The sequence below is a fragment of the Lissotriton helveticus genome, chromosome 9 (genome assembly GCF_964261635.1).
Source record: "Lissotriton helveticus chromosome 9, aLisHel1.1, whole genome shotgun sequence".
NCBI lineage: Eukaryota > Metazoa > Chordata > Amphibia > Caudata > Salamandridae > Lissotriton > Lissotriton helveticus.
Genome location: NC_136070.1, coordinates 604,099,379 through 604,221,274, shown reverse-complemented (window position 1 = coordinate 604,221,274; position 121,896 = coordinate 604,099,379). Strand labels below are relative to the sequence as shown.

The following is a 121,896-nucleotide window of genomic DNA, read 5'->3' as shown; positions in this document are numbered from 1 at the left end:
GCTTATCCATACCAACATTAAACTATATATCTACAGAGAAGGAGTCAACTTGTATACATAAAGTGCAAATTTCCACTTGCCATGCGGCAGCATCAGGGTAGGGTACAAATGATTCTCTTCTGCAACACCAATGACACATCATGACTGACGTTTTTTGCAAACATTTGAGAAATGGACGACTTGGCCACATTTATAATATTCGTTATCCAAGGCTGAACCACAACAACATTTTTATTCTTTAAACTAGTATTTTGACAAGCATTAGCTTGCACACTTTGTTGTGACTTTTCATGAAATGCCACTCAAGAAACAAAAGCTATATAACCAACAGAAGAGTCTACATTTAAAGGTGATGTGAAACAATTGAACTCTACGCTCTTGGCAATTTTATTGCATTCCAAACAGAATTGGTTTTCATAACAGAAGGACTGAGGTGTCTCAAAAGCTGCTTTTGCATTTTCTTGTTGAAGCACCAAACGATTATTTGATCCCTTATATGTAAATCAATATTATTTCCAACTTTTGATCATAAGCCAAGCTGTTGCATGACTTCATGAGATGTATGAATGAAAGTGGAACTAGAGGACCTCTAGTTCCATCCCTTTAGGGCACACATATATTGTCTTTCTTGGAAAAGGAAGACTTCCACTCTTAGGTTTCTTAGTTCATGAATGATGTTTTAATTAACATTTCATTTGCCACATCATTGTGTTATCCTTTCATGTAGTGATAATCAAATAAACTTCAGGCCATGTGATTTCAAAGAATTCCAATGCATTTCGGGCAGGTATTGCATGCCCTTCATCAGGGAATCAACACTGTAATCATAATATGATAATCATTACAATTTTGCATAGTAGTCACGCCAAATCATAAAACACATTGTCTATTCATGTTAAAATGTGATAAATTCAGTGTCGGTAACGGGTTCTAAGTGCCTAACGTGTAATCATGCCAAAACATATCCGTGAGGTTCTAATTGGGTTATTTACAGCGGGTTGTGCAGAAACCGAATAATCGGAAAAACGTGGAAAAACGATGCTTCACTTACAAGCCTTTCCTTGGGTATCGTTCTACATCTGTAGAAAAAACAAAATGTCAGCACGTGTATAGCGAGCGTTATGTTAAAGCGCTCACTGCCTTATTCCTCTAGAGGTTCTATCAAACTAACCTTGTTTGTCTGTTCGACGTGCTTGAGTTTTGTTGACAGTCTTCAGTAAAGGCGGCACGGGGACAAGCTCCGGTCGCGTTTCCCTATTTGAAAAAAGTTCCGGTCATGTGACCATGGACATGGTCAACAGACTATGGTTGTTGCTCGCGGTTACAACCAAGATCGTAATTATTGGTGCATTGCTAATCGATAGGATGTTGAAAACTATAAACCTGCAACTTAATGGTGTAATGATCAAGGAGGTGTAACGCAAATGTCTATATGCAACGGAGTAATTGAAAACGTGAAAAGACTGAATGAAAGATGAAAAATAAAAAATGAAAAATATATTGTGAGGTTCGAACCCCAAACTGGGTGAATGTGTTCACTTTCTGTGTGGTACTAACTCGTGGTGCTGTGGCGTGTGGCGGAGAATTGAGCAAAATGTATATCTGTGGTTCTGTGAACATGCACAGTGTTAACAAGATACAGTCAATAGAGCAAATTAATTTACAGGTAACATGACAGTTCAATTCTCTCGTTTAAGCCAATCGGCTTCTGGGAGGACAGTTTCTGTATCCATGCGTTCTCTCTTTTCAACAGATTCTCCTCCCTGACCTCTCTATGTGATTCGTTTCGATCCAACCGTCTACGCCAGTCCCTAATATTTGAGGGCCCTATTTACGGCACACCATGTAAGTGCGTTTTGAGTCAGTGCATTTTCAGTTAAAAGCATGTCCCTTCTTCGTAATAATTTCCCATCCTTTGTAATCACAGGATTTGAAGTAAACAACAGGAGATGTTCATCACCCTACCTATGAATTATGTGAAAACTGAGCAACAATTGATTTGGTATGCTCTCTTGTTCTTAGTGTGCTTTATTCATTGCTTACGTCTTTAACCTATTTGATAGGAGCTAAATTATATCCAATTAATTATTGATATTTATTCAATTAGGTTGTCTGCCCCCATCTTGTCCTGATGAAGACCCCACAGCAAGGGTGTCACTAATTCCTGCAACTGTCAGAGGGTCGAAACGTAGACAACTGTTTTTTGTTTTTCAACTTCACGCCACAATTATAACATTAATGTATTTTGTGAAGTATGATTACGTTCAAGTGATGTATTGAACCTATGGTTTCTTGTTGCTTTATATATTTAAATTAACATATGGATACAATTGCGCCATTTGGTTGTTTTTAATGTCACCATTCCCCTATCCACACTACCCTCACCTTATCACCTCCCTCCTTCCTTGGGGCACTCTACAGCCTTTTTGAAATGTTGATTCCATGATTTGGTATTCATTATACATCTACACTGTGAATAAAAACGGTGTAGTTACATTTACTGTCCTTTTTATTTTGATTTAACTCTGTTAATTGATGACTTTACACTGGGACCCCTCTTTCTCAGTAACGATACTACCCAGGTCCCAGTGACTATGTTTGGGTGAACCCTTGTCCTATAATCCATGTGCACTAATCATCAGTGAATTCTATATAACTTCAAACCATGGCTGTGTCTCTAAATGTGTCTTTATGATTCCATCATGATGATAGCCATAGAGGTACATTGCTTACAATACATTAGTCTTAGTTGTTCGGTCACCAAACCCATCATTAAGATTAGGCATAGTTAGTTATGATACACAAAGACCACCAGACAATGTCTGATATGTCAAATGCCCTGCCTTCAGTAACCTTGAAGACCATGATTAGGAGGGGCACTTAGAATCTGGTGGATAGTCAACAGATCTTCCAGCGGGGACATGCCCATGGACTTCACCACTCAGGCATAGGACTGTCCGCCCTATTTAGAGATCCCCACCTGCTGGTCTGACATTTCTGTGCTGTCACAGCAGTAGCGAAGGCAGCATCACCTTCAGAGGAGAAAACACAATTTGAGGAGAAAACACAATTTAAATTTTTAGGCATCCACTCTGCAAACGTCTTCATATTGAGAAAATAGACTCTCAAAGAGGGAGCCCTTAATTTCACCTATCTTTGCTACTAGTGCCTTGAAGCTGCCAACTTGCAGTATAGTAGTGATAAAGAAAACACCAAAAATGATCTGATAAACAGCAAACATTGTTCTTTAGCGAGTAGGCCATAAAAGATTTGTGTATGTACCTATGTACATATGTGGAATTTCTGTTGCATGATCCTAACAAAAAGGCAGCGGAGCAACTGTACAGGGTAAAAGACAAGTATAAAGTCAATGAGAGATAGATGGGGTAGCTGGTTTGTGAATGGTTGATGCATTGCAATGTCGTTTTGAGCTTCAGGTAGATACTGACTATACAGGTCCGGATAATACGCAGAAAATATATATGGTGTTGAATGTCTACAGCAGAGGAGACTTTCAAGTAAAGTTGTGTTTCATCAGCATATTGGTAAATCTTGATGCTGTTATACTTTAACCGCATACGTGCGGCCGTTTTTCCCGCAGTATGCGGCATTTTTTGATTTACCGCGTTACATGACGAGCTCAGACACGGTAGGTAACGCTGATGACGAGCTGAGCTCGTCATCAGCATGGAAGGGGTTAAGTAGTTTAGGCATATCCAGTTGAGGTCAGGGTAAGAGAAACAGGGCTGCAACCCTTCCACCTTTGCAAGCACAAAATATCAAACTTTACATTTAGCAAAACACACATATGTATATATGTGCCCAAATACACACACACACACCAGACTATGAAAGCACTACGTAAATGTCACACCTCATGTATTAAAGTTGTCTCGTATTGCTAGAAGCCCTCTCTTGTTTCAATTTCTATTTCTTAGGCCTCCAACTCCTTAGGGACTCTTTTTCAAGGCACTTTTTTAACCTCACTGATTTGGTCTCTGTCAAAATGACTGTTTCCCTTTCCAAGCTGTTTGAGACTGATCAGCGTCTTTTTGCTATGAGAAGATTAAGACCATTCCTGATTATATTGCACACCTTCACGTATCATGTGTCATGCAGCATAATTACAAACATGTGCCCTATTTTATCAATCGTCTCACAACGCTCCAAATGTCTGCAGAATAGGAGGAAGTTTCCTCATTGCTTAGCTCTCTAAAGTTGGGCTCCCTAAATGATATATGTCCAATCAGGTCTCTAAAATCTTTATCTGGGGATGTTACACTTGCTTTTACCTACACCTTAATATATGTTGTCATATGGTACTGGCCCTAGTGGATGGATGAAAGGGGTTGTCAAACCATTTTTAAAGAAACCAAACTTGGGCCCCAGGGCAGAAGCTAACTATAGGCTCATCCTTCTTGTACCGATAGTCACTAACATTTGTGAGGTCTGACTCACCGACTTTTTAAACATCTCAGGGGCGTGCGATCAAGGCTGCGGGCGGGGTAATCAGTGAGGCCGCAGGCGGGGCGGCCGGACACTGCTCTGTGGCTGTATAGAATGTTGTCAGATAAGATTATAATGATGCCATTTCAATCTGCCTCATCCTGTTGTTGCAGTTGTTTCGGTCGATTACCCACAAAAGAGGATTTTTAGGAAAAACCTTTTTACTCTGTACCACAATAAAGCTTGTGTTGTTAATGGTGTTTGTTGTCAATGTGATTCTAGATTAAACTATGCCAGGGCTTACAAAATTGTCCTTCCTGACTCAGCTATTTACAAACTTCAAGGCATTCAGATTATGCCACTGTGACTTGTCATGAAACAAGGGAAAACTCAGCTTTGGTCATCTGTTGGTGTTGTGCGGTACTCGGCCCTAGGCCTGCATGGGCAGTAAAGGACGACACGGACACATGAATAGTGTACATGGAACTGGCCACAAGCACGTGCACTCGGGCCCTTTCATTGACAGACCCACGTCACTGGTGATGCCTGTGTTGGATGGGCATGGGGTGTGTGTACTGTCCAGCCCTTATGGAGTGGCTGGGATCGATTAGGTGTCCAGCAGGACACTAAATCCCTTCCAAATTGTATTGAAAAACAAAAATGAGTCAAACCTGTGGAAATGAAGAAGCAAAACAAGACACCACTGAGTCTCTCGGTCTCTTCAGGCAGTCCGCAGGACAGTATTGTATGAGTGGACTAGTGCAGTAGGTGGCGCCCGGACATCGCTGCTCGCATCCCTAATTTAACCAGATGATTCTGGGCACGAACGTGGGTGTGGATTGGGCTCAGACCCTTCGACAGCATGTCAGTTGGGTTACAGCTCACCTATGCTGTGTTGGTCGATCCTGCCGTCTCTCATGATGTTGGAATTAGTGTCAACAGTTCAAAGTGGGGTGCACCTAGAGCATCGGTGGAGTCCGTTGCAGAGGTTCCACTTTGGGTGCCTGGGGTCCGTGAAGGACAACCAAGCAAGGACTCGACCGACACTAACAATGTTCCCTGTTGGTGGAGCAGCTTCAGACTCATCTCTCATGCTGAAATTCCCTTGTGCAGAAATTCCTTTGAGGCCCTTTTCGCTGGGTTGCCACAGGACTGTGTGGGCCGTGCATGGCTGCAGGGGCCAGTGCAGGACCGCCAACTGGGCCATGGCCGATGCGCACGTGCAACCAGAAGGGTAGATGATACATGATCAGGTGTGCTCTTGCCAGCTAGACTCAGGTGCATGTGGGAGCTAGCAGATAGTCTCTGGATGATTGGTCCTCTGTTGGGCCAGGAGTGCCTCCTTGGTCTGTTGATGGTTTGCAGGTGTAATGCTCCACTCTTGTGGCGAGGTGCTCCTTCATGATTAGTGGTTAGAGTGATGCACGTCATGCTGATGTTGTTGTTAGTGGACAACCTGTACAACAAGTGACAAGGGCTTGCAAGGGTAGGGTGACTGGAGGGTTTTTGCATCCCTGTAGCTCGGTGTGTTGCTAGTGCTGTTCTTCTCCTACAGCATGTGTGGTTCTTAGCAGGGACGCCATCTTCATTAAGCAGCCAGTGACGGTGGCTGGGTGGTCGCACTGGAAGCTTGAGGCAGATACGCAGTTCATGCATACATGTGACTTACTTTCGGTACTCCCGCTTGGCTGTCGCCAGTGACATCGCTTCATATCAGTAGCTTGCTTGAGTCTGTAGGTGCACTTTTGTGTCGTGTCAGGAGTCCTTGGTCTTCTCACTCTTGATCCTCTTCTTCTGCTCATAGGTCTGGTCACCCTTGATCATCGGCTCCTGCGCATCGGTCTTGATCAACTTCTCCTGCACATTCGCAGTCATCAGGTTCTTCAGTGTGACCGGTCTGGTCACACACTTTTCTCTTCTCTCCATTTCCAGTTCTCCTTTTCACTGTGGTATCTTGCCACACTCTCTTCTTTAGGTGCTACATTGAATAGGGCTTTTTAGTGTGACAGGTCTGTTCACACACCTTTCTCTCCTCTTCATTTTCAGTTCTCTCATTGCAATGTAGCGTCAGGCCAATGCTATGCATGCGTTCCTTTCTTCTGTAGGTGCGATGTTACACCAGCCACATGTTGCAGGTTCTCTTCTCTTGGACCTCTTGCAGGCCTTATTCTGCTCATAGGACGGTGCGTCTTCTCCCCTAATGTACCTCTTGCAGACCCTGTCCTGTTCGTAGGACCACCGTCTTCTCCCCTCGTGGACCTCTCACAGGTCCAGTCCTGCCTGTAGGACTTGAGTTTTCTCTTCAGGTGGCTGTGGCATACACAATTCAAAAGAGGAGGGGGACAAGGAGCTGTTGGAAATAGGTCATGTACCAATGCTCCTAAAGACAATGTCAAATACTATAAATGGTACCAGCTCCTAGAGAAAAGTAGGAAAACAGCAGCCCATTTCTGTTACGAGTCAGGATAGGGGTCTCCAAAAACAAGGAATGAGTGTGCAAGTGTTGGACCCGGCCTCGTGGCGTGGTTCGCCTCTGTCCCTCCACACCCTGTGAGCGTAGACCTGTACCCCGAGTCCCCTGCGCAGCCTCCCTGTTAGTGTAGCCTACACCCCGAGCCTGGTCGTCCCACTCCCAGTAAACCTAGATCCCCCGAGAACCCTGACCAGGCCTGCCTCCCCCGCTCCTCGCCCAGCTCCGAGCGCCTAACCATGCAGGCCCCACAAGGCCCGGATGCCATCTTCCCTTCCCGACATCCCTGTCTCCTTGGGCCTAGCGTGACCCCGGCCCCAGCAAAACTCAGACTCCAAAGGCGCGCCAGTCCCAGCCAGGGGGTAAAGGGCTCCCCGAGTGAGATAAGCCAGGGAGTTTCGATGGCACCTCCGACCTCCCCTGAGGGGCCGGTATCTGTCACACCTTTGGGCCTCCCCTGTGGCCCAGTTTCGATCACCCCTCTGGCCTCCCCGAGTGCTGGCTCCAGACCCGCTGGGCGTCTGGGAATTCCCGGACCCATCTTTCAAAGGGATCAAAGAGCCAACCGGCGGGCCTCGCCAACGACCAGCCCCCAGGGCTTGAGACCTCTGCCTGCGAGGGACCGGAGATCAAAGAGCCGCAGGACTATAACTGGGCCCGCCCAACAGCTAGCGGGCAGTTGTATCTGGGACCAGAAGCTCTGCTGATCTGATCGCGGCTGACCCTAAGAAGAACTCATCTGGAACCTCGGAGCCCTGCTGACGCTGTCGCGGCTCGAGCTGACCTGTAACCTCGGAGCCCTGCTGACGCTGTCGCGGCTCGAGCTGACCTGTAGCCTCGGAGCCCTGCTGACGCTGTCGCGGCTCGAGCTAACCTGTAACTATCGGAGCCCTGCTGACGCTGTCGCGGCTCAAGCTGAACTGAACCATCGGAGCCCTGCTGACGCTGTCGCGGCTCAAGCTGAACGCAACCCTCGGAGCCCTGCTGACGCTGTCGCGGCTCAAGCTGAACTGAACCACCGGAGCCCTGCTGACGCTGTCGCGGCTCCTCACGAACTCCTCCAGATCGAGCCCTGCTGACCTCGTCGCGGCTCGAGGAGTACTCTGGTCCGACTGGACCATCGAGATCCCCATCACGACCTGAGCCGTCTCGACAGAGGTGAGGCAGCCAGTACGATCATCATCCCGTATCCCCCGGCTCGAGGATTGAGAGCTGTGCGTAGGGTACGCCTCGTACTGCCCCAGAGACTAAAAGACTGTCCCGCTTCCCTCTTCCTGAATCCCCATCGATCTTGTCAGGATTCGCCGCCCGATCGCGCCTACCACACTCGGAAACTACATTTCCCATGAGTCGGCGGAGTCCCGCAGGAAGTACATCTAGGAAACAGACGCGCTTCCGGTTGCGCGTTATTCTGGATTTTGTTCAGCACTCGGCGTGAGAGCGGCCGCTCTGCACGCCCGCCTTTCGTGTCTCCTGTTGGCCCCCTCCCCTAAGGCTCCGTGGGGAGAACTTCAACATTCTGTCCCTGCAGTAGACAGACAACAGCGCCCGCAGGTATTGCCGTTCTATTCTCTCCGGCCGCACATGCGGTCAGCTGTTTGCTTTCCTGTTTCGAGAGCTCGGGGAAGTACTGTGTCTGTTGCTCACAGATCATAGCGTTGCTGATACTTTCTTGGCTAATTGGGTGTGGCGGAACACAGTGGCGGTCGAAACCACGTGTTACCGTACACCTTGGTATTGTTTTGGTACTGAGAAAGCGGGGCGCTGTAGTGAGGACAACTACGCGTCTCCGTTATAAACTGGGTATTTACAAGGAACTAAGGAGCTGGGCATGTAGTGAGGAAACTACAGGTTACCCCAGTTCTCATTGTGCGGTAATCCATTGGGTGTATTGTTGACAGAATTCAGTGGTGGTCGCAACTACGTTTTTCTGTTTGGCATTATCCATGCATACTCTGTTGGGTCATTATTTAGAGAGCGGAGTGTTGTAGTTTTTGCTTCCTACACACTACCGTATCCCTCTTACTTTGTGTTGGAGCAAACATCCTTACTTTGGATACCTTGGACACCCCTTGTACATTGAGTCCTCTGACAAGTCTGTGGTATGTTGTGAGTGGTGGGTTAGGTGTCTCAGTACAGCATGTGTGTGTCTGGTAAGACAGGACTGTTTTCATTTACCATATGTCTATGTGTTCCTTAGGCCTTCCTCACAGATTGTGGCAGAAGGGCTGTAGTTATTTCCTATCCAAGGTCGGGTTTTCTTTCTGCTCAGGTACTTACCTATTTTCATGTTTTATTAGTGAGACTATATGAGAGTAGTACTGCATGCTAGTAAGCACTTAACTGATGCCTGTCTTGTCTTTTATTACAGGCGTCCTTTCCCTGCTGACCCTACCTTTACCCATCCCACATTTTTTTATTTTAGTTTGTTATTTTTCTCCCTCGCCTAATGGCTCGAACACCCTGTGTTTACACTTCAGGGTGTTGGTGACATTTGGAGGTGGAACCATACTTGCAGCGACTGGATCCCGTGGAGTAAACCTGACAGATCTAGTGGTCCCGCGACCACTGTGTATATAAGAGTGCCTTCTTCGTTTAAATACTTATATAAAGAACTTGTTACTTGAATCCAACGGTGTGGTGTCTGTTCGTAGTGTGGTGTGAGCTCAGTGTGTACGATCCTAGACTCAAAGTCCTCCCCGGTGAGGACCTCACAATCAAGACTCGGCAAGATCTGAAGGAGAGGTGGGACTTGGGGTGACCAGGTGAACATAACCTGGCCCTCTGAGTTCGCCCCTTCTAACATTGGTGGCAGCGTCGCGATAAGAACCCACGTCTAGGGATCGTACAGTACTGACACACTACCCGAACGAAGAATAAACCATGAGCCTCACAAGCGACGAGACCACCTTCCAGATGGAGCTTCTGAAGGACTATTCGCACCGTGAGCTCAAACAATTCTGCAAAGATCTCCATATCCCGTCAACGGGATTAAACACCAAAGAGGACTTTCAACAAGCTCTAACCGCCTGGGTGGAGACCGGAGCCCAACCTCCAGCACCGACAGAAGCCGATGGGGGGGGAGCACCCCTGATCGAAATCCACGCCCCAGAGCAAGAAAGAACCGAGTCCCCGACGCGAACTCGCAGCACAGAGAGAGGTCTGTCTCGAGAAGAAATGACCGATCGAGAGCGCAACCGAAGCCACGAGCTAGAACTAGCCCGTTTAAAGATGGAAGTCGAACTCAAGCTGGCTGAGAAAAAGCTAGCCATCAAGCAGCTGCGGCTGCAAGGAGAACTGGAGGAGAAGAAACCCCAGCGAGAACATGACGGAAAGAAGCTCCAGCTGGAGCACGAGCGCAGCGTGCTGGAAATCGAACTAAAGGCCCGGAACGAAGGCAACAAAACAGCAGCGACCCGAGAGTCTGTTCCCCCGGTGGAACCCAAGGTCCACATCCCCAAGGATGTGGTCAAAGAATATTATAAAAATGACGACATCCAGCAATGGTTCAAGGCCTACGAGGTAGCCATGACCTCCCACCGAGTACCGCAGAAAGATTGGGGAGCCGGGCTGTGGGGGCGATTCCTGAGTGAGGGGAGGGACACCCTACTCGACCTACCCTCTGCCGAACAGACCTCCTACAGCCACATGAAAGAAGCCCTCCTCACCAGGTACGGTCTCACCCCTGAAATGTACCGCCAACGCTTCCGAGACTGCAAGAAGATCCCCGGCACCACATGGGTAGAATATGTCAATTTCTACAGCCGGGCCCTCGAGGGGTGGGTCAAGGGCAGCAAGGTGTCCACCTTCGAGGGGCTCATTGACCTTATTGCCTACGAGCATCTGTCTCTGAACTGCTTTGTGGAACTCCGACAGCACCTCCTGGACAGCAAGTTGGCTGACCCCCGGAAACTGGCCGTCGAGGCCGATCGCTGGGTGAGCACCAGAGTCCCCCGGGGGAGACTCTGGACGAAATGAACAGGGATCTGGCCGCCAGAGAGGAGGGGGAACCAGAATAGGCAGAGGGGGTCCCAGGTAGGGTCCCCGCGCAGCCCCCCCCGAAACCAGCCCAGCTCCTCGCCTCCCACCACGCACGCAGGGTTCCCCCCAGCTAAGCCAGGGCTCCGAGTCAGCCAAGCCTGCTACCATTGCCAGCAACCAGGGCACTATGCCAATGACCCCCGCTGCCCTTTGCTCAAGAAGCCTGCTGCTGCAGGGCCCCCAGCGCGCCACATCACCTCAGTAGCCCTAGAAGAAGAGGAGGGAGAAGAGGAGTTCGAGGGAACTGACCCCGCAGCGATGATGTTAGTCTCCCTGGGTGATAGGGAGATGGTCCCGGGAGCCCCCCTACCCGACAATACAGAGAAATACCGACAGCAGGTGACTGTCAATGGCCATCACATAGGGGCGCTCCGAGACACCGGGGCCAGTATAACTGCCGTCAAACGGCACCTTGTCACCGAGGCCCAGATTGTTCCCCACATCTCCTGCAGGGTGATCGCAGCCGACAACTCCGTCCGCACCTGCCGGATAGCTCAAGTCCCGTTCGAGTGGGGGGGCGTCTCTGGGGAGTTACGAGTGGCAGTCCGCTCCGACATGCCTGTGGACTGCCTGCTCGGCAACGATCTGGAGAGCTCCCCCTGGCAGCGGGTTGAGAAAAGGACCCACCTGGAGATGGTGGGCCTGCCCGAGTGGGCCTGTGTGAGCACCAGGTCGATGACCGCCCGAAGAGCCACCCCGAAGGGGCGACCTTAGAGGCGGCACCGGTGATCCCTGAGGACCCCGAGGTCCCTGACCCCTCTGAGACCCCTGAGTTGTTGCCCGGGGAAAGCTTCCCCTCCGAAGCAGGTCCCCTCGGTCCTGACGTCGAACCAACCCCGAGCTTGGACGACCTTCCTGAACTGGCCCAGTGGCGCCAGGAAGGAGGACCGTCCCGAGAAGAATTCTGCCTAGAACAGACGTCCTGTCCCTCCTTGGTTGGGCCGCGGCAGCAGGCCGCCGCCCAGGCCGCGGGTGACCAGTCCGGTTCCCACTTTGTCTATTGGGAAAATGGCCTCTTGTACAGCGAGCAAAAGTCTGCCGAACTAGGGTCAGCCCGAGTGCTGGTGGTACCCCTACGCTTCCGCGGCTTTCTCTTAAACCTGGCCCACGATGTGCCCCTGGCGGGACACTTGGGTCAAGACAAGACATATCACCGCCTGGTCACGCACTTCTACTGGCCAGGCATGCGCTCCGATGTGGAGGCCCACTGTAAGCCCTGCCCCACGTGTCAGTCCAGCGGGAAGAGCGACGGGAGGCGCAAGGCCCCCCTCCAACCCTTCCCCGTGGTCAGTACCCCCTTTGAGAGGGTGGGAATCGACATTGTGGGTCCCCTCGACCCCCGGACCTCCTTGGGCCACCGCTTTATCCTTGTCTTGGTGGACCATGCCACCCGCTACCCCGAAGCCATTCCCCTCCGAATGTTGACCGCCCCAGTAGTGGGGCGGGCCCTCATGGCCATCTTCTCCCGGGTGGGATTCCCCCGAGAAGTTGTCAGCGACCGAGGGACTAACTTCATATCGAAATACATGAAGTCCCTCTGGCAACAATGCGGGTGACCTACAAGTTCACTACCCCCTATCACCCCCAGGGGAACGGACTGGTGGAACGATTCAACCGGACCCTCAAGGGGATGATCATGGGCATCGAAGAGCCCCTTAGACGTAAGTGGGACGTCCTCCTCCCCTGTCTCCTCTTCGCGTATCGTGAAGTCCCCCAGAAGTCCCTGGGGTTCAGCCCTTTCAAGCTGCTCTATGGGCACCCCGTCCGAGGACCCCTCAGCCTGGTCAAGGAAGGGTGGGAGACGGCGGCCCCCGAGCCCCCTCCCGATGTGTTTCGATACATCCTGGCCCTCCGGAACCAGACGAGGAAGTTCCGAGAACTGGCCGAGGCCAACCTCGAAGCCAGCCAAGAAGAAATGAAACGGTGGTACGACCAGAATGCCACTCTGGTCGAGTTCCAGCCCGGACAGCAGGTCTGGGTGATGGCCCCCGTAGAGCCCTGTGCCCTGCAAGACAAGTGGACAGGGCCCTTCAAGGTGGTGGAGCGCAAGAGTCAGGTGACCTACCTCATCGACGTAGAATCCCCCAAGAACCCCTTGCGGGTCCTTCATGTGAACCGCCTCAAGCCCCACTTCGCCCGGTCCGAGTTGAGCTTGCTCCTCGCCACGGACGATGGGGAAGAAGAAGAAACGGAGCCTCTCCCCGATCTCCTGTCCACGAAAGAAAAGGATGGATCCGTAGAGGGAGTGAGTCTCTCCTCCTCCCTCTCTTCCGAGCAGCGCGAGGACTGTCGCCAGTTGTTGGGACAGTTCTCGGACCTCTTCTCCCTCACCCCCGGCGTCACCAGCTGGTGCGTCCACGACGTGGACACCGGGGACAGCCCACCGGTACGGCACAGAGCCTACCGCGTCCCTGACAGAGTCCGGGCCTGCATCAAGGCCGAGGTCTCGAAGATGTTAGCCCTCGGGGTGGTCGAAGCCTCTGACAGCCCATGGGCTAGCCCCGTGGTCCTGGTTCCGAAGGCAGCCGCCCCCGGTGCTGTTCCCGAGCTGAGGTTCTGCGTTGACTACCGCGGGCTCAACGCAGTCACCAGAACCGATGCTCATCCCATCCCCCGAGCCGACGAGCTTATTGATCGCCTCGGGGCTGCTCGCTTCCTAAGCACGTTCGACCTGACCAGTGGATACTGGCAGATCGCCCTCACCGAGGGAGCTAAGGAGAGATCCGCTTTTTCCACCCCGGATGGTCACTACCATTTCCAGGTGATGCCCTTCGGGATGAAGAACGCCCCCGCCACCTTCCAGAGGCTGGTGAACCAGGTACTGGCGGGGTTGGAGGAGTTCAGCGCTGCGTATCTGGACGATATCGCAGTGTACAGTACCCACTGGTCCGAGCACCTCCAGCACCTCTGGGCAGTGCTGACGGCCCTGAGAAGGGCCGGACTCACCATTAAGGCAATCAAGTGCCAGATCGGACAAGGGTCCGTAGTCTACCTCGGACACCAGGTCGGAAGCGGCCTCGTAGCTCCCCTCCAGCCCAAGATCGATGCAATCGTGGCCTGGGAGGCCCCCACGTCCCAGACGGAAGTGCGGGCGTTTCTAGGGCTCACGGGGTACTACCGCCGGTTCATCAAGGGGTACGGCAGCATCGTAGCCCCCCTCACGGAGTTAACCTCCAAAAACCAGCCGAAGAAAGTAAGCTGGACCCCCACCTGCCAAGAGGCGTTTGAAACGTTGAAGCACGCCATGTGCACCGCCCCCATCCTACAGGCCCCCGACTACTCACGAGAGTTTGTAGTCCAGACGGACGCGTCCGAGCATGGCATCGGAGCGGTCCTGTCCCAGGTGAACGAGAACGGCATAGACCGACCAGTGGCATTCATTAGCCGGAGGCTACTCCCTCGAGAACAAAGGTGGAGCACCATCGAGCGGGAGGCCTTCGCGGTGGTTTGGGCCCTGAAGAAGCTGAGGCCCTACCTGTTCGGGACTCACTTCCGGGTCCAGACCGACCACCGACCTCTCCGGTGGCTAATGCAAATGAGAGGGGAGAATCCCAAATTACTGCGCTGGTCCATCTCTATCCAGGGGATGGATTTCACTGTGGAACACCGGCCTGGTGCTGACCACGCCAACACAGACGGCCTGTCCCGATTCTTCCGCCTCAGCGAAGAGAACCCCCAAGAGGATGGGTAGTTCTCCCCGCCTTCAGCTGGGGGGACGCGTGTTGGACCCGGCCTCGTGGCGTGGTTCGCCTCTGTCCCTCCACACCCTGTGAGCGTAGACCTGTACCCCGAGTCCCCTGCGCAGCCTCCCTGTTAGTGTAGCCTACACCCCGAGCCTGGTCGTCCCACTCCCAGTAAACCTAGATCCCCCGAGAACCCTGACCAGGCCTGCCTCCCCCGCTCCTCGCCCAGCTCCGAGCGCCTAACCATGCAGGCCCCACAAGGCCCGGACGCCATCTTCCCTTCCCGACATCCCTGTCTCCTTGGGCCTAGCGTGACCCCGGCCCCAGCAAAACTCAGACTCCAAAGGCGCGCCAGTCCCAGCCAGGGGGTAAAGGGCTCCCCGAGTGAGATAAGCCAGGGAGTTTCGATGGCACCTCCGACCTCCCCTGAGGGGCCGGTATCTGTCACACCTTTGGGCCTCCCCTGTGGCCCAGTTTCGATCACCCCTCTGGCCTCCCCGAGTGCTGGCTCCAGACCCGCTGGGCGTCTGGGAATTCCCGGACCCATCTTTCAAAGGGATCAAAGAGCCAACCGCCGGGCCTCGCCAACGACCAGCCCCCAGGGCTTGAGACCTCTGCCTGCGAGGGTCCGATCAAAGAGCCGCAGGACTATAACTGGGCCCGCCCAACAGCTAGCGGGCAGTTGTATCTGGGACCTGAAGCCCTGCTGATCTGATCGCGGCTGACCCTAAGAAGAACTCATCTGGAACCTCGGAGCCCTGCTGACGCTGTCGCGGCTCGAGCTGACCTGTAACCTCGGAGCCCTGCTGACGCTGTCGCGGCTCGAGCTGACCTGTAACCTCGGAGCCCTGCTGACGCTGTCGCGGCTCGAGCTAACCTGTAACCATCGGAGCCCTGCTGACGCTGTCGCGACTCAAGCTGAACTGAACCATCGGAGCCCTGCTGACGCTGTCGCGGCTCAAGCTGAACGGAACCCTCGGAGCCCTGCTGACGCTGTCGCGGCTCAAGCTGAACTGAACCACCGGAGCCCTGCTGACGCTGTCGCGGCTCCTCACAAACTCCTCCAGATCGAGCCCTGCTGACCTCGTCGCGGCTCGAGGAGTACTCTGGTCCGGCTGGACCATCGAGATCCCCATCACGACCTGAGCCGTCTCGACAGAGGTGAGGCAGCCAGTACGATCATCATCCCGTATCCCCCGGCTCGAGGATTGAGAGCTGTGCGTAGGGTACGCCTCGTACTGCCCCAGAGACTAAAAGACTGTCCCGCTTCCCTCTTCCCGAATCCCCACCGATCTAGTGGTCCCGCGACCACTGTGTATATAAGAGTGCCTTCTTCGTTTAAATACTTATATAAAGAACTTGTTACTTGAATCCAACGGTGTGGTGTCTGTTCGTAGTGTGGTGTGAGCTCAGTGTGTACGATCCTAGACTCAAAGTCCTCCCCGGTGAGGACCTCACAATCAAGACTCGGCAAGATCTGTAGGAGAGGTGGGACTTGGGGTGACCGGGTGAACATAACCTGGCCCTCTGAGTTCGCCCCTTCTAACAGCAAGAATGAGGAGTGGTTCTCCTGTGTGTGTTGTTGTACCTTCACACACCCTTTCGAGAGTAAAGCATCCTCATTGGGCACTGCTCCTCGTGGGGGTGGCGGTGGAGCTCTTTTAGGAGTTGCCGCACTTGTGCATGTGTGTGTGTGGGCCAAGTGGTGAGTGTGAGTGAAGATAAAATAACCCATTGGTACCCTGATCGGTTTATTAGTGGGTTCTCTGGGTTAAGCTCAAATCTGGACGTGGATGGAGATTCACTTTATGCTAATAGAGAGGGGAAAGAACAGATATATTCCCACTACTCTCAACCCGTGTAACAGTGTTATTGAGGTGTTAAATGTGAGGAGTGGTCGACATGTTTAGTGTTGTCAGTGGGTCCCTAATAGATCCCTATGCGCTTCATCAGGACCGTAAATTCTTGTAGAAAGAGGGAGGAATCAGGGAACGACGCCCTATATTCCTACCACACCTTCAATGAGGTTGTGTAAACAAAATATGTTTGAGACACGTCTTATTCCGTGTACTCTAGTTCAAACCTAATGGAGACAAAAAAGGGAAGGAAAACAGTACATACGTCATGGTGACGGAGAGAAATACGATCAAGGAGCTGGGCTCCGAAACGCGTCGGGCAGGACTGCCGATTTATGACTAAATAAACTCCCTTTTCACATGCAATACGGAGTTTGGGCTCGGTTCTTTCGTTCTTTGTATGAAGAAGTTGACGAAGGAGTTTTGAGCAATATATATACATAGAGATAACTCTAACCACTAGTATATGTAGTAGACCTTTGTACTCACTACCATTCCTATGTGACTCTTAGAGCTTATCAATTTGTATCTCTTCCTTAACTGACTTTACAACTTGTACATTTGCATTTTTTTCTGTTTCTATCTCTTTCTTGTGTGACTTTACAACTTGTACATTTGCAATTTTTTCTGTTTGTATCTTTTATGTAACGCATGTAATCTTAAATCCTTATGTATTGCAACTGGTTCTTTTGTGAAGCGCTCCGACATAACGGGTAATGTTCGCGCTATATACAATCGCATTAAGTAAATAAATAAAAATAAAAATACTCCAGCCTGTTCAAGCGAGACACTGCTCGCTAGAAAGCAGACCTCAAGTCTGTCAGAGTCGAGGCGACCGCCTCCGACCTCGCAGCCAATCGTGAATGTAGAGGGAGGAGTCACTAATGAAGCCGAAAAAACCGGGATACACAAATTCTTTTCTCAGTAGAAGCACTCGAACCAGCCGGTCTGTGTCTCAGCAGCTCCAAGAAACCTTAATATCCCTCTGTCGACCCTCACATTCAATATCCAGCTCCAAGAAACACTGCGCCTCCTGTCGGCCATAACCGCCCCAGGGACTTGCTGCCGTTCGGTCCTTTGTCCCTACTCCCAAACACCGAGCTGCAGTTTAGCCACAGAGGCCAGCACTCCTTTTCCGGCCAACTGCCTGGGTGTGACTGAACTGACAGTGGCTGCGCAGCCTTAGCCCAGGCGTACACTGGAGCGTGATTCGACGTGCGCGTCACGTGACGGAAGCGCCGTCGCTTAGAGGTCTTTCCTCGATTGGGAGCCAGTCCCTTCCCTCTTCTGACAGCTGGAGCCATGCAGTTCGAAGCCGTCCCTGGCGGCGGGTCCCGGCAGCGTGAGTACTGGCTCTGTGAGCGAGGCGGTGCTTGTGTCTCCCACCGTCATAAAACGGGCGAGAGAGGTTTGCTTTTCAGTGGAGGACTGGAAGGGGTTTGGTGATCTGTACTGTTTATAGCTTTTGTGTAGTCCTGGACACAATGGATGCTGCCATTCTCTCATTGGCCAATGACTATCACGTGTCTGTTGTTAATTTAGCGTAACTGCACAGCAGTGTGTGATCGCTCGTACAGTGAATGCTTTATCTTCATGCACTAGATATAGCTTTAGTGTTGTTTGCACTTCAGAAAAACCGTGACTGATCTCGTTATACTCTGCACAATGATTGCAGTGTAATGATTATTTGCAGTGCTTAGTTGGAGTTTTCGTTTCAAGTTCTAATTAGTATATTATTGGCAGTTCCGCTAGAAGTATGTGACAATCGAGGACACTTTTTGGAGCAGGATTGAGAAAATTATGCAGCAGGAAAATGCATATTATGTGGCATAATCGGTGATCATTTTATTTATTTACTTATTTATTTATTTTTGAGGTTTACAACATAGTTATAGGATAAATAACAGGTAAGACCAGGAATAACAAAATACTTGAGGTTATACATATCATGGATACAGATACTTGGAGAAAAGAGTTGAAATACCTATAAGGTATGGAAGAGCGAGTTTAAGGCGCAGGTAGAGACCCTCAATATTTATTGATGAGGTGAATTTTGAGATCTTTTTAGGTTGAGCCTGTAGCAGCGCGCATTTGCTGCTTGCTCAACTTTTAGTAATGGGCTTCAGAAAACTGATCATACGCTCATGCAAGTGCTTTTGTTTTTCTCCTAGGCTATTGGGCTTTGCGTGCGTATTTCTAAGAAAGACAGCACGCAATTGGGCAAAGGCGGGTGCATGCCCCTCCTTTTCTCCGCCCATGGCTTATTGGTGGCGGTTACCCGCACAGCCGACATCTGTTTTGCATTACAGTGCCCAGACTTGTGCGCCATAATGCAAAACAGATGGCCTATTCTCTCACACAAGCGTGCGCGCTCTTGCGCACCACTCGCTGCTTGTTTTGGTAACATCGTGCGCATTAACCTCTGCGTTGCACCATTTGGCGGCCTGTGTCAGAGAGAGCTGTGCTCCTCTCCCTATGTTCTCTGCAGATGCCCACGGTGGATAACAACGAGGCAACCCAAGAGCTCGCGGAATCCTCCATGGTCTGCTGTCCAGCTCAGCTCTGCCTTTCCTTCGAGCGTTGCATGTGACTGACTTTGTCTCAAAGTTACCACTTTGCAGAGGCAGGATAATCCAGCACCTGGCATGTCTTCACAGTGCATTTTTGACTCATACTTACATAAAACATACAATCTATTGCATTAAATACTTAACATCCAGGACGATGGCAGGTACAGACAGATCTGATTAACCGGAAGATGTTGTGTGACTGTGCTTGTGCCCAGGAAGCGTCAGTTTCAGAGGCACGAGCCTGGCTGTGATACACTCTCAGGTGTTCTTTACAACCCCCTTTGCCCCCAACCCGTCTCTGCTGTGTGTACCGTCGCTCAGGCCCAAGTGGAATAATGTCTTTAATCGGACAAAATGTATATAGGTGAGAAAAAAAAACAGAGAAGAAAGAAAATAAGAAACGAGCAGAAGGATGAAAACCGTCTGGGACCCTTGGATTGGTCAACCTCAGCACATTACAGAAAACAAAGAAGGGTGGATTTGCTATGGAATGACTTGCATATCAAATGGCGTCCTCTTATTGTTAACACTTCAACCAAATATTGAGTTCAACACAACAAATATTGAGTGCAGCCTTGGCATTTGATTCACAGCCACCTAAGGCATCAAAAAGACTTCCAGCCCACAAAAAAGATTTTGTGCAGGAGAATGTCACAGTAACAAACACAAAACACCAGCGGACATCACATATAGTTTCTTTTATCCTCTGTGCGTTCAGCACTTTTTTTCCATTTATGTTCGTGTCGGAATAATCTTTATCATTCCCAGAGAGCCATGTTGTGTGGCCAGTTCAAATTTTATTTCTAAGTTTGAATGGGGAGAGGGTTGTTTTTGGGGGAGAAGAGGATAATTTCAGTTTTTTGGGGGGTTGAGTTTGAGATGATTAAGGTGGAACCAGTATTGGATTTTAGTGAGGGTGTTATTAAGGTGTATGATGTCAGCGTGGGTTTTGATCTTTACTAGAGTTGGGTGTCATCGGCATAAAGATGGTAGTTGATACTAGCTTGATTTAGAATGAGGATGAGGGGTTCCATAAAGAGGTTAAAGAGTGAGGGTGAGAGAATAGATCCCTGGGGGACCCCTAGGTTGACCGGAGTGGGTTTAGATAGATAGCATTGAATTTTAATGTGTTGGGTTTGATGTTGAAGATAGGAGACAAACCATTTGTGGGTAGTACCATTGAGGCCAAAGCGATCTTTGAGGACATAGGGCAGAGTGGTTAACAGTGTCAAAAGCTGCAGAGAGATCAAGGAGGATAAGAAGACCTGGAGTGGTGGATGTCATCAACAATGTTTACTATGGCAGTTTCAGTGCTGCAGCCTTTTCTGAAGCCTGATTGAAGGGGTCCAAAAGGTTGACTTTTTTTACGTGTTTGTTTAATTGGAGCAATACACAGTTTTCGAGGGCTTTAGAAAGAAGGGGAAGGTTAGTGATGGGGCGGAGGTTGAGTTAGTCATTGGGATCAGCATTAGCATTTTTGATAATGGGGGAGATTTGACCAAGTTGGAGGGAGCTAGGGACACTTCCCGTAGCAAGGGAGGTGTTGATGATCATTGTGAATTGGAAAGACAATTATTGTCTTAAAGACGAGAACCCTCACTCACCCGAGGGTGACATGCTTCATCATTGAGTTCCCTCTTGCACACTGTGGCCACAAGGTACACAGTGTGGGCTACAACTCTCCCTCCGGAGAGGAGCGTGAGGTGTTTTGTTTCATCCAATGTTGAGATGAGTGAGGGGCAGAGTGCAAAAATGAATCAAAAACAGTGAGTTAAAACTATCTCCACAATGGACACAAAACTTTAATAGTTGTCCCAGGTGGATAGAGATAAAAACAGTGTGAAAATAGGGATATGGATGTTCCCTATATGTCAGGTCAACATGTTTCTGCCTTGATGACTAAAAGTTTGTGGCATATATATTAAGTATGGTAATTTTATAATTTTTTTCACGTTGGAGAAGTGACTATGTTGGTCCTGTCTAATTCATTTTTACACTCTGACCCTCACTCATCTTAACATTGGATGAAACAAAACACCTCAAGCTCCTCTCCGGAGGGAGAGTTGTAGCCCACACTGCCTTGCGGCCACAGTGTGCAAGAGGGAACCCAATGATGAAGCCTGCCACCCTCGGGTGAGCGAGGGTTCTCGTCTTTAAGACAATAATTGTCTTTCCAATTCACAATCCACCCCTTTTCTCCCCGACCCTGTTTTTTTCAACTTAGGAATTGGGTATAGTTGCTAAAACCATCCGGGTATTTTTGTTAGCATTATAGTTTAGGAGTGGTGCCTTGGATGGTAACAATTTCTCCTTGTTTGACATTGTAGTGAGATTATGTGAACAGTTTGCTAGCAGGGGCTGCAGATTGGTTTTTTCTGAGCACTGTCATTTGGTAGATGGTAGGGGTGAAGGGTAGAACTGCAGTATTGGTTGTGTAAAGTGAGGATGTTTCTAGGTCGGTTCGTCCCTTTTTAGGGCGAGCCTGGGCAGTGTATGCACTCTACTCAAGTATGTACTTGAAGTCCCGCCCATATTTTTAATTGGCTTGTGTCATTGTCCTTCGTGAATGCTGGCTTCTAAATTCATTAATAGTCTTGTTAGTCCCTCCTTAGTACCGCCTTGTCTTCGTTTGTAATCTCCCATTAGGACTGGCCCTTTTACTTCTGTTGTGACACAGTTGGCCTTTTTAGTCTGTAAGCACTATTTTCTTTACTGAATTTCTCCCACTGCAGGCAGAACATGCTTTCCTGCAACATTCAGCTTGTCTTGCGAGCTTTCACTTTCCAAGCAGCCCGGGACAAAGACTGTTGCTTCTTTGAAATTAAATAGGTCTCGAATTTACGAGAGTTTGTGCTATTGGCCGTGTAAATGACAATGCCTTTTATTTATGTGTTAATTATCAAAACAGACCAATAAAACTAATTGTCATTTAGAATGCCAATAGCTTAAACTCTCGCAAATGTGAGACCTATTGCATTGCAAATGCTTGTTTCTATTCCTGATAGTTACTTCATAGAACCTGGTGACCGCCATATTAAGAAACCTCACACTTTATTGTGCCCATGTAGGGTTTCTCTAGTTTGAGGACTGGACTAGTACTACATACCATAAGACGCCTCACTTACACAATGGCTGTGTCTGAAGAGCAGCCTCAGAAATATGCTTGAAAAAGAACCACCCCAAATAAGTTCTGAAGTTTGAGAAAGGGATTCTACATCTCCAGACTAAAAATGCATATAAAATGGGGATGCATACCACCCACTTTATTCCAGTTCCTAGTTCTTAGTTCTTCATGACCAAGGAAGGCAGTGAGGAGTAATTGAATGGCTGCTATGTGACTAGGGCTGGTTTTTGCTTGAGAGCCATTCTCTGATAGGTGAGGGGACATTACCAGAACTGTGCACTTTCTGTTGGAGGTGCAGAGAGTCTGCCTGGAAGTTTAGCTGCCAAGAGAGTTTGTCTGGGCCTGCAGGTGGAAAGGCTAACCTAAAGGAGAAACCCAGCATGTTCCTCGTACAAGGAACACCCAGAGAAAACGCACAGCTTGAGAAAACAAAGCCAGGTGCTGCACAGAGTCTCAGTGGTTCCGTGCAAGAACCACAAGATTCTTCTTACATACACACAAGCCAGAGGTAGGGATGCATCCACCTTGCTGTGTGTATTCACTCAAGTCAGGGCCACAACCACCTGACTGTGCATATACTAGCCAAGGGTTCACTGCAACTATCTTCACATGCACGTAGGTCCAGGCCGCAAATGCTTTAACGAGTATCCGCTTCAGCTCGCAAGCGGGCTACAACTGTAAGGCGCGCCAGCACAGTGGTGACGGGGCCTTCCTAGTGACATCCGATAATACCGGGTAGCCACGCTTTGAGGAGATCCCGCCCTTCTTTTGAAGCTTCATATGGTCACCACATTTCTCCACCTATGGTGGGAGCCTCTTAGCTTGCACTGAAGGAATCCTGAATGACTAAAGCTAGATTTCCTATCCATTGTGACTCCATGGATAAGAACTTGTGTAAACAATGACTGATTGCAAATTTGACTTGTTGGGAAATGTAATCTGCTCACTATAATAAATATTAGTTTCCACTTGGTAAATATATTTACATATAACATTTTTCCATGTAAAGTTGTTTGACTATACTGTATAAATATCTTTACTAATATTATTATTTTTCAGAGTATTGCATTGCTGTATAGCTGTCTTTACTTAGTATGTACCTTTCCCCTCTGGCATCCCTATTGGATGAGAACTGACCATATTCCCTTTTCTGGTATCCTCATGGACTGAACTCTAGAAGGGATAGTTTCCTATGAACCGATCCAGTTAATCCAGACATTTCTGATCAACGAAAGTCTGCGTGTAGTGCAGACTTTTCCTAGTTATCAATTGAGGAGGAAGCAAGTGCTGGCAAACTTGCACCATTCACTTTCTAGATCTAGCAATACCCTGACTTCCTTCACCACCGCAGAGAAAGGCACAAGAGCAAGGTAGGGTGGCTTCTTTCCAGATTCAAAGGCATTACAACTATTGAGGCAAGTAAAATATAACTTTTCTGCTGGTGTAATTTGCACACATTGTGTTTGTTGACCATGACAAATTAAGCCATGTAGATTCGTTTCGGAGAGTTGTATCAATCATTACATGTCCACAAGGCATATGGCAGAACTCCATATAAGATGGCAGTGGGCTTTGTTTTTGATGGGTTATGTCTTTTCCTATGACTGATGGACCAAGCCATTGTAAGAGTTGGGTAGTAACAACTATCCCACTGAAACAGGACTAAAAATCCTGCTGCATAGACTGCCATTTCAGAGCTCAGAAGGACATCACAAACGTTCAAAACTCCTCACACTTGTGCTAAAGTTATGTTATCACCATGAAATCTTCATTTCACTTTGTATGACTTGTATTTTATCTGTCCGCTTTTGTGCTATGCTGTCCTATAAAGAACTCGGTCACCCTGCCCATGGCCTTGAAGCACTAAATCAAGAACCAAAAATAAATAAAATACCTTTTCTAGTCTGAGCAGAGCACAACTAGGCCAAAGATCTTCAAGGAGAAATACATTTGAATACCCTCACAGACCTTGTGTCGACTCTTGCTATTAGTCCATATCGCTTAACCGCTGCACAGAACATGCACTCCCAGCACGCTGTCAGACTGAGGTAAATTAATATTTATTGAATCGTGCAGTATATTGTGTTCCCTTTCCCGGTACGTGTGAGCTGGTGTCTGCAATGCTGATGATAGTGAATGATGTCATAGAATGTTGCTGTTTGTGGTGTGGAATGGAAGCTCGGACATACGGAGAGTTAGAGGGAGAATGGACCCATGACCAGCCCTCCCTACCTTATGTTGCTGTAACCTAAGGGCCTAGCATTAAATAAATAACTTAACCTCCCTCCTGAATGGCTTCAGACTCTTGTGTGAAGACCCTGCCTTTAACAACTACATTTTGGCAAAAAGTTATTAAGGACCAGCATGACATGCCGGTACACTCCTGTGGGAGTTGGTAGCCATTTCTAAAGAGGAGGCCTGTTGTGAGAAGGAGAACGGCCCTGTGACCATGGATGAATAGTCTGGGAAAAGAATAGTAGAGCTAGCTCAATGGGCATAGGAGACAGAAATGAGACTGTGTTGTTCTAGGGTATACAGTGTCCTGAAATCCTGGGAAGTTAAAACATCGCCAGCTTAGCATTTGTCCGGTTTCTTTCAATTAATTACTAAGCTGGGTTATCTGGCATTCATGGAGTTTGTGTTTATTATGTGTCTTCTGTTAAGAGATATGGGTTGTTTCCCATTAACTGTGAGGTTTATGAGTTTGGTGAACAGTTTGTTTGGTGATTCCTACGAATTGACATGCACCATATACACTTTATTGGTAATGCATGTTGGTTTAGTAATTTTCTGGCTAAATTGACGTCTGTTGTTTGGTAACTGCAGATTGTGTTATGGTTGTTGTTTGTGTAAAGCTTCAAGACAAGTTGGGAAGTTTAAATTACCCATCAGTAGGTTGCTTTGTGTGTACTTGTAAGCCTTAACTTTCCATTCCATCTGAAGTCTGGTTAGCAGTGTGGGTAAAGAACGTAATACCCATGTGCATTTTTTTGTGTAGATACTGCTGTTGTACATGTTTAAATGTCGGGATGTGAGAAAGCGTAGTACCCCATTGTGAGAGATGCAAGTAGAGTACTTGTGTGCTGGTGTGAACTGGGGAAAGAGCAGTATCCTGTCAGTAGAGGTTGCATGGGAAGTACCCCATGGCATGCAAAGTTGGGGAAGTGTAGTACCCTTTCATGAGGAAATGCATGGGAGAGTATCCTATGATGTTGTAAGTTGGGGAAGAGTAGTACCTTGTCCTGAAGTTGCATGTGGCAGTACCCCATGCGTGCAACGAGGGAGAAGTGAAGTAGGAGATCTCGGGAAGTTGCAACGAGAAGCACCCATTGGAGTGGAAATGTAGGTAATTGTAGGATCCTGTGATGTTATGGCTAATGGCCACAAGTTTGTCCTTCATAATTGTGTACGAATTGAATATTTGACAGGTGTTTTATACAGGAGATGGTGTACATTCATGATTGTTCTGTTGTTCATTTTATTCAATTTGCATTTAGGGCTTGAGTTGGTCAGTGTTGTGTTTGAATTGTAGTGTTTAACGATGCACCATCTTAACTCAAAACTCCCTTGAGCAGACTTCTACTCAAAACATGTAATCATAACCACTCTCATACACGTCACCAGTGTCACCTGATATTACTAAACTACAGAAGTAAATCCGACAACTCTCATGCGTCTTCCATCTTCCACAAGCAACACACACATCCCCAAAAAGAGAAAACAAATAAAAGGACAGCCCCACACTCAGTCACACTAGCTAGCCAAACAAACACGAACAATTGCCAAGTTGGAGAAAACCCTTAATCCGCACCCAGCCCCACGCCTTCTGGAAACTGCACTGAATAATTCGGGATGTTATTGTATCTTTAGTTAGATAACTTGCAGTCTTTTACTGTTGCTTTAGCCTTGAATGGATAGACTTGGGGATGACTGAGAAACACTTTGTCCTGGCTGTGGTAACTACATATCCTGCATGCATAACTTCTACATGGTGTCATTGTGAATATGCAGGCATGTTGTGGTAAGGCTTCGTGTCCAAAGAGGTCATAAGATTTGCATATTTTGGATCGTTGTGCAAAAGTTGTCACAACCTAGTTGTCTTCCTCCGTCTATGCCCTTGCCTGCAGCTCAAGCCTATAACTCAGGGGCATTAACAACTACTATTGCTCTCGGAAACGGGCTATAATGCTGTATTCATGAGGCCTCAATCTTAGGTGGCAAATGAAGCGTCAAAGGGTTCTCACAGTACAAACATTACCACAGTTAGCCAATTAGATGCTCTTATTTATATTTTATTGTTTGATAACACTTTGAATAATTTCAAAGACTTCTTGAGCCTTGTGAGCCTTGCCGCCTGCAGTTTGTGTGTGTTTGTCTGTGTGTGTGTGTATATATATATAGTATGTATGTACACATTTCTATTGATAGTAAATATATAATGTGAATACCCAAAACGGTTTCCCTACGAAGCTGATATTTGAGGTTCGCTCCAATAAGAGTCATTTTCAACTTTTTAGTATAGTCGGCATGTACACAGTTTGTGTAACCAAACGCAAAGAACGGTTTCATCAAATAAATTCAAAGAACCCATTTTCCTTGCCCATTTAAAAACGTTACATAATCCCCCAGTTCCCCCTCGAGTATGCAGGGTTTTTTCTATACAGAATCCTCTACGGCCTAACTAAACTCAACATCCCTTGGATCCACAATTCACTTCGAGTCACTATTCCATTTCTTAAGCGCCAGCATTTGACATCTCCTTTTTGTTCAAAGGAAAATCCAGTTCATTTCATGGAACTTGTCCCCAGATTAGTTTTCATTTCAAGACCGGAGGCTTCCATTCTACCGTTTAATGCGACTCCTGCTGCACTTTAAAAGAACCTTACAACAATAAAACAATAAAGCCAGAACCATCCAGTCCATAAATATCCCCTTCACTGAATATTCCTCCTCTTTTAATTGCTGCTCCTGGATAGAGAAGTAGACTTTTCATATTTTTAAGCAGCATGTGTTTGGTTGTACCTTTCATACTTGATTACATTAGCGAAATAAGTGGGTGTATGTTGTGGCCTTATGATTATAGTAGGAAGCTAAGCTTCTAATTTATGGAAGTGGGTGTGGTTGTTTAGTTTAGAGTAACACCCAGTACGATGAAAGTAGCTGGTTCAGTTTATTTTTAAAATTGAGTGGCTGGTAATGAGTGGGATATTATAGTTGATCGTATCGTTTATTCATTGAGATTGGCAGGATTGATTTTGGTTTTTTTAGGGAGAGGTTAGTAGTTAAGAAATATTTAAGGTGCCCTGTTGGCTTGGAAGTGAATAGGTTGTGAAGTTTTTAAGGGAGTATGCAAATTGAGCAAGGCCGTGGTTTTGCTGTTACTTGGCCAATGGTGAAAGAAGTAGTAGTGAAGAGGCTTATACAGCATAAGATGAGGAAACAGTGGAGAGCAAAAAAGACAAGACACGTAGAGGACATTGTGGTGTCAAAATGCTAAAGATGGCTTGAATGCCATTACAAAGAAGGGTGTCTGTGGCAGCACACAAAGATCAGGTGTACTTGGCGGCACCATAGAAAGAGGCCTTTGTGGGGGAGATGAACATGTCTGATGAGAAGGAGATGGATGAGCATGTATTGGATTTGCATCAGGATGATGAGTTCAATGAGTATTTTGAGGCTCTTAAGGTGGCATGCTCATCAGAGAGACATATTCACTCTCTTGAATATAAAGCATCCACAAAGTGGTGATTGGTGGCCTATTGATCACATAGGGAAATTTATAAATGAATGGAATAGCAAACCCTTGGATAAGGAAGTGCGGAGAGTGAAGAGGGCAGAGTGCTCAAGGCCAGTCATTAATGAGAAGGTGTGCAATGCACCAACTTTGAATCCAAAGCTTATTCGTTTTTTGCTCCGTCTAAAATAAGGACTAGAAGGTCCCATGAAAATTTGCCAATACAAGCTTTTGGACGTTATGGGTCCCTTGGCCAGTATCTTACGTCTGGCGGAGGAGGCATATGTAATTGAGGAGCCAGTTGATTTGGAATTGCCTAGAGATGGAGTCAGAAAGCTGTGGTCATGTTAGGGAATGCTAATGCTGGATTGTAGGCAGAGAGAAGAAGGGCAATTCTGATGGCATTAAGTCCCAAACTGGGGGGCATGGCACACAAGGACGCTAGCGAAGATGCTAAAGGGTTGCTTTTTTTCGGAGAAGGACTAGTAAAAAGTATTGGGATGTATTTGAGCACTTCCTCGCCTTGGATAAGGTGCAAGGGAGCATGAGAAAGGTGTTTGGGAGTGGTGTTTATGGGAGGGCCAGTAGGAGGGGACACACTACTGGTCGAGGAATACAAAGGTCCAAGTACAATTTCCAGTATTGCAACGAATTTAGAGGAAGATGTTTCCGATCATCCTCAGGTTTTTACCCTAGCAAAGGAAGAATGGGTAGGCAAGGGTGAGGAAGAATCACGAGGGGACGAGGCCAGCTGCAAGGTGAAGGACCAGGTGAGTATGGAGACTATTATAGGTTCAACAAGAACAAAAGTAGGAGGACGTTTGAGTCTTTTCACAGGTGAATGGAAAAAGTTACAGCAGGATCCTGAGGTGTTAAAAGCAATACAAGAGTATGCAATAGATTTTGTGAGTTGCTCACAACCAGACCAAAAGCAAAAGGACATAAGAATGTCAGAGGAACAGGAGCTGATTGTAGATTCAGAGATAGTCACTAATTCAGAAAGGTGCGATAGGGCGCATAGAAGAGACAGCCAAGTGCTTTGTGAGCAAAACATTTTTAGTCTCGAAGGACCAAGAATGGCAGCTGGTCATAAACCTTAGAGCTGATTAAGTATTTAGTATACAGACATTTTAAGATGAAGGGAATCCACTGTCTGAGGGATCTGTTGATGGAGGAGCATTGGCTTGTGAAATTGGATCTAAAAGGCGCATTTCACTGTACCAATGGAGGAGTGTCGAATATTTGTAATTCCGTTGGAAAAATAATCTTCATCTGTTTCAGTGTCTCTCATTTGGCCTGTCTTCAGCACCTTGGTGTTTCATGAGGGTGGTTGTGTCAATTCAGTTCAAATAACTTTATTTGATTCTTTAGAATCATAGAAGTTTACATATATACAAGATAAAAGCAGTTAAAACATTAAAAGTTTCCACATGTTCCCTTCCATAAGTCTTAGTATACCAGTAAAAAATGCAATCCACTTTTTAAATCCCCTTACCCCTCCCCAACATAATTTATACAATTGACTAGTTCTGATGATACCTACAAAGATTTAGACTCCTTTTCACGATTCATAACGTTTTCTGATTAAAAGTGCGATTCTAATACAACTAAGCACTGCACTTGAGATTGCAACTGTATACAATGCCCTCAAATAGTCAAAGCCCTCCTGATGGGAACAGGGCAGAATAGCTTTCAGTTAGGCTTAATAAAGCGTGCTCTTGGGTCTACATAGAGTGGGCAAAACAGCATAAAGTGCATTGTGCGTGTTTGGCCAGATTGTCACAAGGACATGGGACTAGTCTCTCGCATCAGCCAGGCTGTTTAGGATAGGCCACTAAAAAGTACAAAGTGCCCAACCGAAATCTGGTCAACAAAAAACATGATTGTATATGTAAGGTAAAGACAGTTAAAATTGCTGATGTCTTAACACCCCACCATCTAACATTCCTCGATCCTGATTAGACATACTTAATTCAATATGGTATGCATTTTTAATAATTGTTTTCATGTTAGGTTGGATGCTATTTGGCTTGTTGTAATATTCGTCTAGGCCAATTTTATGGAAGGTATCCTTGAAATAACGTAGCCAAGGAAGTGACATTGCGTTATCCAGGTTCATACAGTCCTTGAGGATACTCCTACAGAAAATAAAATCTTCTGAGGACCAGATTTTCACCCATAAGATCAATGGTGTGATATTTATACTATCTTTCACATATTCCAGGCCCACCTCGGAATGACAAAATAATGTTGAAGAGCTACTAGGGATCATTAATAATCTTTTAAAAAATGTATTCTCTAAAACCTGAATCTGGTAACTCTTATGGTAACCCCATACTCCGGCCCCATAGGTAGCCACGATTAACATTTTGACTTGTATGGTTATCATTTCAGCTACTGGCTTGTGCCCTGATTTGCAAGTGAAACGGAACAGCCCCTCTATTACTCTACTGGTCTGTTGGGACCTTGTCAAGACCAGGTTATCCCACTTCAATTTATTATTAAAAACATTACCTAAATAAGTAAAATTGGACACCTTCTCAATAGTCTTTCCTTTCACAGTGAATTTCCTAGTTTCTTTTTTTTTTTTTTTTTTTCGGGCCGCAGACCATGACAAAGGATTTACAAAAATTTACTTTAAGATCCAATGCTAGCATGAAATCAGTGAAGGCGGTCAGCGCTTTTAGTAGGCTGTTAGCCGTGAGTCATTAAAACCGTATCATCAGCATATGATAACAGGGGGACTAATTTACCACCTATTCTTGGAAAATCCAGTTGCTATTAAATCAGGAATGATTCAAGGCCATTCGTATATACAAGGAATAAAAAGGGGGCCAGGATGCAACCCTGACGGACCCCCTCTGTAGAGGCAATGGGCCAAGTCTTCTACCCTCCTGGGCCAAAGCGAACAGCTCTGGTGGTGGATTAACGCAACCTACCTAGCAAGGTGATGATGGGTTCTTCAAACCCCATTGCCCCCATCATCGTCCATAGCTTTCCCCTACTCTGTGTCAAAAGCACTCGACAAGTCCATGACCACCAGATGAATCAAGACCTCCCTGGCATTCATGTACTTGCCCATAATCAGGGACAGGTTAAGACACTGCTTGTTTGTTCCCATCCCCTTTCTAAAACCGTATTGGGTAGCAGCCATTAGACCTGATGCATTAGCCCATGATTCCAATCTGGCTAAGATCACCCTCCCCATGACCTTACATGTAGAGTCTTATCAGGGAAATTGGCCTGAAGCAGGTGGGGTTGTTCCTATTACCTTTTTTAAAAATTGGTACCACCACCGCTTCCTTCCATGAAGATGCGATATGGCCGACTATTACCGCCTTAATACATTAAGCAACAGGGGCGCCCATAATTGGCGATTGCTTTTGGGCAAATCTAAGGGAACTCCGTCTGGACCTGGCGCTTTTAAAGCTCTGCCCTTAACTATTGCATCTTCAACCTCACTCAAGGATAGTGTTAAACTTAGTTCATATGCCGTTTGTGGATTAATAGCGGTCTCATCCATTTGCTCTTCTATTGATATGCTCCGTGGATTAAATATTTTTTTAAATGAGATTCCCAAGCTTCACCTGATATGGTCGAGTCAATGCTCCTGGCATCATTAGAGAAGAGCGGGCGGTTTATAATCTCCTAGAAACTTTTCGAGTCCTTGAGTGCGGTGGCTCTCTAGATCCTCCCAGGCTGTTCTTCTTAAATCATTTTTCTTGCAATTAATAGCTTTTTTATGAGTCTGTCTCGCTATCTTTATCAGAGCCATATTCCGAGGAGCCAATTGCAGGGCTTTCTTAAGTTCTCTTTGCGCCCTTGAGCACTCTGCATTAAATCACCTAATTTCAGGTGAGTCCTGTTTTCTAATTGGCTTATTTAATGTTTTGGCCACATCTACACAGATTGATTCAAAAGACTGAATGAAGACTGAATGACTATTCCTGGGGAATCAAAGGTGAGGCAAGTCATAAATTTACTTTGGTTTCCTCAAATCATTTTTCTTGCAATTAATAGCTTTTTTATGAGTCTGTCTCGCTATCTTTATCAGAGCCATATTCCGAGGAGCCAATTGCAGGGCTTTCTTAAGTTCTCTTTGCGCCCTTGAGCACTCTGCATTAAATCACCTAATTTCAGGTGAGTCCTGTTTTCTAATTGGCTTATTTAATGTTTTGGCCACATCTACACAGATTGATTCAAAAGACTGAATGAAGACTGAATGACTATTCCTGGGGAATCAAAGGTGAGGCAAGTCATAAATTTACTTTGGTTTCCTCAAATTGCTTTGAGTCTATTTAATTCCATTTGAGCCTTACCCCTTGGTTGCGGTTATACTTTAACGGGCGCTCGTCCCCCTAGGTTTCTGTGCTGTGACATACATACATAGAAAGAATAAGGGGATTATGGTCACTGGCGGGATGTGGTTTAACAGCGAAACTATCTACAAGCCAGGTGCATTTACTAGTAATTAACATAAAGTCAATAGTACTCACACTACTTCCCCCCTGGTTGTTGGAAGCTGGGCAGAAGGATTACTATTCAAAGAGTTCAACATACAAAGATCGTTTACCAGAATAATATTGTTCAATGCATCTCCCTGTGGTGTATGCTTGAAATGCGGCACAGGTTCGTTTTCAGTGTCAACTACACCACATACTTTGTGTAAGCTGTATTGGCGAGGTGGTTGTCATATTTCCATCGAAGGGTAAAGTGCATGAATATTTACTTAGACGACCTTCTTATAATGTCACAGGATCAAGAAGAACTGAGGAAGGAGTTGAAGTAGGTGTTGAGAAAGTTGAAGTACTTAGGTTTTTTAGTGAGCGAGGAGAAATACTTGGTACTCTCCTAGGATGGAATTTTGGGGTTTCCAGGAGTATATACAGTAGAGAGTATGTTGCTGCTACCAGAGAAGACAGTAAAGATGACAAAGAAGGAGTGCCATCGGATTCTGAAAAGAGTTTTTAACACTGAGGGCATTGGCAAGGATAGTAGGTTTGCTGTCTTCTTCAACACAGGCCATATTTCCAGGACCCCTTCATTATTGAGCTTTGCTCAGGCTGAAGGAGGAGGCCTTGAGGAAAGGCTTATGGTATGGAGGCAGAATTTCTTTGAGTGCAGAGTCGAAGGAAGAGTTACTATGGTGGATGAACAATATGGAGGTCCGGGATGGGCACGCAATTTTCAGAAGTGCTCCAAATTTTGTTCTAGAGACAGATGCAAGTTTAATTGGATGGGGAGCACATTTAAGGCAACAACAGACAGGTGGAGTTTGGTCAAACGAGGAGAAGTCCAGACATGTAAATTGCTTGGAATTAGCAACAGAGTTCTTGCATAAAAAAGTTTCAGGAGAAGTCTAGAATGGCAATCTGTGTTGTTGAAGGTGGACAATGTGTGAGCAGTGGAATATATCGAATTTGGCAAAGGAATTTGGGGATTTTTGCTTGGAGCACAGGATAGCAGTAGAAGCGGAGTACCTACCAGTGGGTTTAAATCTAACCACATATTGGAATTCGCGGCATTTGAGAGATTATAGCGATTTGGATGTTGGAACGGAGTTGTTTTTGCAAGATAGATGATTTATGGGGTGCACTGGGGTGGGGGGGACATATTTGCAAGTCGACTGACTTACCAAATAGAGAACTATTTCATGTGGCTGCTGGATCCGATGGCATCAGCGATAGACTCATTTCAGCAGGTATGGAAAGGGAGAAGAGCCTACGCTTTTCCTCTTCGTGATAATACAGAGAGTGCTCTTGAAGTTGAGGCAGGAGAGGTGTCGGATAGTTTTGGTGACACCGTTTTGGGTGTAGCAGGTTTGGCTCCCAACAGTGATGAAGTTAGCATGTTCAGAAGCTATTTTGATTCCAGCAAGGGAAGGACTTCTAAAGACAGCAGAAATAGAGTATCATCCTTTGGTACAGAGCAAGTTGCTGAACCTTCTTGTTTGGAGGGTATCAGGAGATTAAGCTGTCTCAAGGGACTTTCGATTAGGGTGCAAAGTTGCTTAAGCAGTCCTGAGCACCAGGAACTAGGAGTAGTTATAGAGGAATATGGACTACTTGGTGCATCGAGAAGAGTTTGAATCCAGTGGAGGCTCCTATAGTGGAGGTAATACATTTCTTTGGTAGAGAAGTTTTTAAGAAGGATTGGAATATTGCACAATTAATTGATACAGGGCTGCAATTTCTGCAGTTCATTCACATGTAGATGGCAGGTTGGTGGGCAGAAATGTTATGGTGTGTAGAATTCTAAAGAATATAAGTTTAAAAAGGCCCCCTAAGGCATGCTACAGTGTGTTGTGGTGTAGTCACTGTTTTTGACTTGGCCTGTGAATAGATATTGGATTTGAAGAGACTTTCAAAAGAATTGGCAACTTTACTATTTTTAGTATCCTGCAGGAGAGTTTCGGATGTGAAAGCTTTAGAGTTAAGTAACAAGGTAATCGGCCCACACTGGGTGTATTTTGACATCTGGAAGAGAACAAAGACCATGTCGGAGTCAATTTATTATCCGAGATTTCCAAGAAAAGAAGTTGTGAGTAGTGAATTGCATGAGTGAATATGAGAGCAGAGTATTTAAATTTAGAAAACATGGGGAAAGACAGTTGGTGATATCTTACGTAAAACGTTATGGTGCGGTAAGCAAAGCCACGATTTCAAAATGGGTGAAAGATGTCATGAAAGAAAGTGGGATTGTTCAAATTGCACTCTGCGCGAAGAGCGATGGTGAGCAAGGTGTATTTGTCTGGGGGGCGGTTGGAGGACATTTTAAATGCAAAAACAGTTGATGGACAGAATGCAGAACAATGTCATACATTCACCCCAGTACAGAGATCTGGGCCTAAATCCATCGTTTTTTTGCACTCCACACACCCCAGTTCAGACATGGCTATATGCAAATCATCCTTGACCCTGTGCCTCATGGCAACAGTCCAGCCCGAACTGCCAAGCCATGTCTTTCCTGGACCGGAATCAAGCATCCTAGGGCCGGTTTCTGGCTATCAGCCGTCTTCTGCCAGGATAGCTTGACTCCAGTGGTGTGGAGAGCATGGGACTCACGTCTGAGCATACCCATCCCACTCCGGGTGACGAATGCAAAAACAGTTGATGGACCGAATGCAGAACAATGTCATACATTCACCCCAGTACAGAGATCTGGGCCTAAATCCATTGTTTTTTTGCACTCCACACACCCCAGTTCAGACATGGCCATATGCAAATCAGCCTTGACCTTGTGCCTCATGGGAACAGTCCAGCTCGAACTGCCAAGTCCTGTCTTTCCTGGACCGGAATCAAGCATCCTAGGAACAGTTTCTGGCTATCAGCCGTCTTCAGCCAGGATAGCTTGACTCCAGTGGTCTGGAGAGCATGGGACTCACATCTGAGCATACCCATCCCACTCGGCGTGAGAAATGCAAAAACAGTTGATGGACAGAATGCAGAACAATGTCATACATTCACCCCATTACAGAGTTCTGGGCCTAAATCCATCGTTTTTTGCACTCCACACACCCCAGTTTAGACATGGCCATATGCAAATCAGCCTTGACCCGGTGCCTCATGGGAACAGTCCAGGCCATTGATTGGACAAATGTAATTATTTATCCAAAGCATAATTTCAGACCAGCAACACGTTTCAAATGTTTTGAAGGGCTTAAAACATGCATAATGGTAGCCTCCGCTCTTGAAATGAAATGGCGATTCTCCAAGCATAGTGAAATGAGAATCAAGATTTCAAGAGGAGATTTGCCATTCTTTACCTGCTGCTGTAATGTACTGCCAGTTTCATTACCTTCTTTACACCGTCCCTGCTCCTCCAATAAGACAGTTTATCTATGTTAGTTGGAGGTTTGGCACCAGATGAAGAGTGCCCTTCACACAGTGGTGGGTTTCCATCATTTTGTTGGTTCTAGCAGAAGGCCGGCTCAAAGATGGCTGCAGAACCTCAAGGGAGCTGGGCGCCATTTTGTTTAATTTATACAGGCCCCTGTATTATTCTGACTTGGAGGCATTACCTTGCACTTATCATTAATCATCTTCTGCCACAGACCTGCTCGTGTTTCAAGCGAGTCCATGTCCCTTTAAATACTGTGTCTTGCAGTGCCTTCCATTGACAGTGATCCAAAGTGGATTAGAGTAAACCTTCATGTTTAACTATGAATGTTACAGCTAGACCCAAAATGGAAAGTTCTGGGAGCCCACTCCATGCCACACACCACTAAGAAGCTGCAGCATTATTCTCAATCATCCCTGAGCTTTTGCAACACATTGGGAGTTCATCTGCATAGTCTCTGCGATTAAATGTATCAAATAACTAGTTATCTTTTTTTATATGTCTCAATTTAGAGTAGCCCTTTCTTATTGATCATTTGTAGTTTGGGAGTGATTGCCCAAGTGGTAGGCCAGGCTGATGGCATCCACCTGGAAGGCTGTAATAAGTGGCAGAGACTGCCCTAATTGGTGTTTGCACTGTATCCTTCTTCTTGTGTTTCCATTACAATCCTTTAGACTACCTGTGGCTTAGCATACCATATCCCAACCTGAAGCTTCATGCATTTATTTCTACTGTTTATTCTTTGTAGTCCGGATGAAAGAATAGTGAGGGGAAGTAAGTGTGACTGTGTTCCTTGGAGGTTAAGGCATCCCTATTTCCATTACCAAATACCCTTCCTAGAAACCCCCTTTCACCCCTTCTTCCTATCCAAAACCAGTTCGGTCTGCATGCATGGACCATGTTTGAACAGGACGTGACCGTCTATTCAACAGATTAACCCAAGCTACAGGACACCCACTAGCTAAAGTGCCTTTGTAATCTTAGGCCTGTCCATTTCTAAGCTCACTTCAGCTACTTGCGAGAGCGGATGTTCACTTTTTGTCTTTGTTTTGAAGGCTTAAAAGCTCACAGATGCCAACAGAGCTTTGCCACAGAGACCCCTATGGTACAGATTGCTTGTTTAACTGGATCAACCTTCTTACAACAAAGCAGGTCCAATGCACCAGTGTTGCACCGAAATGTCCAGCCAATCCCTGAATTGCATAGCCACGCTTTCGATAAGTTGCAAGATTAAGGTGCAGTACTGGTGACTTGCCCAGAATCTCCTGCCCATGCTGGGTATTGCCTCTTGAGTCTCCTCAGTATGGCACAGCCCTTTTAGAGGCTGCCAATCTGTCTTGTGCGCAAGCCAGATGCATTCACGGGCATGAGAAGAATGTGGTTAGTTTGTATCTACCTCTGCACCTTCTGGCACTAATGGGGATGCTTTGTTTTCGTTGCCATCATGTGCCCTTAGCAACCTGCATACATGGATGACTGTGGATGGTATATACTGCAAGCACGACAGAACTGATAGAGCGTGCAAGTCACCCGACCAACAATTTTACCACATACGTATCGGGCCCATAAACTTCAATTTACCATATTTATTAATCGGGCGACCATACACTCTACTACCAGTAACCCTTGTTCCTTCTATTAATTCCTACTGTACCCGACTTACCAATCCACCGTTACGGGTACCTATGATCACAATGGATAAGGGAGCTAGCTGTAAAAGAAATGCAGACACTAAAGGTATTTGTCTATATTTGCACTCCGATAATAACCAGAGACACGAAAAAGTTTTAAAATCTTTATCTAGATTTCATCAGTTTCATTAAACATTAGGTTTACAGCCAATAAACTGTCAATAACTAAGATTATAAAAAGCACATATCCGTATAAGAAATAAATCAAGCCAACCATTTATGAGTCTGAAGGAGGGTAAACGCAGGGGACATGCTAATCAGAAATTTCTGAGTTTTAGACTTTAAATGGGAATAACTAAAGACGGGAAAGATTATGGAACATACTAGAATGTCACAGTTGAAAACCTATACCCTTGATGAATGGAAATGTAAAAGAACTTTAGATTATCTTACGAGAACTCTGAGATACAATATGACTATGGGGAAGGTAAAAGTGGAACACGCTAGAGTTTCAGAACCATCATTTAGTCAGCTTAAAAGAAGATAAAGATAGGACACATCTATATTTCATGAACAGTATCGAGAATTGTACTTAAGGAAGGGAAAAATAGGAACATGCTAGATAACAGCAATAATGTTTGAGCTTTTCATTTAGTAGTTTGCGGAGAAAGCATGGAAAATCAATATATGCAAAGGTATGTCTTTATTTAAGCAAAGACAGAAAAATAGAAGGTGCAGAATAAAGCTTCAGCACTATATTTACCTAGTATGGTGTGAAGACCAACCCTGGCCACGGGTCAGTTAAGGATGGGAGAAACCCCAAGGAAGGACAGTCCTCAGTAGGACAGCAGGTGCAGAATGGACACCCCAGGACAGGACAGGACAGGAAACCCAGATTAGGATCAGTACAGGACCACCAAGGTAAGACCAGCACCCGCAGTTCGGAAGAAACGCCTGCGCTCCACCCTCTCTGCAGCTATCAGTCAGAACCCCGATTGGGTTATCGATTTCACCAGCAAAGTGCTCCGCCAGCACTTAAGGTTTCTCAACAAAACCCTCTGAGTCCATGGGAATTTCGGACAGAGTGCTCCGCAGCCCTCTGTATCGGTCACCTATTGAGTGCGTTGGGTCAGTGACAGGTCAGCTATTCGGACAAGTTGGACAATTTCTCTAGCTAAACCTAGGCTTGTTATACTGTTTTCGGGTCAGTGTACCACCCCCCAAATGTTGCAAGTGTAAGAATCCCCAATTTCGATTGGTCCCCAAGTAGGATAGGTCAACACACCAATCATATTTAATTTCTACAAGCCTGCATTTACATGATCTGGGACCGCCTATTGAATTTGGGGTTCCCATGACCTAACTTTCTACATTACAATAGAGTATCTATGAATTATGATACATTTAGAACAGTTCAGCTTCTTCTGCTAGGCGAAGGTGCATCTTCCCAGGCACATCTTGGCTGGGACCTTGTGTTGGCACCGCTTCAATGTCACCGGCAGAAGACTGTCAAGCGCAGAAAGGCTGTTCAATATGGAAGCACGAGTGTTCCTCAGACCCCCAAGAACGCGGTACATGAAAAGTAAGCGAAAACAATTTAGAAATACAGAAAAAATGAATACACTGTATACCATGAATAACTACTCTATACCCCTTATTTTATAATAACTATAGCATTTAGGATTAATGCAGAACAAGCAACTTTGCAAAAGCAGCTTGGCAAGCACGGAGCATATGAGAAGACAAAGCGGCCATATTAGCTGTATTGTGCATGAGCAAACATTTCCCACCAGAACTGCAAGTACGTCACGTCACGTGAGTGTGACTAACGCATGCGCAGACTAACTTCCCGCCAAGCAGCGGCCATTTTTAGAGGCAAGCTTTAAGGTTAATAAACACATAAGCAAGCATCTCTCGGATACCCCAGATGTCAGAATAAAAGGGAAGTTAGTGAGACAAACATGTTGGGTTATTCTATTATAGTTATTTGAGGTTCATGAGTTCAAGCAAGTCGCGTAACGTGCGAATCCTTGCTCCATCAATCCCCTCTTTGATGATATTTACAATCATCACAACACCAATGGAATCAGATGCCAACTTTTACATTTTGCCCAATTCAATCTCTTCCAACATTCGATTACATTTTTCTTTCGTATCTTTGTTAGGGTGAGAATTTTTCACCCTTTTAGAAATCTTATTATTCAGTTCCTCTAATTCAAGTTCATCCACACTCCGTTTCACGCCTCTTTTGTACACAGTATATTTCTTTTGGTGTTTGCGACATTTGCAACAGACAAATATGAGGAATATGACAAAACCTATTCCTGCAATTGGCATCAGTACCTTAAACAATAAACCTCTACCTAATTGTGCAAACCAATGACCTACAGCGGAGAGACCATCAGTAAGTCTTTTCCAGGCACTGTCAACCTCCAGTTGTGTAAGTTCCTTTTCCAAATTTGTAATGTTCCTTACATACCTTTTGGATTCCCACGCTTTTATCAGGTATGTAAGTGCAACAATGTTGCGCTTTCAACATTCTGCAGACTCTGCCCTCTTTTGCCAATTGAGTATCAAGAGCAAGTCTGTTTTGTAAAACCATTGATCCAATCGCAACCATTTCGGTATTGACCATCAGGAAACCTCCATCAGTGTCGGTAGATAACCGATCTACTACTGTTGACAATTTGCAAATTTTGTTTGAGTTTAGAACCACTCCCACTGCAGGTACTATTGCGCTAAAAATATCTCCTACAATCTCACCAGCAGTTTCTCTTCTATTGCTTACTACTTTGTTAGTTTCTTCATTGCTTCCAGTGATTTTCCCCACATGGTATATCTTCGGGAAGACAATACCAAAATAGCAACTCCCGTACCAATGGTCGGGCAATTTGAAGTAAGCCTTGTTCCCATAAATAAAATAAATTCCAGGAAACACAGGCTCTGTCCCATCTTTGAAACCCCAACCTCCAATTACCTTGTAATTATGCTCCTATTCACTGGAACCAATGAAAACATTGTTATAATAACTAGTCATTTCCCTTTTAAGACCGAGCTTCCCCTTCTTTTCGAAATCCAGGAGCATAGCAGCATTTGCTCCACCATTTGAGGTGCTCCCTATACTTTCTGCCCATTTAGGAACTTTTTGGTTCCTGTCTTTGGCTTTCTTTTGGAAACTCTCTCTTCTTTTCTCTACCATGTCCAGAAACTCCTTTTCCTTCTCGTGTAAAGAACAGGTCAGGTTATTTTTATGTGCATCATCTATATTAATTTTTCCTACAGTAAGAAAATAATCACTCATGAATTAAGCTACATCTCTAGTCGTCTGTACAGGGTCTAGGTTTCTTCGAACAGGAAGTTCAGAAAATGTCACGTCATAGATTGAATAGTAATACTGTAAAGGTCCTCTTTTGTAAAATAAGCTAGTTAGTATACTACAGGAAATTCCATAGGTTAAGGGCAAGTGATGATAAGTCGCGCCTTCAGCTACAGAAGTAGGTAGCTTCATGCAGACAACAGTCGTCTATTTCCATAGTTTCTACTTAATGCAATAACAGGTTTGCGAAAATGTTTAAATGAGTCTTGTTCTTAATCTTGTTAAAGTGTAATACTTCCTCATCTGGTGCTTCTAAATTGAACTGTCTCCGTTTCAGGCTAATTGGTTTGTCCAAAGTGTCTACTCATCGTGGTGTAATTCTAGTGTGTGATTCTACAGTGTCGTCCGGTAAATTATTATTCGGGTACAAACTTGGGTTTTTACTTATCAGAGAAGGAAGGGTTACAGTTAGTCCTATCCAAAGGATCAGTACTATTGCTACACTACATAAACATACTTGGCAGCATGTTTTACAACAACTTCGTCTCGGTCTTCCATTCAAATTTGAATCGGACATTTTTGCTCAAAAGAAGCTTTCCAACCCCTCTTTGTAACTTTGCACAGGTAGCTTGCACTGGGCAACTTCAGGTTGGTTTGTCTTCTTCGGCAGACAGGTCAGCAGTCAATTCTTCATCACTTTCGTCAGTTATATCAAGATCCTCAAATTCCTCCAACACCAGGTAAGTCCATTCAGGATCCCGATACTTTTCGTTCAGTCTTTTTATTCGATCACTTCTTCGCTTGGAGTTCTCTCCAATTTGCTCTCTTTTACTGGAGCCTTGTTTTCTTTGCTCACGCTTTTCTTCTACTGTTTTAGTCTTAGTCTCAGTCTTTTGATGTACCTTGGTTCTTTATTCTTTTTCTTGAATCTTTTAACTGGCACTGTGGTTTGGCTTTCTTCAAATGCTCTTTTATTTTCGTTTGGTTGTAGCACTTCTGCTCCTGCTTTTTCCCTTTCTATCGGACTAGTTCCAGGTCTTATTTCAGTTTCTTCTGCCTGGTTGCTAAGCTGGCCTTGTTCAGGTGTATACTGGATTTGATCTCTGGGTGTTTTACTTTCTGTGTCCTGAACACATTCGTCTAATTCTATCTGATCCTGTTCAAGCACTTTGAACCTTTGATTTTCTTCCGCCCTAATTTTTATCCATCCCTTTTCAATCTCAGGAGTTCTTGGAGGGGTGTCGATCACCTGTTCTGTCCCTATGTGACCTTTTTCTTCATCAGATTTGACATGGATTTCGATAATCTGATTGTCTCCTCCTATTCCTGTCTCTTCCTCACTATTCCACTCTCTGTCTGAGTATGACTGGCTTCTTTTTCTTATGAGATCAACTGTCAGGTCGATTATAGGTATCCATCCATCTTGACTGGTGCTCGGTTGTTCATCATCAGCTACTTCAGGACCAACGTCTGGAGACCCCTCCGCTGGACAACCTTCAGCGTCAGTTTCTTCGTCTTCGGTTACCTTCTTGGTATGGCTGGCATGGATCCACTTTGGCACACTGGCACACTTCATCGCTGTTGTGGTCACCAGAATCACTTGCCTTGGTTTTCTCCACTTCGGTGCAAGGCAGCTTGAACGGGTGTGCTTCTTTAGTACCACTCAATCACCTGGATTCAAGTTATGGACTGGAGTTGCTGGACTGGCGACGGCGTCTTCCCCAATCTGGTGAGAGATAGAACGCACTTGGTCACCCAGTTGCTTGCAGTACTCAAGTACCAAATCATCGGAAATGCTTATCAGTTTGTGTCCTGGTACCCATGCTTGTCGCATTAGTCTTCCCATCAGGATCTCATGGGGACTCAGGCCTGTATTTCGGTCTGGAATACTTCGGATTCCCATCAGAACAAGAGGTAAAGCCTCTATCCAGTTCATGCCAGGAGACTCGCACATCTTTCCTAGTCTCGACTTGATAGTGCCATTCAGTTGTTCCACCACTCCAGAAGCCTCTGGGCGATATGCACAGTGCAGTTTTTGAGTAATTTTGAATGCTCCACAGATCTGATCAATTATTTCATTCTGAAAATGCCCACCTCTGTCTGATTCAATGGTGACTGGAACCCCGTACCTAGGTATTAGTTCTCGTAGTAACAATTTGGCTACAGTGATGGCATCATTCTTCTTGGCCGGGAAAGCCTCTACCCACTTTGAAAACAGGTAGACCATGACAAGAACGTATCTCATTCCTTTACAAGGGGGTAACTGAATGAAGTCAATTTGTAGTCTTTTAAAAGGACCTTCTGCTTTCCCAATTTTGCCCATTGAAACTACTGTTCTCTTCCCAGCATTGTATTGCTGACATGTCAAACACCTCTGGCAGAGCCTCTCTGCTACTTTTCTGAATTTCGAATTGAACCATGTCTGTTTAAAAACACGAACCATGGCATCCCTACCAATGTGTGCATCTCCATTTATTAGCCGGGACATAGGAGTAAGCAAGCTGTCAGGCAACACAGGCATACCATCAGGGCCCACCATAACACTATCCTCGTTCCTCCGTTGACAACCATACTTTCTCCATCTTCTCCTTTCCTTCGGTCTTGTTGCATTCTGTAAATCTCTCAATTCCTCCTAAGTTTGCACATTCTCAAACACCATAAGTTGGCAGCTGTTTCCATGTCCCCCCAATTTGATATTGACTGACATTTGATGTCTTGCACAATGTTAGGCTAGTTGGTCAGCATATTTATTACCTACTGTCACATTGTCATCACCAGATTTGTGAGCAGCACACTTGACCACTGCCAATTCTTTTGGTAACTGGATTGCTTCCAGTAATTCCTGTACCACTTTTCCATTTCTGATAGGAGTACCTGAAGAGGTCATGAACTCTCTTTACAGCCACAATTGGCCGAAGTCATGCACAACCCCGTAACCATACTGACTGTCAGTATATATGGTTACTCTTTTATTTTTCCCAACTTTACAGGCTCTTGCCAATGCAACCAATTCGGCTACTTGTGCAGACTTTACTCCAAATAGATAAGATGCTTCTACTGCACGTGATACTGTGACTACAGCATAGGCAGCACTTAGGCCTCCATTCTCATGTCTCAAACATGAGCCATCTACAAACAGCTCGTAATCTTCTACAGGTAGGGGGATTTCCTTGATATCTGGGCGTGGTTTAGTACTGAACTCAGTCAGGTCAATGCAGTCATGCTCGACCTCTCCCTTTGCTTCTGCAATCAGTGACTCTGGTAATATGGTTGCTGGATTCAATATGTTACACCGAGTAATTGTTACATTTGCAGCACCCACAAGAATCCTCTCATATTTAGTCAGCCGACTAGGTGTGAGATACTGGGTTTTAGTTCTGGTCAGCAAAATTACAACTGCATGTGGAACATACACAGTTACAGGATGTCCCATAATGATGGATTCACTCTGTTCAAGACTCGTGCAAGTTGCAGCTACTGCTTTCAGACATCCAGGTAATCCAGCAGCCACTGGATCCAAAGTAGCAGAGAAGTATGCTAATGGACGTCTAGTCAGACCATGTTCTTGAGTTAGGACTGACAGTGCACAATTGTCTCGTGTATCACAAAACAGTGCAAATTCTTTCGAATAATCAGGCATTCCCAATGCAGGAGCGGTACACAGAAATTCTCGTAATTTTGTAAACGCTGTCATGCCTTCCTCATCCCATTCTACTGGGTCCTTTGCTCCTTTCCTTGTCATCTTTATCAAAGGTTTTGCTAGAACTGCAAATCCCACAATCCACTGTCTACAGTATCCCACCACTCCAAGGAACATTCTGATCTCTTTCTGAGTGTTGGGTAACTGCATGTTTCGAATTATCCCAATTCTTTCTGAAGTAACTCTCCTGATACCTTTCTCTATCTGGTGCCCCAGATATTTTACTGAATTAGTACAGAACTGTAATTTGTCAGGTGATACTTTATGTCCTCCCTCACCTAAGTGGTTCAGTAAGGCAATAGTGTCAACAACACAATCTTTCTGACTTTTAGACGCCACCAAGAGGTCGTCTATATATTGCACTTAAACTGATTCTCTTGGTAAGACCAAAGATTCAAGGCACTTTTTCAGAATCTGATTAAATATTGAGGGGCTTTCTGTGTACCCCTGAGGGACGCGATTCCAGACGAACACGTGACTGTCGAATTCAAATGAGAATAGAAACTTGCTGTCTGGATGCAATGGGATTGAAAAGAATGCATGACATAGGTCAATCACGGTGAATCACTCATGGGATTTGGTACAGGATCACCGCTGGGTTCGGAACGATAGGACAGCAAGGAACAACGATTTTATTTACCTTTCTTAGGTCCTGCACTACTCTGTACTTATCACTAGGTTTCTTGATTCCGATTATGGGTGAGTTACATGGACTACTCAACACTTCTTGTATGATGTTCGCTTCTAGCAGTCTTTTTATTTCAATGGCAACTCCTGCTTTCACTTCTGCACTAATTTTGCATGGTTTAGTATTTGGGTAAACTGCATCTTCTTTTATGGCTATTTTAATTGGGTCAAAATTTGCCATTAATCCTACATCTTTTCCAGTAAAATCCCACACTTCTGGTTTCACTGTCTTTTGGAGTTCTTCAGGTAAGTCTTGTATTGTCAGTCTTTTAATTTCTGAGTCAGGTCTAATTAACATTAATTTATAAATTCCATCTTCGTCTGGGGTTTGTATTTCGACGCCCTTTGGTGTGCAAAAGATAGTACAGTTCATTTTACACAACAAATCACGTCCTAATAAGTTTACAGGACTGGTATCACAGACAACAAATCTATGCATATCTTTGAAATTCCCTATTGTAATCTCCATGGGTTCAGTAACTGGGGTACTAATCAATTGATTAGATACACCCACCACTTGGATTGCTTCTCCCGAGAGGGGTAGGTTTGGAACGTCTGCTGTTCTTACAGTAGAACGGGTAGCCCCAGTGTCCAACAGAAAGGTGACCTCATTGCCTTCAACCTTTCCTTCAATGTATGGCCCTGACTGGTCTACCGGCAAGGAGGCGCCAAGTACGCACTCCTCGTCCTCCTCCCTCAGGCCCCGTCAGTATTGTTCATCACAGAGGAAGGTATCATTCAACAAAAATTGTGAAGTTGCTGCATTTCCATCCTCTTTTCCTCCCCAAATTTCTATGTCTTCACCCTGCGGAGCTTTACCCTTAAAATTCGGTCTAGGTGCACAAGGCAACTGACTCGATTTTACCTGTTGCTGGGTCTTTCTTGGTTTTTCATTCTGCGTCTGTGGATTTAAATCATTAGTTTGTGGGTTACTATTCTGTGCATATGGACACTCGTCTCTCCAGTGCCCTATCTGTCCGCACCCGTGACAGGGGAACTTCTTTTTGGCTTCTTCTCGACTCATTTTTACTTTGGGCTTCCCTCCACCCCCAGAACCTTGGTTTGGGGTATTATTATTCATTTTACTTAACTGCTTTTCTTGTTGCTCAGCTAATTTTACTTGTGCCCACATGACCTTTTCTTTTAAGGCCTTCCGCTTTTCAGCCATCTCGTCTTCGCAGTACTTTGCATACCGTAAAACTTCATCAATTTTCTTAGACTGCCAACAAATTTTATTGTCTTTGATCCATTGACAAATTTCAGGTCTTAAACCGTTTACAAACCTGTAAATGAAGTGTGTCATATCCTTCATCTCAATGTTATCTATGCCGCTGTAAGTTTTGAACACCTGTAACAGTCGTTCATAATAGGAATGCACAGTTTCATCTCTATCTTGGGTGGTTCTATCTATTCGGGTCCAATCGGTTTCCTTTGCAGGCACATTCCCTTTCAGATGCAACATTACTTGATGGTATTTTTTCATTACCTCATCGGAAGGAGCTCCTGTAATAGAGTTCCTCGGGTATTCCTCACTAGGCCAACCAATGGCAATTTTACATTCTGTCCACAAATCTACGGGAACTACGATATCGAAAAACCCATCCAAATCTTTCCACAGGCATTTTTGTACTTTTACAAACCTTTCTACCTGTCTGTACCACTCTACGGGCTTTTCTCGTAATTTCGGGAAATCATTGATAAAGGACACAATATCCTGTCGAGACCAGGGAACGTGCACATACTTTCCACCTGGCACCTCTCGCATAGGATATAACTGTTCTGGCTTGTCAGCTTCTTTTAAAACATACTCAGAAGTAATCAGTTTTGATCTAACCTCCTCCTTTTTCTTTGCCCACCTGGCTTTCCATTTTTCTAATTCTCCCCATTTTTGCAACACGTTCAACAATTCTTTGATCTGTACCTTCTTCCCTGATACATTCATATTTTCCAGATCTTTGTCTGAGAATTCTGCTCTGTAGGGTTTCTGTAATGACTTTGATTTCCCAATATCTATTCCCATACTAGCCGCAGTGTCTGTTAATTTCTCATGAAACACTCTGGTATTACGGGAAATACTCTTATAGATAAACAGCAGCTCTTCTTCAGAATAGGTATTTAGTTTGTCTAACCCCACATTTCCAGCCATCAGTTCTTCTAATTCTATTCTCAATTTATAAATATCCAATGGTTTTGACTGGGGATTTTGTTTCTCTAATTCTTGACTCCATCTCTCAATCTCTTCAGGAGTCACTACGGTGACACTTTTAGTACCTGAAGTTGATTCCATTTGAATTTCTCCTGAAGAGAAAGGAGTGTGTCTTCTCTGCGAACCCCTTCCTGGTTCCCTGATCGGCAAATCCATTAGAGAAACCTCGGATTCACATTCACTTGTCTGATCATCTACAATTAAGGGCTCTTTTCTCGGCTGCACTACAGCTGGGGTAATGATCGGAGTCTTTGGACTCCCCTGCTTGTCCCCATACAACGGAACAACTGGTCCAATACTTACTGGGATTGTCAAGGCTTCAGGGCTTGTATTTAGCTGGGAGATTTTCTGAATTATTTTGGTTCTTTGTTTGGCTAGAGCCTCTCGCTCTTTTTCCTGCAATATCCTTTCCAGAGAGTTCTCATGCAATACTTGTGGAGTCAAAGTTGGGGCATAATTCGGGGCCGTAGGATGTGTCCTACTCGGTCCTTCACCGTAATTCGGTTTCGGGAATAGGCTTCCTGCGCTTAAGGATCTTGGTTCTTCCTCATAAGGAGGTCTGGGGCAGAAGTCTCTCTCACCTGGATATCTTGACTCTTCACTAAAGGGTGGTCTCAAACAAGTATCTCGAGCACCTATAGGTCTCAAACCCTCATTATAAGGAGGTGGGTTCTTCATCAATATTTCCTCCAAATAATCATCATCTGAATCCCCACTGGTCACTAAATGTTTAGTTTTCTCTGTCCTTTTCTCTCCCATTGGTTCTCCTAGTGCCATCATAGGGTACAGTCCTTCTACTATCATGTTCTGTCTCCATTGTTTCATCTTTTTCTCTCTGGTTTCTTGCTTCAATTTTGGATACCATTTGGTTAACCCTTTGTCCATTCGGGGCTTATCTCTCTCAAAAGCCTCAATCTCCCATTCCTCTAAAGCTTCGTACTGGGTCAATCTAGGTCTGGGATGTAAGTCATTTATTCGGGTTCTCAAATTAAAAAGAATCCTGCCATTAAATGTACCTTCCAATGGGAAAGCCAAAATCCCGTCATCCTTTGTGTACTCCGCCCAATTTTCCAACCATACACACGAGTGGTACCCTTTATCAAACATCCTGAAAGATGCGGGAGTATAAGGTGGCGGAATAACAACATCTTCTCTAGTTTTGATAGGTTTGTCCTTTTTGAAATTATTCTTCACCTTGTTTACTAAAGTCATTTTTCTCTTGTTTCCATACATAATGCTGGTGTTATGCCCTTTCCAATGATCCTTTCCAAAGCCTAGATATCTTGGATCCGGTCTAGTCTCTGGCATATACGTGTGCCACATACAATTTCCTGCGAGCGACTTAGTTTACAAAATCACTCCCAATCCAAATGCGTCTTTTATTTTTGTGCCTCCAATCAAATGAGCGATTTCAAATACCCTCGACCAATGGGTGCGCGGCCTTTTCGCGAGACAGGTTCTCAAGCTTCGGCACTCACCCCTCCTTTACAATTCCAGCTCCGTTACACACCCGCTGTTTCTACCAATACCAGCGCTGCACAGAGTGACGTCAGCGCAGCTCCGCAACTGACTCCCTTCTTCCCAAGGTAACGGAAACTTAATTTCTCTCTTAAAGTGCAAGTGCTTTAGTTAATTAACAACGAAAACACATTCGCCACTGTACTCGAGTGTCTAGAAAGGAAAGATACGTTGTACTGCAAGTAAACCTCTTCTGTCTACTTTTCATACACTACGGATAGATCTCTTCCGCCTACCCTTCACTCAAGCATTGGAGAACCTGCTACTTCTTTTGACTCATCCACTTCTTTTCGGGATATATACTAAGTCTAAAGTTTCACTAGCGAACCCTTTTGCTATCACTCAAGCTTAGACGAACCTGCTACTCCTTCCGTGTGACCCTTACTAGGTTATATCACAATAGAAGTTTTGCCAGCAAACTCTTCGCTACTCTTTATTCACACCTACATTCAGAAAAAACCCTAATTAGTGCTTCCAGTTCTGCCTAACCTGCACCAATTTTCCTTGAGCCAATGACCTCACCACGGCGTGGATTCTCCTCACCACCCGCTATTCAATTCCCCGGGGATTCCAGACAAACATATAACAATCACTAACGAATGGATTAGTACATATATCAATATAGCAGCAAGAAAAACAATTTAAAACATTTCATAATTTTTCAAAGCAATAATAACATTTCACGTGATTGATCAATCCAGCAGCAATAAATGTTCACAGTTTAGCAGCAAATAATCTTTTTAGCAGCATCCAACCTACCTATCTTAACTAGTCCTACCTAACTTTAACTAGTCCCTAACCATAGCTCTGCTACCAGAAAATTACTGATAGAGCGCGCAGGTCACCCGACCAACAATTTTACCACATACTTATCGGGCCCATAAACTACAATTTACCATATTTATTAATCGGGCGACCATACACTCTACTACCAGTAACCCTTGTTCCTTCCTATTAATTCCTACTGTACCCGACTTACCAATCCACCGTTACGGGTACCTATGATCACAATGGATCAGGGAGCTAGCTGTAAAAGAAAGGCAGACACCAAAGGTATTTGTCTATATTTGCACTCAGATAATAACCAGAGACACACATTTTCTTTAAAATCTTTATCTAGATTTCATCAGTTTCATTAAACATTAGGTTTACAGCCAATAAACTGTCAATAACTAAGATTATAAAAAGCACATATCCATATAAGAAAAAGCACATATCCATATAAGAAATAAATCAAGCCAACCAATTATGAGTCTGAAGGAGGGTACACATCTATATTTCAGGAACCGTATCGAGAATTGTACTTAAGGAAGGGAAAAATAGGAACATGCTAGATAACAGCAATAATGTATGAGCTTTTCATTTAGTAGTTTGCGGAGAAAGCATGGAAAATCAATATATGCAAAGGTATGTCTTTATTAAAGCAAAGACAGAAAAATAGAAGGTGCAGAATAAAGCTTCAGCACTATATTTACCTAGTATGGTGTGAAGACCAACCCTGGCCACGGGTCAGTTAAGGACGGGAGAAACCCCAAGGAAGGACAGTCATCTGTAGGACAGCAGGTGCAGAGTGGACACCCCAGGACAGGACAGGAAACCCAGATTAGAATCAGTACAGGACCACCAAGGTAAGACCAGCACCCGCAGTTCGGAAGAAACGCCTGCGCTCCACCCTCTCTACAGCTATCAGTCAGAACCCCGATTGGGTTATCGATTTCACCAGCAAAGTGCTCCGCCAGCACTTAAGGTTTCTCAACAAAACAATCTGAGTCTATGGGAATTTCGGACAGAGTGCTCCGCAGCCCTCTGTATCGGTCACCTATTGAGTGCGTTGGGTAAGTGACAGGTCAGCTATTCGGACAAGTCGGACAATTTCTCTAGCTAAACCTAGGCTAGTTATACTGTTTTCGGGTCAGTGTACCACCCCCCAAATGTTGCAAGTATAAGAATCCCCAATTTCGATTGGTCCCCAAGTAGGATAGGTCAACACACCAATCATATTTCATTTCTATAAGCCTGCATTTACATGATCTGGGACCGCCTATTGAATTTGGGGTTCCCATGACCTAACTTTCTACTTTACAATAGAGTATCTATGAATTATGATACATTTAGAACAGTTCAGCTTCTTCTGCTAGGCGAAGGTGCATCTTCCCAGGCACATCTTGCCTGGGACCTTGTGTTGGCACCGCTTCAATGTCACCGGCAGAAGACTGTCATGCGCAGAAAGGCTGTTCAATATGGAATCACGAGTGTTCCTCAGACCCCCAAGAACGCGGTACATGAAAAGTAAGCGAAAACAATTTAGAAATACAGAAAAAATGAATACACTGTATACCATGAATAACTACTCTATACCCCTTATTTTATAATAACTATAGCATTTAGGATTAATGCAGAACAAACAACTTTGCAAAAGCAGCTTGGCAAGCACGGAGCATATGAGAAGACAAAGCGGCCATATTAGCTGTATTGCGCATGAGCAAACATTTCCCACCAGAACTGCAAGTACGTCACGTGAGTGTGACTAACGCATGCGCAGACTAACTTCCCGCCAAGCAGCGGCCATTTTTAGAGGCAAACTTTGTTAAGGTTAATAAACACAGAAGCAAGCATCTCTCAGATACCCCAGATGTCAGAATAAAAGGGAAGTTAGTAAGACAAACATGTTGGGTTATTCTATTTGAGGTTCATGAGTTCAAGCAATTCGCGTAACGTGCGAATCCTTGCTCCATCAGAACCAAGGGTGGATAAGTAAGTCTGCTGCTGCTGAGACCGTAATAACAATAGTGCACCACCGTGAAGGTTTCATTTCTAAAACTTAATGCATAATACTATTCCAAGTCTTAGATGAACTTTATCCGTTTCCTCCTTGATAATGGAATCTGTAATCTTTTCCAGAGCATTTTCAACTCCTAGATCTTAAGTTGTTAGGTTCAGACTTTGTACCTTTCAGATACATTGGACTTAATATCACTTAATCTATTAAAGTGAGACTGTTTCAAATGAAACGTAGGTCCATGCGTTAAGTCACAACCTAACATCACAGTTTTCTGGTAGCACACACCTATTGGGGACGTGCTGAAAGGAATGCATTTTGCCTATTGCTTCCCATTTGCTTTGTGTTTTTTCACTCACATTTGCTTGCTTTGTGTTCACTGCCTTTATTTGTTTTAGCTCGTCCAGTTTGATTTTTGCCCTTCCATGGAGTATAGCTTTTTTACCATCTCTCCGATTCGTTCCTTTTATGCTACCACCGTTGTCTGCTTTTTGGGAACTATATTTTTTATCTTTTTCCATGAAGCACTTTGTGAGAGTGCATGTGGTTTTTTTTTTTTGGTGTTTTTTTTCCAGTTGTCTCCCTTGTGTGAATCTCTTCCAACCTCCAGTGCTCCCAAGTTATTTCCTCTCTTGACATGCAATCCCCGTGCTCCACATTGTTGTCTCTCAACTGAGTTCCCCACTCTTCTTCCTTCCTTGCTGGTTCGCCCTCTACACTCTCCCCACCCTTATGTTTCTATCCCTAGCTCCACTTTCATCTCTTACTGGTGTGCTGTACCCTAACACCCTGAAACTAGGACCTGCTCAGTCACCATATCTGCGTTGACGCTGTTGCTTTTTCCCTGCCCACCCTCCCTTTGCTGATGCTTTTTCCTTGCCCACCCTCCCTCTGTTGCTTTTCCCTGCCCACCGTCTCTCTGTTGCCACTGTTGCTTTTTCCCGGCCCAACCTGCGTCTGCTGCCACATTTGCTTTCAGATCTCCCGCCCTCCCTCCATTGACATTGTTGCTTTTCCCTGGCCACGCTTCTCCTCCTTCCATTGCTTTTGTTCCCTAATGCCTGCCCACACTGCCTCCTTGGGCACTTAGTAATCTGTTGGCACCTCTCCCTCCCTCTGTTGCTGCTTAGTGAACTGTTGCCACTCAGTGCCTATAGCCACACTGCCTACTTTTTTTTTTTTTTTTTTTTTTTTTTTTTTTTTTTTTACACCCATCCTCTGTTCGTTGCCTTTGTTACTTAGTGCCCACCCAAGCTTTGTTCCCCTTATTGTTTACCCCCACCCACCCTCTGTTGCTGCTTCTCTCCCTGCCAACGGTCAACTTTATTGCTCTTTCCCCATTGCTGCCTTCTGTGCGGCTCGCCCAATTTCCTTTGCCCTTATTTTCCATGCTTTAATTTTTTGGGGGGTGGGGCGAAATTGGTTTTGCCAATAGGTCTCAAAGGCGAGACCTATTGTATTTGCCAATGCTTGCTATATTAAATGTTTTTGCATTCACCTGGTATTTACCTTTCTATGTTGTTCTAATCAGTGAATCTTTATATTTATGTCGACATTTGTCTCTTGCGGGCAAGATCTGTACTCTGTTTCTGTCCCTCCGCACCCCACCATCTACTCCCTACTCTTTTAATAAGGCTGGTAGGGGGGGGGGGTCATTGTGTAGGGGTAGTTCCTACCCTCCTGTCCCTTGTCTCACCCATAGCCCCTCAGGGACTCTGACTGATGTGCTGTGGACTGCTGAACCAGAGCTTCGTCCCTGGAGTACTTGTCTCAGCCACCGGCTCTCAGTACTGCAATTAATTTCATAAAATAACGGGCCCCGGCACAACAACGCCGAGCAGCGCCGCATGTGCTTTAACCAAAGTGCGTGGTGTCTGGTGAACCTAAGGGGTTTAGACCTGAGGTCTCTTAAGACCAAGACAGCAGGGAGCAGTGCGCATGCTGCCTGCCACTCCAGGTAAACTTTAACTACATGGTGCATAATTACAAGCGCTCGTGTGCTTGACAGCAGAGGAGGCTTATTATGCGTGACTTTCCATTTCATGCGGTGTTGCGGACCACCGCACTGAAATGCGTTAGTATCACGCCTGATGCGTGATACTTGGCAGGACTGCCCCTTAACATCCTTCTACCTGCGTCGAAAGGCATAGAGGTGGAACAAGCTCTGAGACAGTGAAAGTAGAAGTAAATCTTCGAGAGCTGTATTTACTTTCTGTTCCTGGCAGGCGTTTGCAGCCTCCGAGCCAGCTGCAGCAAGAACAAAGTCAGAGGTGCCAAGGGCTAGCTGGGGTAGCGGATGGTGCTCATGGCAACCCATAATTCATGTCCATATTTCCGCTTCCGCTCCTGCCCTCTCCCCCACCCCCACAGTTGCTCGACTGTATCATGGCATTCTACGTTTTTAATATTTTCCTCTGTTTTCTGCTGCTAAGCTACAAGTATGTAGGAGTACAATGTATTGATTGTCAAGGAAGTGCGATCATATTTCCAATCTGAGTGTGGGATGGTTGCTTGGTTACACAGATCAGTATGAGTGTGTTTCACATTATTTAGAAGGGCGTACACTGGTATTCTTTGGAATCAACATCCGGTTTTGCTTTATGCTATCAAGTTTTAATGGTTTTAGAGAGAATTAAAAATATGAAATACTATTTTGTTGAAAAATAATCCGGATTTGTATTAATAGATTTTTGGTTTAGATTTTCTTATAATTTGTATTGACATGCGTGAATTTGTTTATATATTTATTCTGAGCTTGTAAAGCGCCTGGTTACACTAATCAGTGTGTCCCCGCGCTGAAAGTGGTCAGAGAGATCCCTAATACAGCCAAGAAAAAGCAGTTCAATATTTAGGGAACAGATATGTTTTAAGTTCCTTGCGGAAATTTTTTTCGGACGGCTCCATCCGGAGTCTCAGAGGAAGAGTGTTCCAACTCCATGCTGCCAGAAGACGGAAGGATCTTCCGCCCATCCTGGCCCTGCAGGTCTTCGGGATACACATTAGCCCAGTGCCCTCCGACCGGAGGGACCTAGTTGGGTTATACAATGTGAGCAAGTTCCTTAGGAAACTAGGGCCCTTACCATGGGCGATCCGATGGCCTATACACAGGATTTTAAACTGGACACGCTCTTTGATTGGAAGCCAATGGAGCGTCCCCAGTGCCTTTTTGGTGGAAGATCTTTTTGGCAAAGATAACACTAGGCGTGCAGCAGCATTTTGGATACCTTGCAGACGTTGAATACATTTTACGTTAGCTCCCAGATATAAGGCATTCCCATAGTCCAGTCTGGAAGTCACCAGGGCATGGACCAGGGCCCTTCTTGCTGACACTGGGAGCAGGTTGAGTGTCTTTCTCAGACAGCGGAGAATGCCGAAGCAAGTACCAGCTACACGTCTAGTGTGATGCTCAAAAGATAATTTTGAGTCCATCCAGATACCCAGATTCTTAACCTGTTCTTTGGGTTGAGGTAAGGGGCCCAGGGACTGGGGCCACCATGCGAACGTCCAAACAGACGGAGACTTGCCTACGATCAGCACCTCCGTCTTGTCTCCATTTAATCTGAGACAGTTGTTTGACATCCAGTTGGCCAGGTCTTGCAAGCAGGATGTGAACTGACTGGCTGCCTGCTCAGCTGGCTGAGAAAGAGCTACAACCAGCTGAGTATCATCCGCGTAAGACACCACAACAACCCCATGTTTCTCCGCGATAGATGCCACTGGGGCAACATAGAGGTTGAATAAAGTGGGACTTAGGCTCGAGCCTTGGGGAGCTCCTTGGCTCAGGGCGATAGCTCTGGACCTATGGGGCCCCTGCTCCACACAGAAGCTGCGACCATGGAGAAAGGACTTCAGCCAATGCCACGCTTTGCCAACAACTCCTCCCTCTCTAAGGCGTTGAAGCAGAGTGTGATGGGCCACGGTGTCAAACGCGGCACTGAGATCTAAGAGAATCAGTGCCGCAGTTTGACCTTCATCCGCATGCTTCCTGAGCATCTCCGTGGAGTAGAGGAGAGTGGACTCCGTGGAATGGAGAGCACGGAAGCCAGCCTGGGTGGGATGGTAAAGTTGTTGGGTTTCAATGTGGGCCGTAAGTTGTTGATTCGCCATTTTTTCCGCTATTTTGGCGATATAAGGGAGAAGTGAAATAGGCCGTAAATTGCTCATTTGAGCGATGTTAATCTGTGGTTTCTTCTTAAGTGGAATTACCACAGCCTGTTTCCATGTCGTTGGGACCGTGCCAGAATCAAATGACAGTGTCAGGAGATGCTTGACATACGGCGCTAATGTCTCCATATTGCTTCTCAGAATTTTGGCGGTTGCCGGATCTCTAGGAGAGCCTGATTTTATACTTCCAGCCACCTTTTTTAGCTCAGCAATATCAGGGGTCAGAAAAGCACACAGCTTATCTGTGGCTGAAAGTCCCTCATCCAGCAGGGTTTGGTCACAAGAACCAGCCCTAGCTGTGTTGGGGAAGGCGGCATATATATCCTGTACCTTTTTATGAAAGTAGTCGGCTATCTGATTGCAAGATTGCACCGAGGTAGCTGCTCTTTCTTCCAGGCAGGCCAGAGATGAATTTGTATGTTTTTGTTTGTTTTTTTTGGTATACTTTCGAGAGGCACTTTGAAGCTAGGTTTTTCCTGATGTGTCTGCAAAAAAATGAAATCAATAGACTATAAAAGTTAAATGCCTTCCGACAGAATTACATGAGTTTTGATGCTTCATAATCTTTAATTGTATGATTCTACTTGACGAAGGGACTTTGTGCTCTCTTCGAGATGCTTCTGGACTCCAAGTTGGCAAAGTAATTTGTCAAATTCACTAAACTGTTCTTTTCTCATTTTTCTCTAAATCCTATATAGCTGTCGAATTCTCTAAGCCAACTTTTCATGTTTTTTTCTTCATTTTACAGCTGCACAACGCAGAGCCCGGAGCATGGCGCCGCCCAAAGCAGATCCACATCAGCTTTTTGATGACACAAGTTCCAGTTTTGTAAGTCAGGGTGGCGCGACTGGGCCCAGCCACCCTGGACAGTCCTTCTTCTCAGATCCCATGTCTAACCTTGCCTTGGCATATGGCAGCAGCCTTGCCGTCCAGGGCAAGGAAATGATGGACCAAAACGTAAGTTAAACTTTATTGTGCTTGAATGCATTTTTTTATTTACTAATTTTGCTTGGCCTTTGAATTAAAGGCTCTTTCTTCAAAAAGACCTTCTCGTGGCTGCCGGTCAACACTGAAAAGTTAGGAGAGCCGTGTGCTTCATATCTGTGGGTAACATTAAAGTGTAAATTGCAGTGGATGCCTTATGTATAGATGTTTTGAGTTTTGACAAGTGGATTCTGCCTCTTGGTTTAACCTCCCACCCAAGGAAATGCTACATTGGTAGCATCAGATCAAGCCCTGGGTCTTAACAGATGTGATGACTAAGCCGAAACCAAAATGGGACTGAATTAATCCCACATTCATGCTAATGGTGTTTGAATATCAATTAGTGTGTTTTCGAATGCTAGTCCCAATGAGTGATTAAGTCTTCATACTAGTGTTTTAGAGTACTGCTCGTTGTGTCTCCAGCAATTATCATTTGGGACTTGTTTCCAGTAAAGTTGGCTCTCAGTGCAAGCCCCGCGTGTAAGCAGCATTTTGAGATGATTACTTCCCTGCTTTGTGCAAAGTAGTTTCTTTATAGTTTATTCAAAAACGTTGGAAAGATATCTGTGCATCTCCACTCATTATGCAGTATATCACATAGTGTGCTCAACAGTTGGCGTTCCTTTATGCTTTTTTTATTTTTTTTATTTTTTAAAAGATGTTTATTGAGCAACCAAATAAGGGTTACAAGGATGGGCCTACAACCACACGGGCTGGCCGCTAAAATCAAGGCACATTGTAAAAAGCATATGGTCACTCCCGTGGTCAGGTACAAATCAGATACCACATGTCACTTGAAATATAAAACCGGATACAGCAATTTTCTGTTATATACACACCGAAAAACATTAAACTACAAAAAAGGCGAAAGCATACTAATCAAAGTCAGCCCAGAAGGCGGAGGGGAAACCCACCAATCAGGAAAACAAAATCACAATCGATGGGACTCGGCAAGGTGGGGGTGGGGGGGGACAGGGGGGAGGACAGGCAAATCATAGAACAGCATGAGAAATTTCGGGAACACCAGCCTAGGGAGATAAGGTAACATCGGGTGCGTCAACCAATGGAGGAGTACAAATATTCCCACGATATTCGTTCCACTGACCCCAAACCTTCGTCCACGCCCTGGGTCTGCCCCTAGCTATATAGACGGTCTTCTTGCGGAACATGGACCAGTCCATGTTGTCCTCCCATACCGAGACGTCGGGAGGTCTAGATGCGCCCCAGAGTTGCGCAATGTCCCGCTTTGCAACCATGTATCCCAAGGTCGCCCATCTGGTCTGGGCCACAGAATAGTCGGTGGGTTCCCACACATTCAACAGGCATCGTCGGGCCTCAGGCCGTAGGTCAATTCCAGTCACAACAGTCATCACCGCAAGCACAGCAGTCCAGTAAGCCGCCACCCCCGGGCACTCCCAAATAATATGAAGAAATGTAGCACTCATCCCACATCCACGCTTGCAGAGACCATCCGGGGAAAAACCCATCACAACCAGACGCGGACCAGTAACAAACACCCGGTGGAGGATCTTAAGCTGAACCAGACGGAGACGGGCAGGGATGGCGACCTCTTTCGGAGAAGATAGCGCCGATTGCCAATCCTCGTCATCTAATTCCAGCCCGTCACCGACCCAAACCTCCCTAAGTCGGACAAGTAAATCAGCGCGATTATTAATCAGCTTCTTGTAAATCAGGGAGATAGTGCTATCGGGAAGGTGGCCATCCAGAATGCGATCCTCGAGAGGGGAGGACTCGGGAAGGGTCGCACCAGGAGTCAGAACAGAGGCCAGGGCATGTCGGACCTGCAGATATCGAAAAAATTCCCTATCACTCAAGTCATATTCGGTCCGAAGGGCCTCGAAGGACTTCACTCTGCCATTCACACACACATCACCCACTCTACATATTCCAATCATATCCCAACGGTCAAAGCCCTTAGTAGTCCAGAGACATCCCAAACGCTCGGAAGCATAAAGCGGAGTCGCCAGTGTCAGTCGATTCTCCCAGCCCAGACTCACATTCGCGGCACGCCACACACTGACTGCAATCCTGGACGGACCCGTAAGATGGCGCCCAGCCGACCTGGAATAAAGCGCTCTATTAAAATCCCCTCCCGGCAGCTGGAGTCTATCCATTTCAAAGGCCGGATCCCGACCCGGGGAATACATTGCGTGGTTAATGGCAGACAGCTGGGTAGCCCAATAATATCTCTTGATATCAGGGAGCGCCATGCCCCCGTCATTCCAAGGGATGGTGAGTTTCGCAAGGGCGATACGTGGACGCCCGTCCCAAATCAGTTGCCTCTGGAGACTCTCAATCTCTCGGAAATAGGTAGCGGGGACGTCATCGTAGGAATTTTGAAGTGCGTATAGGAATCGCGGCAAGGACATCATTTTGAAAAGGGCAGCTCTGCCCAGAGGAGACAGGGGTAATTTACGCCAGCGAGCCACATCCAGGCGCAGTCTAAGAAGCGGGGGGAGGAGATTACGTTCAAACCGGAGCGAGGAGTCCAGCGTAATAAAGATCCCCAGATACTTGAAGCCAGACTGGACAACCTGGATAGGAAATCTATCCGGCAACGGGGGCAGAACACCCGAGAGAACATACACACAGGACTTAGCCCAATTAATAACCAGACCAGAGTTAGCGCCAAACGAAGTGAGAACGTCAAATAAGACATTTAAAGACTTGCGCGGGGAAGTAAGGTAAAGAAGAATGTCATCCGCGTAAAGCGAGACGCGGTCCTCAAAATCTGGCGACCAACGGATCCCTTTGAGTGAAGGTTCCCATCGAAGCCACGCAGCCAGTGGCTCCAACGCAAGAGCAAAAAGTAGCGGAGACAAGGGGCACCCCTGTCTGGTCCCCCTACCAAGGCAAAAGGGAACAGAAACTCGACCGTTAACCACAACCTGCGCCATGGGTTCGGCGTATAACAGCTTCACCCAACCAATAAACCCCGGGCCGAAACCAAATTTCTCAAGAGCCAAAGATAGGGCCACTCTATCGTATCAAAACCATCGAGGCATCCAGCGAAGCCAAAATGGCCGGCTCCGTCAGAAGCCCCGCCCTCGCAATGGCTCCGTGGAGACGACGCAGATTACGAGCCGTGTTACGATGCGGGATGAATCCGGATTGGTCCGGATGAATCAAGTCGCTAATAACCGTCAGGAGGCGAGTAGCCAAGAGCTTAGCCAGAACCTTGGGCTCAACATTCAACAGGGAAATAGGCCTATAAGACGAACAAAGGTCCCGGGGCTTACCCTCTTTAGGAATAACAACGATCGTAGCCAGACGCTGGTCATATGGGAGAATACCCCGTTCCCGGGACTCCAAAAACATGGTACGAAGATAGGGCGCAACCCTATCAGGACGCAGCTTGTACAACTCAATTGGCAATCCATTTGGGCCCAAAGCCTTGCCCGAACGGAGTGAGCGAATGGCAGTCGCTATTTCGTCCGTAGAGAAAGGAGACTACAAAGAGACCCGATCCAAATCGGAGATACAGGGCAGAGCTATATCACGCAACAAGAGGCGAGAGTCATCCACATCCCGTTCAGACACAGGGGAATAAACCACACGAAAATAGTCCGCAAAACATTCCACTATTCCAACCGGGTCTGTCACTCTCACACCATTCAAAGTCTGAATCACCGGTACCACACGATTCGCCCTCTCCTTCTTGACCAACCACGCAAGCAATTTACCCGCTTTGTCCCCCACATCATACAAACGACCCTGTTGTTCCCGAAACATCATTTTAGCCGCGTCCGTAACCAGAGACCTATAGGCAAATTGCTTCAGACCCAGGGCGTGGAGTTTATCAGGAGTAACAGTCGATTCCAAGTCAGCCTCCAACCCAACAATTTCCCTCTCAAGTTCCACCACCTCCCGATTCCTCGCCCTTTTGGATTCAGCAATAAGGGAAAGGGCCTGCCCACGGATCACTGTCTTAAAGGCCTCCCATAGGGACACCGCAGAGGAGACAGACCCCTCGTTGTCTAGAAAATAATTATCCAGCGACTTAATCAAGAGACCACGGGTCTCGGGGGAGGTTAGGTACCATGGATTGATAGGAGCCACCCGGCCCGCCGCCTCCACCCCCACCTCAAAGCAAAGCCAGAGTGGAGAATGGTCCGAGATGCCCCGGGGGAGGTGTCTAATCTCCCGAACAGCCGACGACTGCGCCGCAGGCATCAGGAAATAATCCAGTCTAGACAGACTCCCATGGGCCCCGGAATGGAAAGTGTATTGAAGCTGAGTAGGGTGCATGAGTCTCCAACAATCCACCAAACCAAAGGTATCCAAAAACCCACCCAGCCATTGTTGGGCCAAAGGAGTGTCCCTAGGGGGGGTGACTATCATGTAGACCGGAGAACACAGAATTAAAGTCACCGGCTAGGAAAAGAATACTATCTGGGAGGCTCAACAACACTCGGCCCAAATCGGAAAAGGTAGAGGTCTGTAGACCGGGGGGCACATAAACGGCAAACAGGGAAAGGGTCCGACCCTCATAGCGTCCCACGAGGACGGCATAGCGCCCCCGATCATCAAGGATCACATCATCAATCGCCAGGGGAAGGGAAGCCCGGACAAGGATGCCCACCCCCCTGGAACCCGTGGTAAACCCTGAATGAGCGACAAGGCGGTAGCCCCACCTGTTCATGGCACGACAAGTATTGCCCACTAGATGTGTCTCCTGCAGAAAGACAATATCGGGAGACAAACGTCGTAGACATCGCAACACCACACCCCGCTTTATACGATCCCCCAGACCATTGACATTCCACGAAATAAACCTCAACCCGCTACCCCCATCCCCCACAGTGATGCCGGAACCCTCCCCCAATGAGCATGACATCGAAAATTCCATTAGCAAGATAGAGTCGCCTTGTAAAAACAAAACACAAACTTCAAACATCCCATCCACCCACCCCCCAACTTCCAAGAAAACACCCCCCACCCTGCACCCCTGCAAGAAGCTAAAAAGCCACCCCAACATGCAGTGTGCCTGTCGCCCAAAAACCCCCATTCTACAAGAAGACCCCGGAGGAGGAAAGGCCCTGTCCCACCCGCCACCCCGATCAAGATAAAGAAAGAGGAGAACACACAGAAAATAGAGGCACTTAGGCATGAAGTCCCGGAAGAAGTTATGTGGCACGGAGACAGGGGCACAGACAATAAGTTCAGCTCTCTACACCACCCTCGGCACCACCCAGGTGTTCGGTGGGCTCAGTCTCAGGAGGTCGGTCCGGCAGAGAGTCCAGCCAGTCATTCACGGAATCAGGCCGATCAAAGAAAAGGGTCCATTCATTGTACTCAACTCGCAGCCTGGTTGGAAAAAGCATAGCGTAGCGCAGTCCCAAGTCCCGGAGACGCTTCTTGACTCCACGGAAGCCCATACGCTGTTTCTGCACCAGTTGAGAGAAGTCCGGGCAGAAGTTCACCGTGGCATTCTCAAAGGCCACCGGGCCCTTCACTCGCGAAGCCTGCAGGATAGCGTCCCGGTCCCTATAGTGAAAGAGTTTCGCAACAATAGGCCTCGGCGGGGCGCCCGGCTTGCCCTGGCCACCCGGAACACGATGGGCACGTTCCACTGCGAAGAATTTACTCAACCCAGACGGAGAGAGGTAGTTCTGTATCAGGTCCTTGACCAGGAGATCAACAGAATGCGGGTCCGAGTTTTCCGGAACGCCAACCACACGCACGTTACAACGATGTGCTCTGTTTTCAAAGTCCTCCAAGCGCCGGGTCATGAAATCGTTCACCCTTCGGAGATTGCCAATCTCCGTCTGTATCTCCGAGACGTCGGCCGTGAGGCTGGATGACTTGAGATCCAATGACTTCACCTTCTCATTGGTTTTAGATAGGTCGGCCCGAATCAAGTTCACATCAATGGCCACAGTGTCGATTTTGTGGGCCAAAGCTTCATACTGCTGGCCTATTGTTTCCTTCATGCCAGAAATGGCGCCCATGATGTCCTGGAAGGACGGCTCCGGCGACGCGTCTACAGTGCAGCCAACTGCACTCGGGCCAGGCAAGGCGGCTCCAGGGGACCCCTTCGAATGGGTGTACCGGTCCATGACATTAGACTGGACCGGACCCCGCGAAGGGGCGTCTTGGTCTTCCGTGTCTCTCGGTCCCCTCTGCCCGCCATGTTGGAGACCGCGTCCCAGGGGACTCACCGACCCGGTGAAAACGGCCGCAGGAGAGCAAGGCGTCGGAGCCAACAAGCAGCGGCGAGGGTACCTCTAGGTGTGAACCAGCCTGGAAGGACACCAAGCTAGCCAAAGGCACAACAGCAGTCTCGCGCCGCTGGACCCAAAAAGGGGCCAGACTCCTCTGCCAGATGTCGCAGTCTGAGGCAGAATCGAAACCGAAACTTAAGAGGGGGACCCACAAGTCGAATCACCCTGCCGCTGTTGTTCAACTCAGACACGGCCACAGGGCGGGCCCCGAAAGTTCGAGTCGTCATATCTTCGGTGTCCCTGGTCCAAATCAAAATCCAAAAACCACCGGAAGATCAGCCCAGTGTCCTCTACACAAATCCTCGTGAAGAATCAGGATATGTTCAGGATATTATGCCGGGAGTGGCGGGGGTCCGGAGAGCGCTGTGCTCACGCGGCCATCACGGATGCCCGCCAAGCTCCTCTCCTTTATGCTTTTAATTCTTCTTTTTTTTTTTTTTTTTTTTTTATAGTGTATTCTTTTCAACCAATTATGTTGACATTTAATAAACAAGCATTTACAATGCAACGGTTTCGCCTTTGGAAATGTTAAAGCTATTTGCAATGTAAATGACAATGCCATTTATTTATCTGTTTTCAAAACCAACACATAAATACAAATGTTGTCATTTACAATGCCAATAGCTCAAACTTTTCCAAAGGCGAAACCGTTGCATTGTAAATGCTTGTTTTAATATCTCATTTAATAAAGTCTGAGGATGTGTTAACGCTAGACCAAACACAAGTGGCTAGAAGCAACATCTGGGTTAAAATTGTAGTCCACAGCACTGTGCACGTTGTGTGTCTTTTGAAAAAGAACTAGATGCTCTCAAAGTGAAGTGAACAAATGACTAATGTGGGCTGATCAACCTCGCCACGCTGCTTGCTGTAGTGGACAGAAGAAAACGCCAATGGCGTTAAGTCCCTATAAGTGTGTGTAATTGTATGCTGGAGTAAAATCAAAAAGATCTTGCTAACGCACATCACTAAATCCCTGAAACAAGGGATCTAGGGAAACTAGAATCCGGGGAGTTAAATCCGAGAGTAAGGAAAGTCCAATATCGCAGCTGTTAATTAACTGGACGTCAAGAGCAGGAGAACCGAGTCCAAGTCAATGGATAAGCGCGAGTTGGGCTATGAAATCAAGCTCATTAACAAGAAGTAAATGCTCCACGGGAGACTTGTTATAAAGCGCATTCTGGTTTTCAGTTTCCTAGGTGCATGGGCGGGGGTGAGATCTTCTGCCTCCAACAAGCTCTCCGCAGCGGTGGTAACATTACCAAACCTGGTATTTTTGCTTAGAAAAAACCCAGATATCTGTATTCTGCAAATATGTGTCATTTTCTCCCAAAAGAAATGTATTAAATTCCAAAAAGAAATTTTCAGTAGTTTGGTTTAAAAAAAATTAGCGAACCAATCGCGTGACAAAAAAAAGTCTGTTAAAGACGTGTGTTAAGAGAACCTAGGTAGACAAGTTGCATAAGAAGCACGCCTTTAAATGTTGACACCGGAGTAGGAAGTTAGAGTTTGCGCAAAAGCCTACATCGGATCGCCCGGGGCAAGGCAGGACAAATTTAAAATAATAATAAAAAAGCAGGATAGGCTTGTTAATTACCGTGTGCGCACACAGTACATAAGGTCGGTTGAATTGAGCGCTAGCCAGTTTGGTAAGCACGCTTCTTCATACTTGTTTGGGGTGATGTGCTTGACCACAACATGGATTTTTCAAGAAGTGCTCAGGAACGGGGAGATCACCTGGGGGGGTGTCCCTTTACCTCGATGCCAATACAATGTATGAAAACGGGGCATGTTTCCTAAACTGGGCTTTGAATCTGCGGGCAGCCCTTTGAGCTGAAGATCTACAGTCATGGGACAATAAACCGGTACAGGCAACTAGACAATGCTCCAGGGAAAGGACTAGATGCGGCGCAGAGAGTCCTTTGAAAAAGACAATGCAGTGAGTGGATTGGCTGCGAGCTGAGGAGGACTACTTCTACAATTTTGCAGGTTTCATCTTCTGGAGAAATGAATCTCTACTGGTGTCTACGAAACTGCTTTGGAAAACTTTGCCTCAGTAACACTGCATGTGTTTCATGTCGGAGGCCCAGAGGTGTTTGCACCAACGCCACACCCCATGCCGCTAGTGTTGCTAACAAGTTTTTCAAAATCCACACTTTCCAAGCTGAGAAAATCAATACAAATTCACCTAAATGCACTCAAAATATATTAACTGTACCCACACAAGGATGATCTTAACTGTTTACCCACGCTCACCCCATGCTCACCGTCATGTTCCAAACTAGCAACGTTAATTGTATTATATACCACAAGAGGGTTGAGGAAACGGGGGAACGACAACCGCAGACAAATGGATGAAGTGTGGCTAAAAACCCCTGTAAGTAACTGAGGCCATACACAATTTTAGTAAGATCGAAAAGATGTTCTACAACATACACAAAGGCGGCAATGGTTGTGTCACTGGCTGCCAGTATTTGTCTATATGAAAAGGAAAGGAGGGAATGAAAGGTAAAGAGTAATTTGAGTAAGAAAGACAGGGAAAAAAAATAAGAAAGGAAAGAAGGCAATAACAAAGTATTACAAGAGCTCCACATTAAACATGATAACGCCTGGTTTTCTTCCTGGGCAAAGTTTATTAAAGAACCACTGGTGAAATTGATTACATAACAAACATGTTAAGAATTGCCAGCTGAAGCATTCACAACAGCACTTGCAGGAGACTGGAAACGACAAAGTGGGGAACGTGGCCTCTGCTCACATCTGGTATAAAGTGCATTGCTGTCAAATGAGACTAAACACAAAGGCGACATCAGAGGGATAAACAAAGGGGGAACAAGTGGCACATTGGCTCGGTTGCGGGTGGGCTCCGTGTGAAAGAGCAAAATGCAGTCAAAGTGAAGTGCTTTGGTGCCCCTGCAAAATGAGAATGAAATGGATGGAGAATGGATGAAGAGAGCTGGCCGAAAGCCCCGTTAAATAAGGACTATTGTTCATCTATGTTTAATATTTTTTGTAATCAAAAGGTCTACAGATCAAATTGCATATTGTTGTAAAAGCTACGCCATAAAACCTATGAAAAATCTGCATCCTCCCGATAATTTCCCACCCATAACCAGGATATTAAGATACACGAATCCAATCTGTCACACACCAATGGGTAAGCAGACTGGCGTATTAACGATCATCATTTTGGCAACATTTAAATTGTTTTACCCTTAATCAATGGCAGGGCATCAGGAGGGGTGTGGGCCGTTCAAGGCGTGCAACTCATGGCGATAGGTTAAACGAGTGAATCAGAGGCAATTTATATGTGGATACTGGTTACAAACCAAGGAAACTAGTAAACTCGCAGAAACTAAACATTTTGACTTTGGGTTTACAGACCACCTACTCCACACCCACCTTTATAGTACTGAGCAAATTGTGAAACCTATTTTTATACTAAACTGACAGCAAGGTGTATGTAAGAGACATAGGACACCTAAACATGCGCATAAACAGAGTGCACGATACATGGGGCAATTCGAACATATGGCATCACAGCCATCGCAAAGAACCACGTACAAATAGTGCTGCACGTAAACAACCAGCCTCACCTTTCCACTGCACCAGCTGTTCTTATCCAGGGGCCCCACCACGCCTATTCAGGGGTTCTGTGTGTTTAAACGATTAAATAAAATTATCAGGCTAACCGACTATACATACATAAAAGGCAAATGTTGCATTTAAATATTTGATATACCGTGTTAATGTAAAGATTTTTGACATGAAGGCTAAAAATAGCAACAATATAGTATGGACGAAGGGCGGCCTCAACTAAAGCAATGGTATGCGCCGACATAAAGAGCAAGAATATGAACGTAGCATCTTTAAAAGATCACGAATTGTACACTTTTATACTTGTTTTTCAGTTCAAACTGAAGAAACTGCTAGTGCCCCAGGATACCAATAGTGATTCTACGAGGACCCACAGAAACCAGATCAAGAACAGATTTAACATACAGATTCAGGCGATCTTAGCCCCACCCTCTATGGGAGATGGGATCATAAGCTTCTCATGCCACCCTTCTCCTTCCAACATTACCCTTGCCCAGTCAACCATATTCTCTCCCTAAAGTAGCCAGGTAATCCCCTCCTTACACATTCGACTCCTTAAATAAACCCCTTATTCCATCCCTCTACGTCCTTAGATCCTTATCTCAGTGCCTCCATTTCTACTCCCATGTCCCCTCCATTTCGCCTTCTTTGTCCTCCATCCCACCTCAAATTGCATTCTCAGGCCTCTCATTTCGCCCCTTCACCCTGGATCGGTCTCCTCGGATATCTCCCCCCCCCGCCCCCTGTATGTGCTTTGTCTTCTTCCCAGGTAATTCGCTCGCCCCCACCCAAAAAACTACCCGAGGATGAAAAGCATTTCTGTGCTGGTCAGCCTTCAGTATAACCAACACCTTACTAATCACATTTCCACATTAACTGGGCCGTATGCAGGCCCCACCCATCGCCTTCTCGCAAACGTCTGCGATCTCAACCTCCGAGAGTCCTTATTTCTCAGCTCTACTACATGATAGTCACGTAACACCGTTTCCACCATCTCATCTTACCATTACCCACGCACTCGGTAACAGTTCACCTATAATTTCCGCGTACTTGCTCCCCGCCCCTTCTTTCCTGCATGAGCATACATCTTCGAGCCCCCCCATCGGGGACCGGCTTACCGCACCTTGGCCGCCGCTTAGGCAGTCCCTGTCTCGCTGCTCTGCTCTTCTCGAACAACTCCTTCCTTCACTTTCAGCTCACAAAATAGCGACTGCTGCACAGAGAGGGGGTAGGATAGCAGTAGCTAGCGGTGACGTAGCCCGCCGGATATGACGTTTCCTTCAATGGCGACGATAGAAAGGGACTTTTTGACCCTGAAAACGAACGCCATGCACATATTTTAGTGTTCCTGACGACCTTTCAAACCAATTTCAGTTAAAGCAGATGTATTTCTAAAAAGATAATAGGATACAGATACTCCTCGATTTGGTACCAAAAACGTATGTTTTTTTCAATGTATGAAATAATCAATGTAAACATGCGCAGAGACAGGAATTTCGAGCACACATGCAAACATTTATTGTTTTTAATATCCCGTTAATTTGAAAAAGGGAACTCAAAGATGGCTGCTCTGTTTTCCATATCTAGTGTAACATTGACACATGGTTCTGACGGGCTTGAATCTCCTCTGTAGGTTATCTTTTCAATTTATAACAGCTGGACTTTATTTAATTCTCTGGCTGGACCGGAGTCAAGGGCTGTGTTGTGTTGAAGACCCTAAGCCCTCACTGGTGTAAAGGACAGACACAGAGACAGCGTGCTGGAAGTAAGCCGGAGGGAGGGTACTTTTGCCCGACTCCTCCTTTATAATCAGGGTCACTTGACTGGAGACGTCTGTTGACGATGGATGTGGGGAGAGTGTATTTTCATTTATTTTTATTTTATGCGTTTTTATATAGCTCGGACTTTACCCGAAGGTGAGAGGAAAACAAGTCAGGTCCCGGGCCGCGCTGTGATTGGCTGACGTCACGGGGGTGTCCCGGGCCGGCAGCCAATCACAGCGCGGCCCGGGAATGACGTCACGGGGGTGTCCCGGGCCGGCAGCCAATCGCAGCGCGGCCCGGGACAAAGGGGCGGGGCTTAAAAAAAGCACCAGAAACGCCCCCGAATCGCGTTTTCGTGAGAAAGCGCGATTGACAGCCTCTGCCTCCCAATGGCTAGCCTCCATTTATGGAGCTAGCCAATTGGAAACAGAGGCTGTCCTAACCTCACTACTAAAAACAAAAGATTTCGACTGGGAGGGGCTTCGCCCCTCGCCAAAAGTCGAAACCTAAAAACACACGGTTAGTCCTGTGCAGTGTTAAAGTTACTGAATAAAATCCTCAGACAGACAAGAGCAAATACAAATCGGCGTCATAGAGACCCAATATTCTGGTACATTAATACTAACATTTTAAGATGCAATATGTGAGCACCGCTGAGGAACAATGAATATAACGTCCCCACCAGAATGCACTGTGTCAATGTACGAAAGAAAGAAAGGAAAGGCTGGAGTGAGCGGAAACAATGGATAGAAACAGAATAAAGGGAAGTGGGGTAGGGGTATCCACGAATGACGGCAATCAGGCAGGCCCGATAGGCGCATATCTGAGAGATGCATTATTTGAGTGAGAGTGCTCTTGTCAACTCAAAGCACTGTGTCGATGTATACTATTCATGGTGGTTCGGCTTATGTAGATATTTATCAAAGGAATTCCACCTGTGTCTCCTGCTGGTTATGTTATGCTTTCAATTCTAGGTGCTATATTACAGTTCCCTTTTTATGGGTCATCAGCTCCTCCAGGAAATGGATGTCCACATTGTAGACATGTTTACCAAAAGAATGCTGTGTGGCGGCCTGTAGCCCTTATGTCTCTGCTTGGCTTTTCACTCACTGACTCACTCACTCACTCTCTTACACTTTCACTCTCTTTCGTGCTCCAGATTGATCGGTTTATCCCAGTGAGCAAGCTGAAGTACTACTTTGCTGTGGATACGGTCTACGTGGGGAAGAAGCTGGGACTGCTTGTGTTTCCCTACATGCATCAGGTAAAGTTCCACTTTGTCTTTGTATTACTAAACCACTTGGCATTTACCTGCAGGGACCTGGGGATAAGAATCCTGGAACCCATTGGACTTACTGTTCCGTAATGACCTTCTCCAGCCTATTACGGTGTACCTGATGAATGGTGTGCAGATGTACAAAGTGATCGACCTGTAGGTGTTGTCTCCAATGTCTGGATCTCTGACTAATTACCATATGGTCTGAGTGCATGAACCATAGGAGCTGCACTCTACTGCAGGCATGCAATCCGAAGGCCACAATGACTTGTAAAGTGACTTACCTATGATCAGCGCTTTACTATTCTGGTCATTGTAACAATGGTCCTTGTTTTTCCTCCTGAGCTTCAACTTTTCTGCCTAGGTATAATCATGAAGTAAACTGCATCCCTTCCTGTCTCTTGCCATAGTAAGGCTTTGCACTCTAGCCAGGGCCACTAGAATTATTCAGCCGTGCAGACCAAATTTCATCATAGGGTTGACTAAGTTGTCTGGCAATTAAAAGTCGAATTATGTGGCATAAAGCAGGCCATTCTTTGGCAGTATTGCTTCATTGCTTTGTCATTTTAACCCATTACTAATGTCTGGGCAAAGGTTCAAGTTAGTAGTATCAGTTTAACACCCGAGCACTTGAATCAGCAACTGTAAACTCATCAGTCTACCTTTGCAAGGGTCCTGCTAGTGTATGGCACCCCTTGTGGCCCTTTTGTTTAGAAATGTATTTTTTTTTGTTTTCTAATCTACATATTCTGCTGCAGAGAGTGGATTATGTGGTAAGTGTGGTAAATTAATAATTATGCAGAAAACTCTACAGCCGCAAAACTGCCTACTTGTTGTGGCCCTAACTAAAGCGAGAGGTCTTCCTACCACAGATAACAGGGCACTGTTTGGCTGTTTTGCAAGCATTACTGCCAAGGTCACATTATACATTGCTACTATTTAAGAGGGACCTTCAGCGGAGACACACATTTGTAATGTTTATAGCACACTGTGTTAATAAAGACCTGATAAAACCTCACCACTCAGTCTGCAAGACTGATCTATCCTTCCCACGGTGAGGCCACCTGCGTTGGGAATAGGTAAATCTTTGATCAGGTATGCACTCTCCTTCATCGTGGCAGGTTCTGACATTTCCAAACCATGCTCTTTCATAAATGAAAATCTTAGTTCTTGATCATGTGCCAATAGAAACTTGACCATGTGATTTCTTGTGACAAAAGTGTTCCATGCGTGTGACTAGATGCATTTGTGTCTGCATGGGCCACAATCTCTGTACATGACTGAGTGAGTGGAAAGGAAATACCCGTATCAGAATGGTCTCTGATATGGCTACTTCCTGTTTCCATGCGATATAAATCATGGTTAGTCTTTGTCTTTTGCTGTAAAGTAGTGTCTTTGGTTGTTACTGGCTCGCATTTATGTGCCACAGGGTTTGTTGTTGAAATACCTTTATCTTCTTTTGACAGGACTGGGAAGTGCAATACCAACAGGACACACCAGTGGCCCCACGGTTTGATATAAATGCCCCCGACCTCTATATTCCAGGTAATTTCCCCTCTGACATGCAACTGTTATGCTCACATGAACATATTAAAAACTGTTCTTTGTTTTATTATATTTAATGATTTTTATTATTAAACAACATATAAAGAATACATCACAGTCGGATCCAAATTAGCATTTTTAAAAGTGTGGGGTGGGGGACAAAAGCTGCTTAAGAGCCCAGTACAACCAGGACGAAGCCGTGCAGCAAACTTTAAATGTTTTTTATAAACTCACACAGCGGGATTTAGTTTTTTTTAAAAAAAATAAAGCATGGACCCCCCCTCGCCATGGTGAGATTTCTCCCATAGTGTGGAGTGTCCTTTTGTAGTTTTCACTGTGCCTTACCACCAGGTTTTACCTGGCAGTGATGGGCCGTAAACACTAGCCATTTGTTTACCCACTCTAAATAGGGTGGGTGGACACATGGCGAAACCTCAGACAACCCTTACTCAGTCGGGCAGTCTGAGTTGCTTATCTGCGGCGGAGACTGAGTAGTCTCTGCCATTGACATACTGAAGTTCCACCTACTCTAAATGATTAAGACAGACCTTTGGTTTTCCGGAGAGGGTACACCGTTGCATTTGCCGTCCTGTAGTCTTGAGTGCCAGTACCTGAAGTTCCATAGCAAAAAAGCCAATGGCCTTATTAACTCCCTTCATCATGTATAGAATACATTTGTTGCCATGATTGGCGCATGCAGTATAACATATCCAAACCAAAACAAATCTTATTATTTTTCTAAAGGCGCTTTCTGCAGAAGGATCCTTCTTTCACATGCAACTTGACAACTACTGAAGCATCGGTTTCCCAATGCACAATTTTTTTGTTTACTCTTTTATTTATCATATTTGCATCCTAAAATCCCTTTCTATGTTCACGTCCATTTTTGAATCGTCTTTCTGCAGGTGATCCCTTGCCTACTGTCAAAGAACACAGAACATGGCCTAGAATTATCATATTTGGCCCATCTTATTTAGATTTCTGGATGTTCTGACTACAGCCGCAGAATATATAGAAAATATTTTCGATTGCTTTAGACGTTTTCATGGATAGTATTTATGACTCCATGAGTTAAATACCGTCCACCACACAGAGCCGTAGATGTTCAAGTCAAAAGTTTAAAGTAGGGACAACTCAGCCTTCCATTCTTCTGAGGTAAGTATATTAAATACCTGAAACTGGGTCATAGTAACATTCTATTTACTGTGTTGAAAAATGACAGCAGTGCGATCTCTAGAGCCATGAAGAAATCACATGTATTATTATTAAGGCTTATATTTAACAAGATATAGAGAGCAAAGGGATTTTTATCCACTCAAGTGGACGGAAGGGTACTCCCAGTCCCCTGGTTTACTAGTTCTATAACAAATAGGAGGAGTACCACCAGAAATCAGGCTATACAGCCAGTATCAGTGGAATGAGACCGTGATTTATAAGAAGAAGTCCTTCTTTGTTTTTTAAGGAACCCCTCACTCACCGACCTGGTCGGTGACATGCTTCATCATCGGGGCCACCTTGACAGCCGAGTGCCGTCAAGGTGTGCTGCGACACCTGAAAATACAGTGGAGCGGGTATGTGGGTGATGAATGTGAAAAAAAGGTCAGTGGGTTAAAAATTGTCCTGGTATGACTTAATATTATTTATTGTGAGGCTACTGGACAATGTTAAAAATAGTGTGTGTAGATACAGTCAAGGCGTTAATTAGACCTAATGTATCTGAATTTATGTGATAGGTCTACATGTTTCAAACCATTGGTGGGAGTTACCGGTTTTTCTTCAGGACCATAAAAAGAAAGGAGTTGGGTGGTCAGGGTACACTAACGCCCTGCCATACCTGCAACCCTCTCAACACCCAATTTAGCAATTTGCATAAATGGGTAAAAAAACTTGCAACCAGGTATGGTTACAGAAAATGGCAAAAACCTGTGAAAAAGAAAAGGATTATAAGTCACAAAAGGTTGATTACATGCCTGTAACGTAGTGAAGTGACGTAGTCCGTTCTGTCTCTTGAGTCATTCCACACACCGTAACAGCGAAATTGTGCAGCATGCGGTGTATCAATACAATATAAAGATGGGAAGTTTCCTAGAATAGCACACCTATCAATATTGGTGTGACTGTGTACATAATATTTTATGTTTCAACCAGTCAAACACAGGCTCCAAAGTGCGTGCCTAGCTAATGACTGTGTTATGATTAGTGTCAGAAAAATGCCGACGTGGTGACATGCCAACTTGATCCAAAGTCACAAAACATATAAGACAGTACAAACACACAACACATATATAGTAAAAGACTTATAAAATGCTCACTTCTCAGTGGAGAAATGTTTGCTGCACAGGAATTGAGGGGAGGCAGCAAAGCTCAAAAGAACGTATTCTGTAAAGCCAAGGGAAAAAGGATACCAGTAGAGACAAAATCAGTTTACCGATTGCTCTCAAGTCTCCTTCGTGGAAATAAACCGGAAACCGAAGTGTTTCCATTAGCGCTAGTATTACTTACAGTTTTTTGGCATATCGAGTGACTTCTCACCTAATCCGCCCCTCCGTGTACCCGTGTTATGTGGAAAGGCAGCGCCGAGTTTAAAGGCGGCCGCCATTACGGGCGTGGAGGGCGTGGCTGGCTGGCGTAGCGTGATGACGTCACCGCATCACGTGAGCGTCGCGCGCGCGCCGGGTTGCTGTAGCAACCAAAGGAAAACAACGGTCTCCGTGAAAACGGAGTGTGTTGTACTTGCGTTTAGAAAATAAATCTCAAGGGAAACGACATGCAAGTGTTGGCTATCAGAAACTGAGGGGATTACTTCAGTTCCAGGTCTCCGTAAAAACGGAGCGTGTTTTACTGGCGCTCGGGAAATAAATATCAAGGGAAGGGACATGCAAGTATTGGCTATCAGAAAATGAGGGGATTACCTCAGGGTAGGGTATTTAGAGGGGGAAAAAAAATATATATATTTTGAGGGGATTTGTTACAATGTATAACAAATGTGTTACAAAGGGCATGAATAGGAGAGGGGTTGATACTAATGCTATATAAGCCTCAGTTAGGGGATTGATATGAGGAGCAAACGCTAGGACGAGAGATGTCTTTCTCACTGAGATGAGACAATAGTGGTGACTTTTGAGTTCTTCAACAGAGTACAGAGGCCCAAGGGATGTTATCATTGAGGCCCTGTTTGTTGGTGGACAGCCTATACACCCATCTCTGTTCCTTCTCAAAAAGGCGTTTCTGGATGTTCGGGCCAGGGGTGATTTGTTCAATTACAGTCCAGAACATGTCATTTGGTGTGTGACCTTTTTCGAGAAAGTGGTCTGTTAGTCGGGTCGCATTCTTCTTGCAGCGAATGGTGCTGCGATGCTCACAGATCCTTTGTTTCACCTTCCTGGTTGTCATCCCCACATATCTTTTTTTGCAGGTACATTCGATCAAGTATACTACATTCTCGCTGTTGCAGTTTGTGTGTGCAATTTGTTTCCAGGTTTTTCCCACTTCTAAATCTAGAGTTTTTGTGTTTCTGGTTAAGTGGCATACGCTGCAATCACCACAGCGGTAGTGTCCAGTCACGTCTGGTAGGCCCCAGGTCCTGGTAATGGAAGCTGTTGGCGGGATCTTTTTCACCTTGGGTCTGGTATTCACAAGGGTGTCTTTCAGGCTTTGTGATTTTTTAAAAGAAAAAAGTGGTTTTTCCCAGTGCAGATTCCCAGTGTTTATTATGTTCCAATGTTTGTTTATGCTCCTGGTTACCTGATTTGATATGGAATTGAAAGTAGTAACACAGGTCAGGGGAATTTCTGCCTCATTCTTGGTTTTTTCTTCAAGGAGTGCCTCTCTGGGTTGGTTCCTTGCCCTCTTTTGACATTTGTTGACTATCTTCTTCGGGTATCCTCGGGTGTCCAGTTTTTTTGAAAGTTCGTCTGCTTGTGTTTTATAATCAGACAATTTACTGCAATTCCTACGCAGTCTCAAAAACTGTCCGTAGGGTAAATTTTCCCTAAGAGGTCGAGGGTGGAAACTTTCAAACCTCAGGAGGTTGTTCTTCGAGGTTGGTTTGTAGTGGGTTTTTGTTTCTAAATGATTGCCCTCTTTTGTTATCACTACATCAAGAAAAACAATCTCTTTTTTATCATGGCAACTTGTGAACTTGAGGTTCACATCACAGGTGTTAATCCAGGTTATGAATTGTTCCAGACGTTCGGTTGGTCCTTGCCAGATGGCGAGGACGTCATCAATATATCGCCTCCAAAATGTTAGATGTTCACGATATGGATTCGTGTTAGTCAAGATGAATTTGTTCTCAAAATCGTAGACATACAAACCAGCTATGCTGGGGGCAAAAACACTGCCCATTGAGGTCCCCCCGGTTTGTAGAAAGAGTTTACCCTCGAATTCGAAAAAATTCCTTTTAAGGGCCAGGGTGGCGCATTCCAAAATGAATGCCTTTGGAGTGTGGTAAGGCCAGTCTGCATTCTCTAGAGTGTTCTCCAGGACTCGGATGGTGTCGTCCTGGGGTATACTCGTGTATAGGCTTTCAATATCAAAGCTAAGGAGTGTAGTATTTTCATCGACCTCCACCTCCTGTAGTAGGTTCAATAGACTCTTAGTGTCTTGTAGGTAGGTGGTAGATTCTTGTACAATGGTCTTTAGAAAAAAATCGCAGAACCTGGACAGAGGTTCTAGCAGAGAGCCAATTCCTGAGACTATTGGTCGTCCCGGGGGGGGTAATTTCCCCTTGTGCATTTTAGGTAAGATGTAAAAATAAGGAATCTTTCCTTCAGTGGTACACAGGTAATCCGCTTCCTGTTTGGATATTGCTCCGTTGGTCTCTGCGATCTCAACTAACTGACAAATCTCTGTTTTTAGATCGCTTGAGGGATCAGTGTCCAGGACTTGGTAGTTATTTCTGTCGCTCAGAAGTCGGTTACATTCCTCCCTGTAGGCAGTGGTGTCCATAATGACAAGTCCACCGCCTTTGTCAGCAGGTTTTATAATGGTTGTTTCGCAGGCACGTAGTTCCTTTAATGCTGTTCTTTCTATGTTGCTCAGGTTTTGAAAGCTGGAAGATGTTTGCATTTTCTCAACATCATTGTAAACGGCCTGTTCGAAGGTCACTATTTCAACCGGTGTTGCGTGTTGGGGTGGCATAAAGGTTGATTTTAGTCTTAGTCCACTTTCATTCTCTACTTCACAGTCTTTTGGTTGGCCCTGTTTTTCGAAAAATGCTTTAAGTCTTAGTTTCCTGAAAAAGCCGGCCAGTTCACAGTGTAACTGAAATTTGTCAAGTCGTGCTGTAGGGACATATCCAAGTCCTTTGTTGAGGACATTTTCTTCAACACTTGTAAGTGGTCTTGATGATAAGTTTGTAACTAAGGTTTCGCACTGCTTGTGCCTGCCTTGCTCTTTGTTCTGTTGCTCACAGGGTCGTCCTCCTCCCAGTGGACTTGATTGGACTGTCTGTTTTTTCCCCTTCCCCTTCTGCCCCTGTGAAAAAAAGGAGGCCGAAACTGATTTTGATGGAAAGGCGGGGGTTGGAAGTGTGGTTGGAAGGGGGGCTGCCATCCATACATCGAGTAATTTGCTGATTGATTGAATGGATCTTGGAATATCGGGGGTTGGAATCCAGGCCAGAAGTTTCCTTGCGCTCTTCTACCTCCCCTTCCCCTCTGTTTGTTTACACTTGTATTTGATCCGTTGCTACTGCCTGATGAGACACTTGATGCGTCAGAGTCTGATGTTGGTTTATCAGGTGGTTTATAGTCAGGATCCGAATAGGGATATGTTTTAACAAAGGAGAACCTTTTTAAGTCCTTTTGAAATTTTGTGGCTTTTTGCTGGGTCAAATTGTCTTTATATTCAGTTATTTCTTTATTAATTTCATCCAATCTTCTTTTGTACCCAGTTATGGTGGCTTTTATGTGTGCTTCCGTCTTTTGAATATCAATTTGAATGGTTTCAGACAGTCTCAGTGCCGTTTTGATTATTAGGACAATCCAATCATGGGTACAATGCCAGGCTATTAGTGCCCAGTCTTTACGAAATTGGGCATCATTTAAAAAGATGCGTGGGGCATTCGTAACCAGAAGACCTTTGGGTGCCATGTTATTCGTGACATATTCTTTTAGGATGGTACCATGTAAAATTGTTCTTATGCGTTCCCTTTTCATTTCCGTGAGTTTTTCCCAGTCGCCTGTTTGCGAAATCGTCTGTGAGATGCTGGCATCAGCAAAACCAGAGATTTCGCCAAAAATAGCATCAATCTCCTCTGTGGAGTAAGTGAGACCTTGGTTTTCTCCCATGGTTGAAAAGAAGTGAGCGAAAAAATCTTCTCTATAGAATGTGTATGTGAGATGTCTAACAAGTGGGCTGAGGATCAAAGAAGGACAGGATAAACTCTCGCAGCTGTGCGCTGCCAAGACATATATTTAACAAGATATAGAGAGCAAAGGGATTTTTATCCACTCAAGTGGACGGAAGGGTACTCCCAGTCCCCTGGTTTACTAGTTCTATAACAAATAGGAGGAGTACCACCAGAAATCAGGCTATACAGCCAGTATCAGTGGAATGAGACCGTGATTTATAAGAAGAAGTCCTTCTTTGTTTTTTAAGGAACCCCTCACTCACCGACCTGGTCGGTGACATGCTTCATCATCGGGGCCACCTTGACAGCCGAGTGCCGTCAAGGTGTGCTGCGACACCTGAAAATACAGTGGAGCGGGTATGTGGGTGATGAATGTGAAAAAAAGGTCAGTGGGTTAAAAATTGTCCTGGTATGACTTAATATTATTTATTGTGAGGCTACTGGACAATGTTAAAAATAGTGTGTGTAGATACAGTCAAGGCGTTAATTAGACCTAATGTATCTGAATTTATGTGATAGGTCTACATGTTTCAAACCATTGGTGGGAGTTACCGGTTTTTCTTCAGGACCATAAAAAGAAAGGAGTTGGGTGGTCAGGGTACACTAACGCCCTGCCATACCTGCAACCCTCTCAACACCCAATTTAGCAATTTGCATAAATGGGTAAAAAAACTTGCAACCAGGTATGGTTACAGAAAATGGCAAAAACCTGTGAAAAAGAAAAGGATTATAAGTCACAAAAGGTTGATTACATGCCTGTAACGTAGTGAAGTGACGTAGTCCGTTCTGTCTCTTGAGTCATTCCACACACCGTAACAGCGAAATTGTGCAGCATGCGGTGTATCAATACAATATAAAGATGGGAAGTTTCCTAGAATAGCACACCTATCAATATTGGTGTGACTGTGTACATAATATTTTATGTTTCAACCAGTCAAACACAGGCTCCAAAGTGCGTGCCTAGCTAATGACTGTGTTATGATTAGTGTCAGAAAAATGCCGACGTGGTGACATGCCAACTTGATCCAAAGTCACAAAACATATAAGACAGTACAAACACACAACACATATATAGTAAAAGACTTATAAAATGCTCACTTCTCAGTGGAGAAATGTTTGCTGCACAGGAATTGAGGGGAGGCAGCAAAGCTCAAAAGAACGTATTCTGTAAAGCCAAGGGAAAAAGGATACCAGTAGAGACAAAATCAGTTTACCGATTGCTCTCAAGTCTCCTTCGTGGAAATAAACCGGAAACCGAAGTGTTTCCATTAGCGCTAGTATTACTTACAGTTTTTTGGCATATCGAGTGACTTCTCACCTAATCCGCCCCTCCGTGTACCCGTGTTATGTGGAAAGGCAGCGCCGAGTTTAAAGGCGGCCGCCATTACGGGCGTGGAGGGCGTGGCTGGCTGGCGTAGCGTGATGACGTCACCGCATCACGTGAGCGTCGCGCGCGCGCCGGGTTGCTGTAGCAACCAAAAGAAAACAACGGTCTCCGTGAAAACGGAGTGTGTTGTACTTGCGTTTAGAAAATAAATCTCAAGGGAAACGACATGCAAGTGTTGGCTATCAGAAACTGAGGGGATTACTTCAGTTCCAGGTCTCCGTAAAAACGGAGCGTGTTTTACTGGCGCTCGGGAAATAAATATCAAGGGAAGGGACATGCAAGTATTGGCTATCAGAAAATGAGGGGATTACCTCAGGGTAGGGTATTTAGAGGGGGAAAAAAAATATATATATTTTGAGGGGATTTGTTACAATGTATAACAAATGTGTTACAAAGGGCATGAATAGGAGAGGGGTTGATACTAATGCTATATAAGCCTCAGTTAGGGGATTGATATGAGGAGCAAACGCTAGGACGAGAGATGTCTTTCTCACTGAGATGAGACAATAGTGGTGACTTTTGAGTTCTTCAACAGAGTACAGAGGCCCAAGGGATGTTATCATTGAGGCCCTGTTTGTTGGTGGACAGCCTATACACCCATCTCTGTTCCTTCTCAAAAAGGCGTTTCTGGATGTTCGGGCCATGATGTTGAGAAAATGCAAACATCTTCCAGCTTTCAAAACCTGAGCAACATAGAAAGAACAGCATTAAAGGAACTACGTGCCTGCGAAACAACCATTATAAAACCTGCTGACAAAGGCGGTGGACTTGTCATTATGGACACCACTGCCTACAGGGAGGAATGTAACCGACTTCTGAGCGACAGAAATAACTACCAAGTCCTGGACACTGATCCCTCAAGCGATCTAAAAACAGAGATTTGTCAGTTAGTTGAGATCGCAGAGACCAACGGAGCAATATCCAAACAGGAAGCGGATTACCTGTGTACCACTGAAGGAAAGATTCCTTATTTTTACATCTTACCTAAAATGCACAAGGGGAAATTACCCCCCCCGGGACGACCAATAGTCTCAGGAATTGGCTCTCTGCTAGAACCTCTGTCCAGGTTCTGCGATTTTTTTCTAAAGACCATTGTACAAGAATCTACCACCTACCTACAAGACACTAAGAGTCTATTGAACCTACTACAGGAGGTGGAGGTCGATGAAAATACTACACTCCTTAGCTTTGATATTGAAAGCCTATACACGAGTATACCCCAGGACGACACCATCCGAGTCCTGGAGAACACTCTAGAGAATGCAGACTGGCCTTACCACACTCCAAAGGCATTCATTTTGGAATGCGCCACCCTGGCCCTTAAAAGGAATTTTTTCGAATTCGAGGGTAAACTCTTTCTACAAACCGGGGGGACCTCAATGGGCAGTGTTTTTGCCCCCAGCATAGCTGGTTTGTATGTCTACGATTTTGAGAACAAATTCATCTTGACTAACACGAATCCATATCGTGAACATCTAACATTTTGGAGGCGATATATTGATGACGTCCTCGCCATCTGGCAAGGACCAACCGAACGTCTGGAACAATTCATAACCTGGATTAACACCTGTGATGTGAACCTCAAGTTCACAAGTTGCCATGATAAAAAAGAGATTGTTTTTCTTGATGTAGTGATAACAAAAGAGGGCAATCATTTAGAAACAAAAACCCACTACAAACCAACCTCGAAGAACAACCTCCTGAGGTTTGAAAGTTTCCACCCTCGACCTCTTAGGGAAAATTTACCCTACGGACAGTTTTTGAGACTGCGTAGGAATTGCAGTAAATTGTCTGATTATAAAACACAAGCAGACGAACTTTCAAAAAAACTGGACACCCGAGGATACCCGAAGAAGATAGTCAACAAATGTCAAAAGAGGGCAAGGAACCAACCCAGAGAGGCACTCCTTGAAGAAAAAACCAAGAATGAGGCAGAAATTCCCCTGACCTGTGTTACTACTTTCAATTCCATATCAAATCAGGTAACCAGGAGCATAAACAAACATTGGAACATAATAAACACTGGGAATCTGCACTGGGAAAAACCACTTTTTTCTTTTAAAAAATCACAAAGCCTGAAAGACACCCTTGTGAATACCAGACCCAAGGTGAAAAAGATCCCGCCAACAGCTTCCATTACCAGGACCTGGGGCCTACCAGACGTGACTGGACACTACCGCTGTGGTGATTGCAGCGTATGCCACTTAACCAGAAACACAAAAACTCTAGATTTAGAAGTGGGAAAAACCTGGAAACAAATTGCACACACAAACTGCAACAGCGAGAATGTAGTATACTTGATCGAATGTACCTGCAAAAAAAGATATGTGGGGATGACAACCAGGAAGGTGAAACAAAGGATCTGTGAGCATCGCAGCACCATTCGCTGCAAGAAGAATGCGACCCGACTAACAGACCACTTTCTCGAAAAAGGTCACACACCAAATGACATGTTCTGGACTGTAATTGAACAAATCACCCCTGGCCCGAACATCCAGAAACGCCTTTTTGAGAAGGAACAGAGATGGGTGTATAGGCTGTCCACCAACAAACAGGGCCTCAATGATAACATCCCTTGGGCCTCTGTACTCTGTTGAAGAACTCAAAAGTCACCACTATTGTCTCATCTCAGTGAGAAAGACATCTCTCGTCCTAGCGTTTGCTCCTCATATCAATCCCCTAACTGAGGCTTATATAGCATTAGTATCAACCCCTCTCCTATTCATGCCCTTTGTAACACATTTGTTATACATTGTAACAAATCCCCTCAAAATATATATATTTTTTTTCCCCCTCTAAATACCCTACCCTGAGGTAATCCCCTCATTTTCTGATAGCCAATACTTGCATGTCCCTTCCCTTGATATTTATTTCCCGAGCGCCAGTAAAACACGCTCCGTTTTTACGGAGACCTGGAACTGAAGTAATCCCCTCAGTTTCTGATAGCCAACACTTGCATGTTGTTTCCCTTGAGATTTATTTTCTAAACGCAAGTACAACACACTCCGTTTTCACGGAGACCGTTGTTTTCCTTTGGTTGCTACAGCAACCCGGCGCGCGCGCGACGCTCACGTGATGCGGTGACGTCATCACGCTACGCCAGCCAGCCACGCCCTCCACGCCCGTAATGGCGGCCGCCTTTAAACTCGGCGCTGCCTTTCCACATAACACGGGTACACGGAGGGGCGGATTAGGTGAGAAGTCACTCGATATGCCAAAAAACTGTAAGTAATACTAGCGCTAATGGAAACACTTCGGTTTCCGGTTTATTTCCACGAAGGAGACTTGAGAGCAATCGGTAAACTGATTTTGTCTCTACTGGTATCCTTTTTCCCTTGGCTTTACAGAATACGTTCTTTTGAGCTTTGCTGCCTCCCCTCAATTCCTGTGCAGCAAACATTTCTCCACTGAGAAGTGAGCATTTTATAAGTCTTTTACTATATATGTGTTGTGTGTTTGTACTGTCTTATATGTTTTGTGACTTTGGATCAAGTTGGCATGTCACCACGTCGGCATTTTTCTGACACTAATCATAACACAGTCATTAGCTAGGCACGCACTTTGGAGCCTGTGTTTGACTGGTTGAAACATAAAATATTATGTACACAGTCACACCAATATTGATAGGTGTGCTATTCTAGGAAACTTCCCATCTTTATATTGTATTGATACACCGCATGCTGCACAATTTCGCTGTTACGGTGTGTGGAATGACTCAAGAGACAGAACGGACTACGTCACTTCACTACGTTACAGGCATGTAATCAACCTTTTGTGACTTATAATCCTTTTCTTTTTCACAGGTTTTTGCCATTTTCTGTAACCATACCTGGTTGCAAGTTTTTTTACCCATTTATGCAAATTGCTAAATTGGGTGTTGAGAGGGTTGCAGGTATGGCAGGGCGTTAGTGTACCCTGACCACCCAACTCCTTTCTTTTTATGGTCCTGAAGAAAAACCGGTAACTCCCACCAATGGTTTGAAACATGTAGACCTATCACATAAATTCAGATACATTAGGTCTAATTAACGCCTTGACTGTATCTACACACACTATTTTTAACATTGTCCAGTAGCCTCACAATAAATAATATTAAGTCATACCAGGACAATTTTTAACCCACTGACCTTTTTTTCACATTCATCACCCACATACCCGCTCCACTGTATTTTCAGGTGTCGCAGCACACCTTGACGGCACTCGGCTGTCAAGGTGGCCCCGATGATGAAGCATGTCACCGACCAGGTCGGTGAGTGAGGGGTTCCTTAAAAAACAAAGAAGGACTTCTTCTTATAAATCACGGTCTCATTCCACTGATACTGGCTGTATAGCCTGATTTCTGGTGGTACTCCTCCTATTTGTTATAGAACTAGTAAACCAGGGGACTGGGAGTACCCTTCCGTCCACTTGAGTGGATAAAAATCCCTTTGCTCTCTATATCTTGTTAAATATATGTCTTGGCAGCGCACAGCTGCGAGAGTTTATCCTGTCCTTCTTTGATCCTCAGCCCACTTGTTAGACATCTCACATACACATTCTATAGAGAAGATTTTTTCGCTCACTTCTTTTCAACCATGGGAGAAAACCAAGGTCTCACTTACTCCACAGAGGAGATTGATGCTATTTTTGGCGAAATCTCTGGTTTTGCTGATGCCAGCATCTCACAGACGATTTCGCAAACAGGCGACTGGGAAAAACTCACGGAAATGAAAAGGGAACGCATAAGAACAATTTTACATGGTACCATCCTAAAAGAATATGTCACGAATAACATGGCACCCAAAGGTCTTCTGGTTACGAATGCCCCACGCATCTTTTTAAATGATGCCCAATTTCGTAAAGACTGGGCACTAATAGCCTGGCATTGTACCCATGATTGGATTGTCCTAATAATCAAAACGGCACTGAGACTGTCTGAAACCATTCAAATTGATATTCAAAAGACGGAAGCACACATAAAAGCCACCATAACTGGGTACAAAAGAAGATTGGATGAAATTAATAAAGAAATAACTGAATATAAAGACAATTTGACCCAGCAAAAAGCCACAAAATTTCAAAAGGACTTAAAAAGGTTCTCCTTTGTTAAAACATATCCCTATTCGGATCCTGACTATAAACCACCTGATAAACCAACATCAGACTCTGACGCATCAAGTGTCTCATCAGGCAGTAGCAACGGATCAAATACAAGTGTAAACAAACAGAGGGGAAGGGGAGGTAGAAGAGCGCAAGGAAACTTCTGGCCTGGATTCCAACCCCCGATATTCCAAGATCCATTCAATCAATCAGCAAATTACTCGATGTATGGATGGCAGCCCCCCTTCCAACCACACTTCCAACCCCCGCCTTTCCATCAAAATCAGTTTCGGCCTCCTTTTTTTCACAGGGGCAGAAGGGGAAGGGGAAAAAACAGACAGTCCAATCAAGTCCACTGGGAGGAGGACGACCCTGTGAGCAACAGAACAAAGAGCAAGGCAGGCACAAGCAGTGCGAAACCTTAGTTACAAACTTATCATCAAGACCACTTACAAGTGTTGAAGAAAATGTCCTCAACAAAGGACTTGGATATGTCCCTACAGCACGACTTGACAAATTTCAGTTACACTGTGAACTGGCCGGCTTTTTCAGGAAACTAAGACTTAAAGCATTTTTCGAAAAACAGGGCCAACCAAAAGACTGTGAAGTAGAGAATGAAAGTGGACTAAGACTAAAATCAACCTTTATGCCACCCCAACACGCAACACCGGTTGAAATAGTGACCTTCGAACAGGCCGTTTACAATGATGTTGAGAAAATGCAAACATCTTCCAGCTTTCAAAACCTGAGCAACATAGAAAGAACAGCATTAAAGGAACTACGTGCCTGCGAAACAACCATTATAAAACCTGCTGACAAAGGCGGTGGACTTGTCATTATGGACACCACTGCCTACAGGGAGGAATGTAACCGACTTCTGAGCGACAGAAATAACTACCAAGTCCTGGACACTGATCCCTCAAGCGATCTAAAAACAGAGATTTGTCAGTTAGTTGAGATCGCAGAGACCAACGGAGCAATATCCAAACAGGAAGCGGATTACCTGTGTACCACTGAAGGAAAGATTCCTTATTTTTACATCTTACCTAAAATGCACAAGGGGAAATTACCCCCCCCGGGACGACCAATAGTCTCAGGAATTGGCTCTCTGCTAGAACCTCTGTCCAGGTTCTGCGATTTTTTTCTAAAGACCATTGTACAAGAATCTACCACCTACCTACAAGACACTAAGAGTCTATTGAACCTACTACAGGAGGTGGAGGTCGATGAAAATACTACACTCCTTAGCTTTGATATTGAAAGCCTATACACGAGTATACCCCAGGACGACACCATCCGAGTCCTGGAGAACACTCTAGAGAATGCAGACTGGCCTTACCACACTCCAAAGGCATTCATTTTGGAATGCGCCACCCTGGCCCTTAAAAGGAATTTTTTCGAATTCGAGGGTAAACTCTTTCTACAAACCGGGGGGACCTCAATGGGCAGTGTTTTTGCCCCCAGCATAGCTGGTTTGTATGTCTACGATTTTGAGAACAAATTCATCTTGACTAACACGAATCCATATCGTGAACATCTAACATTTTGGAGGCGATATATTGATGACGTCCTCGCCATCTGGCAAGGACCAACCGAACGTCTGGAACAATTCATAACCTGGATTAACACCTGTGATGTGAACCTCAAGTTCACAAGTTGCCATGATAAAAAAGAGATTGTTTTTCTTGATGTAGTGATAACAAAAGAGGGCAATCATTTAGAAACAAAAACCCACTACAAACCAACCTCGAAGAACAACCTCCTGAGGTTTGAAAGTTTCCACCCTCGACCTCTTAGGGAAAATTTACCCTACGGACAGTTTTTGAGACTGCGTAGGAATTGCAGTAAATTGTCTGATTATAAAACACAAGCAGACGAACTTTCAAAAAAACTGGACACCCGAGGATACCCGAAGAAGATAGTCAACAAATGTCAAAAGAGGGCAAGGAACCAACCCAGAGAGGCACTCCTTGAAGAAAAAACCAAGAATGAGGCAGAAATTCCCCTGACCTGTGTTACTACTTTCAATTCCATATCAAATCAGGTAACCAGGAGCATAAACAAACATTGGAACATAATAAACACTGGGAATCTGCACTGGGAAAAACCACTTTTTTCTTTTAAAAAATCACAAAGCCTGAAAGACACCCTTGTGAATACCAGACCCAAGGTGAAAAAGATCCCGCCAACAGCTTCCATTACCAGGACCTGGGGCCTACCAGACGTGACTGGACACTACCGCTGTGGTGATTGCAGCGTATGCCACTTAACCAGAAACACAAAAACTCTAGATTTAGAAGTGGGAAAAACCTGGAAACAAATTGCACACACAAACTGCAACAGCGAGAATGTAGTATACTTGATCGAATGTACCTGCAAAAAAAGATATGTGGGGATGACAACCAGGAAGGTGAAACAAAGGATCTGTGAGCATCGCAGCACCATTCGCTGCAAGAAGAATGCGACCCGACTAACAGACCACTTTCTCGAAAAAGGTCACACACCAAATGACATGTTCTGGACTGTAATTGAACAAATCACCCCTGGCCCGAACATCCAGAAACGCCTTTTTGAGAAGGAACAGAGATGGGTGTATAGGCTGTCCACCAACAAACAGGGCCTCAATGATAACATCCCTTGGGCCTCTGTACTCTGTTGAAGAACTCAAAAGTCACCACTATTGTCTCATCTCAGTGAGAAAGACATCTCTCGTCCTAGCGTTTGCTCCTCATATCAATCCCCTAACTGAGGCTTATATAGCATTAGTATCAACCCCTCTCCTATTCATGCCCTTTGTAACACATTTGTTATACATTGTAACAAATCCCCTCAAAATATATATATTTTTTTTCCCCCTCTAAATACCCTACCCTGAGGTAATCCCCTCATTTTCTGATAGCCAATACTTGCATGTCCCTTCCCTTGATATTTATTTCCCGAGCGCCAGTAAAACACGCTCCGTTTTTACGGAGACCTGGAACTGAAGTAATCCCCTCAGTTTCTGATAGCCAACACTTGCATGTCGTTTCCCTTGAGATTTATTTTCTAAACGCAAGTACAACACACTCCGTTTTCACGGAGACCGTTGTTTTCCTTTGGTTGCTACAGCAACCCGGCGCGCGCGCGACGCTCACGTGATGCGGTGACGTCATCACGCTACGCCAGCCAGCCACGCCCTCCACGCCCGTAATGGCGGCCGCCTTTAAACTCGGCGCTGCCTTTCCACATAACACGGGTACACGGAGGGGCGGATTAGGTGAGAAGTCACTCGATATGCCAAAAAACTGTAAGTAATACTAGCGCTAATGGAAACACTTCGGTTTCCGGTTTATTTCCACGAAGGAGACTTGAGAGCAATCGGTAAACTGATTTTGTCTCTACTGGTATCCTTTTTCCCTTGGCTTTACAGAATACGTTCTTTTGAGCTTTGCTGCCTCCCCTCAATTCCTGTGCAGCAAACATTTCTCCACTGAGAAGTGAGCATTTTATAAGTCTTTTACTATATATGTGTTGTGTGTTTGTACTGTCTTATATGTTTTGTGACTTTGGATCAAGTTGGCATGTCACCACGTCGGCATTTTTCTGACACTAATCATAACACAGTCATTAGCTAGGCACGCACTTTGGAGCCTGTGTTTGACTGGTTGAAACATAAAATATTATGTACACAGTCACACCAATATTGATAGGTGTGCTATTCTAGGAAACTTCCCATCTTTATATTGTATTGATACACCGCATGCTGCACAATTTCGCTGTTACGGTGTGTGGAATGACTCAAGAGACAGAACGGACTACGTCACTTCACTACGTTACAGGCATGTAATCAACCTTTTGTGACTTATAATCCTTTTCTTTTTCACAGGTTTTTGCCATTTTCTGTAACCATACCTGGTTGCAAGTTTTTTTACCCATTTATGCAAATTGCTAAATTGGGTGTTGAGAGGGTTGCAGGTATGGCAGGGCGTTAGTGTACCCTGACCACCCAACTCCTTTCTTTTTATGGTCCTGAAGAAAAACCGGTAACTCCCACCAATGGTTTGAAACATGTAGACCTATCACATAAATTCAGATACATTAGGTCTAATTAACGCCTTGACTGTATCTACACACACTATTTTTAACATTGTCCAGTAGCCTCACAATAAATAATATTAAGTCATACCAGGACAATTTTTAACCCACTGACCTTTTTTTCACATTCATCACCCACATACCCGCTCCACTGTATTTTCAGGTGTCGCAGCACACCTTGACGGCACTCGGCTGTCAAGGTGGCCCCGATGATGAAGCATGTCACCGACCAGGTCGGTGAGTGAGGGGTTCCTTAAAAAACAAAGAAGGACTTCTTCTTATAAATCACGGTCTCATTCCACTGATACTGGCTGTATAGCCTGATTTCTGGTGGTACTCCTCCTATTTGTTATAGAATTATTATTAAGGCTGCCAGTTTTCTGTTAGTCGTCTTTTTCTTTTTTCTTTAGTTTTTTTTGCAGTAAAAACACAGTGCAGAATTATATTATTTGTACACTTTACCTCTTATTTTAATTTTATACTCTTTCTTTTAATAACCTTGGATTTTAATTTTAAATAAAAAGAAGTTCTGTACATTTGTATTACACTGTAATAAAGCTTTTAGTAAAAAAAAAGGTGGAAAAATACAAAAAAGTGTGCTTTTGTAAGAGACTCTCCGTGCTGTTCTGTATGAACTCCAGCCGGCCTCAGAGCAGTTAGATAGCATGGGGAGTTAATAAACGGGATGAGATTAGCTTAAATGTTGGCATTTATTAATATATATTTGTATATGATGCTAATAATTATTTGTGGGTGTAGTGTTTTTTTTATATATTCCTATGCTTAATTTGCTAAAATGAGACCGTTTTATAAATAGTTTTTGAGTTTTATGTCAGGTTTTATGAATTTTATATAAATATGAATGGATTAGGTTTTAGAGTTGTATCAAGCCGGGTATAAATTGTATAAGTGTGCCCTGTTTTTATTGGATAATTGGTATTTATTTCATTATTGAGAGTGTATTAAGCTCCTTGGTGCTCCGAGAATGTACAAATTGTGCAGTAGTAAGTGTAATGAGTTTTTGCTATTTGTTTAAAGACTATGGTCTAAATAAACAATGTTTTGACTTTACTTGACTTGGAGACAGTTTGAGTTCACGTTTAGCAATTAAATTTGTAAGTATACAATTTTAGGACTCCATTCATTCTCAAACCACTAGATATATATGGAGAAATACCAATACGATGGCCAAAAGATTAATATAGATAGAAATGTTACAAAAATAAGTACCATAAAACCGGGAGCCCTAATTTATTAATAATGTGAAAAAGTTGGTGTCCTTGACTTACATTTAAGCGCCACCCCCAGAAGCATTTCTCCCTTTAGGCAGAACTTTTAGGAAACCGATTTATTTTTGTAGGTGGAGGCACACCCTGCCACTGTACTGCAATGCACTAGATTGCTCAGATTAAGGTTTTGCAGCCTTTACTGTAGAAAGAGCTACTTATGTTAAGTGAAAATCACCCAACCTACTAATATTAAAGCTGTTCTAGTCACAACATCAGACACGATTGCATTGGTGGCCACCATATGCAAGATTATCTGCAGTGATCACCTCTGGTCACCAGGCACCGTTGCCAGCAGTAATGTAAAAAATGGTTTGCCAATGTTGAATGCCTCTGCATGGGGAAATACATAACCGCCAGTGCTATAGTGCCCCTGGCACCATGATATTATTAACTCCTCCCAAAGCTGCTTGATTAATCATTCAAATGTCAACTTTAAATATGCTTTGAAAAATGCAACAATTTTTCTCAAAACATCTGGTTATGAGTTCTGAAAATGACATTTTCCTAGCAATTACACACTTTTCTGTTTTTATATACATGTATTAATTTAACCTATTTAATGCTTCTAATTTAGTAGGCTGGGCTACTACAGATAGGTGGAGAGCTACCAGTAGTAGCTCACGAGCCACTCAGAGAATTCTTGCTAAGATGCAGGTTATTGCGCACAGCGCAATAAAGCTGTAAGATAGTAAAATTGTAATTTGAAAATATTTTAGTTTAACTGCCTTTTTAGAAACTAGGCTCCTCATTTTTTTAGACAACCACTCCTTTTTAAACATACACCTTTATGACTGCCTTACTGAGCTAAGTTTATGTAAAGTATGACATTTCTCAAGTCTCTGGACTTAATTCATATTGTGACCATTTAAATAACTGTATGTGAGAGTGCCATCTTTCTTGCATTGGTATGCCCCCACTTTTTTCTGAACTGCTGATGTGATTTGACTGAGTGTGCTCTGGGTTCCTGCCAACCGGGTACCCAGGGCCTATGTTCCTTCCCTATAACTATGCTGAAGCAAAAGACCCAATTGGCATCTCTGGCCACCTGTCGGCCCCTAGTAAATGGTACCCTAGGTACCCAGGGCATGGTGACCAGGGAAGACCCCTGAGGGCTGCAGCACTTATTGTGCCACCCTCAGGGGCCCTGGCACCCACACACTGCCTTTGCAGGCTGAGTGCCTAAGTGCAGAACTACAACAAGAAGTCGACATGGCCCACATCCCTGTGTGCCATGCCCACAGAACCCACTACACTGGCGTACTTCAGTCACCCCTCTAGCTGGGTGCCCTATGCCAGAGATGAGGGCACAGGTGCCTGAGCCCTGTGCCCCTACAGTACCCAGGGCCATTCCTGGACACTGTAAGTGCAGTGATTTCATTAAGAGTATATGGTGCTGGGAGGTTGTCATTACTAACTCCACAGCACCATAATGGCTGCACTGAAGACTGACAAGTTTGGTACCAAACTTCTCAGCACATTAAACCCGCACTGATGCCAGTGTGGGATTTAATGTAAGATGCACCAGAGGGCATCTTGGAGATGCCCTCCAAAACCCGAACCTACAATCCACGTCTGGGCTGAGTGGCTGCAGAGGCTGCCACACAGCAGACATGTCGCTGGACCCCTGTGTGGAGAGCCCCCAGCTCTCCTGGGCCTGCAACAATGCACATCCTGTGCGAGGTGCTATGTCTCCTCCCCCAGGATGGACGGGGGGAAGCTTCAAAGGCATGCCGCCTCTGAGAGCTTCTCCAGACCATTTGCTGTTCCCAGCAACTGGCCCCCACCAGTTCTTCCCCCCCACTCTGGCGGGAAGACTGACGGGAAAAACTACGTCAGGAAGGGGGGTGTGCCAACCTTTGCCAACTCCACCGCTCAGGTGGAGGAGGCGAGGTGAAGCACGACCCCGGGCTCTGGCCATCTTGTAGATGGGGAGCCCTGCCCAATCCCAGCTAGGCTCCTGCCCCCTCCCCCAGGAGAGGAGCAGGCTAGGGAGTGTACTCACCCCAGGACAGGGACCCATTGGTCCCTGCCTTTGCCCTACCTGTAACGCCCCTAAATTTAGTATTTAGGGGCTCCTTGAACCTTCCTTCCTCAGATCCCGATACCAAAGAAGATCAAGAAGAAGACCCGCTGCTAACAACAGGACAACAACAACTGACTTGGCCCCAGCCCTCCCGGCCTGTTGATCCTGGAACTACCCGGCGACCCCTGCGGACCGCAACCTTGGGACACCCAGAGGACCTGCCTGCCTTGACCCTCTTGAAGATTGGGACTCCCATCAGCAGAGGCTCTGCTGCAACAACTCACCTGGTGCCCACCAAGAAGCTCCGGACAGCCCACTCTGCACCAGCCGAGCCCGGGCCGGGCCAACCCGAACCAAGACCTCGAGGACGTCCCCCCGGCGACTGGGACCCGAAGTCCAGTGCCCAAAGACCCTCCTCGACGAACCAGCCGACGCCTGCAGACTCAGAATCAGGGGCCACCCCAACCGCGACCAGCCGAGGGTAAGCTTTTCCGACACCCAAAAACACCCCTGCACCCGGCGCTCTACAGCCCCCTGTGCCTCCCTTTGGGGTACCTACCTGTGCTCCAAGATCCCAACTTACCTCTTGAAGTGCTGGTCGCCCCTGGAGAGTCTCCCTCCCGAGACTGCAGCGTTTGTTCCCTTTTCAAGATCCTCATTGGATTACATTGAGCGCCCGATGGCTCAAAAGCACCCTGCACCCAGCCGCCCGAGTGCCGTTGGCTGTGACCCCTTTGTCCTATCCTACTCCTTCCCCCCCCCCCCGCCCTGAGCAAGTGACCAGGAGCCCAGCTCCCAGAGCCGCCTGCTAGCCAGCAGCCACCAACCGAAGGCCCCCTTTCCCTCATTGGATATCATTAGGCCTACCTACCTCTGCACCCGGTCGCCCCTGTGCCGCTGGGATTGAACTAACTGTACTTACCTGACCCTGGGGGACCTCTGAGTCTATACCCAGAACCTTAACTTCACCAACCAAGTACTCACCTGGAAACCGGTAATTCACTTACCTGCCATTGGATAACATTGACTCCTTTTGACTCGAAAATTTTCAAAGTGTCTACTTTTGAAAACTGGAAATATTCACATAAAATCACCCAAATTCCGAAGTACTCACCTGTGACCAGGGGAGAAGCCAGTACTGTACCTTTTCAGCCCAGTACTGAACCGCAAAAGTAATCCCTAGCGGGTTTACTAGTAATCTGTATTTTCTCCATTGGAACCTATTGTCTGCTTTTCTATGAAATTTCTTCTAAGTGTCTACTTTTGAAAACTGGAAATATTCTTTAAAAATCATACGAAATACTGAAACGCAATTACCTACCTGTTTTGAGTTCAGCCCCCAGTACTGGCCCTAGGAGACCAGTGCTGGGTTACAAAAGTAACGTGATCGTACTTTACCTGTAACCTGAATTTTCTTCCATTGAATAACATTGTCAGATTTACATTGAAAAGTTTCTAAGTGTGAACTTTTAAAACCGCTTTATATTCATAAAAATTCACCACAGTAACTAAAACGTTTTTGCTTATCTGGTTTCAGGTTAGACCCCAGGACTGAATCACAGATCTAGTCCTGGAACTACCAAAGTAATCCATAGAGTAATCAACTATACTTATATGTAGAAAACCCATTGAGCTCAATTTTAGAGTGTGTTTTAGGATTGTGTTGCTTACTACCAATACTGTAATCATTGTGTGCACAAACTTTATTGCTCCCTTGCAAAGTATTTACATGAGAGTACTCATAACCAGAAAAGTATATTTTTATAACTGTTGGTTCTAAAAATAAAACAACTATATCTGTAGATATAAAAACAATTGGCAATTGGCCTGGTATTCAGTCCTTGAGTGTGTGAAACCTTTTGCTGACTGAGTGGGTACACCAAATGCTTTACACTGTCCTCTGGTACTGCCTTACTGCTCGGCCAAGCTACCACTTTGGAGAGTAAGGTCAGTTCTGACTTTCACCTCTGTTATACCTCTGGGGTTGGTGGACTCTATACACACTGTACTTCATTCTAGTCCAGTATATACAGAGCCACTTTCTCACACTGTATATTATCACAAGTATTTGATTGTATTCCACTGCATTACCCATTTGTGTACCTTGCATCATACAATTAAACTTTGAGATAATGCACTTGCATGTTAATAAAAAAATACTGACTGACTGTGTCCAGGGTTCCTTTGTAACAGGTCAATAATTTTCAATGCGTTACGTTAATGTTTCAAGTCTTGTGTCTTTTGATGTGATCTTTGCTTTTTTTTTTTTTGTTTCCTTTCAGCTATGGCTTTTATTACATATATTCTCGTGGCTGGTCTTGCACTGGGGACACAGAACAGGTAAGATTCAAGGGGTCTCCAAAGTGTGCTGGCATCATTGTCTCATGAAGAAGGGAAGACCATGTATTCACGTTTACAGAGTATTTTGAAATTGCTTTTGGCACGAATGTGATGCTTTAATAAAAACATGGGTGCAGTAACATAATGATGGATCAATACAGCTAAGACATGGTGCATTTCTGTTCCTAATTATTACTGCTTGATTAAATGTTTAATGGCAGAAGAAACAACGGAATGTACCATTGTTATTACCACTTTTTGGCATGTAAATAAGTGAACTGGAGTTTGCAAGATCTGGATGTCTTCAGCGCCAAACAGAAGCACCACCCTAAGTCTGAAGCACAAAATGTTGGCCTGATGAGTAACCCTTACCAGTGAAGAGCTTCCTTACCATAAGGATAATGCTATGTGTCTTTTGAAAGTTAACATTTGCTTTTGAGATTCTACAGGCTATTTTGTCTCTTACCTGGCTTATCCTTTCAAGGACGTTCAGGGGCTGTCGATCAACTGGTATTTTTCTACTCTATTTTTTTTTTCTCACTAACTCACTGTAGGTGAGAATTAAATGGAACCTGTGTGGTTACGGTCAATTTTAGGTCCTTTACAGATTAATCTGTTTATGCAACAGCTGAGAAGGGTACTTGGTCATCTGGGCATCTCCCTATAAGCGCTTGTTGGCGACATAATGATACCCAAAGGTCCACACTGTGGATAATAGTTGAATTCTATAGCGGTCTGGAGTGCATCGCCAGAGATGGTTGAGCATTTTTAATCCACTATAGTCTGAGTTATTATTGATATCTCTTGGATACAAAAGTTAACTGATCGGGCAGAATCAAATTATTTGCTGCTGAGTCTGGATGGGGGTCCATTACTCTGCGTTCCTTAGCAAATTCAACCTTTACTCAGTCTACCACATGTATCCCCTATGTTGCCATTGGTGTCCCGGGAGGATCTAATGAAAGAGGTAGAAAAATTAGGCTGGCGAAAGGTGGGCTTCAGAAACACCTTGGTGGCTTGGTTTCCTAAGCATATCCTTGCAGTCCTAAAAACCATTATCCGATCTGCAGGCAGACTAATATGTAGGGCTAGAGCCTCTGATCATACACATTTTTGCCAATTGAAAAGACTGATTATTTTAAAACTACCTGCTTGCTGTGTCTCCTACCAATTCTCTTTAACACTTGAAAGATGATCTAAATATTTGATGATTGATTGTTGAATTGAAGATGTTGGGATTGTTGAATTGAAGATGTTGGGTTTTAAATAAGTAGTTTAATCTCTGGGTATTTTAGTTTGAACTTTATTTACAAAATAATGTAATACGCTTGTGACTGTTAGACGCTGAGACTTTCAGTTTGTTTGCACCAGTTTTGTGATTTGCTGGGATTACACTCTCATAATTCATCGTACATAACTGTATCAGTATGTTGCAGTCCATAAATCGTGTGACTCGCAAGCATAAGAGGTTCACCCTGTATAAAACAAGACTTCAATTGTGTTTTTCATATATCACGTTGAAGAAGCCGCCACACGTTTCATTCTATACATTCGAAATTTCTTCAGAGTATGTAGATCCTATTTCCCTCAAAGAGGTTACTTTAAGCACCTTAAATCAAGTTCTCCAAATGCCAGAACCTTGTTTGGGGAAAACACAGCCATGTGATGGAAGGAATGTTCGACGTAATCTCAGCCACTGGTGATCATTCTGGCTGCTTTCCATTTAACTGTTTTTCATCCATTATACCACGCTAGACCGAGATCATTAAAAATTGACCTTGGTCCTGTTCCAATAGAAACAGCGCAGTCTAGACTTCTAAGCCGTGGAAATTATTTGAAATACAAGACAATGCCTCTACATGACTGGAGTCTCGATGTTGTTTAGGTGAAGGGAGATTGGCACGGAGCTTGTATTTGCTGCTATAGTCCTATAATGTATTGTAGCCTAGTGCTCTGGATCATGCCATGACATATTGCAGCACGTAAATGAGCAGTTCAGTTGCTCTTTGTTCACGGTTATGGAAAGTACCCCAGCTGTGGATCAACTTGGGTATGTAGGTGTTTTCTTGAGATATTGATCATGTGCATTCGCTCTTCTTTCATCTTGCTTACATTGTGTTAACTACACAAAGACTAACCCTGCCACTTCCCTGTGTCTTCTTGTAATTCCAATATTCTGTTTCTTCTGAATGTTAAGGTTTTCGCCTGAAATTCTTGGTGTGCAGGCCAGCTCAGCTTTTGCCTGGCTCATCGTGGAGGTGTTGGCTATTTTACTTGCACTGTATTTGGTGACTGTGAACACAGACCTGACCATGGTGGACCTCTTTGCTTTCTCTGGTTACAAGTATGTTGGGTAAGTGGAAGTTCTTTCACAAGATTAATATTATTAAGCTTGAATGTGCCCTTGTAGAAGCCAATACACCTTTGCTGGGTTTCTTGGTCAACAAGTCCTTTTAATCCGAATTTTCTGATGTGGTGTAGTTGACAATCGATAGTTGCACACTGTCCGGATTTAGTAGTTGACATCATGCCCCGGGATTGCCACTTCACTAAGTGGTGGATTGTAGAGTGATCACAGTTGGTATACTAGAAACTGAGATTATTTGATTAAAAAGGCTGCCCACCAATATTCAGAGAGAATGAAATTGTCAGGCAACATTGAGCCCACACGTAGGTAGTGGTATTGTGTGGTCATGGGACACCACTGCTCCCATTAGGATAGCGGCTCCACATGAATGCTACAGACACCGAAAATAAAGGAAAAGTAATGTAATAGAAAAAGCTAATACTAAAATATATTGCGTTGACTGGCTGGCATTTCAGTGCATCTAGTGTTTAACCATCATGTGTAATATAACCTTTTTCTTGGCAGGATGATTGTAGGGGTTTTATCGGGGTTGCTCTTTGGACGGACTGGATACTACCTCATGCTGAGTTGGTGCTGCATCGCCAATGTTGTTTTTATGGTAAGATATGCTAAACTCCAGTGTCTGAGCTCTTAAATGCTTCATTCCTATCCTTTAAAGTGATTTAATAATAGTTGTTAAGTGTTGTTTTGGGCAGAGGGTTTGAGGGAAGGAAGATTAAAATAGAAAATTGAGGGGAAAAGTTGCTTATTTGTTTCTATAATAGTCCCCACTTGATGGGTATTTTTCATGCACCCACAATCTACTGCTTTACAGGTGCAATACTCCCTATCATTTATTAAAATATGTTTTACACACTTAAAAAACCCATAGCATTGCCTTTGACCTTATAATTGGAAGAATTTCGAATGAAATTGATTACATAATCTGTGATAGGGTTTGACATTGGTCTGTGGCTAATAAATTAAAAAAAATACTAAAACAAAAAATGGGGCGAAAAGGGGGGCTACGGTCGTTTGCAGCAGTGGTTAATTGGGGAGGGATGGGGAAGGGCATGGCATACTGCCAGACCCTGTGGCGAATCGCTGCTGCACACGACCAGGCCTTGTGCCCGGCCTGCCACAAGCAGCCAGCCTGCAGGCCAGAATGCAGGGCCTATCACTCTGTGCCATATTTGCTGATGTGTGAACTGTACCCAACCCATTTCCACATCCTACCCCACTGCAAGCACCCAACCCCCCACTGCTCAGAGCCGAAGGCGAAGCATAGCAGTGGATATCCAACTGCAGCTGTAGTACACCAAACTATTAAAAAAAAAAAGTCAAGATTCACAAATCCAGCATAGGATTTGCTTATCCACGATATATATATATTTTTTAAGTAATGTTTACTCTTTGGAAGATCAGTTGGGGGCTCTCCCACATGGGCCTCTGGGTAGGCTCACTCTGCATCCTTAGCACTATTTTGGGAAAAAGAAAACCAGAAAGGACAGAAGTGCTAAGTGTTGTGTCATGGCAACTAAACGCAGCAGATGTGAGAATCTGTGAACTCCAAATCCGCTGTTGAATTTGCAATGGATGGCGGCTGAAAATGCGTCCTAGTCTAATAATGAATCCTCAATAACTGAATGGTCCAGACATGTCTAAAATGTAATCTCTTCATGCCGAGAGCTTGTACACTTTTTAAACTCTAATTTCTCCAATTACAGAGCAAGTTAACACTAAACTAAGCTAAGCACTTCGTTGAGCAGAGTTCTACTTGAATACCAAGTTTGCGTAGTTCTGTTCAGCTATTTCTGTTTCGAGGAGCAAAGGATCCTGTGGAAATGAGTCACTTTTGGGAGCATACAACTTAAAGGAGCCTCATGAAATTTTCCATAAAGAGGCCGAAGCAAATATACTTTTTTTTAAATGTGAAACTTTTTGGGACAGTTACAAACTTATTAGCAAAACACAAAATAGCACCTGTGTTCTGGTTAGTCTCTTTTGTGTGTAAATATATATGTGTATATATGTATGTGTGTATATATATTATATCTCCTAGAACTAGAAGAATGTGCTCCAGTCCTCCTACTATCTCTGGTTGGGCAGCGAGTTCGATGGTGCCCAAACAACTGATACTAATTCAATAGGTTCGTAACCTGGTTTTCTATCCATGATGATGCACTGTCCAAGGATCCATCCTCTTACATAGATTACCCAGCAATACCAACCAAGAATGTATGCAAGCGACTATGTACAGAGGGTTCTACTAAATCTCCTGCCTAAACTGGGCTTCAGCCCTGTTGCTTTATTCAAGAACCTACTGATCACAGAAAGTGTGGTGTAATGCTCACAATTCTGCCTGCCTTCTAAGAACCACATTTATCACTTGTGCAACTGTAGTGGCCATGTTTGAATCTGAATGAATTGGCTTAAAACACAGATCATAAATTTCAGAGATGCATTCAAATAATCAGTGACTATTAGTAATAGAGGTTATGCAGTCTGTTTCCTTACCACCATAACTTGCAGAGTTGCTGAGTAGGCCACAAAGTTTCACTTAAACAAAATATTTCAATACCTCCTGACATTAGGCCTATGCTTTAGTGTTGGTAGAGTAGGAATAATAAATTGGTATGCAAATCTCCCAATACTATTTGTAAATCAAAGACTTGCATGGGAGAAAAATATATTATGATCAAAACTCGCTTAACTATCCTTCATCAAGTAGTTTCAACATATCAAAATTAATGTCCATTCAGTTATTCATCTCTAGAAGGCTGACTCAGGCTGAGAGTTTGTTCATTCACATTTGGACATAATACTAGATTTATAAATACCTGCTTTATAACCTCAACATTTGAATGATCTTTAATCAAATGGAAAATTGCTTTGGTCATCCATCTAAGAAAGATTAAGTAACTCAAACAAATTAATATTCTCTACATGTAAAAGTAACCTAAGCAATTATTATGTGACCAAGTAGATAATATCTACTTACGTCTGCAGGAGTGTCGGATGTCGAAGTGTCTGCCTCCTTTGCTTCTCGTGTGCCAGGTCAGCAGGAAGGTTTAGATAGAGCTAGTATAACGATATCAAGTGGTGCAATGGGTGGTCCTGAATGAGCACTAAATTCTTAACTTGGGTGAGGATGTTTCTCGTCTGAGAAAGAATGAAATTGTATCTCAAAGGTGGCTGTATTCAGTCTAAGAACCAGGTTTGGCACTGTCTAAGTCAAAAGACTCCATCTGTTCTCCAGATAAGGCAAAGTAGAGTTGAGCAATGATTGGCTTTTTCCATTAAGGTCATATTAGTCATCTGATTATTTGCAAAGATTAATTCTCTGGAAATAAAGCCATGCTAATGGAACTGTAAAGGGGAGAGTGAGCGGCATCATGGCGAAGAAGTATCAGTGAATCCCAGCATTTAATATCTGATCCCGTTCTCCATTTCAGACGAGCAAAACCTTTTCATCTATTCACAATAGCATTTCCATTGTTCTAATGCAACAAGAATTTTGACAATTCTTCCAACTAATTAATTTTGTTTTTGTACTGATTTGTAATATATTCTTATAATTGCTTGTCCATTTTGTTTTTTCTGTTTTGTGTGCGCTTGTTTTTTCTTTTGGTTTTATATTTTAAAAAGTAAGTTTTGTTAAATGCAACAATTGAACATTATACCATTTCCATATGTTTCATTGCTTGACCTGGAGACTTTCACCTAGATTATCTCCCTCAATGAAATTTGGCTGTATTCGATGGAATACTTGTTTCAGTTTCTACTCTTGTGCTTTTATATGTTGTATTCCAGGTTTCCTCAAATGTTTACATTAAAAAAAGACTCCATTGCAAATTTCTGGTTCCATATCGTATTGTGAATGTGCTCAGCCGATCTGCTCTGTATTGCCTCATTTGATCTTCTTTAGATTCATATATTGGCTAGAATGAACTCGCAATGTGTGGTTTATCTTCAATACAGGTATATCTTAATTTTCTTTAGCCTGTTGTGATATAGTCTTATTTTAGTTGCATGATTTGGGTACATTTTTTAAAGCATTTGGGTTGAAAGCCTAGATCACAAATAATGGTGTAATGTAAAGTACTTATTATATGAATGTGGCCAAATGTAAGACCACAGTCTAATTAGATATAGAAGTCCACTGAACATGCTGTAGTTTAGTATGTGGTGTTCTAGTTCTTACCTTCAAATTCCAAAAATTGGAACTTTGATAGGATTTGTATTGCACTGAGATTCACTGTTGAATAAAGAGGAAGGGTTCTCTCAAGAAATATGTCTTGTTGTATTTAATTTTGCTTTCTTGCTGTCCATTTACAGATTAGGACCTTACGTCTGAAAATACTGTCAGAAGGTGCAGCAGAAGGCGTGGTAGTGCGTGGGACCAGGAACCAGCTCAGGATGTATCTCACAATGGCTATTGCTGCTGCACAACCCATATTCATGTTTTGGCTAACCTTTCACCTGGTGAGGTGATGGTGACTGTTGCGGAGATCACATGTGCTTCTTAAGCCCGGAACTTGGAATGACCAGAAAGAAACAGCAGTTTGGTTACACTACAGGAGCAGAGCTTGGAGGCTGTAGTTTGCTTTTATTGTTTTTGTTTCCGCAAATATGGATTTTTTGTCAGACTTGAGAAAATTCCCATTTAGCTAATTTGGGAAGCTCACTTTTCCAGATTATGAACATCAGAATGAACTTAATCTTTTTGGGAAAGAAATGTACCTCAACTGCTTACAGATTATTTTTTCCCGTTTTTTGTTCTGGCAGCAGTCGGGCTGTGAAACTTTTTTTTAAAAACATAAAGAAATAAAACACATTTTTGAATAAATTCCTACCAACAGTATTACTTTGTTTTTAAAAGCCTGTTCCCAGTTATGGCCCTATGCATTTTTCTTGCTTTCAGCAATTCCTCATTTTACATACTTGTGTTATGTCACGGTTTATACATGTGCAATCAAAGCATTTTAGGGCGGTATTACCAGTGCATAGATTTTCTCTTATCGGAGCTGCAGTACAAGATTACATATATGTTTTTTCTGTTTGTTTATTTTGTTTTAAACTCTCTTTAGTAGCTATTGTTCAGTCAAACTAGCAACAGAACAAAATACTTAAAACTTGGCATGCCCATAATAGTTCTAATTTGGTAAAAGCAGATTTGTGCATACAGCCTTCGTGCTCCTATCAAATTACCAGTATTCAGTTTTTGCTAACTGAGATATTATCCGTTTTGTTCAAAAACCTTCTCAAAATGACCCACTCCATTTTCTTTGTCATCCTGAGGTTTGTATTAGTGAAGTGTCATCTTGGTTTAGAGGAGATTGGCGAGTGATGTTCCGTAGCTTTTCTTCTTCATCTCCCTCTAATAGTCCTCACCCCTTGATATACTTCCATAAAAAAAATTGTTGTTCAGAGATTTTTATTCTTTATTTGTGTTTTTGCATTATTAAAGTAGTAATTTAGCTTGGGTGGACCTTGCTAATCCGTGCCTAATTTTTCTGGACAAACCTTTTAAAAATAAAAAAAAATCCAACGGTCCAAAGAACCAAAAACATAAATCAAAAATGAAAATCTCTGGACGGCATTTGTTTTTTGCGGAGGTACATCAGGGGGCAGGGATTAATATAGCTTCTTTTTTTTTTTCTTCCCCCCTCTTCATGGACCAGACCATTCCCTTTCTCCTTGTGTGAACATCTGCACATATCATACCTCTTTGTGCCATGACTCCAGTGGAATAAAACATCCTTTTTGTATTTCGGGAAGACAATATTCCATTTGATGCATAATAAGACTACGGGGTTCAGAGGTATCTGGCTGCATAGCGTGGCAGACATTTCTCCACATATTGTCATCCCGATTGTCTGGGTCGGTTTTCTTTTCCAGATAGTGTATATAAATATACCTTTTAAGAAGTGAATTATTACTTGGGGTGGATGGTAGTCCACCACAATTAATAAAATCACATACCTGCTTGGTTCAGTCATACAGTTTCAAGAATCTAAACCCGAGTCCAGGCTCTGTTAGCTATAGAAGAAAGACTTAACTTTTTGTAACACATTCATGGTTTAAATCTCTTTATTATAATACATTTGCAGTACACCCATCATTGTCTACAACTCGCATGCCGGTGAAGAACCGTAGGATATTTTTGTAGCTTAGATGCATAAACACCCCCCCCCCCCCCCAACAACTTTTAAGAGAAGTGCAGGGTAATATGGTAACCTAGCATTCGTATGGTATGTACTGGATAGTGAATCTACGAGTATGGTGTTGCAGCATATATCTTGCAACTCATCTATGTGATGTTTGTAGGTACGCAACAGAAGACATAACTATTTTGGGCCTATCAATTCCCTATATTCTCTGAAGAGAATTGAGAGCAGTAGGGCCCAGTCGTCTTCATATCCCTTGTGGTTGTATTCTAGGGAGAACGCACTCTTTTCCATGGCTAATATTTCCCATAGCCTTCCCAGCCAATCTCCCAGAGCAAGTGTCCTCTGAATTCCCCAAAGGACCATCATTGCCCTAATCACAATGACTATTGTTATTGTGATCTGTTCCCCTGTAGTGATTTCTGGGATCTATCCCCTTGATATTGTGAAATTTAAGAGACAACCCCTGGGTCCGTAAGGATTTGGACTCTAAAGACATTGTCTACCTTAGCTAAAGTTTCCTCCCAATATCTATGTAGCTTGGGACATAACCATGTTATTTATAGCATGGTGCCTGTTGCACTTCACCCCCTCCAGCATAGTTCGGATTGTGCATTTCACTAGTTTATGTGGAGATCTATACCAATGTGTGACGATTTTTTTAAATTTTGTCTCTCTGGTTAATGCGTTATGGTTTGACTCGCAAGCTCTGTTATAAAGTTGTTCCCATTAACTAAATGATATGGTCACTCCTAGGTCCTCTTCCCAACATCTGGTGTCAATTCATATAGGTTGTGCTAGCTTTAAATATATTCAAAGCATCTTATCTGGCCGTTGTGAAAAAGAGGGCCTATCATGACACACCTATTTGACCTCCAGTTTTGGAAAGCATGTCACTGGCTGCCTTAAAATCAAAATAAAAGCAAATGGGTCTGTAGGATGAGGGGCCAGAAGATAGTCCCAGGGTTCTAGCAACCTTGTCTCATATATTTAGTGTGATCAGTGCTGACAAGCCTCAGTTCCGCTATGTTTGCCGCATCCAAGAAACCTACCAAAGTGGGGTTATAGTGATTAAATAACAATATAGCAGTTTAGATTAGCAGTTTCCCAATGCACTAGGTATCGTAGATGGGTAGCTTGATAATAAAACAGGATGTATGGTATCGCCAAGCCCCCCTCTAGGATTGGTGTGGCGGGGTAGGAGAAGGGGACCGTAGACTGAGTCATGGTAAATATGGCTTGATTTTTATGAAGGACTTCTTTTTCTTTGCGGACAGTCTATCCCGTGAAAAGCTAGCTGGGTCTGTTGTTGCAGCTGAGTTAGGGGGTGGGCCTTCTCCTGATATCTGCTTCCTTCGGAGGTCGCACTCTGAGCCTTGTCTCCATGGTACATGCAGGAAAGAAAGGACAGGGGAGCCGTCAGGCAACAGTCCTCAAATTACTCAGCCCAAGGGGAATCCGGGGAGTGAGGGGTCACCACTGTTTGTGTGTTTGTACAAGGTATTTACAAAAACGAACGTTGGTGAACGACGGTGTGGTATAGGATCAGGGTGGGGGGGGATAAGGATGCCGAGGAAGTGCTGAGGCGTATATACAAGTGACCCCCAGGTTTTGGGAGCTATATACAACAAAACAAGCACTATCACTTTGCGGAGTCTCCCTGCCTCCTCACCCAGCTCGACACACGCTGCCGTACCTGAGTGAGCCACACCCCTCCAGAAGTGCGGCTTGGCGAATCGTGGGAACGTTGGCCTCCGGGCATTTCCGCTTCTCCCCTTCGTCGGGCGCCGCACTCGGGTTCTCGTTCTCCTTCTCCTCTGTTCCTCACTCGTTCTCTGTACTCTACACAGGCTTCCTCCTCGGTGTCGTCACACGCCGAGTCTTGCTCTTCCTCCTTTTTGTCCAATCCGGTTGGACCTGCGTCATCCAGGGGCAAGACTTCTGACTCTGTAGGCCCAATTAAAGGAGCCCTTCTCCTCCATGTCGCTTCGGTTGTTCCAAAGCTGTTCCGGGTCTGGGTTCCACTCGCTCTGAGGTATGTGGAGAGAGGGGAGATTTGCAGTGTCAGCGACCCACCATTCAGATGTCGGGGAGTGATTTTCCACTAGTCGGGTCCCCCTGCTACAATTGGGCAGTACATTATCTTGTTTGGTATTCTCGAGTCTTCCCCGGCCAAATAAATTGTTTTGATTGCTTATTGTATCTGCTTTAATTTTGTGCCTACAAAAGGGGGTGGTGATGGACGGAGCATCTGAACCAATCACACACTCACACCCAGTCAAAAGATCTGGGTTTAATCCATCACCGTTCTTTAGCCCACTCTGCCACCCCAGTTCAGACGTGGGTATATGCAAATCAGTCTGACCCTGTGCCTCATGGGAACAGTCCAGCCCGAACTGCCAAGCCATGCCTTCCCTGGACTGGAAATAAGCTTCCGAGGACCGGTTTCTGGCATTACAGCCGTCTTCAGCCCGGCTTGCTTGAATCCAGTGGCAAAGTGAGCAATGGACCTCGATTTTCGCTACTTTCCTTACGCATGCTTATCATCTGACTTAGCCATGATATCCTATGGAAGGTGGATATCATGGCTAAGTCTGCCCTATCAGCAAGCACTCGCCAAACGTTGTGCGATTATCGCTCGATTTTCAGCGATAATCGCACATTTGGCAGCTTGCGCCTTGATTTCAATCTCTTTGGAGATGAGCTTTGCTGATAGCACGCTATCCACGCGATAGAAACCAGCGGTAGCCTGCGAACTGGGGTGGCAGAGTGGGCTAAAGAACGGTGATGGATTAAACCCAGATCTTTTGACTGGGTGTGAGTGTTTGATTGGTTCAAATGCTCCGTCCATCACCACCCCCTTTTGTACCGTTAATATTGTGCCTGGCATAGCCAGAGGAATGGTCTGAAATGTGTATAAGATTCAAGAGAGAGTGTTCATCTTTATTGCTGTAACCCTGCCCAGCCAGGAGAAATCTTTTATATGGCAAGACTGTAGGTCTTGTTTGTCTCTGTCAGTAAGCGCCCATAGTTCATATTCGCAATAAGAGGGGTGGTTTGGCCCAAGTGGATACCCAGATATATCGCAGCCCTAGCATCCCAGTCCAGGGGGATACATGTATTTAAGGATTCAGATTTCTGCTGTGGTGGATGTAGGAGCAGGGCTTCTGATTTAGAAATGCTTATTTGGAAGCCTAAGACCTTTCTATAGTTATCTAGTTCCTCCAGTAGGGGTAGCAAGGACACAACTGTGTCTTTGAGGGATACCATGATCTCATTAGCAAACATTGTAAGTTTGTATGTTTTTGCACCCCATTCCACTTTATGTCCTTTCTTTGTAAGATTGCGTTGGCCAGAAGTATAAAGCGTTGAGTCAGCACGGACACCCCTGTCAAGTGCCCCAGATGATCATTCAGGGTGCAGATTTAACCTCTTTTACTCTGACAAATGCTTGTGGGGAGTGGCTGCTTGTTAAGGTCCAGGAGCAGTAAGTCTGTAACCGAGCCTCATTAATACCTATGCTATAAACACCCAATCTACTCTGTTGAATTCTTTCTCAGCATCCAGTGAGAATGGAAGGGTTTTATTACATTTTCTTAGGGCAAGTTCAATTATAGTGATAATGTTGTGTTTTTTTTTCCGGTATTGTCCCTGCATGGGTATCTTGGGATAACTCACAACTGATCGGATCCATACTGTCGCACAGGAGCAGGTTGAGATACAATTTTGAATGCTCATACAGATATTAATATCCAACTTCAAGAGTGATATAGGCCTGCATGATAAGCAACATGTGGGGTCCTTGTTCTGTTTAGACAAAACTAAAATGTGTGCTTCCCTCATTCAGGGTGTTTTGCCGGTGTCCCCAAAGCTATTAAAAAGTCTGGTCAAAATAAAATAGGAGCCAGTTTTCCAAAACATCCTGTAAACTACAGCTGGGTACCCATCCAGTCCTGATGCCATGCCTAACGTACGTTTAGGAACAGCTGATCTAAATTTTTCCTTTGAAATGGGAACCTCTAACATGTTCAGCTTGGCTCTTGATGCTATCAGCCTAAGTTTGGAGTCTACATAGGCCCTTACCTTTGGGACCCTCACCTCCTCCTTGTGCTTAGGGCTTAATAGAAATGACTAACTGCATTGGCTATATAACAGTCCTCCGTTATTAGGTCCCGCTTTTGAATTCTGTATTGACATCACTCTTTCACTCTTATTTTGGGCTCTAAGTTGAGAGGCCAAGAGTTTGCCTGTCTTGTTGCTCATTGAGAAGTATTTTTGTTTCGTACATAGGAGTGGATGTTCCACCTTAGCTAGGTCAAAAGCTTTGAGTTGGGCATGGACTGCTAGCAATTTGCACCACACTTAGTGTGAGGTTGTGCGTTTAGGTTCATTTTCAAGATTGCATGGGATTCCAAGGATGCCCTTTTATCCCTTCTAACTTTCGTCGTATGTGCTACTTCCAAAATGAGTGTTACCCCGATCCCCGGGTTAAGAGCATCCCAAATCATAGCGATTGGAATCTCAGGACAAAATCATTTTTGGATATGTAGTCTGAGAATTCCTTCACAACCTGGCCTTTAATGGTAGGATTGTGTAGCAGAAATTAATTCAGCCACCAGGCATGGTCTTTATTTAGAAGCTGAGGAATCTGGAGTGTGAATGTTAGCAGTGCCTGATCCTAGAGGGCTACGGGCCGGAAGGCGATATCCATGACTGAAGCTAGCTTTCCACCATGTATGATAAAGTGGTCTAGGCGCACATAGGATTTCTGAGTGTGGGAATAATATGTGTAGTCTCTTTCATTGATATGTTTTACCCTCTAGGTTTCAACTGGCTCCATCTCTTTTAGACAGTCCCGAAGCCTCCCCCAACTCCACCCCTGTCATTACGTTGGTGCGAGTAGCGTCCTTGGTCATCCATTACTATGTTGAGATGACCTCCCCTTTGGGACTTAAAGTATCGCTTAAATAGCGGGCTTTAGGAGGCACTCCTGGCCTAAGCTGTGGGCGTGTATAGAAGCAAGGGTATATGGGTTACCTCTACTCTGCAGAACTACTGCTATCCATCTCCCAGGTTTGTCAGAAATTGTCTTTTGATTCATGCTTCTAAAGGATTTACTAGAGAAGGTGGCAACCCCAGCTCACTTGGAGGTGTGTGATGAGAACAATTCTATTGGGAGAAAACTGTATTTCATATTAGCCAAATCGTAATTGGTGCATTTCCTGGAAAGCGCATCCTTGAGTACCCTTGAGTAGATTAACAGTGGCTCTCCTTTGCGCAAGAGCATTGAGGTCTTTTTCTAATAAAGGCTAATTGATCTCACCATGGTAGGGGGATGTGATCCTAAATGTCACAGAAACCTGATTCATAACCACTGCCCGGCATTTGTCTTACCCTAGTGACTGCTAATGCCTCCACCCCCCAAAACAATCTTTTGGTGATGAAGTTGAAGGCCTCACTACCACAGATCTCCAACAAGAAACATAGACATCATGCCCAATCCAGAGCTCTCTTCCTAGGCTAAGAAAATGTGTTACCCCTTGTGCTTAACCTGGCCCCTCCCTAAATAACACAACTCCCACCTCACGCCTTTGAACCAACACCCAACTCTCTTAACCTAGAAACTTACCAATCTAGAATTAATTATAGTATTCAGTGTTCTCAAAAGCCACCTGTTCCTCCAGGAGTAGGTCCCCTGGGAGGCCCCACAGAGAGGAGAGTAGCCTCTTACAATGTGGAGCCGAAGTGTCATCTTGTTCGTCAAGTGTGACACCTCCACCGCTGTGATGCTATACTTCATCACCTCTAGCTTCCATACTTCTAAGGCTGCTCTTATATTTTTTAATCTCCTTGCCCATGGGGGTGGCTACTTGCCTGTTTCTACTAATGGCCAGGTAGGTCCCATCCAATACCTGGCTTTCTCTTCAACTTGGGCATCTTCCTTTATACCAAGAAACTGGTTGAATTCTCCCACTGATTTTTAGGGCTCGCCTGCTGATGCGCTTGCGCATAGCTGGTTAGGGCTCGCCTGCTGATGCGCTTGCGCATAGCTGGCGAGCTATATTGTGGCTTAAACAGAGCTTAACCATCTTGGCGATTAGTTGCAGTGCCCGAGAAAAACAAGCTCAATGCGCAAGCGCATTGGCAAAAAGCACGTGCACATCAAAGCCACCAGCCTCCTCAGGCATCTCAAGCTTCCCCCAGCCGGCATTTCTCCTCCCCTAATTATTCACTACACGGCCGGCCGGCACATCAAAGGCTGCTGCTGCCGTGACTCGCATTTCTCCTCCCTCCTCCCCTTTCACTGCCTAGGCCGGCCGTACTTTCACTTTACACGGCCGCCAGGCCGTGTCTCGCATTTTTTTAACATGGCAGCTTTCTCGCATTTCTCCTCCCCCCCCCCCCCCCCAGCAATGCCAAGAACTTTTTTTCTACAGTATTCGGACTCTGTCTCTTTCAAGGAACTTGCACACATCGCATTCGAGACTGCCTCTCTTTTCTTTATTGCCGACGTTTTCGGCCCTTCCTTCAGGTATGGAGTGGCACAGAACGACAAGGGCAGAGAACAAGTCACATATGTTCATGATTGTGAACCCGCAGTCTTTGGCTCGCTGCCCAAGCCTCCTTTAGCTGTCCCCACTCTGTGCGTCTTCTCTTGGCTGCTTTATTCCCCCCAGCTGGCTCTGAACCAAAGCCAAACAACACTTAATTTTGGTTTACAATTCATTTGTTGCCTAAGATAGTTTTCTGATCTTTACAGGGCCTGCCTTTTGGCTTCCACGTCTTGCCTTGTAGCTCCATGTCAGGAATACACCGTTCCGGGGCTTTGATTCGCCAGACTAATGCATTCTGGGAGTTGCAGTCTTGCTTCTTTCTGCTAAACCAATGGAACTAACGATCCTGGTAATTAGGAACGACCACATGGTGTTTGGGCGACATTGAAGTGATCTGGTAACTGTATTTCAAAGAGCTACTTACAGTTGGAAAATATTCATGTTTGAAGCATGTTTTGTGGTACGTTTATCACCTAATGTGTAAAGATGCCATCTTTAGACTGCGCCTGCTCCGCCATGCTTGTGCCTCTGCATCCTCTCTCCATTGCATTTTGTAGCACAGCTGTCAGTAGTCCTATCTGACCAGTGGAACTTGAAGCCAGCCCTACATGTTTAGCTACCAGCATGAGTCATGCTGCACATGTAAAGTTGCTTTTCTTATTACCAGTATGGGCTTTATAAGTCCCAGCATGCTTTTGTGCTGGGGTCTGAAAACAGAGTAGCTTAATATCACTCTCATTATAAGGAGCAAGGAGACCGCTATGCTGTAGGATACACTTCTGCACGTTCGCGTTTTCACCTCAGATTTTCCATCTAAGCGCCCACCCCCATCCGACTTGTTGTGAGGGTCTGCTTTTTTGTCTGTTCACTCGCACCCCTGCTGCTGGGTATCTTCCATTCAGCCCGGAAATGCACGGGAAGCGCAGCCTGGAAATCGGCCCATAGTATATCATTCATTCGTCTAATTCATGTAAATATTCATTTTATGAAGGACGGGGAATTTAATCTGTTCGCTAGCAAAACCCCCCAGTTAGTTACGATACATCTGCATCCCCAACCTCAGTCAAAATACATCCCTGTAAAATGCCCTAGTAATCTGCCCCCCCCCATCTAGGGTTTTGGGAGGCAGCAGCATACGCTTGGGGCACGAGATCAAAGATGCTGGAGAGTTACTTGCAGGCTCATAATGTGTGTCATCCCCATTATTAACAGTCTGAGAATGTGTATGCCTAATGAACCCCACCACTAATACATCCCTGTAAAATGCCCTAGCAATCTGCCCCCCCATCTATACTATCCCGGTTGTTTTGATTATAATTGTTAACAATGTGAAAGCAGCAGAGAAAGCTACATCGTATACCTCCCTGACTCCGCCCGAAATACGTGCTTGAACTCTTCGTCCTCTTAGAGTGTAGAAATACGAATGAATTCTTATTTTTTGTATCGTACGTTATGCCGCCATGAGTGCTCTCAAGTTGCAAGGACCCTCCATGCGTGGTGTCATGTTTTGCACCCTTCCAGGACCTGATTAGCCTAAAACAACAAAGTCGCCAGATGTCTTGTTCTGAGCCAGACACAAAGGCCGGGTTTTGGGAGGCAGCAGCATACGCTTGGGGCGCGAGATCAAAGATTCTGGAGAGTTACTTGCAGGCTCATAATGTGTGTCATCCCCATTATTAACAGTCTGAGAATGTGTATGCCTAATGAACCCCACAACTCAGCACCACCACAGCATCACTCAGCACCACCACAGCACCACTCAGCATCACCACAACACTACTCCGCGCCACCACAGCATCACTCAGCATCACCACAGCATCACTCAGCATCACCACAGCATCACTCAGCACCACCACAGCATCACTCAGCATCACCACAGCATCACTCAGCATCACCACAGCATCACTCAGCACCACCACAGCATCACTCAGCATCACCACAGCATCACTCAGCACCACCACAGCATCACTCTGCACCACCACAGCATCACTCTGCACCACCATAGCATCACTCTGCACCACCACAGCATCACTCAGCGCCACCACAGCATCACTCAGCGCCACCACAGCATCACTCAGCGCCACCACAGCATCACTCAGCGCCACCACAGCATCACTCAGCGCCACCACAGCATCACTCAGCACCACCACATCATCACTCAGCACCACCACATCATCACTCAGCACCACCCCAGTATCACTCAGCACCACCCCAATATCACTCAGCACCACCCCAGTATCACTCAGCAGCACCACTCAGCACCACCACAGCACCACTCCGCACCACCACAGCACCACTCAGCGCCACCACAGCATCACTCAGCGCAACCACAGCATCACTCAGCGCAACCACAGCATCACTCAGCGCAACCACAGCATCACTCAGCGCAACCACAGCATCACTCAGCGCAACCACAGCATCACTCAGCACCACCACAGCATCACAGGTTCAAATATGTTCTTTCAATGTTTCAAGCTGTTTTCAAGCTTTCACACTTTATTACAAATCACAAAAAATGTTAATATTTCACTTCTGTTGACACTGAACATAATCTTCACAGAAGTGATTTACAAAAGTTTAAGCTATTGCCATTACAAATTAAATAAATTATTTAAGTATTAATTATTTAAAAAAATTAAAAGCCATTGTTATTTGTAAAATCAATACATCCAAGTTACGTAAATACAAAACATGTTGCATTACAAATGCTATAGGTGTCACATTTGCGAAAGTTATAACTATTGGCATTGTAAATGACAAAGCTATTAATTTAGCTATTTTAAAAAATAACACAAATAAAAAAAAATCATTTATAAGACCAATAGCTCAAACTTTCCTAATGCGAGCCCTGTTGCATTTCCAGTGCTTGTTTAAAAATGTGCTTCTTATTGTTCAAAGAAAAGAAAAGGTGAAAAGGGTGCCCCCAATGGTACCATGTCTCGTCTGTGCAAATGCTCTGTTGCTTGGTGAAGTCTCTCTTCCTCTTCAATGTTACGTTCTCCAGATCCTGGTAGAGGTTCCACTTGTGGCCATCATACTCCACGAAGTCCAGGGATCTAACCTGCACTATGACATCTTCTTTCTCCTTAAAAGAAAATGGACCCTCATAAGGATGTACCATGGGACCTCTTGTCAGGAACCCATGGTTGCATTTCTGTGTGTGGTCCAACCATATCAGGGCATAATCTGCTTTGCCCCTGATGTGGCACAGTAGCTGTTCAACATGTCCCTTTATGTTTGGGTCCTCTACACCTCGATAGAGGACCATAATCCTTATCTTGTGTCTTGAGTGATTCTCAAAGTCTTTCTGTTTTAACAAGTTGTTGATTTATTGGTCCTCCAGAGCCAACAAGCTTTTCCAATTTGACGTATTCCCTTAACGCTCATCTAGGGTCTGTTCCATATCTAGACCCTGTGACCTAATTCACTCGGGTCTTATCAGATTTCACACATATAGTCCTTCAGGTCACTTTTAATCGTGCCAATTTCCTCTCTAGTTTCTTTTAGGAAGTGCTGAAGGTAGTCCTGAGAGATAATTATCGGCACATCTTCTACCCTCTGTCTGGTGATAACCCATCAGACCTCTGAGCCCTCTTGCTTATATTGCGTCTCTCTCACTCGCTACTTAACATGTCTGATTTTATGGTTGTTATGCAATATATAGGGTGCCCCCCTCTGAAAGACAATAACGGTCAGGGAGAAGAGGGGAAATAAGAACAGAACACAGAAATAATCTCCCTCCAGACCTCAACTTCCTAAACACAGGAATTAATCCAGATATAAGATGTGGGTAATCAAAATGACTTGTGCATCAACAGGCAAATACTCCAACACTTACAAAACTATATTCTTTTATTTCATTTCTTTTATCAAAATGTTATCATCATTTCTTTTTTTTAAATTTTGTTCTATTACTACATCAACATAAATTGCATACGTACATCAATGATCGTATGGAGTAAAGACAATAAATATAACATACAATATAATCCCAGGTAGAGAAAAACAAACCAGATTCACACACCACCATTCAGACCATACTCGCACACACCCAGACAGACTACTACAATCATAACATATCTGGGGGACTCGACTGCAGAATGACATAGTAGTTAAAGTGACCAAGTGCAACAACTACATATGTGGTTAAACCACTGCCTTTATAATGTCCTGCTATATGTAGTTGTTGCGCTTGGTCACTTTAACTACGTCATTCTGTAGTCTAGTTGGTTTGAATGGCTACTTCCCTTGTGTATGCTACCACCTATTGCCAACTTTCTGTTATTTTTTTCCTATGTCTGCGATTCAGGCTTCCCTTACCCTCTGTGAAGATTCCATAAGTTAAACTCAGAGGTTAGTTGCATCTTTCCTATCAAATATGTAAGGCACTCTGTAAATATTTTACTGAAGTGGGGCATGATTGAGTCTTTGTTACACCATGAGTAAACCTAGGTTTCACGTGGAAGCCTTCAATTATTGTAAAGTTGTAAACCATTATAGGATTCTGCTATGGACACCCCTTTGGGTCTCCGTCTGTAGATTCCTCCTGGGGTTACTGTGTAGTATTCGGGTGGTAAGTCAGAAATGTAATGAAGCAGACCTTACCTTGTCCAATGTGCAATGAGTTCCAAAATAGTAAATCATGCTTTCAGGACTGTCTAACATAGAGCAAAAAAAGGTCGGATCCATGGCAATTTTTTCCAGCATATCTACTGTTACATTAACTCGCTATTCAGCTAAACGTGAAGAAAGCTCGTAGTCGGTGCTTAGCCTGAAAACGGGCAATAATCGTGCCCTTGGTCCTTCATTAACGTATTGCTAAAGGGGCCTCTGTTATATCCATGGAGTTAGGGATAAATGATATAATTTGGAAGCCCTCTCTACAGTACAGTATATATTGGAACATGGTGCAGCCTGTGTACCACCTATCTTGTGTACAACACAGCTAAGTAAGATGGCCAGGATACGCAAAAGTGAATTGCTATTTTTTCTCTGTAATAATGTGAAGGAGAGATTTGGAATAATTCAGAAAAATTTCAAGAAAATGGTAGATGGATGAAAGTTTGTATGTTTCATTGTTGGGATGGATAGTTATTAGGTCGAAATGTATTAGCTGTACTAAGTTCACTACACAGCTTATTAGTTGCATTGTCGGTGTATTCTACTTTTGTATGGAATTCTATTGCAGCGTGGGTCAACAAATGATGCAGCACAAGGGTGTCTAAATATTGAGGTGTTGCGGCCCTGAGCCACTATTGCAGAAGTACTTCTTAAGCCATCAGCAGGAATAATTCAAGGTTTATTATGTATAGACTCAAGAACTGTTTGGAAAGTTATCCCTGACTATTAAGTGTCGCAATGCCAATGACCGTGTCAGGTTGTGTGCTGTGTAAAAGCAACTAACTATGTGAGAGTTTGACTACTGCTCACTGGTTTGATTTGGAGTTCAAGGTTTAGTTCACGCACAGCTGTCACTGTGTAATTAGTGAAGTGAGATTATGTTCTGGACAAAAGATAGCATAGTGCTTTGGTTTTCCATTCCTCGCTGGTGGCTGTCCTCTGCCCTTTCTGGATCTGAGGAATTGTTTTTTAGGAGTAAGAGCCCGACTTAGATTGTGGCGGACAGGTTACTCCATCACAATGATGATGGATATCCCGTCCACCAAAATTTATATCCCATTACATCCTATGGGATTTATATTTAGGTGGATGGGATATCCGTCACAGTTGTTACGGAGTAACCCGTCTGCCAAGATCTAAATCAAGCCCGAAGTATGTGTGGCTCCCGCACAGGGAGCAAAAAAGTTTGATTCCAGCTTAAACTAAACTGGAGTATTTGCACGATAGTCAGGATAAGATTCCGATTAGTATTGGAAAGCATTCTCCCTTTGATGGCATGAAGAGGACCGGGGGAAGAGTCAAGATGGTGAATAATGCACAAAATGATTTCAAATGGTGTCCTGATCTGCCCGGACTGAACTACTCATGATTTATTACCAGATACAGTGTGGTGGAACTTTGGTATCCAAAAGGGATATCTGGTCTACTATTAAGTGAAATCATTTCAAGTTAAATGTAAACGTATGTACTCATACAGGCATGGGGCTACTGATCGCTAATGAGTAGCAACATATTTAGAGCTCTGCCATCCGCTGCCATGACCAACACTTCAACCGCACAACATAAACCGAGACAAGAAAAAGCACACCAAGCCCAGGATTTATTACTTGCTAATTGCCTATGGAGGGCTAAACCGGCGTCAAAAAGCAATATTTGACATCTTCTTGCCCTTGCAGAATGACAAGAAGAGAAACGCGGAGTGTTGTCCTGAAGTCTCCTCAAGTGTATGGTATCTTGTGCATGATTTGACTACTTATATCCATCTTTGTTGCTCTGGTCTCTTTGGAATGTGGTGATGCACATGGGTTCTTTGTGGATGGAGTATTGACTGGCAGTTTGATGCAGAGTTTAATCAGTAAACACTCATTGCTCCTCAGAAAGTATCTGTACCTGCTTGAGTAAAGAAATCTGCATTCATCTGAACTTCCCCCTGCTTCTTCATGTGGTGTCTCACTAAGACAAAACAGTTCTTGTGTCTGGTAGCAAAGCATGTGTGATTTAGTGCATGGAGCGCCATCCGCACTGATCCAAAGACCACTTTAGAAATGTGTTTGCCGCCCACGTTGAACCCACCATTGAAATTTAGGAGACATGGCACAGCACGTGGCCCCGGCTAGAATACAAGCGCTACTTCACCATATGGCTGATTGTGGTGGCTGGTGCCAATTGATGCTCCTATTCAAGACCTACTAATCAGCTAGTCTTAGTGCGGCTCTTACGTTGCCTTATGCTCAAGACATGGGAAGAGCCAAGTTCTTCTCAACTAGGTGGTCGATGACATCCTGATTTGAGATCACAGATTCAAAAATATTTTTAATCATCGGTAGCAAGGAAGGGCTTACACATGGAGATCATCTCGTCATGTTTGTGCAGAAGACCTGATTTTGGAATTTAAAAGGAGTTTCAATTTTTTGCGTCACAACACCCTCGCCTCCCCCCAACTCGTGACTTATTTGTGACTGCACCTAAACAGGCTAACGCCTGATGGAACATCTATTCATTCTGGGGAAATAGCAAGTTGGGTTTGGGGAAATTCCGTTATTTAACCTGTGCTAAGGCATAACGAAATCTGAAATATTCTTGCTAGCAAGGGAGCTTCAGAATCCCCACCATTCCATTACTGGGCTGTTCTTGCTGGGATTTGTCATGAGCATCGCCTATGTTTATTTTAGGTAGAAGAGACCGGATTCACCAATCAACCATTTACATTGTTTTTATATTGTGCATAACTTCCATTTGTGTGGGTTCATCATCAAAATAAACTTACCATGAGTAATATGTCAGACAGGTGCCTTTTGTATGTACCAGCCAACTTCTGAAGTTAAGTGATGGATATAGTCTTTCATCTAAGTACCCTTTCTCCTTCAAATTGTGTCTCCCATAAAGTTCTTCATATTTCCTCCATGAGTAGATATTGGTTTGGATGTTTGTGGTCCCTACTACATACAGTGTTCTCATTTCAAACTTTTCAATTAAGTTATCGTGGCGGCCTCTGACCCATGGATTGTTGGTGTTTGGCAGTAAACTGATTCCTGTCTGTAGTTTCTGAATAAAGCAATCCCAAGGAGATGATGGACGGAGCCTGGAGACTTTTCAGACACTGTTAAACCTGGCAGCCTTGACGTGGGTTTCCCCTCACACTTTTGCCTTTGCCTCCTGTATTTTTACCGTGTGATGGATTTCGTTTTGCTGGTGTAGATGCTTTGGGCGCTTGGCCATTGAAGTTCAGTACCAAAGTGCAAGTGCTCCCTTTGTAAATTGTTGTTATGGATTGGTGATTCCAGGATTGGCATATTTGATTTACTAGTCAGTCCCTAGTACAGTGCACTGTGTGTGCCCAGGGCCTGCAAATCCAATTCTGCTTGTAGGCTTCCAACACTGATTATGCCACCTACACCAGCAGCCTTGCAACAAGGTCTCAGGCCTGCCATTAAAGTGCCTGTGTGCAGTTTAGTACTGCCATGTCGACCTGGCAAGTGCACCCATTTGCCAGGCCCTAACCGTCCCTTTTCTTACATGTGAGTCACCCCTAAGGTAGACCCAAGGTACCTCTGTGGGCAGGGTGCAATGTATATGAAAGGTATGACATTCCCTGATGTGTGTGACATGTCCTGATAGTGAAATACTGACCAATTATTTTTTCACTATTGTAAGGCTATTTGTCCCATAGGATAGAATGGGGAGTTTGCTCATAACATCCTATGAATATTACTGCCCATGGGAACAAGATGGGAAAATAAAGTTTGATATGCCTGAACTCCTAATGTTAAGCTGCATCTATTAGTAAGGGTGATTTTTACATTCTGGATTTGAAAATACCACTTTTAGAAAGTAGATATTTTCTTGCCTAACCATCTAGTGTGCATCTGCTAGTTTGTGTATTGACTGTCTGGCTTTGGATTGACAGGGGCTGGGATTGTGCATTCGGTTCAGACAGCCACTTGGGGTGTTGAGGTGTGCCCTGCCTTTCCAGGGTAAGTCAGGGCTGAGCTGAATAGACCTGGACTGCATTCAGAGTAGGGGGAGGAGATTTCTTTCACACCTGAATGGGCCTGGTCTGCCTTGGACAATGCTATCTCCACCTCCTGCCAGGAAGCTGCACCAGAGAGGTCAGAACTGGTTTTGGCTGTGCCAAACGCTTCTCTGCCACAGAGAACAAAGGATTTTGTATTATAAAAAGAAGGGCAGAGACCCCAGACTTTTAGATCACCTTTGGGAATCAATAGGAACCATTGCCAAGGAGAAGAGCTGGAGAAACTGAGGAGGAATACTGTCCCTGGGCTGTTTGCTGTCTAGGGTTAGCCTGCAGTGGCAACTTTCTTCCAAGGAAGGGAGAAGGACTTTGTTATGTGCTGTGTCCCCTGCTTGAGGAAGATCTCCAAGGGCTTGATTGCCTCCTGTTCCGAAGTCTCAGGGACACAAAGACTTCACCCCGGTCCCCCCTAACTCCTTTGCTGGGAGTTCAGATTTGCTGAGAGGTGCCTACCAGTGTTCTGGACCTCTGGTGGTTCTTTTGGGACTGGTAACTGCAAGAACTGTGAAAATCGATGAATTGCCTGTTTACGACGCATCACATCGGTGCAAGAAGAATTTTCTGACGCAGCGCCGCCGCCGAAGAATCGGCGCGGCGCCTGCTCGCGGCTGAAGTGTCTGCCTTGCAACGAATCCTGTGTACCGATCCCCGATGTCGGAGATCACCGCACCGATTCTGACGCAGGCCCTTTTGAAGAAGAACCGACACATCGAGGGAACGCGGCCGAAATCATTGCAGCACATCCTGGGTCTTCATGCATCACGTTGTACCGGATCGTCACGCTCCGCATCGAAGCGTCAAGTGTGTCTCATCGTTGGGGAACACAATAAGAAACCGACACATCACCTTCACATGCAGTAAGAAACAGACGCAGCACCTCCTCTCTGGTAAGAAACCGATGCAACACCTCCCCTGCGCAACAGTAAGGAACCAACGCATCACCTCACCCGGAGCAAGGAACCAACGCATCACCTTCCCTGGGACCCTTTTTGCTTGCATTTTTCGACGCATCCAAGGTACTTAGTGTACAAGTGTTGCATCCAACATTTTCTTGGAACAGAACTGTTTCTACCTTTTAAGAAACATATTTGTAGTACTGTATTGTGGATTTTTGTCGTTTTGATCTTGTTTGGTTAATGTAAAGATTACGTATTTTTCTAAACTGGTGTGGTGTCCATTTGTAGTCTTTTCACTGTATTACTGTATGTGTGTACAAATGCTTTACACACTGCCTCTGAGATAAACCTCTCTGCTTATGCCAAGCGACCAAGGGGGTGAGCAGGGGTTATTTTATAAGTGTATCCTCTTTACTTACCCTGACTAGGAAGAAGTGCCCTACTTGGACAAAGGTGAAAACCGTTACCAACTAGAGAACCCAATTTCGAACATTGGTGGCAGCGGTGAGGATCTGGACTTGCATTTGTGTCTTACATACAGTGATTGGTGTACACTACTAGTAGAGTGCAGACCATCACGCAAACACATACAATTGGTGAAACCTTTTCTGTGGGACTATTTTTTTTCTAGCAACTGAGAACTGCCAATCTTCATCATGACGAAGCCAGCATCAATTGCATCTGTGGATATTGAGTTTGAAGAGGATATGGTTGAAACCTACATTGTGCCACAATTGAAAGCTATCTGCAAAAAGTTTAAAATCTCTGTTGGAGGCCTCTCTAGAAAGGAGGAATTCCAAAAGGCGCTGATGGCATGGTTGGAGTCAAGGGATGCCAGCCAGCATGCCGAGCAGCCTATGCAGGAGGTGGAGAATTTAGATGAACAGCAGGATATACTATTGTGTCTGCGTGGGGGGAGGTTACCTTCCGGGGGGGGAGGAGGGGGGGCGGTAGTGTATCTTCAAAGGGGCTGTCTCCAGGAGAAGAGCATGAAGCTCAGGCTGGGGAAATATGATAAGGAGTTGACGTTTCAGAGGGAAAAATTTGCCCTGGAAGATAAAAAGATGCTTTTAGAGCATGAAAAAGGTTTGATGGAACTGGATCTAAAAGCAAAAAGTATAAGGCCAGATATATCTACATTGAATTTTGCTAGTCCATAATAGCGAATTTTACCGATTTGCTATTATGGAATCGCAAAATGCAATGTATATGGGTTTCACAAAACAAATTGTGATTCCTACATATTCCTTAATACCGAATCGCCAATTGCGATTCGCTTTTAAGGAATGCCTTCCCCTTCATTCCTATGGGCCTAAAGGGCCATAGGAATGAATGGGAAGACATTTGCAATTTGCGATTACCAATTTGTTAGCCGCAAATTGTGAATGCAATTACAAGGGTGATGGGGGCCAAAGGACCACTCTGATGTACCCCCAAAATAGGTAAGTGTGTATATGTGGGGCACATACATGCCCTAAGGGCATGTGTGCGTGCCACATGGGACTTAATAAAATGCAAAAATGTGCATTTTTCTAGGAATTTGCAAATTACCACCAACTTGAAGTTGGTGGTAATTTACGATTCCTTAAAGCAAGGTCGCAATTTTTACATGCTTCCTGCATTGCATTTAGGGAATTGCAAATTGTGATTCCCTAAATGCATTCCAAAATAGGTAATTGCAAAAATTGCGAATCCCTATTTTGCAAATGCCTTTTGGGATGATACATCCCAAAAGGCTTTTTACCGTTCGCAAACGGGCCAATTTTGCGAATCGGCCCGTTTGCTAACTGTAAAAGGCTTGATACATCTGGCCCATAGAATCCAATCCCAATGGTGGCAGCTCACCGTCAGTGTCTGGGCAAGGGAAGGTATACACCCCCAAGGAGGTTAATAAGGATTTTATGAAGCATGAGGACATTGGTCAGTGGTTCAAAGCATATGAGGGAGCAATGAGGTCCTACAGAATCCCTGAGAGAGACTGGGGAACGGGGTTGTGAAGCCGCTTCCTAACCGAGGGGAGGGATACCTTGCTAGAATTGCCCACTGAAGATCAGATGTCTTATGCACCCATGAAGGAAGCTTTGGTAAGGAGGTATGGTTTGTCCCCTGAGCTATATAGGCAGAAGTTGAGGGCTTGTAGGAAGCTGGAGGCAAGCACTTGGGTGCAGTATGTCTCCTATTTTTGCAGGGTGAAGGGTAGCCAGGTGAATTATTGTTAGGGGCTCTATGATTTAGTTGCAAGGGAGCACTTGTCAGATAATTGTTTTCCAGACCCATAGCGACTCCAGTCTTGACTCGGTTCTGGACAACTTTGCCTTTGAATTTTCTGGGTTGCTGATTTCAGTTGAAGGCTACCCTCAGCAGTGCTGCGGTCTATAACCAAACACATTTAGGTCAGCCAAAGTTTGGGACCAATGCAAATTGTGATTACTGCTAGATTAGGCAAACAAAATTAGTATGGGTTTGGTACCTACCTTATCTACTACAGCAAAACACTCATCTTGTAGGCATCGCTGAACAATAAGGGACCTCGCTTTCTCTGTATGCGTGCGTGCCTGGAAAATATTAGCAAGTGTGAAACTGTTCCTTAACTTCTACTATGCACGGTCATCTGTGATTTGACGTTGTGCGTATGGTGGATGTTTGTGTTCAGCTTCGCTTTCTGTCATTGATCAGATTGGAAGAGCTTGGTTAGGTTGCAAAAATCAAGAAGAATAAATGTATTTATTACTTTGTGGGGAATTCTGTGAGCGTTCCCTGCCAGAATGTAAACTTCCAATTGGTAGTAACTTAAACAATCCACAATTTTTAAATAAAAGAGTGAATCGAAGCTTTTTTTTTTTTTTGTCTTCTAGTTTATATTTTCTTTTTTTTTATTGTGAATCGAAGATTTCAAAAAAGCAGTCACAGTATCGCTTTACTCAATAACATACCCCCAGATGCATCAACAACCCATTTTGCGATTCCTTAATAGGGAAAAATACCAATTCGCTATTAAGGAGTAGCAAAATGTTATGCCTCAAGAAATCACTAAAAAAATTGCGATTTCTTAGAATTCCTTAATTGCGACTCGCAAATTGTGAGTCGCAATTAAGGAATACCTTCCCATTCATTCCTATGGGCCTAGAGGCCCATAGGAATGAATGGGAAGACAATCTCAATTTGTGAATCGCAATTAGCGATTCGCAAATTGAGATTGCGATTTCAAGGGTGCAGGGGTGTCCAAAGGACACCCTGTTGCACCCCTGAAATTGATATGTGCACATATGTTGCGCACACGCAACATGAGACTTTGAAAAATGCACTTTAGTGCATTTTTTAACATTTTTGCAAATTACCATGAAGTTGTACTTCATGGTAATTTGCGTGCCCTATTAGCGAATTCGCTATTTTTAAAACTTTCATGCATTGCATTTAAGGAATCTTAAATGCAAATAATCGCAATTTAGCGATTTCTCAATTTACGATTTTTGCATTTGGGATGATGCATCCCAAATGCAAAAATACCGGTCGCAAAGGGGCAGATTCTCAGAATCTGCCCCTTTGCGAGCGGATTTT

General features: G+C 44.7%; 1 protein-coding gene across 1 annotated transcript; it reads left to right on the top strand.

The window, feature by feature from the left end:
* The first annotated feature begins 17,415 nt into the window (after window positions 1–17,415).
* Window positions 17,416–100,929, top strand: YIF1B (Yip1 interacting factor homolog B, membrane trafficking protein). The gene is made up of 8 exons (XM_078660630.1): window positions 17,416–17,838; window positions 56,513–56,721; window positions 69,510–69,614; window positions 71,093–71,171; window positions 93,661–93,718; window positions 95,916–96,071; window positions 96,591–96,684; window positions 100,404–100,929. Exons 1-8 carry the CDS (start codon window positions 17,799–17,801, stop codon window positions 100,557–100,559), a joined length of 897 nt encoding a protein of 298 aa, XP_078516756.1. The 5' UTR covers window positions 17,416–17,798; the 3' UTR covers window positions 100,560–100,929.
* The last annotated feature ends 20,967 nt before the right edge of the window (window positions 100,930–121,896 follow it).

Bases quoted from the DNA above. Each gene is read 5' to 3' on its own strand.
- YIF1B (XM_078660630.1), top strand. From the start codon at position 17,799: ATGCAGTTCGAAGCCGTCCCTGGCGGCGGGTCCCGGCAGC. The intron at 17,839-56,512 runs GTGAGTACTGGC...TTCATTTTACAG, and splicing joins TGGCGGCGGGTCCCGGCAGC to CTGCACAACGCAGAGCCCGG. The intron at 71,172-93,660 runs GTAATTTCCCCT...GTTTCCTTTCAG, and splicing joins CCCCGACCTCTATATTCCAG to CTATGGCTTTTATTACATAT.